At 39.5% G+C, this 144,179-nt stretch overlaps 6 protein-coding genes and 1 long non-coding RNA gene across 15 annotated transcripts in view; 4 read left to right on the top strand and 3 right to left on the bottom strand.

Moving 5' to 3' along the window:
• The window catches only part of kcnj16a (potassium inwardly rectifying channel subfamily J member 16a), a 20,613-nt gene extending 18,908 nt beyond the window's left edge, over positions 1 to 1,705 (top strand). For all 3 annotated transcript variants that reach the window (XM_042507748.2, XM_088070362.1, XM_042507747.2), the window contains exon 2: positions 1 to 1,705. This exon is cut by the window's left edge and continues 1,057 nt beyond it. In XM_042507748.2, coding sequence (XP_042363682.1) covers positions 1 to 231 — 231 coding nt within the window. In that variant the 3' untranslated portion in view covers positions 232 to 1,705.
• LOC148186274 (uncharacterized) overlaps positions 1 to 48,788 on the bottom strand; it is a 69,029-nt gene extending 20,241 nt beyond the window's left edge. Inside the window, exons 1-3 of one of the 2 annotated variants that reach the window (XR_015775032.1) lie at positions 48,455 to 48,788; positions 14,039 to 14,116; positions 2,534 to 2,731 (exon numbers count right to left, since the gene is read on the bottom strand). This is a non-coding gene — a long non-coding RNA (uncharacterized LOC148186274). Of the gene's footprint in view, positions 1 to 2,533; positions 2,732 to 14,038; positions 14,117 to 48,454 lie in introns of those variants that run through there. The other variant, XR_015775031.1, reaches the window with a different exon arrangement.
• kcnj2a (potassium inwardly rectifying channel subfamily J member 2a) lies at positions 4,931 to 10,481 on the top strand. Its single transcript, XM_042507746.2, has 2 exons — positions 4,931 to 5,115; positions 7,318 to 10,481. The coding sequence occupies exon 2, from the start codon at positions 7,552 to 7,554 to the stop codon at positions 8,833 to 8,835; it is 1,284 nt and encodes a 427-aa protein (XP_042363680.1). The 5' UTR covers positions 4,931 to 5,115; positions 7,318 to 7,551; the 3' UTR covers positions 8,836 to 10,481.
• Positions 48,789 to 58,922: 10,134 nt separating the features above from the next.
• On the bottom strand, positions 58,923 to 94,219 carry map2k6 (mitogen-activated protein kinase kinase 6). Of its 3 annotated transcripts, none has more exons than XM_042507890.2 (12): positions 93,821 to 94,219; positions 80,099 to 80,162; positions 78,898 to 78,946; positions 76,473 to 76,586; positions 76,054 to 76,173; positions 74,536 to 74,652; positions 74,404 to 74,455; positions 73,991 to 74,118; positions 72,411 to 72,488; positions 69,045 to 69,184; positions 68,066 to 68,111; positions 58,923 to 67,020 (listed from the first exon to the last, which is right to left on the bottom strand). In XM_042507890.2, exons 1-12 carry the CDS (start codon positions 93,909 to 93,911, stop codon positions 66,943 to 66,945), a joined length of 1,077 nt encoding a protein of 358 aa, XP_042363824.2. In that variant the 5' UTR covers positions 93,912 to 94,219; the 3' UTR covers positions 58,923 to 66,942. The 3 variants fall into 3 exon arrangements, with proteins under 3 accessions (XP_042363824.2, XP_042363825.2, XP_087925861.1); XM_042507891.2 differs by having other exon boundaries at positions 94,118 to 94,209; XM_088069735.1 differs by lacking the exon at positions 93,821 to 94,219 and adding an exon at positions 93,650 to 93,756.
• Positions 94,220 to 95,465: 1,246 nt separating this feature from the next.
• On the bottom strand, positions 95,466 to 102,158 carry btbd17a (BTB domain containing 17a). The gene is made up of 3 exons (XM_088070248.1): positions 102,006 to 102,158; positions 99,172 to 99,466; positions 95,466 to 98,120 (listed from the first exon to the last, which is right to left on the bottom strand). Exons 1-3 carry the CDS (start codon positions 102,079 to 102,081, stop codon positions 97,046 to 97,048), a joined length of 1,446 nt encoding a protein of 481 aa, XP_087926374.1. The 5' UTR covers positions 102,082 to 102,158; the 3' UTR covers positions 95,466 to 97,045.
• An 8,696-nt stretch (positions 102,159 to 110,854) lies between these two features.
• Positions 110,855 to 123,609, top strand: gpr142 (G protein-coupled receptor 142). Its single transcript, XM_042508428.2, has 3 exons — positions 110,855 to 111,040; positions 116,979 to 117,133; positions 119,612 to 123,609. Exons 2-3 carry the CDS (start codon positions 116,995 to 116,997, stop codon positions 120,568 to 120,570), a joined length of 1,098 nt encoding a protein of 365 aa, XP_042364362.2. The 5' UTR covers positions 110,855 to 111,040; positions 116,979 to 116,994; the 3' UTR covers positions 120,571 to 123,609.
• A 3,971-nt stretch (positions 123,610 to 127,580) lies between these two features.
• On the top strand, positions 127,581 to 141,178 carry gprc5c (G protein-coupled receptor, class C, group 5, member C). Of its 4 annotated transcripts, none has more exons than XM_042508602.2 (5): positions 127,584 to 127,871; positions 132,258 to 133,260; positions 137,069 to 137,169; positions 138,104 to 138,235; positions 139,573 to 141,178. In XM_042508602.2, the coding sequence occupies exons 2-5, from the start codon at positions 132,273 to 132,275 to the stop codon at positions 139,603 to 139,605; spliced, it is 1,254 nt and encodes a 417-aa protein (XP_042364536.2). In that variant the 5' UTR covers positions 127,584 to 127,871; positions 132,258 to 132,272; the 3' UTR covers positions 139,606 to 141,178. The 4 variants fall into 4 exon arrangements, with proteins under 4 accessions (XP_087926295.1, XP_042364536.2, XP_042364535.2 ...); XM_042508601.2 differs by having other exon boundaries at positions 138,101 to 138,235; XM_042508603.2 differs by lacking the exon at positions 138,104 to 138,235.
• Positions 141,179 to 144,179: the final 3,001 nt, after the last annotated feature.

Raw genomic sequence — 144,179 nt, 5'->3', positions numbered from 1 at the left:
CCTCGACATTCACCTCGATCCTCCCCTCGACATTCACCTCGATCCTCCCCGCGCCCCTCTCCGAAGTTACAGCAGCAAAATCACCAAGAAAAACTCCTGAAACCACCAACGGTGACTGTGGAACTTGTGAACGACAGTCGCCCTGAACCAAAGGTTTCAACATCTAAAGCAGAAAATCAACATGTCGACATGTTGACTCTGCCGAATGATCTCACAAACACAGAAATATGAAAACAAAGCCATGAAGCGGCCATTCATTCCAGACACTTCTTCAAAAAAGCTGATGCTAAAGAGGAATATTGAGGAATCTACTGGCCCTGATTTACTGTAACAATATTGAGAATTCTGGCTTCTGTTTTTTAGCATGTCTTTTTTTTGGGGGGGGGGCAAACACTCCAAAATCTGTCTTTTGAGTATCAAAGTCTGAGCCCTTGTAGGTTTGAAGGATATTCATTTAAATGAAGCTGCTCCGCATGCGAAAATGTGCACATCTCTCTTAATGCAGAGTCAGACAGCAGCTCTGCTCTGCTCTCTGCTACGTTCACATTTCAGACGGTGTCACGAATAATTTCCTCATTAATGATGTAAAAAGTGAAAAATGTGAAAAAGTAACTTAATTTGAGCTTGGAATCAAGGTTTTCAATGTTTGGTTTGAATGGCAAGTGCTGATCAATAGAAATATATGTATTTACTGACATAAGCAATATATTAAGCATACTAATGGAGAGTGGAGACATGTAACTAAGCTGCACGGGTGATTATAATAAGTTTATACGGATGTTTTGACATTTTTAAAAGTGGTCACTATTGGCATTCAAGATAAAACCACAAACTTTATACAGCCACCTTTACAGGGAGTCAGAATTTGATACACAAAATACAAATACTTAACCAATAATGTACAAAGACTCACTATTTGAAATAGATACATATAAATTAATGGTGTTTTTACAGGGTTATTGTAATGTTCATATTATTGTAGACTTGAGGGCAAACAATGAAAGAAAATGTATATTTTAGTGGGTGTAAAATTTGATTTTATACTTTTTATGGACCTTGTGTCAGATTGTTTCATCGACTGCTGTTCGTGAGGTTAACTCTAAATCTTAATTTTTGAGACAACATGGATGAGAGGTGAGCTGCTGAGGAAGATCATGCAGAACACACAGAAAGCTCTGGGAAAGATTCAAAGTGGACTGAGATTTTGTCAGCTGATTAGATTTGTTTTTGTAATAACATTAGAGAGAGGACCAAAACTTTAGTTACACATTAAAAAACAAGGTCTCTACATTTTATGCTTCATGACTTCAGTCACTGTGGGCTGTAAATAAACAGAGGTCATTGGGGCAAATACAGTAATGTCCCTTATTATGAGTAAAGTCAGCAGAGTTTATATGAAAAACATGGAAAACTGGTGGTGGAATCACATTTGTTATGTCATTACCAGGAAGTCAACCAGTTCACTAAACCTTCTCACACAAAAACTTGTGAACTTATTTGTGATGAATCCTGTTTAATGTCTTAGATTTTTGTAAATACAAATATTGTATTGCCTTGAATTTGTTACAAAACAACAACAGAGGAATTTGAGGATTTGTTGTCACAATGTCATTTAAATGTTGTTATTTTGCAACATAAAGCAGATTTTATGAATATTAAAACAACACCAGTGCCAACAATTCCAATAAAGTGATGCTGAATTGTTCTGGTTTGCGTCTCCACTTCCTGTCTCAGATGGATCATGTTTCCTGTCGAAGAACAGAGGCTGTGTTCGGGAAGCTCACTTTGAAGTCAGCTAACCAGACGGACAAAAGTAGCCAGACGCTGCTTTAAAACGAGCCGCTTTGATTAACGTCTCTATGTAATCCAGTTAAAAACATCATGTATTCTTTTTATCATGCATCCCAAACAGACCAATCCAGAGCTGCTGATGTGATTCAGGCAGCAGATCATACAGTGTTGGTTTACTGTGATGCTCTTTTTTTCTATCTGTCCATTTACTGCTGGCTGAGCCTGATACAGACTGCAGCCGACCAGCCGGCACACAGTCACATCCGTGTGTTTTTTTCAGCAGGAGTGAGGATAGTCACTGAACTGTATTTTTATGGGCATTTTCCCTTTTATTTGATAGGGCAGATATGTCAGTGTGAAAGTGGGGGCAGAGAGAGTGACATCCAGCAAAGGGCCGAGGGTGGAACTGAACCCGAGGGCGCTATGGCAAGGACAGAGCCTTTGTACATGGGGCGCCCACTCTACTGCCATTCACTGCCATTCATAAGCATTTAAATCACTGAAATTGGTTTAATTTCTTTGAAAAACATGGGGGAAAAGGCAATCAGCAACCTGTAAAATCCCCTGCAAATTACAAAAGAAATGGTAAAAGATGACTTGAAAATTACCTGCGAATTAAAGAAATTTGCACAGAATTATCAAATAACAAGGGAAAAATATAAATAAAATTACATTTATTATTTTATATAAAAAAAATTACATTACAGAAAAAAAGACAATTATATTTATTTTAGCACTTTTTTCAGGTAATTCTTGTTTTTGTTTTTTTTTCCCTTTATTTGTGTGCACATTTAGTTAAAATTATTGCAACTTTTTGTTAATTTCTTGCAAATTTTTGGGGTCATCTCGCCAAGTCACTCATTGTTTCGAAGGATTACAGTGAAGCAGCAGCAGCATGTTCAGTTTGCATGAAACTTCATTCAATTCAGCTCCACTACAGCTTCAGGGAGAGAAAATACAACAACAAAAAAACAGTAAAAAAGAATTAATCAATGAGAGTATTTCCAAAAATGCTGAATGGCTACTTTTTTACTATTGTTTAAAATAATTTCTTACCAATTTTAGTTACATTTTTTCTCTTTAGTTGCTCCATGCCTTTTTCCCACGTTTTCTGAAAGAACTGAAGTCATATTGCCCATGTTTCAAAGGGTTAAGGTCGAGGCCTCACTGTGCAAATTATATGATGCCTTTCTTTCCTGTTTGCAGAACATTCATTCATTAGTCTAATAGTCTAATAAAAGGCTCAATAGCGCTAAAATATGAAATTTCTGCATCTTAAAGTAATATCTTCACTATTATATAACACTTAACATATTTTATCTTCAGCCTGTAGTTTGAGCTGCTGCAGTGACATAAACTGCAAGAAAAGTTCTGATTCATTATCCCCCTCCTCCTCTGTCTTGTGCTGCTGCTTGCTCCCATTACAGCTGTGTGTGTGTGTGTGTGTGTGTGTGTGTGTGTGTGTGTGTGTGTGTGTGTGTGTGTGTGTGTAAGACAATCATTAGTTAATTCTAGTCTCCAGCTCTCCACCTTGTGGTCCACACGCAGCACTGGCTCCTGCATGCATCGCTCTCTTTACTGCTGGAAATTGGGCATGAAAAGCAAACACACACACACACACACACACACACACAGAGAGAAAGCGTACACAGTTCACTGACACACAGGTGGTTTGGGCTAAATATACGTGCTGCTATAAATAACCAGGACTAAAAATAAGACTCAGAAAAAAAAAAAAAACGGGCTGTCCAGAAGCCTTTCTGACAAACACATCGCTGCGGGTTAATGTTTATGATGAATTAGTAAGCAGGAAGAATGATTTAGTCAACGGCTTTAAGACAACACGGCTGCAGCCTGACCTAAAATTATAGGGCAACAGATGCATAGTCTAAACATCCGAAGCAACTTGATAGCTTAGTGGAGAAAGACAGTCATATCATAATACAGGCATGTAGGCCTTTATTGAGTGAGTCATTCTTTCCGACAGAACACATTTTCCATACCCACATTAAAAAATAAGATCTATAAAAACAACGGATATCACAGAAATGAGGCTGATGGGCAGCCGGGGCGAACGCTGTCAGCAGCAGGTGGGAACAAGGGCACGAGTCACAGTCATCCAAAAGATTTTAATGCCTCTGCAGGGAAGAGATAAATGACTGTTTGGATGTGAATCTCTGGGGAAAACTTTTTATTTTTTGTTTTACCCATGTTAAACTTTACAAGAAATGTTTATTTCTTCTTGCAAAACTTTCTGGTAATTTTAAGGGTTTTTTTGCAGAGCTGAAGCACCATGTAAGTTTTGTTATGAATATATTAACCCTTTGAAACCTGGAGCGCCACCATTTTTTGTGCTGTGTTCAGAAGCCTCTCATATGCATTTAAATCATTGAAATCTGAGCAAATTGGTTTGATTTTATTTTTGGGTTGTTTTTTTGGAAACATGGCTAAACAGGCAATGAGCAACTTGGCAAGAGATGTCCCTTAAAATTGCAAGAAATTAGGAAAAGCCAATGACCTGAAAATTACTCTTAAATGAATGAGACAGAGAGGTAAATTATTAAGATAATAACAAAAAAGGGAAAAATATCTGGAAAAGTATAATAATAATACTGCTACTACTATGACTACTACTGCTTCTACGACTACTACTAATAATAATAAGAATAATATCCTTTATGTATTTATTTATTTATCTGTTTTTTTGTTTTGTTTTTTACTTTTTTGCTGGATTTCTGGTAATCTTCTTGTGGCTCCTAACTTCTTCTGCTGTTTTTTTTTTAATAAAATCAAGCCAATTCAACTTTAAAAGCAGATAAAGGTCCCTTAACTGAAAAAAAAATGAATTGATGCTTTTCTGAATAATCTGTATATATTTTTGTTTATTTTCAGTTTTTAACTCCTTCACTCTCTACTTATTAAGACTGAAGTGGCATCGCTCAATTAGTGTTAAATTCCTCTCCATCACTCCCATGTTCTGTTCACATCACTCAAAACCCACAAAATGACACAAAAACACAGCGGTTTAATTTCGGCCGGGGTTCACGGTGCGCGCTCCCCCGCCTCCTCTCCATTGGCCGGGGCGCGGAGCGGGGGGCGGGCCGTGCCGGTGCGTGCCGTTTAAAACGCTTTGGGGGAACTCATCTCGAAGCACATTATCGAGACCGGTCCTCCAGACATGTGAGACACTTGATCTTGTTCGGTCCAAAAGAAAACAACAAAACTCGCGGAACAGACACGAGAGGATAGCGGAGCCCCCCTCCAAAAAACGACTGGATTATATTTCACCGAGCTGAACCCAACCGGTCCACAAATGAGCAACAGGTAGAGGAAACTCTGAGACTTTTCTTTTCAAGATCTACTCCTCTTATTCTTTATTATGAAACATGACGCTCTTAACATGCGCTTTATGTCAGAACTGGTAACTTTTGGCAAAACAGCCGCCAAATTGTGATGGTTTTTATTCTTTATGACGCGCAGACTTCCTGGCTTTTACGCACCACTTCTGCTGCCACAAACCCGTCATATGACCCGCCAAAACTTCCACTTAATCCGCTCGTATTTCTCCACGCTTCTTATCGCAGCATTTTGAGATAATTTGTGCTGTCAGGAAGTGGAAATTAAGCGTGCTTCTCAGGCTGAAGGGGTGTGCGTGTGGATGATTGCATCAGAAGCCAGTTCCTTTTTTCCCCCAGCACCTGTTAACATTTGTCGCTGGCATTTGGTGCATTCTGAGAGCAGCCCTGCCTGCCTCCTCACACTCACACACTGTGTAATAACACCGACTAACAACACAAGACTATAATAGTATAATAACACTATAATAAAACTAATTTTAGAATAATAATCGTGCTATTTAGGGACTTCTGTCCACCTCTCTTTTAGCTATTTTTGCTCATTTTGAAGCAAAGCTTTGGCTGCTTTAATGAGTTTTTAGTAAACTTGCTGCACTGTTGATATAAATGTTTACATGTGAGCCATGGTGTTTTAAAAAATGCTTAGCAACACAGCATCCTTGGCATTTGTGCATGCACACTGGACGCTCGGCAGACATGTTTGTACAGCTGTTTTGCATCTTAATGTGCAGTTTCATGCTGCATGTGTGTTAACGCCTCACAGACAAATTGCATCAGCCACTTTGTCAGTCTGCACCATGACTCAGTGACCTGCAGCTCTGACTGTGTTACACGCAAGAGGTCACACTGAAGAACTTTCTAGTTTTTTTTTTTTTTTTTAACTCTCAGAGAAATCCGTCCTAACAGAAAACTTTTTTGAAAAAAGACAGCAGAGCGAGGCTGCAGCAGGTCGTTTTAGACGTTGCCAGGACAGCGAAAAACTAATGAGTGGTGTTTTAGTCATGCCGGGAGAATCCTCACAGGACAGCCATTACTGCAGCAGAGAAGAGAAATCTCCCTGAGGGCTCTGAGAGAGTCAACAAGCTGTTCATCTCTTCTGTACACAGAAATCACACTTTCACCTAAAGCTTCTTTGAACAGGCCAAGTTAAATACACCTACAGGTGGAAATATCCCAAAGAAGCTGCTCCTGTTCTGCAAACCGGACCTTTTCTTGATAGCAGATGACTGATAAAACTGTTTCACAATCACACCACAATCATGTGGGAATTTAAAGTTAGAGGTTGTATACTGATGGCAACACATTAAACAGGCATTACGTGTGAAAATGTGAATTAAAAAAGCACCCCTGAGCAATATTTTACAGGCTTGCAAGTGCACTGTAAAAAGAAATTTTGTTTTTAACTTGAAATAGTCAGTGTCCGATCTGACTGAAACTGAAACTTTCAGGTTGACTGAATTTAATAAGACAAGTTGAGTCATTGGAAAATTCTCAAATTCAGTCAACTTGAAATAATTAATGCAGCCTGGACACTAACTTTTTAAGTTAAAACAAATAGTTTCTTTTTACAGTGATAAACAATCCGACTTGAAATCCAGACTGGGTGTTGTTTTGGTTCAACTTACGTAACTTGCGGTGCATTTTTGGTTTCTTGCAGTATATTATTCAAGAGATGCCAGTAAGAGAAATAGAGTGTGACAAAATTTCTTAGTTTAAGTTTTTCCCGTCAGTTATGCAAAACCGTCAGTTCATGGGATCCTGCAGAAACGCTGTAACCCACAATCCAGCGAGAAATGATCGAGTCAGCGAGGGCAGCCAAGAAAAACAAGTCCACTTTGTAAGTGACCGATAATGGGACCTGAGTGGAATTACAGGGTGGCCTCTCTCTGTGACAGCTGAAATGTTATATGAGGGTTAAATAGCACTGTTGTTGTTTGTCATAACTGGATGAAATATTGTTGGCACGAGGAGACAAGCGTCCTTGATCACTGAGTTTTTGATAGGTTTTCTCAGGCTGCACAAACGTAATGAAGTTCTCAGTTCTGACATGTTGTGGTCAAAAAAGTATTAAACCTTGAAAATATTTTGCCTGGACATGATTTTCTAAAAGTTTTTCTGATCTCTCTGGAGCTGCTTTGACTAACAGACATCTTCTGGTTTCTTATCGCAGATGATCTTGATGAGGTCCAGTCAGCTGATGAAAGGGGAGTGACCGCTTCATCCTATTCTCGTTGCGCTCCATCTGAGGCTGAAGAGGCGTCCCTTCAGCCCGCCTCACACCGTCACCATTTCCTCTCCGAGTTGGTCCCCCGAAAGCGTTTCAAAACTGTTTCTCCAACGCTTTTTCCAGAAACTCAGACTGTTTTCCAAAGCAGAAGCAGCACAGCCCTCCCAGTCTGAGGTGATGGGAAGTGTGCGAGCCAGCCGCTACAGCATTGTGTCATCAGAGGAGGACGGCATGAAGCTTGCCACTATGGCGGTACCAAACGGCTACGGGAACGGCAAGAGCAAGGTGCAGACGAGGCACCAGCCGCAGAGCCGATTCGTAAAGAAAGACGGTCACTGCAACGTGCAGTTCATCAACGTGAGCGAGAAGGGTCAGCGGTACTTGGCTGACATCTTCACAACGTGCGTGGACATCCGCTGGAGGTGGATGTTCATCATATTCTGCCTCGCCTTCCTCCTGTCGTGGCTCTTCTTCGGCTGCGTCTTCTGGCTGGTGGCCATCTTCCACGGGGACTTGGAGAACGACGCCCAGAAGTGCGTCTCCAATGTGAGCAGCTTCACCGCTGCCTTCCTGTTCTCCATTGAGACTCAAACCACCATTGGCTACGGCTACAGATACGTGACAGACGAGTGTCCTGTCGCCGTTTTCATGGTGGTTTTCCAAAGCATCATTGGCTGCATCATCGATGCTTTCATCATTGGCGCCGTCATGGCAAAAATGGCGAAACCCAAGAAGAGGAATGAGACTTTGGTTTTCAGCCATAATGCCACGGTGGCCATGAGGGACAACAAGCTCTGCCTGATGTGGCGTGTGGGCAACCTGAGGAAGAGTCACCTGGTCGAGGCGCATGTTCGGGCGCAACTTCTGAAATCCCGGACGACGGCAGAGGGGGAGTACATCCCGCTCGACCAGATGGACATAGACGTGGGCTTCGACAGCGGAGTCGACCGCATCTTCCTGGTGTCCCCAATCACCATCGTCCATGAGATCGACGAGGACAGCCCGTTCTACGACATGAGCAAACAGGACTTGGAGAACTCTGAGTTTGAAATCGTGGTCATCCTGGAGGGCATGGTGGAGGCCACCGCCATGACCACGCAGTGCCGCAGCTCCTACGTGGCCGGCGAGATCCTCTGGGGCCATCGGTTCGAGCCGGTGCTCTTTGAGGAGAAGAACTACTACAAGGTGGACTACTCCCGTTTCCATAAGACATACGAGGTGCCGAGCACCCCACTGTGCAGCGCCAGAGACCTCGCAGAGAAAAAATTCATCCTCTCAAACTCCAACTCCTTCTGCTACGAGAACGAGATGGCGCTGGAGAACAAAGAGGACACGGACGAGGGGAACGGGGGCAGCGTTGGGCCCGACGGCACCCAGACGGACAACATCTCAGAGAATGAGCACAGCCAAGCGACGGTGCCGCTGGAGCCCCGGCCTCTGAGACGAGAATCAGAAATATGACTGCTCAGAAGTCAGACCTCACGTGAGGGATTTCCTAAAATCACCTCTCTGCTCCGAAAGGCACAACGAGCCGAGCTGGGCCTTGGGTAGAGGACGAGCCGAACGGTACTGCTGTGGGAAAAGCAGCAAAGGACTTTGTATGTAAGAACTTTGGACTGCATACAGTATGACAAAACACAGCACTATGAACCATGTGCATATTGCAGGAAGAATTCTCCACAAAGTCCCCATGAATGTGTGCTCAGTGTCTGGTGACTGCAAGACCACGGAGAGGACGAAAAGATGTTGTGATGACTTGAAAATTGCAGGCATGTTTCAGTTTCTCTGTCCGGCGTGAACCTTTCAGGAAGCTTTTGTTTTTATAGTTAGAACATGTTCACAAGTGCTGCTAGAAGATAGTCGTAGAACCAAAGAGTACACGAAAGGCAGATGTCTGGAACAACGAAGGTACAAGTATTTGTTCACGAGCTGGTCTCATCGCAGACATCCTAAATAAACTGCACCGGAAACTTTCTGTATGCAACAACAAAAAAAACAGCACTGATTTTCTGAGCTTTACCCTTTTTGCAGTTATTGATCTGACGACTGTTCATTGCTGGTCAGACTGATGGAAACATGCCTGCTCGTGTCAAGAGATTGGGAGTATTAATGGCAAACTGACGGATATAAATCTAATTTAAAGAGACCGGGGTAATACGAGAATCTGAATGTTCTTAAAAGTGCTGCTACGATGTTGCTTCTTTTTTTTTCTTTTTTTTTTACGATTGATAAAAAAATACCAAAGAGTATTATTATCATAGTTATGTGTTTCTTAAAAACAACACCTGCTTAGATTTGGTACAGAGAAGTTTAGAGAGTTTTACGAAGGTTTGTTTTTCAAGAATGTGTGTACAGTTTTTTTATTTTATGTCTATTATTTTGAGCCACTTCATCAAGCCTTAATCTGGAAAAAGTAAAGATGTTTAAAGCAACCAAAGTGACAAAGGCTTTCCTGCAGAGGACAGTAAACAGGAAGTTCTGTAGTGTTTGCTGATTTAAAACTTGCTGATTTTTTAGGCGTCGACTTGAACCAAAATATTTAAACCCAAACTTGCTTTAAAGGGTTTTAAAATAAAACAAGGAATGTGATAAACTCTGCAAACTCTCCTTTCTATATCTGATACAGTGTTATGATTGGAGATTGTTTTAAAAAAAAAGCAAAAATCTCCAAGTAAAACATTTCAATGCCACTTTTTTTTTTTTTTTTACTGTACGCAGACGACAGATCAGCCTACGTCTTTATCAATACTACTTGAGTTCATTCTCTGTCGTTTTTGTTTTTACCTGAGAATGTAAGATTTAAAAACGTTTAAAGCCACATGTACTGTAACCCCGGCATATGAAGGTGTACTGCACAAGCATCAACACAAATTTATATCCTGTATATTTTTTTTAAGAAGAGAAACACAGTGACTGAAGGCCACTGGCTCCATACATCCTACATGTGTAAATACCTCCCTCCCTGTTGCAGTTATTTTGTATCAGTCTTCCAAATGTACTGCAAAACCACGGAATGTACAGATTTTTGTATTAATATTATTATTATTATTATTGTACATGATATTATATTGTTCTTTTTTCAATAAAACGTCAGTGGACAATCAGAATCATGCTGAGTGTGATCAGATACCACATTTTCTTGTTAATTTATTGGGACCTTTTTTCTACCTTCAGGTTAAAAAACTAATTTGGGATGAAAAGTTTTATATGCATGTTTCTTTTGACTGACCATAACTTGATAATATCTTACTGTAATACTGAAATATGGTAAATTATTGTTTGTTTTTTATCTCTAACATTATTTTAAATACATAATTATCATACTTATAAAGTTGTTTGGGTTTTTTTCTTTTTTTCAATCTTTCAAATAATTATCTCACTTCTTTTTCAGGTCATATTTCTTGTCACCTTTTTACTAATTTCTTGGAATCTGCAGGACATTTATTGCCAAGTTGCTCATTGCCTTTTTGCCATGTTTTTCAAAGTGAACCAAAACAGCCTGCTCCGGTTTCAGAGGTGTAAATGGTTGTGAAACATATCTGAGAGCAGCACAAGAAAAGTGATGACTATCCAGGTTTCAAAGTAAAAACATGAATGCAGAACTTGTACTGTACTACACTGAAGTATGTTTATAGTGGCGTTGTCCGAAATACTGATTTATCCCTATATATTGATACCAAATACAGTCTTGTTATATTTTTCTTTTAATAAAATAATTTAAAGATATACTACGCAGGATTTACCTAAAAAAAAACTCATGCAAATCAGTCTCATCACATGACCCACTCTCAGTGTATTAATCTGCAGAGACTGCCTATTTTTTATTTCATTTTCTGTGTTCTGGACGTTTTTGGGTATGAACCCATGTGACGTTCAGCAGGTGACGTGCAAATACAGTGAGGCGAAACGCCAAACGAGAGTGAATCTTAGTTGGTGAGCATTTTTACAAAACTTTAAAAACATCTTTAAAATGTGATGCTCTTAATGTCAATTATTACCTGCCCTGTCAAAAATGTTATCCAGTTTTCAGAGCCCGACCACTGATTTAACCAGCCAATATTGGCCTCTTACAGATATATTGGTACCGGTGTATATGTTGTCCAATAAGTACCAATATGAAAAGGTTAGGGGGGGGTTTTGTTGTTTTTTTTAAAACACAGCATAATTTTTAAAAAATGCTTGAAGGAACACATAATTTTATTCCCAAAAGAGTGTTCTGTTTCAGCGCACTGATATCATTATTGTCAACAGATTTTATTATTGAACTGCAAAATGTTGCAAAACCTAGGAGCAGAATGCAGCCAAAGTACGTAAGTCAGTGTACTGATTGTGGAGAATGCAGTTTGATTTCATTTGCAGGTGAAAATTTCACTCTTACACATCAGTAAAGAGAGAATAAAAGAGAAGATCGATGTTGAAACAGCTCAGAGAAACTTTTCTCTCTTCAGAGACAGATTTCTGCAGTCGAGAGGCCTGGACTTGTCGAGCAGCAGCAGTCTGCTGTGACACTAAGCAGCTGTCTCGTCCTGCGTCCTTCACTGCGCAGGAAGGATTATCACCTTCTCTTTTCTCTGTCCAGCTCTTCACGTCCATTGTTCTCATCCTGTCTGACATCCTCTCTGTCTCTCTCTGTCTCTCTGTCTCTCTGTGTCTCTCTGTGTCTCTCTGTCTCTCTGTGTCTCTCTGTGTCTCTCTCTGTCTCTCTGTGTCTCTCTGTGTCTCTCTCTGTCTCTCTGTGTCTCTCTGTGTCTCTCTGTGTGTCTCTGTGTCTCTCTCTGTCTCTCTGTGTCTCTCTGTGTGTCTCTCTGTGTCTCTCTGTCTCTCTGTGTCTCTCTCTGTCTCTCTCTGTCTCTCTCTGTCTCTCTGTGTCTCTCTGTGTCTCTCTCTGTCTCTCTGTGTCTCTCTGTGTCTCTCTCTGTGTGTCTCTGTGTCTCTCTGTGTCTCTATGGTCTTTATAACCTGCACTGAACTGCTCATTTCTCAACTTTGAATCCTTTTACAGCAACCAAATCAAACTACAAGCAGGGTTCAAATCAGAGTGGTCAATTATCAATAACAACCACAACAAAAAGAAATCTGATTACCACCACTTTGACTTTCCTTTGATTTTATAAATTTTGTTTTTATGTACTCTCAGACTAACACAGTCTGGTAAAACATATATTATTTACAATTTCAATGGTACTGAAATGATCAAAAGTAACACTAATCAATATTGTTTTTATAAAGAAAAGCATTAAAGTATTATTACCGACATTACAAAGCTTTTTAGCCTCGTTTAGCTCATTGTTTTTAGCCACAGCTCTATGGATGGCGATGTCAAAGTTGAAAGTTGAAAGTTGTGAAATACTGAAAGGACTGCAGTCTGTTGACAAATATTTGCTGTATCCTGATGAATGTGGTGATTTCCTGGTGTTTTCTCAAGTGCCAGCAGAGCAAGTAAGTTGTGTTTTAATGCTAATTAGCAAATGTTAGCTAAATTAACCCTTTAGGGCGTGCATTAATACTGCACACACTGGTGCGCACAGAATGTGCTCAAATTCAAGCTTTAAAAAATATTATTGATTGACATTTTCTGCTTTCATTAAGTTAATTTCATTAACCAACATCTGTCCTAATCATAAATAAAAAATATTATTTTTTAATTTTTTATTTCAACTCTTTAAATGCCATTTTTTGTTGTGATGCCATTAAAAAATAAAAAAAAGAAATAAAAAGAAATATTTTCAATATTCTACATATGAAGCGGACTATTTTGATGATCACAGTCTGCGATGTGTCAATGATTAACAGCAACAATTAAAATGACTTCCAAGTCAAAAGCCCAGAATGACTCCCAGAAATAATACAAGTCATGTTTTTCTGCTCTGATGGCTGTGGGATCAAAAATATCAGTTTGAATGGGTTTCAATGGAGCATTTTTGGACCTGAACAGTCTGAATGTAACTATTTAGTTTCCACAGTGTATTTTAGACTTATTTTAGGAGCTGAGCTGGAAATTCACTGATTAAACAAAAATACACAATATTGCCAAAATGAATGCCATATGCATAAACACAGCCAAAATTATGAAAAAATTAAGAATGAAAAGTGCATAAAGCGCACCGAACAGACCCTAAAGGTTAAGGTGGTGATCATGGAAAACATTAAAACATCAGCATGTCTGTGATAGCAAGCTGACAATAGCATGTAGCTCAGCGTACAGCCTCAGAGAGCTGTTAGCATGGCTCTAGTTCAGGGGGGGTCAAACATGCGGCCCGTGGGCCAGAGATGGCCCGTCAAATGCTCTAATCTGGCCCATTGGTTGACGTTATACAGCTGATAATGATGAACTTGAAAGCTAAGAGGTGCCAGGTGTCAGGTGCACGTTAAACAGTGAGCAGCTACTTTAGAGGCTTTTCACCCCAAACAGAACAAAGTTCTATGAAATAACAGAAAAAAACTCACTGTGGAGATATGTTAGGATATTAAACGTGCAAAATATTGTCATTCAGCAGCTTCAGTGCTAAATAATCTGTATCAGACTTAAACTGCATCCTCAGTAGCCTCCACTTCAGTTTGCTGAGGTGATGCGGCATCACCGTACGGGAGTGCAAACGTTTGGGAAAATGCACGTGATGTCAGAGAGGAGTAAAGTTACTGAATGCAGAAAAACTGCACTTACTTTTCTGAAGTCATCAGGCAGTTCATCATCTCTTCAGTATTCAGATCGTTTTCAGAATAAACCATAACTTCTTTACACCTAAAAAAAAGCAAAAATAATTGTTATTTATGTGTTATTATGCACTGGTTTTACTGGTTTGACCAACCTGAGATAAAATTGGGCTTTATGCGGCCCATGAACTAAAATTAATGGGACACATCCGTTATAGAGTCTGTACTGCACATTAACTGTTTTGGTCTCAGTGATCCCATCAACTGTGTTTGTTATTTTAAGGAAATTCAAAATCTAAAAGCTCTCCATCCTTTTTATTCTCCGTGGACAGTTTGTCTCTCAGGTCTAAAATTAAATTAAATAGTAAAAAAAAAAGAATTCACTAAATGACTCAAGTTTGCTTTTTCTTTTTAAAGAGGTCACATCCTAAAAAGGTTACGAATTACTGCTCTGTGCTTTTCCATTGTCCACTTTATTACATCTATTCATGTAAAATACAAAAATGGAAACTACGGCTGCAAAATATATTGTTTTGTTGTTGTTCTTTTAAAATTATCCTTGCAACTTGTACGATAAGTACAACACGAAAGGCTGCAATATTGCTGTCAGTGATATTTTAAGTCAAATGAATCAAACTTTAAGATGTAAAAGTATGTTGGAAATATTTTCTGTTATTTTTCTTTTTAATTCAACAATTTGTTGTATTTCATCTTAAAGCAAAAGAAAGGCAGAAATTAATGTTTTTTTTATTATTTAGTGATCAAACATCACATATTTTCCTCATATTTTGCAGCCCTAATGTCAACCAAGATGCATTTCGTGACTCAATATCTTCAAACTTTGGGATTGATTTTAGGATATTATTGTAGTTTGCTCTCAATTACGAGTTCTTGGAAAGCAGAAAAAGAGGAAGGAGGATTTTTTTTCTCATGCTTTCTCATTATTGCCTTCTAAAGCTCGACTGCACAGACCCGAAAAAAAACAAAACACTGGATGTCAACCCAACTCAATGGAAAATTCCTTGGTTTACCATTAAGGAAGACTGACACTAATGTCAACTTCTGGAGTCAGAACCCGAGCTTTGAACGTGATGCTGCCTGTGTGTGTCTGTGTGTGTGTGTGTGTGTGTGTGTGTGTGTGTGTGTGTGTGTGTGTGTGTGTGTGTGTGTGTGTGTGTGTGTTCCATTCACCCGACATAAAGCAGTTACAGTATCTGATTCATCTCGATCATTTTTGAAAGGGGAAGAGAGAGAAAATGAGTCAGGCTCCTTTCAGTTGCTCATTATAATCAGGATCTGTGTTTCACATTTCCTCCCTGAGACATTATTTAAAATCACATTTCATGCTTTGAACTGCGGCAGACAATCGAAAAAAGCCAAGCATCTAGAAAAACACAAAAACAATATGGTGACGTGAAAGATTTCACCTCATTTCTTTGTCTTTTTGTAAACAAAAGCGTTTCTTTCGTTTTTCCCCGAAACACGGAAGGTGGAACCAGTTTGTCCCTGAAGGGCGACTCTGGTGGGAAAGTAAGGAGTAACTTTCCGGTCACACCATTTAATATTGCATTTATTTATTGAATTATTAATTTAAAGTTGCGACCAGGAAAGGCACATTGAAGTAACTTCCTGTGCGAAAGGAAGAATAGTGGCACATTGTGCAGAGTAACAGCGCTGCGGCTCTGACTGCTGAAGGTGTGTGTTTCTATTGTGCAGCTCGGCTCTCTCCCTGTTTATGAAAACAATAACTCTGTATATCAGCGCAGTAAACATCCAAAGGTAAATGTTAGGCCAACTTCCATTATTCCCGTGTAAACCCCCGACATATCGAGTATCCAAACAGTTTTTATCACTATTTATTTGTGCTTCATACATCAGCTGATTGAGCCTTGTTCAGACTCTCAGGGCTGCGTCTATAATCTGCAAACAACAATGAAGGCGTAGAAACAAACACAATCTCCTGGACTATAACCGGAACCGCCGGCTTTCATCGAAGGCTCCTGGGAACCTGACGTTCAAAAAGGCTCAGCTCTCCTTCAGACCTGTGATCCTCTGACTGTTTTGTCTCGAGCTGAAGTCAAGTCTTCCTGCTTCACACGGACCCCTGCGCCGCCGGACAAAACCACCGGCACAGAAGGTGCTCTCACTCTTCTCCACACTGAAAGGGCTGCGTGTCGGCAAGAAACTGACCACATCAGGGCCGCGTGATGTGATGAAATCTATCGGCTGAATATGGCTTTTTTGAATGGCCTGAAATAGCACCTCATGTCAGCGTAAAAACAAAACTGATGTTTCCATTGGGCTGATTTTAAATTCACAGTTTCAATTTGAGCAATTTGAGGGTTAATGGAAACACGCCAAGTGACAAATTCAGTGTCAGGCAGGACTGCGTATCAATTCATGAGCTCTGAGGTCGTAAAGTGGAAACAACATGGAAGCTACAAAGAAGATGTGTTGCATTGTGCAGTGTTTAAACAAGAGGTTGAAAGCATATATATTTTTATATGTAATGTTGGTCTCTAATACCATATTACACTTTATATGTGATCAAAAATTGATATTTAATTCACGAATTAATAAAAAAGAGTCTCACCATTGACCAAACATTGACTTTTGCCCACCATGTTTATGCATTAATGATGTCAAGTCAGCAACTTACTTATAAAATACTTATAAAATAAGTATACTGGCCTGCATGCATTATAGTTATATATTTTCTTGCTTGCTACAGCTAATAGTTGCATATGCTAATATGTGCAACACTAAAAGTAAATGAAGGCTACTAGGAACAAATGAATAAAATACAGAATTTTTTTTACCGTCGCTGCCCTGAAATGTCATGCAAATGTCACAACAATGCAACTCGGATTGCAGAATTTCCCAATTTTCTACTTGTAGTTACAACTTTGGAGGGCCACTCATGTGCTCATAACTCAAGAATATGATATTTCCAAGGAGCACATGAAGGCAGCATTAGATTCATTAATTTATTGAATTTAACTGTCTCGGTGGATGTGTGCTCTCTTTGAGTCCTTTATAATTCTTATAAAATATCTTTAATGCACCTTTCCAATAACTGATGTAACAAATATTACAAATATTTGATGCAGGACTGACTAATTCCTCTGAGCCATAAACACGTGTTCTCCTCTCAACAATAACGATAATAATAAAGCAGGTTACGGTGTATCCCAGCCCCGCAGTCCTGCAGAGCGACGGTGGAATTTTCCGAGGGTTTGACCATCCAGCGGACCTCGAACGCCTCGCTGCCTCTCGCTGGAGCTGCACTTTGAAGCCCTGCCAGCTGCTGTTGACCCTCTTTGAAGTGACGCCAAACACTGTCACCGACAGAGACAAAACGCCCGTCATCAGACGGCACAGAATCGTTTTTCTCCTGAACCTTAACCTCCTTCTGCATTCATCGAAACTACCGTCTCATTACTGAAATTCTTACACCCAGCAGTCAGTGTTTTTTGGATGCAGCTGCAGGAGCGGAGGGTGGCCGGCGTGTTTTGGAGGTCTGCTCGCATTGGTGGCATTATTTGGCAAAATCAGAGCAGCGAGGTCGACAAACGGGTGCTTTGTTACATCTGTGGTTCGTGTTGTCAACAAACAGGTCACAGCCAATGTCACTCAGAGTGTGCACACAGAGTCAGTCCTAAAAAACTCATTTCTGAGCAACATTTGACCACGAACAAACACCTCAGAGACATCTTCACTGATAACCTCACAGACTGATGAAGATCTCAACAGCAGATCGCAGCGAGTTAAACAGAAGCTGAGGAAACATTATGTTGCTATTATGTCCCATCCTGAATAATTCATGAGCTTTTCTTCCTCGTGTGTTGTCCTCTTTGAAAGCAGAATTAGATCTCAAGTGTTTCTGAACAAATGAATCATTTCCTTAAAAGAGGAGTCTCCGTTTCCTGCATCTGCTCACTGGCAGCTGCCCCACACGCACCCTGACAGCAGAGAAATTTAGAGAGAAAACAGCGACAAAGAGGAAAAAGTTTAGCTCCTGTTCTTCTAATAAGTGTCTGTTAAGCAGCATACACTGATCAGAAATATTGTTTAATCCTTAGGGCCCGCTTTAATATTACCCACATATTCATATCACTCTGCACATAAAATTTAATTTTGAAAATTAAGCTTTGAAAAAAAAAAAATTATTAATTTTTGAACAAACATGAGTCCTAATCATAAATATCCAATATTCATAAATTCTCTGAATTTTAAACCTTTAAATGCCAGGTTTAATCATGATGCCACTATGTTTTTAGATGAAAAAAAATCACAAAAATGCAAACCAGTCTGTGTGCTAGTTCATGACAAAATAAGAATAAAAAAAATTTGTTTAAAAGCCTTAAAAATGCAAAGATGTATTTTTAAAAAATCCTTAAAAAAAACCTTAGCCCTTGATTTAACTTTAATTTGATTGATAATCTTTTAACTAATAGACGTGACTTAAATAAAAAATTTTAAAAAACAGACTTTTTGATAGAAATAATAACAGTTTTAACAAAGCTAGAAGCATTCTTACAAATATTAAATTTACTTCTGTAACTTTAATTTTCTTCGGGTTGATTGAAAATCCTCCTGAAAGTGAACCAATCGACCTAAATATTTTCGGGATCATAATAAACTGTGCTAATCTTTAAAGGAAACCCCTCTGGGATCACCTAGTGAACTGAGTAGTATCAAATTTAACTTGAAGACATGCCGAGCATAGTTCGGAGATAATTTTGGCAGGGGTTCTCCCTGGAGGTTGCGTCTGTTTTGCAAACTGTTACAGGATTAGACCCGTATCTGACCCGGCACATGCAGGATAACCTTGACCTTCCTGGCGGAGCTGGTAGTCGGGGGTTAACGGGACACCGGGGAGGGGGTGGGGGTCACGTTAGGTGCAGCCACTCGAGCAACCTGAGCCCAGCAGGAGGGCTTTACTGTTTGACAGTGAGATTAGCTCCTTCATGCACGCTGACAGACGAGGAGAGTGTAAGAAGCATGTTGGGATGCGAAGCTGTATGTCAGCCGTGATTTGTTTTGAGCCCCATGAGACGGCGAGCAAGGAGACATGACGCATGTGTCTGAACCTGAACGGTATATATGAGAGACAAATGTCCCAGTGAGCGATGATTTTAAGTTTTGTCTGTCAAAACACATCATCGAAGTTTTAAACCAGGCTGAATTTGGCTGGATCAATTTTTGATATTAAGGATGAATAAAACTACTTCAACTGCATTTTAATGTCAATATTTGAAAGATCTGCTTCATATTAAAATACAGCCGTTTTACCAACACTGTAACACAAATCATGTAACTTTAACTTTTTAAAACAAAATATTACCCTACACGTTCCCATCCCAAATCCTCACGTGGTGAGGACGCAGCACGGCCCTTATATCTACAGTGTGGACCATCACGATGGTTAGGATTAGACAACAAAGTCACGCCTGGTTAAGTTTAGGCAATAGAGGCACATGGCTAAGTGATGTAAAAAACACACACATCCACAAAGGAAGCAAACTGCAAGTTGTGTGTTCTTAACATGTAAGAATATAAATATGATTGACGAGTATGCAAACGGCAGAATACAGATAAACAGAAGAGTTTACAAAATGACGGCATGACATAAAGAATTTCAAGTTGACTCGGTTCGATGACGGATGATTCAACATGTTAACTTTCAGCTGGCGGCTCTATGAAACTCTGCCTTCCTGAATTAAAACGTCTATGGCTCTGTACTCATTATCAGCCACGGCATTGATTGTTTTCCTAATTAAGGACTGAAAACGCCAAATGCCACTGCTCTGAGTGTTGCTCTCAGACTTGACTCTTGCCACTGTACTTAATTTGGACATTTTATGTCTTTATTAGAAAACAGATGAAAGAAAATAAGAGGAAAGAGAAATTGGGAACGACAGACTTGAAACATGGTTTATAATTGTTACTGTCTTTTTTACCTTTTGTGTACTTTTTCTGTCTTTTGACTGAAATGATTAAAACTACATGAAATGAGCAGTAAAAGTGTTAAAAAATCATTTTCCATTTGCTTCACCTGGTGAAGAATGCAGCATTAGGGACTCAGCGGAGCCACAATAAAGGTTTCCGAGTCAAAGCACCAGGGTTTGTTCAACAAATTCCAGTTCTGATCCTCCTATTATCCGCCCATCAAACGCCCACGAGAATGTCAGGTTGGCAAAAAAGCCAAAGAATGTGAGTGATGCGAGCGGCCGTGTGATGGAGCTGCGTAACGCCAGGGTCATTTGGTCTTTTGTGGCCAACCTCAGCAGGGTGACAATGTTTCACACAGGGTGACAAGCACCACATTACAGGTTAACACACCATCTCTGCTGCCTCATCCCGCCAATAAACACACACACACACACACACTGTAACGGCCAATTAGGAAGCGTTCCCATCACTATCATCATTACATAGCCGAATCATTTTGTTAATTCAATCCGGCCTCACTTGGTCTTTTTATAGATCATGACACGTTGGACAAATCGAATCAGAGAGCAGATTTCCCTCACAGGTCTGCAGGGCGAGGAGACGAGAACCATGTGCAGGTGCATGAATACAGTACAACACAGCGACATCAGGATCTCATAGGATCCCACTTTTTGGTATTAAGTCTGATTTAAAAGCAGCTCACAGTGTGTTAGTGCTCCAGGCTAATTTAGAGCAATAAAAAGCAATGTTTCCGTGTGTGCATGCAGAGTGCTGGCTGTCTGCTGATGTTTTGGACGTCCATCACCATGCTTTGCGTCACTCAGTAGAAACACAGTCATCTTGCAACTGCGATTTATCGACATTTCAAAAATGTCGCTTAAGATTTGTGCAAATCTGTAATGGAAACCTGCCTAGTGTCACTATATTTAGCAACCGTCAGGGTAAGCAAGAAATGCATTCTGCAATATTATACTGTATTTCATTCCCATGCATGCTGCACAGGTCAGTACACGGCTCCTCTGCTGACTCTCTACTACAAAAATGACAATGAGCATGAGACGATGAGCTCTGTACCAGCGTGTTTTCTGAAAGTGGCAATAACATCACACTCAACACTGGAAATGTGGAACCAAGGAGTCACAGCGGAGAGGAAGAAACGGCCCAAAGTGTGACTGAACCTCACAAAGACAGATGACAACAGAGCTGCTTTTACGGTCATGATCCTTTAAGTTAGGGTCACAAATCACAAAACATTCAGACCGATAAGCAGATTCGATGATGGCACCGTTATCAATAAAATCGTATCAATTCCCCAGTCGACTACAGAACGAACAACTCCTAAAACCAATATATTTAAAGGAGCTACAGCTTTTGTATTGACCAAATAAAACGAAATGACAGATCAGTCTGATTATCAGGTTTGTCCCAGCTCACCACGAGGACACAGGAAAACTTCTCAGATTTATCAATGAGCTGTGTTTCAGTCATCATCTGATGGACTTTGAGGTCTTATGTAAATGAGAGTTCATTGTCTCTGCTCTTTGCTCTCCTAAATTTGGACTCTGACAGCGTGCGGATCCAGCCTGGCAGCTGCCGGGCAGCTAAATCATATTGTGTAATGTTTGATGGCTGCAGATCGACTGAAGTGCCCGTGGCTCCCACTGGAACGCAGCCGCCGATCATATTTTGACTGCTGACGTCAGTGCTGGGATTTCCGTGAAGCTTTAATTCCTAAATTTTCTGCTGTCAGAGGAGATCATTTCTTAAAATAGGTCCAGTTAGCAAAGCTTAAAATAGGTCCACAGAACAAAACTTATTTGAAAGAAAAAAAGGAAAGATCTTTACCGAAAATGTCCATGAATATGTATCACAGCTTCAGTGATGTAAGAAAATATGTTAATATTATGTTTTGTAGTACTATATCGATCGGCCCGTGCACAACATTTTTTAATTAATCAGCATCTTTTTTTTTGAGCCCACACCCCCCGATCCTTCGTTTACGTCCGCCGTCACACAGGTTTCGAGAACAGAGAACATGATTTGCGGCAGAAATTCAACTTTAATTGAAATGCTGCTACTCCAATAAGTAGAGACAGATTTTTGTTAATGTTTATGCTACACCACTCTTTATTGTTCATTTTTAGTCAACTAGTTTTACTATATTACTGTAAAATGCAGAATTTTGACCAATTTGTCCAGTTTGAGTCCAACTGAGGTGTTTATATGACAAGAAAAGCTCAACTTCCAGTCATATCATCTGAGTGTGTTAGTCCGGTTTCGAGAAATTCGATTTAGTTCAATTTCAGTCAGACTAACACGTTTACGTGTATTTTTTTTTTAGTTGGATGCTAACACAATAATTTGACGTTTTCTAACATCATGAAAACGTACCGAGTTTAATCTGCTGTCTCGGATTTCAATGTGCCGTTCACAAAACAACGTCCCGTTTCTAAAAGAAAAAAAAAAAACTGCTGTAAAATGCTGTAAAGGTCAAATTTGTGTTTAACATTGAGTTAAATCACAGCTGAGCCTGACAAAATTTAAAAATGATGAGCTGAGCCTAACAAGCTGAGATTTTGGAGTTCTTAAAGGGCACACGCTGGCTGCATGTCTCTGGCACGAATATCTCAACAACTGTTGAATAGATAGCTTCGACATTTCGCACAGACGTGCGTTCCCTTCCTCTGACCTCTCTATTGTTGACCAGCATATTGGACAGAGAAGCTTTGACCTGTCAGAGTTTCCACGAGGCCCGTGAGTCAGAGCGTCACATGCCAACCTGCTGGCCCGTGCGCCGGCTGTCATACTGTTTGACCACGATCATCGTGTGTCACACTTTTACCCCAGCTCCTCGGCACACAGAGGCGTCGGTGAATCCGGTTCCAGTAATAAGTGGATTACTGTGATATCCTCACAGTATCTGCTGTCTGTTTGCTCAAGGTTTAACCAGCTGATAGGTGACACTTCCTCCACACGGCGGTCAAGTGCAGGGCGAGTGGTCTCTCTGTGACCGGATGATCTGTGTGTGCTGAGAGGGCTTTAATGTCACCGTGAATTCAGTCCTCTGCTGAGATAAAAATATGTCCTTCTAGATCTGGGTCAGGATGTCTTTGCAGAATCACAGGGTTAGCTCTGGTTAAGTGGGTTTATCCCGAAAGACAAAGGTCACTTTGAACTCCTCCCTCACTGAGGTCTAAGATTTGAAGATTTGAAGTGCTATAACAGGAACAACAATGCAGCGAGCTCCAGGTCTCTAAATCCAGGAGCTCTCAGAGGCTTCTGTAGCTGTCAACTCCTTATGTGACAAAATGTCCACAAAGAAAACCTGCAGGCCTCTTCTCTGACATACAGGGACACGTGATGGTTCTGAAGGGGTTAATTCACTGGAGCTGTCACAAGGGATCATTTCTGACATGTGACAATTAAAAGTAACGTTTTTTTTCTCAAAATAGGTTTTACAGTATATATATTTAAAGACAATTGTGTCCTGACATTTGTTGTGTTGACAAAGTCAAATATATATAAAAATCACTGATGCACGATAATGATCACTTACTGTGAGCAGCGAGAATGCTAATAAATGACAGGATCAGGACCGGGTCAAGACATTTCGGTGCCCTTGACGAGACTGAGATCACCTGAAGGACAATGAGAGCGGAGCAAAAATTCGGAGACACCGGTGGAGGAACAAAGCAGAGTGGACACCGGCGGAGACACCAGCGGAGAATTAGAGTTGAGTGGACACTGGCAGAGACACCAGCAGAGAATGACACCGGTGGAGACACCAGCGGAGACACCGGCGGAGACACCGGCGGAGACACCGGCGGAGACACCGGCGGAGAACGAGAACGAAGCGGACAGAGATGTTGTGTTTATGAGAGTGAGACATACCTGGTCACAGTGACCTTGACCTTTGACTTCTGACCACCAAATTTTATATATATATATACACACAAACATAAGGAGAGACAAATCAAAAAATATAATTCCTCCAGTCACGGGTTATAGCCTGTGCAGAGGCAAAAAAAGACTCAAAGGCAGATGTGGATAATCTCATAATAAAACAACAAAATAACAAAAATATCAAAAATTGACGTTAAAGCGTAATGTTAAACATGCCTCGAGTTGAAAACAATCACAACATGATGTAACAACTACAATCCAGAGTTTTAGTGACATTTCACCAGACCTCTGCGAACAATTGACCTAGTATGTAAAAAGTAGTAAATGATAGTTATAGTAAAGGACCCAGCTGCACAGAAAAATGTCATAAACCACTAGACTCCTCTATGCTTTCATCAGCTGGCTGTGTAATATTAGAAACATTATGAGCAGATCTGGAGGACAAGATCGTTTTTAACGCCGATCATCTCTGCGGGCAAATCGGTCAATTTGTGGGAAAAAAATCACATCCAACATGATGAGATGTTCTGAGATACCAGCAGCATCATTCAACCCTTTTATGTAGCAATGTTCCTCTCTTTCCAACTCATGCTGTATTTGGATTTATCACTTCCTGCCCTCCATCTGAATTTTGCGCGTCATAACGTCACGTGTTTGCAAAAAAGCTATTCAGTGGCAGGAAGTCTCTTTTTTTTTCTTCATGGAGCAAAAATAACCTCACCAAATCACTGCTGCAAGTCACTGACCAAAACAGGAAGAGAGGAGAGACTGAACTGTGCAGAGTTGTGCTGATTGGATTATTAGATCGACAGAATGATTTTAATCAGTGATACATTTTTCAAGTCTTTTATTTTGTGAAAATACATACATTTTTCTAGTTTATATCAGTTAATTTAATGTGTTTGGGGATTTCAGCTCTTCGTCTGACAAAACAAGACATTTGAAGACATATTTTTGGGGTCTTGTGAATTTTGTTTTGTTTTGTTTTGACATTTTATGGTCTTACAGAAAAGTCAAAAAAGTAAAAGTGGTCAAAAATCATGAGCTGCAGTCCTGGAAAAGATCGTGTTGTGATCGAGTTTATGTAGTGAATGACAAACCTGTGCTGCAAGATGAATTAAAAACAAGCTTTTCTGTAGCAAACACTTCATGCATGACGTGTTCGGAGTACAATCTCCCCAACAGCGAGCGCACAAAGTCAACAATTAGCATTGAAAACGGTAACTGCAGAGCTCCATGTACAGTGCCATTCATTTTCATTTTGTCAGGAGGGCTCGTGGCTTTGTTAGCATGGTGATTTTATCGCACAGGATGCAAGATATACAAAGACATTGTCAATGATTAAATGGACACCACAGAAGCTCGGGATAAGGCTGCATTGCTGTGTGTGCCAGATATCTACAGACAAACAGAGAGAGGGATTAACTATTCAGAGTGAGGGAGGAGTGAATGGAGGGGTGGGGGGGTATTCACTGGTCAGTGTGGTTAATATGGGACTGGGGCACAGAGGAGAGAAAACAACAGCTGTGGACAGGATGGGATTGTTTCGGAGAGTGAGATGCACACTGGCAGGACTTTGGCAACCACTTCACTTCTCTCACCTTTTCTGAGAGCAGCCGCGTCCTGGATACAGTACTGCAACGTCTGCCTGACCTCAAAACATCAGAGGACAAACTGCACAATCAAAGAGCTGAAACAGAGTTCACAAAGCTCACCCCAAATCACAAAAAGATACCTTTCTGGTCTACTTGGGCAGAGTGCAACACAATAGATCGGACGTTCTCAAAGTCCAGACTCCCGTCAGGATCCGGATCGGACAGCAAGTCAATCCAGACCCAGTCCACACCTCATATCAGGACTGCAATAATACAATATAATTAAGTCTACGCTTTCCTACTCTGAAACAGTTTCATACTTATCAGCATATTGTTAGTTTGTTGCATTTAGTCTATTTGGAGATTATTACAGCAATCCTGGCCTGAGATTAGCCTTTAATGTAATAGTTTCCCTGTTTGACACCGTTGTCATGGCAACGTTTACAGCCAGCGAGCATATGAAGTTTAAGTCATCACATGTCAGAGTTCAAGGGTCGGCTAAGAAGCATCCGGTCAAAATTAGCGAGTTAGTAAAAAGCTAACAGACGTTCACGCTGTGTCCTGCAGGCACGAGAAAACGAGACTTTGGCGTCTTCTGTAAGAGAACAGTGCATCACCAATGCAGTGATGAAGTCACTATCCAAATGTGGAAAAAAAAGACAAATGTAAGTGCCCCAATCCAGCACGAAGCCCGTGTGTTTGATTTGCACAGAGACAGTTGGAGTTGTGAGAAGTAGAAATGCAGCAATATCCTCAGAATACAGAGGTGAAGACAAAAAAACTTCAATAGTTAAAATCTTCAAATGAAACGTATCACCAATCGTTGTGGCACAAAACGATGTAGAATATTAAATTAGCAAAACTCAAAATTAACGCACCGTCCCAGAAACACTGTCTCAGTTACTCTGAATAATATACAGGTGCTGCTGTCAACAGTATTTATGACGCCGTGCTACACTGCATGTGTGAGCAGCGCTTGACGGTTACCTCGCTGAGCTGCTGCGGCTCACATGCATTGTTGCAGCGGCACTGCTGCACAGCTTCCCTGCTGCTGTAACTATGATATTTCCACTAATTTATGAAGCTCTACAAGCCACCGTATTGTCATCAACACACGACTTTATTCCCTGCTCAGGACGCAATTACTCTGCTATATCTTTACATAACAAATGGTGAACCTTTAACTTCACCAGTCCAGTTAGTGACCATGTTACCTAGTTTGCTAACAAATTCCAAAAAAAGTTATTTGTTTCTGTCTATGATTGTGTTTGCAGTTAACACGCCACCACAAAAACCAGCCAGCTAGCAGCAAACAACCACCTTGTTTCAACATTCCAGCACCAAGTGGTTTTTATTTTTAGTGTGTACGAACATAATTTTAGTCCTTCCTTGTGGTAACTTTACTTTGTGTTCTTTTTGTGTGTCATAATGTTTGTTTTGGAGTTGTATATTTTGATTTTGTATTTTTGATTCATGTTTTCTGTCTGTATTTTCTGTTGCTGGCTGTGTTGGCCAGAACACTCCTGGAAAGAGTTTTTTAATCTGAAGATGTTTTTCTGGTTAAATAAAGGTTTAAAAACAAACAAACTATTTTGCAAAGACTCATAACTGAAATTTGCTGCATGCCACTTTGTCTTGTGATCAGGCACCAGCTGGGACACTGGTAATAAAAGTTTTTAAAAAAACTTTCATTTTCAGTGGTTTTAGGAAAATAAGTGCTATTCACCTCCATTTCAGCAGAAGTTTCAGAGGTAAACATCTGAAAGTCTTGGCAGAAGAAACCGAAACCGTCTGACTCGATACCTCCGGGACTGACAGAGAAAATGAGTCTTTATGTAAACTGGATGAAGCGACTCTTTCAGCCAGGACTCATAAACTGGAAGAATATTCACACTGTTTAAACATCCAAACAGGAACTAAATGCACAAAAAGTATCACAGTTTGTGAATAAAAAGATCACTGCAGCACGCTGAGCACTGTGTCTGCACAACATGATGCATTTCTTTATCTGTGCATTCACCGGAGATACCCGGTAGTTGCTATGGGCACACAGCCTGGAGTGGGAGGACGCTAACGACCTCACTCCCCTGTGAGCGCCATATGAAGAGGAACAGGTAGCACATGAGTACATGAGTTGAAAGGGAGCAGAATAAAAAAAAATTATCTGCCAAAAATACCAGACTGGTTTGTGATCAAAGCATCCTGTAACTGGTTTATGCAAACCTGAGTGTGGCTGAGATTTAGCTCCAAAAAAGGCAAAAAGGCTGATTTTTATTTACATTTTGGGCAGTTTTTAAAAAGAAATGTAGTTTTACAAAATAAAGCTTTGTGAAGAGGTTGTGTAAACGGGGGTTGGTGAACTTGGCTCGCTGCTGTGCCAGAGCAGTGCCAAAACCGGCCCACTGCCAAACCAGATTATGTGAACGTGAACCAACAGATTCCCACTGACGAACTTTGTAGATCAAAAGATCTCTTCATTATTTTTGCCACAGTAATTTTTGACCTTTGTGGTGTTTCTTGCATTCAGTTTTTTTCTAAAAACACTGGTGTATACAGCCTACACTACCCACCAATGACTGCAAACTATTTTTAAAACTGGATTTTATATCATTTTAAAAAATCTTTTTATCTTAACACCTCTTGCCTTAACTTTTTTATGATTTATTACAATTTATTTATGCATTTTTCAGTGTTCATCCCATCTACAAGCAACTAATTTTATTAGGCTACCAAAAGTTAAATTTAAATTTGCAATAATAATAATTCATATGAGTAAAAAAAATAAATAAAAATCAGTACTTGGCTAACATGTAACTGCACTATATCGCCACACAAAGTACAGCGATGCTGTAGTGCTGAAACAATCACACAATTAATTGACTAATAGGCCAATGCTTTGGTAACATGGTTACATTACTTTGAAATAATTGTTAGTTACAGCCCTAGTTAATTATGACTTTTTTCCCCTTTTTTTTACAGGTCTGATGCTTTTAAATAAGTTCAACTTACTCACTTCACTCAAAAATCTGGACTTTCAGTAAAAAGTAATCCTCCATTCAAAATGAATCTGATCTCTCCTCATAAGGCACTTCTTTTTAAACTGCATATTTATTTTTCAGGGGGACGCCTTCAATAGTCTTATTAAAACCAGGAGTGGAGCACCGTCTTGAAGGATCAGATGCTCATTTTAATCAGAGGCTTAATTAAGTCCTGAAAACACCACGGAAACAAACCAACAAAGAGCCCTCATTTACTGAGCCCACTGTTCTTGAGAAATCTAGATTTTACCACGTCGTCCCAATCAGTTCAATAAAAAAGACACAGAACAGTGAATAAATAGTGAGGATCCTCTTTGAAACAGCAGTGTGGAGAGACTTCCACAATGTGCATATATCTGTATTCCTTATCATAAACCAATGATCACAGTTTGTCATTATGACCGCTGCATTTCACTTTCAGTGATGTAAACCACCCAGTAAAAAACACTTTGAACACCTTTCAGGAACACTAGCTGGGTTTCTATTTCAGATTTGCACAAAACTGAAGCACGGCGATGGATGTCCAAAACATTGGCAGGTTTATTTCTATGCTGCCACTTTTTAGTACAGCGCATGGAAATGGCAAAAGAAAATTTAGCTCTCAATTTGTTAATATGAAAATACACAAATTGGCCATTATGAGAGAAAAAATGCAAGCAGCACAGTGACTTCACGCTAATATCTTACATGACTGCACAGGGATTCATGGGTAACAGTCAACTTATCATTGATGTTGTGTAATAAATGCAAACAACATTTTGGAATCATGTTAATGTTTCTTTTCAGAGACATTCAAAAAAAGAAAATTAAAATTCAAAAATTATCAGCAGTAAATTGGCTCCCCTGCAGTAAATCTGATTACCAAGAGAAGCGTTTACCTGTGCGGAAAAAACATAGAAAAAAACCCACATATTTAAGCGTGCCAGTGACGTTTTTCAAAACAAATTGGCACGTCGGGGCTTCTTGGATTACTTAAATCGAGCAATATGGAGACATTTAGTTTTATATTATGTAGATGATTTTCCCTGTGAAACTCCGGCACTGTTTTGTGGACCATAAAACTACCAAATATCCCTTTAAATCTGACTTTATCACTGAGTTGGTTTTACATAGTCCAGCTCATTGTATAATACAGTATAATAAAATATGTAGAGGCTATTTGAGGTTTACATATTTCAGGATGTACGTGGTGAGCAGATTATGTGACACTTTAAGAGAAGTTCAGCTTAGAAAATAAAACTGCTGCTCTGAATCTGCACATTAGTAACCCTCCACCTGGTGTTAAATAAAACAGCCGTCAGGTGTTTGAGGCAGAGAAAACGTCTCAGTGAGATGATTCCTGGTGGAGGACGGGACGACTGCTGCCCGTCGGATCACATGAGCTGTGCACACATGATGATGGGAAAAACCTGCTGTTCACTGTCCGTTAGGACCTGCGCTAAAGGGTTCACAATAACAGGCCACAGGTGATTAATGCTGACAGGCCTCGGCTTTTTATGGATGCTAATGGTGCCGCGTGTGTGTAAGTGTGTATATGTGTGTGTGCGCTGCCGCTGTCACCTGGCCTGATGCCCCTGCTTTTGCTGCCGCCGGAGTCCTTAGTCACAGACTCGTCGTTTCGCAGCTCGCGCCTCTCCATAGCAACCAGAGGTGTGTGGAGTCGGTAAACACATCTGAGACATTCTTCAGCGTGATGTTGAGATCATTTACCGATGGTTAGGTTTTAACCACATTATCTCTGTTTTGCTATACTTTTTTTAAGGGTGATTGATACGCTGTTACATATGACTTAATTATCAAAATGTGCTGTGCATCAATAAATGTGTTGTTGGAGTAGAGGTGATGCTATTGGCTCTTTAGGAGACTTTCGTACAACATTTGTATGCAATAAACAGCACGACTATATTCAAACTCACCTAAACGCTCCATCAGTGACGACACTTGATTAAATGTGGATCTCAGGAGGCTCAGTGAAGCCCCTGAGGTCACATACAGCGCTCCTCCTCGGGGCCTATAGGGTGAGAGGCCAATCACGTCCCAGAGGAATAAGTGATAGTAAACAGCCTGCTCCTACTCTGAAGTGGTTGAAACATACTTGCTTTGTTTATGGATGATGTGACTTTTGCAGCATTGCAAATTAAGTAGTTCATGACAAGTAGAGATGCACAGGTTGGGAAATTCTCCGCTGATACCTGTATTTTTTGTTGTTTTTGTTGTTATTTATCCCCACTTTTGTGCCAGGGGAACAAAAAAATTGTCATTATTAAAAAAAAAAAAAAAACTGAGCCATTATAAAAAGTGATGGGGATCATTAATTTTTATTGATGCTGATACCATTATGGAGTCTTTAACAATGCCACTATCAATACTGTTCTATTATTTGGTGGCGACTTTTTTTAAAATGTATTATTTCTAATATTTTGATTTAAGTATTTACTTTGAAAAAATCTTGGCTTCAGTAGTATTAATTATATATTAAAAGCTGATTAGAGCTCAAGACGTTAAAAACATCTCTACTATCCATTTTATATTGCTGGTAATTTCATGACTATCAAGCCTGGAAATCATTCTTGTGAAATTTCATGACTTTTTCAGTTTTTCCATGACAGTGGGAATCCTACAGCTCAACCCAACAACTTTATGAAACCTTCAATATAACCTTTCACATTAAAACATATTTTTTAAGGAAAACAAATCCTCCAAAAGGATTTTTTAACTGCATATTAATCCCTCTCTGATATCTATTTATATTGCTGTGATAACAAAAGAAAATCTACATGTTTCTCACCAAAAATGACATTTTATAAGATTACATTGAAAACATAATCACATCATGACTTTAGCCGGCACAAAATTAAGATGACACAACACAAAAACATCAGCCACTGTCATCAGTGACTGTCATCTTATTTGCCGATCAAATGCAGTCAACAAGTTGATTTCAGCCAATAAATCGGTGCGTCACCCAGTCATGAGACTGAAATGCTGATCAAAAACCAGCCGACAGACGAGCACATCTGCGCCACAAAACTTAAAAGCACCATTTTCCTGCCTCATCTTTCCTAAAATTCCACATCGGTCTATTTTAAAACTTTCTAATTCGATTGCAAGACAATCAATCCAGGTGATGAAATTAGAGGAGGAAGGATGGCAGAGGTTTTTTTTTCCACATCTAATCAGGATGGCAGGTATAAAGAGAGGGCTGATGCATCCTGAGATAAGGAGGAGAGGAAAGAGACGCTGCTCTTCTTCTGTCATCAATAGAGCTGTTTGTTTCTTCAGCTGAGTCTCCTCCCAAGTGCCTCTCACACACACACAGACACACACAGACGCACACAGACACACACAGACACACACAGACGCACACAGACGCACACTGTCAGGGAGAGTCGGCGCTTTGTGTGGCTTTGAGATTACATCATCCAAAAAAAAAAAAAAGGCTCACAGTGACCTGCCTGCTGTTACGTAGGTGAAATGATCAACATGTCCTCCTTCACAAATGTGCTGTGTTTATGAAAGAGGAGACTTCACAAGACAAGGTATCTTTAAATAAAAAAAACTGGGATTTTTTCTCAATGGGGTGGAAAATACTTAACAAGACAAAGAGCCTACAGCAGTGATACTCAACTTATGGCCTGCAGGGCCAAGAGAGGATGCCGGGTGGCCTGCTGAGCATTTTCTACTTAACAGTGAAAAAAATGATTTTTTATCTATTTTGTCCATTGTTTCTTACTGCCTATGGATATTTTCCTGGAACTGAGTTTTTAATCCAGCATTTCGTATGGGCCAAGTTTTCTACCAGGAATTACTCAGACTTTTGCAAGATATTGTGCTGCAAATATCTGTCCAACTTTATTATTTAAAAAAAAAAATAAAAATGGGGAAAGGATGTTGTATAGATAATGTGGAAGTTAACTGTATTTTTGTATGCACTCTTTTTCCAATTAAAAGACAATAAAAAGAAAAAACTGATTTTTTAATAAGGTAATGAGGCAGGGCTGCACTTTAATCAAACACTAATCACACTCATGCTCCACTCATTAAAAACTCTTATGGATATTGAATCAATCGCTTCCCTAAACTAGCAGCAGATTTAACTTTTGAAGAGCTGTCATGCCACCGTGCAGCATGCAGCAGCTGCAGCCTGTAAAAAAGACTTCACTGAATGTTTTATATGCAATGTTTGGAAGCATTTCAGATTTAGGAGAGAACAAGCCATATGCAAAGAGTGCATAACACTTGTGTCTACGCTATGGTTGCAACGATTTGAGATTTTCACAGTATGATTACAGATTACCGCCTCAGAAAATGTCACAGTTTAATGTACCGCACATGGTATCATACAACTACTGTCATCAGTTACAATGACCCTTAAACAGTTGGACATAAACAGTTAAACTTTAGATGGAATTTTTTAGGTGGCTAAAATACAATTTGCTGCTGCAATAGACACACTGACACACATTCACACACAAAAGCTGACAAAAAGGCAGACTTGTATTGAGTAAGTGGTGTGTTCACTGGCAGTGGGAATACAGTCAATCGCCTATATTTAGCCTGTGTAGAAACCCTCCTGCACATGCTAAAGACCCCGCTAACACCCACTAACATCTGGCTTTCTGATGCAAGGAGAATACATACAATATGCATTCACACCGGGGTCAAAAGACTCAGCAGTGGACACGAGTTTTTATCGGCTCCAGCTCCAATCAGCATTGATGAGAAAACAACACCCTGATAAATGCTGCAATTAAACCAGCGAAATTCAACGACACACCAACACTAATTACTCCTTCTATGCAGTGCCAAAACGTACTCCAGATAAGTCTGCACTGAGACTGTAAGACAAACTGAATAAGTGAGAGATACCTGTCCCCCGGATTGTCTGTGACATCACACAGACACACCAATAAAAACAAACCATACATACACAAGATACCTGCAGCTATGTGTTCACAGGCAGTGGGAATGCAGTCTATCGCCTATATTTAGTGGGTTTATGGGTATTTGAATAACCCGTGCGTGTGCATGTGCTACTTTTGGTGGGAACAGGTTATAACACACTGACTATGGATAAGTACCTCATACCACACCACTTTGAAAACGATCCTTTTAAAGGTAATTTGTGTCAGATACATAACTTTAAATTGTGGATGAATTTGAAGCATTTTGTGACAGATATTTTTATGGAAGTACTTCTCCTCTCTCACTGCGCCCCTCATGGCTGAAACTCTTCTGGAGCCATCTGTCATTGTTCCTCTGGTGTCAGGCAGCTATTTTAGCCTGTTTATGGAAATTAACCAGCAGGCCTCCATCAGCCTATCAGCCTTTTGTGCAGTCCGATTCGGGCCTGTTGTACTTTTCCACTCATCCCTGAGACCAGAGGGTAACCTGGGACACATTCTTCAAAACCAAACGCTCCGAGCGGATCTTTAAACAAAACACTGATGTAAAATCTCTCCTTTATTCTGAGAGCTGAGTGGACCTCAGCTCGTCTTGTGCTCCGCGGACTGACACAAATCTGTTAGGAAGTGAATGAGGAAATGCCCCGTGAGGAGTTATCTCTGTCAGTCCTGGTGCGTCGGACGGCGGCCAAAAACAACCGCTCCGTTTGGCAGGAGTTCTGTGGCTGTGGATCATTTTAAATGTTGCTGAGTCACTGAAACACAGAGAGGTGGCTTGACTGGCAGGTTGGTACAAGTCAGCGGTGTGAAATATTCTCATCTCTTGACTTAGATTATAAAATACTATTAAATGTAATGACGAAGATAAAGAAGAAGCATCATAAATATAGAAACTAGAGGAATTTAAGTAATCTGCCTTAAAATTGTGTCCACATACAGAACTTAGTTACTTTCCACTAATGAAAGAGTCATGGATGTTTGATTTGACTGTTTAATGTTTCCCACAAACTGAGAATCTATGTGTGGCGGTATAACAGGGAGTGGGGAGGGACAAAAGACTGACAACTTTCTTTGTTGATTTTACTTTCTCATGTGTGTATCCCTGTGTAATCATTGTGTGCCCCCTCTCTGAATTATGATGTTTTTGCAGGTTTGGGAAGACAGCGCAGGGGGAACTAGGGCTGTGCAATCAATCAAATTTTGATTTCAATTTTGGCTCCCAACAATTACAAAAACAACGTAATCGAGAAAAAACAATTCTTTTTCCATATTCCGTTTTGCAAGTGTACCCTTATTTTGTCTTGTGCCCTGAATGACACGTGCATGCACATTTTTACCCCTCCTTCCCTCAACCTCAGCTCAACATCTGCAGCCAAAACTACCAGCGAGGCAAAGAGAATAACATGCTGGTTTCTGCTGGTGTCTTAAACACAAAGTGGTCTATGACCAAATAAAAAAAAAACCATAACCCCATTGACATCCACCACAACACAGTCATCAGTTAAGGACACATTATACAAAACAACTCAATAGGGCTTAAATTAAGGAATTAAAAGCAGCTCAATGAGAAAAGTATTAAGGGAAATTAAAGTTCAACTGTTTGTAGAAGTTTTTTATGTTGAATAAATGCAGCATGTTTACAAAGTCAATGGTTAATAGTCGTGATTTCAATATCGCACAAAACAATCGTGATTGTGATTTTTGCCATAATGGAAGTCTCCTTAGATTCATGTTTTTATCCTCAGCAGTTTAATTTGGAGTCACTCAGTACGTTTACATGTACAGTTTAGTCAAGCTGTGTCTCCATGAGGTCATTAAATTGGACTACTGTCCGCAAGTACGTCCAACTCCTCCACTGCTTTTGTCTGAGAGGTAAATTTTTTTAATGACTTCATGAAAACAATAAGCTAATATGTTCTTTTGTGTGTATTTACTGAGAACAGAGAACATAGTGAGGCTTGCAGTCTTGTAGCTCGTGTTGATCAGCTCTGTCCCAAAAAACTCTTGAAGCGCGTCTACATGTGATCACAATCAGGGTCACGCTTTTAGCGTAAAGGGTCCATCTTTCCTTTCTTTTCTTTTTCGATGGGAAATCCTATCTCACAACTTCGTCTGCGGCTTCTACTTATCTGAAACGTGATCAGTTACTCAGTGACACGGTGACACGGCCTCCAGGCGACTGCAGGCTGGCACAACACGGGAGAAGCATCTTTAGGAAATTGGAAGAGTTAAATTTACGTACGCTTTGGTTTGTTTACACTGTGAATTGCATTATTTATTGTGTGGATCCCGGCAACATTAGCAAGCCAACAGACCCAATTAAACTAAAGAGAAACTAACAATTTACTTCCATCTTTAACCCTTTGAAACCTGTATAGACATCAATTTTCTTGTGCTACACTCAGACGGCTTTCACAACCTACTGTATTTAACCCCTGTAACCTGAGCAAACTGGTTTGATTTCCACTGAAAACATAAAAGGGGCAATGAGCAACTTGGCAAGAAATGTTCAACAAATTGCAAAAAATTATTTTTAAAAAATGACAGAATTACCTGAAAATGAATCTTAAAAATCTCAGGGAAAAATGCCCAGAAAACTCTGTTTGTATTTGTATTATGGTACAGAAATAAATGTATTGTTTTTTCAGTTTTCAGTTGTTGGGCAGTCATTTCATTTTTTCTTTTTGTTTTTTACTTTTCTTTTTTGCTTTTTTTTTTGCTCATCTTTCTTTTTTTCCTGGTAATTTTTGGACCATGTCTTGTTAAGTTGCTTATTGCTTTTTACCCATGTTTTTGAAAGAAATCAAACAAATCAGTTTACTTTTCAAAGGATTTAAGTCATTATTCTGGCTTGGGCCCTAATAAAAAAAGCAGAATAATAAACAACACGGATCTCTCACAGCCTTTAACTGATTCAGCATTACTTTGTAGACGTCTCTCGTTGTCTCTCTACAAAATGCACGTGCTTTGTGGTTGTGTAGCTGCTATTCTGTTACACTAAAGTGGATTATCCGTAAACCAGCTGACGACGTCTCATGCCTCAGTGGTTTTCCTACGATCAGGTGAAAGATGGAGAGAAGAGTTGGGCACCAGTCAAACCCGCAGTGTAAAAAGATACTGGGATTCTCGGCTGCGGTGGCGTCAAACAAAGACTAAACGACAGCTCTGAACTTGCTCAGGAGAGATGACCTTTGACCTTTGACCTGTTAGGACCTCCCTGATCTGATATTAAAAGTTTTCTGTGATCGTGGGAGTCCTGAACTAAATCACAGAAAAGCTTTGTGTGCATCTCCCCGGATGTTTCTCAGTTTGTTCCTTTTGATCTTTAGGATAAATTCAAACTGTTCCTCACAAAGCTGCTGGTCCAAACTGCCCTCAACCCTCAACGTGTATGAAGAGCTGAAAGACGCCATCTTTGGTGCCATTGTCTCATTTAATTTTCTTAAAAACAAAGGAGGCCTGAGTTCGAGTCAGCCAGTCAGCTTTCATATGTGCATCAGTGTTTTCCTCTGACCAACTGCTTCCAAAATGACACTAAAATACAGCCCAGTATCTCCACATCACGATGCATGTCCAACACCAACATTTATTCGGGGCCAATGCAGGGAGTAGAGAAAAGCATTATGAACACGGTGCAATGGTAGAAGTGTGTCCACCCGTAAAGATTTGGCAAATCTGTGTCTGCTGTAGAGGCTAATCGGGAGCACATAGGGTCGGCACGATGTCAGATTTTCACTATATTGTGGCCAAAAGAGTTAATGATAAAGATATTATCACAATATCTAAAGAAAATGTAAAATCATCATAATAAGGCCATCACTTAAACTGATGTTTAATTTTATTTTTTGTGTATTTTTTCTGTTTTGGCAAATTAAACTTTAAACTTTCTTTTTTGTTTTTCTTTTAGCTTGCTCCATGCTATTATTCTGTGTCCCCTCTCTATATTCGGAGTGTTTTGCAGGTCCAGAGCTCTTTTTTTCCTCAGCAGGACTTTGTGAAGTTTAAGTCCGAGGGTTTTATTGATGGATGATTGATCAGTTGATTTTGCGTTGGAGACGTGTGGTTTGTGCCGCCACAAAGCCGCCTAGAGCGTTAAAGGGCGGCTCGTGCTGTTTGGGGTTCGGGCTCGGGGTCAGTATTTCATGTGATGATCTCAGAGCCAGATTCTGGCTTCAACTCTCACAGATCAGTTTGATTCAGGCTGTAATTTTTTTTGGCCTACTGAGAACTCAGTAACAGTACACTCTGTGCTCCAATGAATAACGGAACGGTATAAACATTTCAAAGGTGCTCCTAATCAATGGTCCTGCTCCAAATATAAATAAAAAACTCACAATATGGTGGACTGCCATAACTAAATGCACAGAAAAACCTGATCTGTTACTTTTGTAATGATGTTTAAAGAGCTTTTTTTCAGGTTAGGGTCATAGTTAAAATCTGTGACTAGTTCCCCAAAATCAGCACACAGCCTAATGCTGTTTCTGCATGGGAGCTCCAAATGTTAACACATGTTGCTTTTAGACATTTGTGCTCCAATATGTGTGTTCAGTGTCTGCCGACAGTTCAGAGCGCGCTGCGTATCACTATCAGCACTCGTTGTAAATCGCACTCTCAGCGATTTCTGCTCAGTCATGGTAACAGAAGCATGACTGGGAAGACAGGAAGACGGGGCCATCCAGCCTCGCTAACCTTTACATAAAAACACCTCTCTGATGGGAGGATGAAAACTTTGTTTTCAGAGGCTCTCTGCTGGAGTTTCAGGTTGCGCTGCAGTTGTCCTGCCCTTCCTGCAGCACTCCCAGCTCCTCTGGAATCTCGGGATGACACTGGAAACGGGTCAGCGGAGTCTAAAAACGGACGTCGGCCCTCCAACAGTTATTGTCTCCCGTCCGTCACACCCTTTTTCCCCTCACACAGCTGTTTCACACGAGGAACATGACAGCTGGTTGCAGGGAACGTGCACGTTAGCGAGGTCAGTGGAGGCACACTGAACTGTGGGAAATCCCAGAACGGGAGGCCCTGGAGGTGATGAGGAGCGGCTGATGGATAAAAGTTTCTGACAGCTATTAGAACAGTAAAGATTGATAACTGCTCCCTTTTGTTTCTCTTTCTTTTTCTCGTTCCTCATAAAAAGATCAGGCATTTCCATCACAGCCACTTTAATTTTTTGCTCTGCTGTTATTAAACATCTTCCTGCGTAAGTGTTTCACTTTGCTTTGAATTGTTTAAATGTATCTCTTGACAAGTAAAGCACTTTTTTGTGAAGCATATTATCAAAACTTCTATATAAATATAGGTTTATAAATAAACGTGAGTACTAGCCCTGAAGTACATTTTGAATTAGAGCTGTAACCTAAAATATTTGATTTTTTAATATTAATTAACTGTTTAGACTAAAAAATGTCAAGAAATTGGGAATTAATTCGTTATTTGATGTCATAAAAAAGAGTTCAACAACATGATTAACAGCTGAGTGAGCCAGCTGGTGTTGTCGTGATCAGTGGATGCTAGCGATTGGTTGACAGTTTTTTGGGCGGAAAACTTGATACTGCAGAGATCACGAATGCACAGATTTTGGCTCCAAATTACGTCAGCAGCATAAGATGGCAGCTGCTGTGTCTGGAATATTTTGGTTTCATTTTTGTGAAATGAGAGGAAGTGGAGATGCATCGTCCATCTTTATGTACTTTATGTACTTATGTACTTTATGTCTAGTGATGCGATTAAAATATTTGTTTGTTAACTACATGTAATCAGTATGTTTATCTACATGTAATTCTAGTATGTTTTGCGCCATTTCAAAAATGTAAGGATATTGTGATGATCATATGGGTAATATCGCAATTATTTTGGATATTTTATTGTGAAGCACTTTGTAACAAGCTATAGAAACAACGTTTATTATCATTAATATTATTAGTAGTAGTAGTCATAGTAGTAGTAGTAACATGAAATTGTCATATTGCCCCATATCAAGCAGCAACTAATGATTGTTTCTTAATCAATGGTAAACATTATAAAATGGTAAAAAAATAAATGTTTATTTAAATTCTTAGAGCTCAGCCTAACATCCTGTCTCCATAACAGCCTCTACTACCTGCGGACCTTCATATACAACGACATGAAACCCCAAAAAAACATCAAACTCCATACAAGAGAAGCTGGATTCAATTCAAGTCATCGGTGTATGCGTTAACCCCCCCGGTTGGCTGTGTGTGAGTTTATGTTTTAGTCTGGTCGCTCTCACCTTCAATGAGCCATTTGGGGCCTTGAATATTTCCAGGGTGGACAGCTGTGATCTAAATATACAGAGAGACTTCCTAACTTCAGGAAAAAAAAAGATAGAAGGAAGGGCCCGATTCAGATCCTCCCCTAAATTTCCTGTACTAGCGTCCCTCAGCGACTAAAGAAAAACACAAACTAAAAACAGTGGCAACATGCAGACAGCGGAGGTCAAACAGGACACGGGGGAAAAATATATTGATTATACTCTATGTATCGCTGCTGGCTCCCCTTAAAATGACTATATTACGAACAACAAGTAAATACTGCAGCATAATCTTTTTAACTTAACTGCTTTATTTATCTCTTTATCTTATCTTATCTAACTTAACTGTAACAGTAATACATTCGGGAAGTTTTGTATTTTAGCATTTTACAGTTTTTAGATTCACAATATTGATACAAATGTTGTGCCCATATCTCTGTATAACATATAATTTCAGTATTGTATTTATAAGCCATACTGGCCTGCCATAAAACAGTGCAGAGGAATTTTATTTACTTATGTCTTTATTTTTTTATTAATTACAGTTTAGCTTACAGTCAGCCACAGTGGTGATCTCCTGTCTTGTTTTGTAGTACACGGCGGGCCTGTCGAACACCCTCTGCACACCTGTCTGATTCACATTCCTGCACTCACAGTTGCCAAACGACAACGTCAAACTGCTGCACGCTCTCACACAAGCTCACAGCGCTGTGGCTCAGAGTACATTTTATTGCCAGCGGTGCTGATCTGACACACTGAATGATCTGAATGCTGATGTTATATAAGCCGCACCTCATATGAGTTCAGAGTGCCTGTTTAAAGGGCATGTATTCATACTGTGGTTGTGGGCATAAATAAAAACACAAGGTAAAGGCCTGAGGAGCATGCGGGGAGAAAATCCACAGCCTACCGAAATATGGCTTGAAAAGTGTCTTTGAGTACGTAAATAAATGTTTAGGTGAATGACTCAGTCTTAGTGAAACTTGTCGCGTAGCTCTCCATTACGCACTCCTTTTTCGTGACAGATTGAGATGAATTGTGTGAAAGAGGTGCTCTGGGTCGCTCCGGGGACACCCTTGAGAGGTGTCGCTGTGCGGCCTGTGACGCTCTCTCCGGGAGTGGGGAACAATAGGTGGAACCAGCTGCTGTGGGAGTCGGTGTGACTCAGTGGAGGAGCTGTTTACAGGCAGCCGGCCGCTCGGCTCAGGCCGGACGCCGGCCTACGTCAGCTCTCCCACAGTTTATCGCAGCGCGGCCCTGCAGAGCTGCGGACCCGTGTGTGTTCGCCGGTTCACAGGGAAAGGTCAGCCTTCATCACAAGGTCCCCACGGCTGCAAGGTCCCCATATGACACTCTGAGCACAATGAAGTTTATCTATAGCACCTGTTTGATGGATTGGACAGAAACACATAAGCTGCAGATTTTGCTCCTGCGACATTTGAGGCCTCAGACTCAAAAGTCAAAATGGAATAAGTTGGTTTGAGCTCAGGTCGTAATGTAGATTTTCTTTTTTTTCTTTTTCTTTTTTTTTATCAAATTTTTATTTAGTTTTTGTGTAGGGTATAATAAAAAATCATACATAGCTGCATCTCATCCATATGTGCCCATATGTTTTACAAATTATGCAGATACTGATATTCAAGAAGGAAATTAACCTTTTGTCTTACCCTCACGTACACAAAAAGTTTGAAAATCAAATTTTTAAAACATGAATTAAACATTTTTAGAATAAAAAACAAGATTATTTCAATAGATGTATAATCAAAAAGTTTGTACTATATTAATTTCAAAAATTTGGGACGGGTTTTTTAAGTGCCGACAATTTCATGGGAAAAATATATTTTTTTATATTTTTGAACAAACATGATTATAATGATAATGACTGAACACATTCTTAAATTGTCTGAAATTGTTAATTCTTGTTTGGGACAAGAGTGTTTTCTAGCAAAGGGAAATTATACAAATTAAAACAATCCTTTAATGACAATGTTTCACTCCAAAAACTGAATTATTTCATTGATAGGTTATAATTTTAAGGCCTTTTAGGTCGGACTTCATTTGTCCCGATTCTCAAGAATTAGTGACAGAAATTACTTGTCTGCTGAGTGACTTTCCTGACTGAACAGATTTTGTTTGCAGGGCTTGTAACACCACGTGCATACGCACAGTCGTGCACGTAAAATGTGAGCTGTGCTCTTAATAATCAGCTCTATATGCACGGGTGCACGTGACTTGGTACACTGAATATTTTGTGCAGGGCTGCCAACTTTCAAACAATGACCACAAGACTCAAGCACACATATTACATACTCTCACGCCACACATCCATTTTCTCACACAGTAAAAAATAAATGTATGACTGACACTGGACACGAAAAGAGAACACTAACAGCACACGGGCAGAGCATCAGCAGCACCATGAAAAACACTGCAGTCAAGTTGAGCCATCATTTGCAAAAATCATGTCAGGCCAGCAGGGCTTATATATGGATGCACATCTATTCATACAGTTATGGTATTTGGAGCAGACAAAAAGGACAAAAAATCTAAAACTACAGCAATAATTTATCACACATCATATTTAAGTTAAGTGTGTGTGTGTATATGTGACCAAAGAAGTCTCAATTTGTAGTTGCAAGTAGTTTCACTGCACATTGCTGCACAGGGGAATTCAACTCAAATAATACTCTTACATGTTGAGAATGTCCTCATTTTTATTCTTATTACTTGATTGTATTTTAGTACTTAAATGTTTTCCTGTGGAGGTTAGCTGAAATTTTGAATGTAATCCTGTTCAGCATTACTTTGACTATGGCCATCTAAAATTCAGTTTTTGAGAAAATTAAAGGCAAAGTCAGCTTAAGGTTCAGGTAAATATTTATATATATTTAATGCATGTAATTTTAAGTTAAAGGCAGTTAATGGCACCAGTGCACGTACGCAGAAAGAAGTATTTCCAGCACTGTTTACCATTATTTTGTTGACTCACAGAATATTTCACTTGTGCATGATTTAAAGTTTTATCCTGATAAAATTATAACATATTAAAATGTTGGATTAAAGGAAGCCTTTGCTGGGCTGCAGTGCACTCTTCAGGACACATCAGCGGTCTTCCTCTTTGGTAACTTTCCCTCAGAGAAGTTACGGTAAACTCTTTGGAAACTGTCCTCTTACTCAATGACGGTTTGGACAAATGAACCTGTATTGCAACAACAGCAGAAGTGAGATTTCTCTGCAGCTTCACAGAAACCAGGCGATTTCTTCATGCAGCCATCCCACTGCCCCGTTAACTCCTACGATTCATAGCTGTCCTGCTGACCTCTGTGTTTGTTTGCAGTTTGTGGACGGGCAGCTGTCCCCGTTTTGTGACAGGTAAATATTGTGTTTCACCTTCCACTCGAAGGGTAGATTCAAAAATAGTTTCTTTTAAACGCTCCTGTCTTGAGCTCTGAGTAAACAGCACGTGCCACAGATACTCCGGCTTCGGTTACCCTGTTTTGTGTCTCCCACCTCACTTATTAAAGGACTGATGGGAATATCCAAATATTTTCCACGTCTGTAATAACGCACACACTCATGGTGAATCGGCAGGGATCATATTTTTTCCACCTCTCAGTCATTGGTGATTATTAGGGGAAGACAGATTTGTCAGTAACTGTGTGAATGTCATGTCAATCACAAATAAGTGATAACGACCCCGAGCTTAAACTGCAGGCTGAAACAAAGGACGCTGAGTCACTGCTGTGTCAGTGAAACCTGGAGGATCACAGTATTAAGGCAACAAATACAGATGTCCTGAGCTGAGCCTGAGAATCTGTATCAGGGCAGATTTCGGTTTATTTTAGTGGGTCAGTCTACAGTTGATCGAAACTAAAATCTTTATTTTGTCAAGTAACAGGCTGTCAGTAAAAGCAGAAAATCACATTTCCATTACAGACCGAAAACTCAACTGCTGAAACTGCATCTTGTACAATAAAATACTATTTCAAAAAGAACTTAAATAACTTAAATAAAAAATAATGCAAATGTTAAGTTGCATTGTCTAATGTTAATATTCAGCCACTTTATATGTTGCGTTTACTTGTAATGCACAAGTGAGAAAACGGCTTCGACTAACGTTACAGTCTGTGGCTGCTGTTACAATCTTCATTGTTTTAGTTATTTTCCAGGCCCCACGCTGACGCAAAAAGTGGAAAAAAAAAGTTAAATTTAATCATGTATTGCGCTAGATCTAGACAGTTTGCATTCACTCAACAGCTGCTCCTCTCATCCATTCAAATTTGGGAAGTCGTTTATGTAGAATCTAAGTGTATATGTAGGTATGGGGATAAATAAGAGAGTACTTTCAATTCTTTTTCGAACATGTGATTTTTAAGTTTAATTAGCTGGAGTATTTGTTATTGGGATTGAAATATTTAGAATAATTAATGATGTATTTGTTAGATAAACCAAGAAAAAAAATGAATTGCTAGGTCCAACCCCGTTTAGATCCATATGGTATATGTGATTTTTTTAACATTTATTTTGTTTATTTGTTTTTCAGTTGAATTATATTTGTAGTTCAGAAATCTCCACTGTCAAAAAGACAAGTTGAGGTTAAAAAAATACAACGCATGATGTTTCCAAAGTCAGCAAGTATTCATGTTAAATAATTGTGATTATGAGTTTTGCCCTCATTGAGCGAAAAAAGCAAAAATGCAATCGGCACCACTTGGAGAGAAAATAGGACTCAGAGCTGTTCTCAGGCTGCATGCAAGTCAAAGTTACTAAACTCAGCAAAAAGTACCAGTAAGGACATTTTTTTGTTTTTTTGCAGCAGTAATGTCCAACACTTTAATTTCAAGTGTCAGCATGCAGGGTGACAGTAACATGCTGATTAATGCAACTTAATAAAAGTTAGAAACTTTTGCATTCATTTAAAGAGACATATTTTTATTTCTAGCAACAATGACCTCTTTAATCCTCGACTAATATCTATCTGGACACGTTCAATTTACCACCGTACCATAATACCTACTGGTCTTAATGGTGGATTAAATCCATCAAAGGTCAGCCCATCCCTCCTTACTGCTATTTGCAGAGACACAAATAAAGACAGCGAGACAGATGCACCGACCCCAGCAGAAGCAGAAGGGCATGGTTTCCACGCAGATATTCCCAAAATCTAAATTTAACCCTCTGCTCCTATTTTCTGTTTAACAAGGGGAAACAAACTGCAATCAAGCAACATGATCGGCCCGGGACGCTCAGACGGAAAAAACGTGCCGAGTCAAAGTAGCAGAAGGGGGGAAAAAATACATGATCTCTAGTCTCTTTTTATCCATTCAGCAACTCCCTCGTTTGATGTTTCAATTTTACCCCGAGCTGCAGCCAGTTGTGTTGTGTGGTCTTGAGTTACACAGAGGAAGAGCGAGTGGAAAAAAAGAAGGGCAGGAGACATTCGATACAATGGAACCACGAGGGGAGAAACCGTGTGAGGCTGCCAACATCTCCGCTCTGCCTCCCCCTCCTCACTCGCTCCAAACATCCCTGAAACACTCATCTGGGTCCGTCTGCTGAGGTTACGCCGCGCGGATCAATTCACAATAAAGTCTGAGCTGTCCTCAGCAGTCCTCTCACCTCCCACTGTGTTTCCTCTCCCCCCTCTTCTGTGTGAAAACATGCTCCTCTGACCTAATTATCTGGATGTCTGATTGTTTCCTCGAGGTGTTTAATTAACCCATTGACCTTATTATTGTTGTCCTCTGAACGGTTAATGTGTCGAGCATCTCTGAATATATATTGAGACCTGCTGTGGTGCTTGTTCCTGATAAACATGATAAAGAGTGTGATAGGTTAATACTTTTTACTTTTTAAGTTTTAAAATGCTCTTCCCCAAATTGTCTGCTTTCAAAAAATAATGATTCATGGAAAATAAATACGTTCATAATAGCTCACAGGCTTTCTGACCATGTAAAATGCACTTTAGAGATCTCTTTCTGGTCCCGAATGGCTGACAGTAAGCAGGTTTCCATTACAAATTTGTGCAAAACTTAAGCAATATTTCCATAATGTCGATAAAATGCAATTTTGAGGTAACTGAGTTTCCACTTTGTGATGTTCTGTGACTTCTCCTCTGAGGATAACATTTCAAGAAGCATGGTGATGGATGTTAAAAACATTAGCAGCTTTATTTCTATTGCAGCCACCGCACTAGCTGTCATTATTTCCAATCACAGGCTACGTAGGCGTGTTATGGAGCCGTGATGGAAAGGCGAGCCGCTTATACGTGGGAGCAGCCACATAAGAGGGATTTATGGGAGATGTAGTCCACGATTTAACAGAAGAGATGTGGACTCAAAACTGGATGATCTGCTCAAATTTTCAGTGATTCAGTGGGTTGCAAGTCAGTGATTATCGGTGCTTTAGGGGGTCCGTATCAATAGGTTTCACATTTATGAACCAAAGCAGTATCAGATAAAAATTATGATATATTTTTTAGATCTCAAAGATCAATAATGTTATCAGCCTCAAAAATCCAACATCATCAGTCTTGCAACAACTTACATCATGTTTTTGATTATTATGATCATAAATCTTTGGATTTGTGAATACTGTGTTATATTTTTTTCATATTATTCTGATGTTTGAATATAAATCGTGCAAAAACAAAGCTGAGGCTCAAAGATAAACACAGAACGGTAGTGCCCTGCGTTGGTCTGCCATCCCGTGCCGTCATGTGTCTAAATCAAGAAGTGGCCTCTATAGGATCCCGGGCACGCGACCACTCTTTAAGTTCATCGCTCCATATTGTGTTTACACTTTAAAGCCTGAGGAGGTTTATTGAGGCCGTTCACCTCCTTCGTGTGGAGCTTCCACCGGGTCATTCAGCGTGGCCTCCACATTGTGGCTTTAATCCTGGAGATGCCTTGCTGTTACCGGGTAGAGTTTCTTGTTTAAAACAAGGCACGGCAGCGTTGTGATGAATAGTTTTGCACTGAAGTTAATCCTCAGTTCCTCAAGCGGTGGCCCTGAGCCTTTAACACCCCGCACAGCGAGGACTTCTCTGCGTGTCAGTGGACGGGATCATTTTGGACGCACTTGCTGGTCTGTAAATGGTGTGTGTGAAGGTCAACAATGATGAGTCTGTTCACCAGCATTAAAGCAGCATTAACATATCTGTTTATTCTAATACAGAACAGACAGGAACGTCACGTGGAACGAGAGTATGTCGAGAGTTAATATTTAGCATCAACGCCTCGATTTCATCATTCACAGCTACGGATGTGCAGGTGTCAAATTATTGCATGCAGAAATATCAAGGCGCGTGGTATTATCACACAGTATTAATAAATACTATTAGAGCTGACATTTAGTAAAATGGCCTAACACTATGTTTGCCTTGAAACACACACAGAGTGTTTTCCACAAGTGCATTCAAGCTGAAAATAGTAGCCAACTGAGGGCAGAAGTTATTACAAGTAATATGAACTAAGGCTTCACAATTAATTGAAATATTATGGAATTGCAATGTAACCAACTGCAACATCCAAGGCACAGAAGCTGCCATTTTTAAATAAAGCTAAAATGTGTCACAATATACCATTATAAATAAAGCACCGCAGTGCTACAAAGTTGCTCCAATCTGCAAATCATATTTCAGACATAAAGAAACATGCCTGTTTGTTACAGACCACAGCAAAAATCACATCAACATTTTTTTTCAGTGAAAATGAACTGCTATATTTGTCATTCCCCATAACAACATCCGCTGACACAGTCCTGCTGTGAGTCAACAAAACACCTCCAAATCCCACTTTAATATTAAACACACTTGTATTTCTCTTTGCACAAAATGTGTTCTTCAAAATCAAACTTTATAAAATATTATACATTAATATTATTTTCTACTTTCATTTAGTTAGTTTTTTAACCAACGTCAGTCCTAACCATAAATATCAAAAATATATTCATTATATTTCAGAATTCAAACCCTTTAAATGCCACATTTTTGTCATGATGCCGCTATGTTTTTAGATGAAAAACAAAAGAATGAATTATTTTCAATATAATACATGCTAAGTAGATATTTTTTGAGATGATCCCAGTCTGGGATATGTCAGTAATTAGTGGCAACATTGATTGTGACAGGTCACCTAATGGAAATAGCATGTATTTTCTCCACATGCCAACTATGGTAAAAATGACTTATTAGGTGGAAAATAATAAAAATTATAAATTCCAAATGTCAGTTTGAGTGGGTTTCAAACTGGTTCAACGTGGGTTTGCACTTAACAGTCTGAATGTAACTATTTAGTTTCCAAAGTGTATATTAGACTTATGTAGGAACTGAGCTGGAAATTCACAGATCTGCCATATGCATGAACACAGTCAAAATTATCAAAAAATGAAGAATGGAAAGCGCATAAAACGCAGCAAACAGTCCCTAAGGATTAAAATCAACGACCAACCAAAAACACTTCAGCCCACAACACCAGAATTCATATTTCAACAGTAAACAAACCATAAATCACAATTAATGTGCCAAACAGAAGCCAAAACACATTAAAATCATGCCAACCACAACAACAAAACACCTAATAGTGCAAACACCAACAACAACAAACAGCAGCAGATAAACAGCAGCAGCTACCAAAACAAGCCCAAAAACAAGCCTGCAGACAGTGACTGTTAGCCTTATTTTACATAAACCAGCGTCACAGATGATCCATAAGAGCCAGACAAACACACAGACACACATTAGCATCGGCAGCAGGTCCTTACTTTGTTGACGTGAAGCTCTGATCCTCAAACAGTCAGCAGACAGCTAGTTAGCATCCTCAGTTAGCATCGCTAGTTAGCATCCTCCGTTAGCATCCTCAGGTGAGCTTTAGGCTAATTTCCCGACGGTCAGCAGGTGTGTCCACGAAGAGAAGCGTCCGGCGGACAGCAGCTGACCGGCGGCGGCTGGAAGACGCTCCAAACACCATTACTCCCTTCATAAAATAAACTTATTGATAAATATTTGAGAAATACGGCACTGAATCCTCAGGGTCGGTTAGCATCCCGAAGTTATCCGGTTTAACAGTCGCGCGCAGGTTGAATATCCCGCGTGATTTCAAACGGTGCGTTTGATTTAAACTGCGGAAGTACAGAAGGAAGTCACATGAAACGTTTTTTGTTGTTGTTGTTGTTGTTGTTTTTTGCTTTTTGTTTATTTATTTACCCACTTATTTTCTCGTCTGTTTATTTGTATGTAAAAAAAAAAAGTGTTTGAAAAGGTACAAGAAAATTAAAAATGAAGAAAAGTTAAAGAACACAAACAGGAAATGACCTCAAAAAACGGGATTAAATTATAACAAATCCTGTAACCATTTTTAATATAATTATATATAATAATATATATATATTATACATAATTATAATAAATATAAATGTAGTTTTCTTGATATTTTTTCCCAGTTATTTGATGATTCTCCTTCTCTCTCTCTCTCTCTCTCTCTCTCTCTCTCTTACACACACAAACACAAATTCAAAATCAAATCAGCTTTATTGGCATGAATGTTTGTCACATTATTGCCAAAGCAGAATAACAAATAACTTACTCAAATGAGTAAGTAATTACAGAAATATAATTAATTTCTATTCTCTTTCTCTCTCTCTCTCATCTTGTACATTTTTTTTGCAGTTTATGAAAATGCCTTGCCAAGTTGCTGATTGCCATTTTTTTTTGTTGTTGTTGTTGTTGTTGTTTTTTTTAAATCAAACAAATTTTCTCATGTTTAAAAGGTTAAAATGATTGTAAAAGACATCTTAATCCAGCACAAAAAAGATGTCGACTTCATGTTGCCCCCTCTGCGATTTCAGAAATTAGCAGCGTTCAACTCCACTCTGGATGCTATTAATGCATGACAGCGTGTGTGTGTGTGTGTGTGTGTGTGTGTGTGTGTGTGTGTGCCCTCTCTCTGCAGGGCATGCGAGGTGGGCTGTATGCGCCGGAGGTGAGCCCGCCCTGAGATGGTTAATAACAGCTGAACCTGTCAGTGCCACTTGCTCAGACAAAAGCCAGGGGTGAGTGGAGGGGGGTCATTTTTTCGAGGGATGTGGTCTCTCACCGGGGGTGGGGCACATGTTTGGCACCGGGGACATCACGTACGCAGGGCAGGGGCACCTATGCCCACTTTGGAGCGGACAGGCCTGCACACATCTGAGCGAGCTGCAGGAATAGACGAGATTAGAGGGCAGATTTAAAGAATCAAATAGCTGATTTCCTTTTTTTCTTTTTTTAAATTGTAAGACAAAAGACAAAACGCTGACAAAACTAATAAACACCAACATAACAACAACAACATGAAGTAAGAACAGTGTAAACAGGTCAGTTGACAACATTTCCACAAGTGTCAGGGATGTTGATTTGATGTTAGTGTATGCGGTGTGTGTGTGTGTGTGTGTGTGTGTGTGTGTGTACATAAGCATGTGCCTATATTCTCATTCTCATACGATGGTGAGAAAGAAAGTGGAAAGAAAAGACACATTTATTAATCAATAAATACTTAAATATAAAAGAAAGAAAAGGGGGTGGGGGGGCATACTGCCACTACTACCAAATAATAATAATAATAATAATAATAATAATAATCATAATAATAATAATAATAATAATAATAATAATAATAATAATAATAATAATAATAAAATCAGGGTGAGTTATATCCTGCTTGTCTGCAGCAAAGGTCTTTTTTTGTTTGTTTTTTTTTGTCTTTACAATGACAGTCAGAGAGAGGAAGGAGACATTAATACATTTTGATAATTTAATCACGCTCTGTCTGTTTTTGCTCACTGAGATGCTCTACCATAGCAAGCGTTTCTTCTGAAGTTCATTTTCTGTTACACAGAAACGAGTAGTGTCTTGTTGAAGTGGTTTCTCTGTGAATCTTAGTTGAATGCTGGATCATCATTTTTCTGCAAATAAAGAGAATTAAAGATTTACTGATTAGTTTTTGTTTCCATTTCAGTCAGTTTGGATTCAGTGGCAACCTGTGCATTTCACATTTGATTCCAGAGAAAATACTGTCTTGCAAATAACTGAAATTATTTCGGCTTCAGCAGAATAACATCATTCGATGATGCAATTTTTTTTAAGGATGAAAAATGTCATAGAATATAGGTTAAATTCATGTGGTATTCCCTTAAGACAAAACCAAACACAGTGATGATCTTTAACATGTCCCGGCTTGACTGAATTATTACTTTTTCTGAGGTTTTATCTCCTTTTTGGAACGTGCGGCATCTTATTCCTGCACTGTCACTGCCATGAACCGTATTCATGGCCTGTTATTGCTTTCATGTATTTGTAGTCTCACAGAGTCAGACCTATCTCCACAGTACTGTGTCAGTGCAACAGGAAGGTCTGAAAGCACAGATTAACATTTCGTTACTGGAGAAAAAAAAGCTCTGGCTTGTTTGTATTTCTTTCAGCCAATCACAGTCGCCTTAGGCGGTGCTGATGCAGTGGTGCTCTGACAAAATAGTGCCCAGGGCGAGCTTGTTTTGGTGCACATCAGGAGGCAAATACTCATAAAAATGGCTAATCCTCTCAAAGAGAAACAACACAAACCCCACTAACAGACGTGTATCGTCAGTCAACTTTTCGTGATAAAAAAGACAACATAAAATTATAATTCTTAAGAGGTGAAGCCCGACTAAACTTGCGCTCTGCAGGAACTCACTGATCACTACAAATAAAGCTGTTTTGCCTTTGACATTGATCTCATTGGCTTTCCTTTGAGCACATGTGATTTGTCATGTGATTATTGAGAGCTACGCTTCACCGTAAGTAGCACAGAGGTTTTTTTGCATCACATTCTGCAAGATAAAACTTTGGTTAATACAGGTATTAAGCCAAAAATTGGAGCCTAAAAGATGTGATGGTGTATTTGTCCAGATCGCAGGAGAGATAAAAACATCCTGCTTATTATTCTGATTTTGGTGAGCCTCATCAGATGACTGTCGGACTTGGCGTGTCCAGCCGGGATGTGGAGGCTCAGGTACGGGCGGCGGAGAGCCAGGAACAGGCTTTGTCAATCGCGCTGCTGCAGATTTGATTCAATAATTTCGTAATGTGCAGTAATCTGATGTTCTCTGGAGTTTAGTAAGCTATTCGCACTGCACTTCAAGAGGGGCCCCATCGTGTGTGTGTGCAGGAATGTGCCTGCTGAAATGAAAAACATGAATTTTCCATTGAGGAGTTGGAGGACCTCTATAGGAGCCCGCTGTATAGATAGACAGGCGGCCCTCTGGGGAGCGTTTTCCGGAGGGCACCGTATAGTTTCCACCTGTGTTCAGTGGCGGGCAGGTTCACATGTCAGGAGGTCGCTCAGTTGCCCCCCCGCCCCTCCTGCTGTGGTTGTTTTGTGGCGTTGGAGGCAGGAGCAGGAAGCATTTGTTGTGCACAGGATGCCCTCTAAACGCACCGCTCCCACTCGGCTAATAACTTTAACACTTCTTCTTCCCTTTGGCCGCGCTCACAAACGGGACATGTTCACTTCCTCTCTGGCAGTGGCTTCCTCTGTGGTCAGCAGCGTTTTCACTGTGTGTGTGTGGTCAGACCGGGCGAGTAAAGCGATACGATCTTATGTAAGCTGGATCTCCCCCGAGGATGAGCCAGTTATGTATTTTCCAACTGGGTTCTGTTTTTATTTGGCTTTTTCCAACTGATGCAAAACATAAATAACCCTGGGGAGGGTCGTGCCCTCCTGCCCGCCCCAATTATTTCGGCACAGTCCCTAATGAGGGACATTGCCTCTGTCGAAAGTCTGATTGCAAAGACCTCTAATTATTGTCCGGGGAATTTCTTTGAACTTTGGTCTCATTTTTTAAATGTGATTAGTTCAATGTTCCTATTTATCTGTGAAAGTGTACTGTGTCCTTTTGTTTTGTATGTATTTCATTTGTTCTTTAAATTCATAGGTTTGTCTTATTTTATTTGTAGTATGTTTATTTAAAAAAAAGCCTTAATGCACGTACACAATTTTTTTTATTGTCTGATAATAATAAATTGATGGTCATATTGCTCTAAAATGAGTGGCAGCTAAAGGCTGCCTGGAAAACATTTTTTAAAAGAAAGTTAAGTTTTAAAACTATGCAGCATGTAGTTAAAAATTATGCCTTGTGTTACTACTTAAGGAAAAACCCTTTTGGTGCCACAATCACAGCTGCAAATGCTGTGATGTGTTGCCAAAAAACCCATCTGCTTTTAGTGCTATAAACTCAGCTGTAAATGCAGCAATGTGTTGCAAAGAAACATTAGCATTTGTTGCCATAACGATTGCTGTAATTACAGTGATGTGTCACTAAAAACTCTCGCTTTTGGTGCCACATTTGTCGCTTGAAATGCTGCAATCTACCCCAAAAAAACACTAATGCCACAATCTCTGATGGAAATGCAGTGATGTGCCCCTAAAACACTTGCTTTTAGTGCCACAATCTCAGGTAGAAATGCAGCAACGTGTCCCTAAAAAACATCTGCTTTTGCTTCCATAAACATAGCTGGAAATGTAATGATTGGGCACTAAACGACTTCTGGAGCCAAAATCTCTGCTGGAAATGCATAGATTTGTCCCTGAAAGACATTCGTTTGTGATGCTGCAAATGCCGTTGGAAATGCAGCGATATGTCGCCATTGAACATTCACTTTTAGTGCCACAATCTCAGCTAGAAATGCAGTGATGTGTCCCCAAAAACACTTACTAGCTTTAAGTGCTAGAAATGCAGTCACGTCCCTAAAAAAAACTGCTTTTGGAGCTTCAAGTGCCAATGGAAATGCAGTGATGTGTTGCTTAGTTTACAGGGGAATGAAGACAAAACCAGTCTTTTTTTATTTTCAAAAGTCTTTTCATAATAAATAAACATTCATATCACTCTGTAATAAGTGGAAGGTAACAGCTACCTAGAAAGCATTTAAAATAAAAAAACACGCCTTTATGAATGTACCATGAACAAACTGCAACACTTTTATGAGCAGTTTTTAAAAAAAATGCCCACTTCTTTGTATGCTTTATCAAAGCATTTACACCATATGCATAAATTAATAATAGAGGAAGGAAATAAGTCACCAGGAAGCTGTTAGCTACTGTTAGGGACTCTGAAACAAATATGTTTTGGGATTTTTTCATATAATGTTATTTCAGGGAATTCCTTCTCTTTCAAAACTTCCCAAAAGGCGACAGTATTAGTCAGAAATGTGAGTCACAGTCATTGTAATATATAAAGGTTAAAGAAATAATAATATGTGTTACAGTTATGTTTTTATTCACTGATGCAATATCTGATAAGTTTTCCTTCCCAGGGCGACAATTTGAATAAAAAAAGATGAATGAATGGGAAATCTGTGTGTGTCAGCGGGAGACGACTTGAGTGTCGATGAGGAGGAGGAAGTGCCCCTCACCCCTGTCTCGCCCTCCTCCTCCTCCCTCCAGTCCCATCCTTACACGGGCCTCACTCTGATTGATTCATCTCTTTCCCACTTTCTACAGAGACGAGCAGGAAAAACAGCATAAACACTTCTGGGATGGTGGGGTGGGGCGGTGAGGAGGGGGGGTTTACAGGATGTTGTTTGAGTCTCAGATCCTGTTTTCATCTTTTTTCCCAAGAAGCAACTGTAACGCAGGTGCACCAGCAGCAGCCCCCTCTTCACCTCCTCCACCTCCACGCCCGCCCTCCTGCTGCCAAGCCCCGCCCTCGCTCCCTCCCCTCTTTTGCCCAAATAAGTACAGCTCTTTCCTCTCCTTTTGGTGGCAACTTTTTCTCCTCACAAAGCCTTTTATTGTTGTTGGGACTTTTTGGCATCGCTGCTGTGTTAACAGCCCGAGGAGATTAGGGAGGAGGGAGGGATCAGAGGTTTTTCTGGAGGACTTTTTTTGTTTTATGTAATTTTTTTTGTCTTAACAGGATGAAAATATTCACTTGTCAGTCATATCATACAGACTGGGTTTGAATGGATAGCTGTTTTCTTCTGCGGTGATTTCAGAGAGAAGAATACCCAAATGCAAGAATAAATTTTGAGTTTACACCTTTCTGCAAATCATCAGTGTAACTTTTATATAGCAGACTATCTAGCAGATTCTACAATCACTGCATGAAATGCAGCCGTGATGCAGCAGAAATGCTGCAAAAAAAACCAAAAACCCAAAACACCCGCTATCAGGGACATAAATGCATCTGGAAGTGTTATTGCGACATTTTGCAAAAACCCACCCAGTTTTGGTGCCATAATTGCTGTTGGTTTTTTTGGCAAAAATGCATACTTTTGGTGCTTCAACCACCACTGGAAATACCCACATGTGCCACTTAAAATGCCACAATTGCCATGAAAAAAAACCCCCAAAAAAACAAAACAAAAAAAAAAACTGCTTTTGGCACCATAATTGCTGTTGGAAATTCTATGATGTTTCACAAAAATCACACCCACTTCTGGTGCTACAATTGCTGTTGGACATGTTGCAATGCGTTAATGAAAAACGCCCCCTTTTTGTGCCACTATTGCCACTGGAAACGCTGTGATGTATCGCTAAAAAACACCCATTTTTGGTGCCACAATAACTGCTTGAAATGCTACGATGTGTCACAAATCAAACTAAATACACATTTGGTGCCACAGTTGCAGCTGGAAATGTCATAATACATCACACATCCAAAAAAAACACCCACTTTTGAAGGAAATTGCTGCTAGAATAAATTGCCGCTGTTGGTGCCACAATCGCTGTTGGACATCCAGCGATGTGTTGCTAAAGAACACCCCTTTTGATGACACAATTGCTACTTGAAATGCTGCAATATCTTTCAAACACCAAAAAAAAAGGCTTTTGGTACCAGAATTGTTTGTGGAAATACAGTGATGTCTCACAAAAAAACAATTGTTGGTCTCACCATTCGCCATCCTCCGGTCCTCCAGATGACAAAGTCTGCTCATATACATACAGTATAATCTGAACTGGGTCACATTAGAAACATCGATATGACACATATAAAATGTGTAAATGCAACCCATCTGTGGTTTGCATAAAAGTAAAATGTCAAAATTTTCTTCTGGTGATTGGGCCGAGAAGAAAGAGGTCAAGTTTCGCCAGTTCGAAGCTGTGCGGCACTGGAGGTAAAACATTAAGGCCCCAAATATCTGCAGGAACTTTTTCTTTTTTTTAGCAAGTATAACAAGAAATCCCGTAGCTGGACATGACATGATGTAACGGCTGCTTTCTGTTACTAAGAAACTGAAATGTCAGAAGTTTAACGAACATAAAAACTCCCCGCTTGTGCCCCGCGTCCAGCGCTGAACCCAAACCTCACACCCACCCCCCTGAAAACACTCCGGGGCTGCATTTCATTATAAATCATTCTGCAGTTTTTAAGTGCACCGCACAGAAGAGTTTCCATGAGATCATCAGCTGTCAGTATGGGAAGCCAGTCGCTTATATTCTGAAATTCAAACCAGGGCACGCAGCGGCAACATGGCAAAGAAACTCCTCATGTAGAAATAGTGGCACAAAACCTGCAGCATGAATACTTTATAGCCCTTTAAAACTTGAGCAAATTGGATTGATTTCATTGAAAAGCTTGGGAAGAAAGGCAATTAACAAGTTCAATAAAAATGGCCAAAGAATTGCAAAAAATTTGTAAAAAGTTCCAAGAAAATTAACAGGGAGAAATAAATAAATAAATAAATAAATAAGTAAAAAGGAAACAAGCAAGAAAACGTGAAGAAAAAGAAAAAAATGTTTTTGAAAAGAAGAAATGATGATAAAAATAACTAAAAATAATTTTAAAAAAATTCATTTATTTATTTATTTTTAAACTTTAAATATATAATCATACGATTTATAAATATAGTTTTCTGGACATTTTTCCATGTTTTGATGATATCTTATAATTGCCTTTTTTTCCTCATGTTTTCAAAAGAAAGCAAGCCAGTTTGATTTCAAAGGTTTAAATACTTCTGACAAGAAAAGAGATGTCGATTCAGGTTTCAAAAGATTAATATAGAGCTCAAAGTGTCGTGTAACAGTGAGAAAATATACAAAGTTCACCGCTGCTCACATTGAGGTAAAAGTGCTCTGAAGTGAAAGAGGAAACTCAAATGACGTTGGTGGATCGGGGAGAAAACATATTGTTGGAGCATAAAAAATACACAGAAGAGTGTGTGTGTGTCCTGTGACACCAGATCGAAGTGAGCTTTTGGAAAAAGTCTGACCTTAACTGGGCGAGGTGGTCTGATTTACTCAAAGTGTGCAGGGTCAGGAGGTGAGAGGACAATCCTCACGCACTTGTAAACAATAAACACAAAAACGTGACTGGATTTTATTTTACTTTCTAAGAATTCAGGATGATGATTTTTCTGTACGATGAACTTTCCTCCAAAAGTCTGAGAGATGGTCCCGAGAGGAAGGAAGATGTTGTGTTGAACTAAAAATACCCTCCAGACTTAAAAGTCTGAGGCTGAGAATTGACTTCAGGGGGGAGGGATGTGCGTCAAAACACACAGTGTGTAGGAGCAGGTGGTGTGTGAGAAACGAGGAGTGAAAGGTAGTTTGCTTTGTCGGGGGGTCCAATCATCTCCCAGTGCACTGTTTAGGTTTTCTGGGGTTTGTTTTGCTTCTCTCACTCTCTCATCTTGCTTCTGTTTTTTTTTTTCAGAGTGTGCAGGAGATGTTTCTATTTTCTGCTTTTCTGCACGCATATCCTCACACTGTACGTGTACGGAAGTTCAACGGGTCCAGTTCCCAGCCCTGAGGCACACCGCCTGAGAGCTGCTGCACTACGTGACTTTTCTCTGGCCTCCAAAGGACAGTTTACTACCAAACACTGAACATTTGTCCAAGGCCATGACGACAAAAAATAGACAAAAAGACAGAAAAAGACATTTGGGGATATGCACAGTCAAAGACAGCAAGACGTGGAGGTTAAAACTGAACTCAATTTAGTTGAAAAGTTGTTTGTTTTTGTCTAAAAAAAGTTGTTTCATTAGTAGTTAAATCACACTACATTTTAGTCACAATATTATGAGATTAAGCTCCCTAAGTTACGAGAACAAAAATCATAATATTATGAGAATTAAGTCATAATTTTATTCGACTCAATCAATTAGACTTTATTTGTATAGCACTTTTAATACAAACACAACTGTAACAAACTGCTTCATACAATAAAACCATAAGAATAACTGTAATATTTACAATAAATACATAATTAAAATACCCTTAAATAGTAGATAAAAGGTAACTGTATGGTATAAAAAGCCACAAAGTATGAATTAATAATCAGAAGTTATTGATGGTCAAAATTTAAGATAAAATGTGGAAGTTATGACGTGGGACCCTTTACCCAATTCTTCTGTCTTAATCTGTGACTTTTTGTCTCATAAAATTATGAGTTTAATCTCATAATATTACACCTTTTTCCTTGTAAATATATGATTTTATTATTGTAATACTGCAACTTTTTTCTAGTAATTTTACAATGTGAAATCTCGTAATATTACAACTTCTGTATATAATTATGTTTTTATTCTCGTAATATTATGTCTTGAAATCTAAGATTTTTTTTTTTGAACCCTTTGAAACTTAAGGAAGTCAGTTAAAGATTTTCAAAAACATGAGGAGAATGCATTGTGCTCCTACCAAAACATAGGAGATTACTTAAAGAACAAAAAGTTACAAGAAAAATACCAGAAAAAAAGCAAATAAATCTCCAAAATGAACAAACAACTACAGCAACACAAAAGTGACCCATAAAAGGGCTGAAAACTATTTTTGATTTTTTTCTGAAACATAATTTTGGATATAAAATTACAGTAAACATAAAATGGATTGTTTGACATTTTTAAAAAAATATATTTTTCAAGCCCCCCTCCCTTTTTCCAGCTAATTTTGAGATTGTTTTCTTATCACTTTTTTCTGATTCCTTGAAATTAGTGAGACATTTCTTTCGAAGATGATCATTGCCTTTTTCCCTATTTTTATTTTTTTTTTTTTGCAAAGAAACTAAATCATACTTTTTTACCCGAACAACTGAGTGCAAAAAAAAGGGGTGCCTTTAACACCATTTTAACATCTCATTTTGCTGGGACTACAGAGACGTGCAAATCCCGTCTTTAGATGCAGCTGGACGCCGTTTTGTGTGTTTATTTAAAGCACTGTAGTCTTTTTACTCTTTGGCCTTTCAAAATAAAAGATCTAATACTACAGAGCAGACTTGGACCTTATTGTGTAAAAATACCTCTTTTTTTTATTGAATTTCCATCGTTACAATTGCACATAATCAGTTTGAGCAATCTAAAATATTCATAGAAATTCATTGAGCTCTAAATGAACAGTCATCAGTCTTTAACAGAGGCTTTAGAGATGTGTAAATATACTGAGAACTTCACTTTCCACGGGGCCAGGAGCTGTAGCCACGGTAACTCTCCCCGAACCCACCCGACAGCAACGACAGACCATCGTCCACATACAGTAGCATCTCCCGATACGAACCCCAAACCCCGAATAAAAAAAACACAACACCGCAACATCAGAAGTCACATACAGCCGTGTGTACCAGCAGTTTACCACCTGCAACAGAGAAACAGAAAGCCTCACAAGCCGTGGCGCAGTATTCGACCTCGAGAAGTGTTGTGCAATAGATGGCTAAAACGAAGCGCTCAAGAAACCTCAGTGCGGTTTACACACACACACACACGCACACGCACACGCACACACACACACACACACACACACACACACACACACATTTATACTCGTTATAATCCGGCAGAACACACTCTTGTAAAGGGCTGGAAGCGTCACACACTTGATATTTTTGATTCATCTGCTGACACATTTGGAGGAAGAAGGTGAAGTAAATTTCCTCTGATTCTCTGCAACCTCTCAAATCTACCTGACCTCCAAAAAAACCCACAATAAAAACAGGCATCTTGTTCCAGTAAAAGCAGCTCGCCCACTGGATGTTACCAGCGCATCATCCAGAAATACGTGCCTGTTGTCAGGCGCTCAGATTAACTCAGAGGTTAAGAGGGTACTTGTGATGGGATGTGGCAATAATCGCCCCGCAAAGGACAGTTTCCACTCGGACGTCCTGCCCCCGCTGACCCCCAGTGACAGAGGTTTACTCAGCAGGTGAGCGAGAGTCGCAAATAGACTCGGGAATTCCCACACACATGCAGCAGACACGACTGCTCGTGCAGAAAACACACGACCTGACACGGCAGAGGAGCGGATACAGAAAAGGGATTTTCTTTGATGCAAGTTTTGAGGAGGGAGATGACGGTTTCATCTCATTGTCTCCCCGGAGAGGAACAGCAGGGTAAAGATAGCAGAATGACCGGCACAGACAGACAGGCAGACACACACACACACACACACACACACACACACACACACACACACACACACACACACACACACACACACAGGAAAACAATGCATGATTGGACTCTTTTCTCACTGCATCGCTTTGAAAACTGAACATGACTCATCTGTGACCAGAAGCTGTTTGCTTGAGCAGAGGAAATAAAGTGTGGAGTTATAAGGTTCTGAATGCAGCTGTGGGACGCTGAGTGCCAAATATTTGACAAATCCAAACTGTGAAGTACTTTAGTAAATGGTTTTCCAATGATAAAAAAAAAAAAATTCTTTACACAATCACAAATCAATTTAATACCATAATCGATACATGGAGACTGTAAATTCTCAATTGATAGTCAGAACATGGCATGAAATAAAAAATGTTTTTGGATTCCTTTCACTAAAAGCTCTACGAACTTATCTACAAAATCCTTTTTTTTTCCCGTAAAACTTTAATATCGTAATATTTGGACTTTTTTCTAGTACAGTTACAAGTTTAATTGCATAATATTAAGACTTCATAAACTTGAACTCACAACGAACATTTCAACAGCATCAATCTCATCAGATTAAATTGGTTAATTTACAAGAAAAAAGTCATAATTTTATGAGATTAAACTCGGAATTTTCTGGATATAAAGTCACAGATGAGACTGTAACGAAAGGGTAACATGGCATAAGAAGCAACAAATGAATAAATGAATGGTCAAAATCATGAGATAAAATGTACTAAAATGATGTACTTGCAACACAAAAATAATGCCAATGAAAAGCCTCGTATGAACAGCTGCAGTTAGTTAAAGAACACAAAACAATACTTAAAACTACTTAAATTTGGGGAAGAACTGTGGTTTGTTAAAAAAAAACTGCATCTGTGACACCGGTAATATAATACAAAAACACTTTAATTAAACTTGTAAATCAAGCCAATTTCGCATGTATACTGATATTTCTGAAATATTTAATTTAGTCTATTTTATGAAGTAAACGCAAGATTAGAATATATACACCATTTGGTTATTTGTTGCACCACACTGTCGGAGCACAGAGTGTACTCTGGGCACTGATGGAGCAGCACAATGTCAGAAGCAGAGAAAGTGAAACGTGACCGTCAATTGTGCTGTCTTTAAAAAGTTTGCATTCACTTGTCTCTCCAGCAGCTGCTCCTCTCAGCTGATCAATTATTTAACCCGCAACTCAAACTCTACAAACTGCTGCTGGGAAAAAATAATAAAAAATCATGATGCAGTCCACCTGAACCGTGTTCAGGGACCTGAAAAACAATTTACAGAGGGGACACAAAATGATAAAAAAGGGACAGAAACACGGACAAAAATATATTTAAAAAATTAAAGAATAAATAAAAAAGGAAAGTTTGCAGGAATCACTGGAACCTTATAACTCCAAACTCTCTCTACAGCAAAAAAACAAGCAAACTTTGCTTAAATGAAGTCCATATACTGCATACCCTCATGTTAAAAATGACAGTTTTCTTACAGTAACAAACCGATAATGTGACTAATCTGACATGGCTCCTCGGTACAGTGCAAAACATCACAGCAACATGCAGAGTCAGTGCGTCCCAGAGACGAACCGCAGGACAACATCAGTGTTTAAGCTTCATTCACAAAGACGGAGGAGAAGTTCACCACAGAAACACGTCGTCAGGCACTTAGAAGACCCACAAACACGACACACACCGAGATCACCGCTACGACGGCATGCAGGGGGGCGAGAAATGAGAGCGGAGCAAGTGGGGTGTCTGAGCGGACATCAAGCTGCTCCCCCTTCTCAGAGAGTCCATCAGAGCCTTCGTTTTTCTACCCCGGCTATTTCATCACTAAATTTGTGAAAATGTTGCCATTTATCTGACAGACAAAGAGGACCAAAGCTAAATTGCTCATTCTGAGATCTTTGCATCATCAGGACAGCCGTGTGACACTAAGTGACAGAGAAAAGTGACGTCCTCTTGCAATAAAGCACAAAGAGTTTCTCAAGAGTATATTTCCATCCTTGGCACGAAAACATACTAATGAGGGAGCCCTCAATGTCCTCATTATGGCGTCTGGCATCGTCTGACGGACCGCCAGCCACAGTCTGACTCATCACAAAGTTAGGAAAGACAGATTCAGAGGGAAATCACACCCAGCAGGTGTCATCTTGCTTTCAGCGACGGTTTGGTAACCGTGATGGGAGGAGCTAACGGGGGGGGGGCGTTTAGTTCAGCAAAGCTTTATGAACCAGATGTTGGTCTTTTTACCTGGTGGACATCAAGTTAAAGGCTGTGGGACAAGTAGAGAGCAGATTATGGAGTGAAGGCTGAGAGGAGACAACAAAAAAAACACAAAACACATTTAGACAGCAGAGAGGACTCAACTGGACTACAGACAGAAGAGACAAAACAGCAAAAACTGAGTATTATCTTTCAAAAAAAAATCATTAAGGTAATTAAGGTAGTAAACCTCAGAGAGTACAACCTGGTGAAGTTTGTTAACCCTTTAAAACCAAAGCAAATTGGCTTGATTAAAAAACCAAAAAAAAAAAAGGTAAGGAGGCAACAAATGAAGAAATGACCCCCAAATTGGCAAGAAAATTAGTAAAAAGTACAAGAAATTTAACTGAAAATTAATAATAATAACCAAAAAACAACAACAAACAAGGCAAAAAGACCTGGAATTAGTGCTTAGAAATGATATTAATTCTGTTATGTTATTTTAAATATGTAATTATTAGCATTGTGTGTATATATATATATATATATATATATATATATATATATATATATATATTTATTAACTCTACTGATTTCTTGCAATTTTTGGAACTTTTCTTTGCAAACTGTATTTTTGTTTTCCCTGATGTTTTTTTCTTCTTTTTTTCAAAAAATTGCACCAATTTGCTCGGGGTTCAAAGGTTTAAAAGGCTTCTGAAAGCAGCACAAAAAAGGGATGTTGCTCTGGGTATCAAAGGGTTAAAGGCCCCATCTGTAATCTTTCAGCGTATATTTTGTGTTTGAGTACTTTGCCTGAAACATGTTCAGATAGTTACTGTCAAAGTTTGACAAAGAAAAATGAGAAGAAATTGAGCTTCTAGGCCTATTTTTCTGCCGTGTTTACAAATTTAAAAAGTAAACAACCCTTTAATCATCTGAAAATTACTTAAAAGTTGCACTTTTCAATAGTTTTTTGAGCACCGGGCTGAGGAGGGTAAGTCTTAATCGTTGGGAAATCAGTAATCTTAAACTGGTAGTCAGAAATATGAGCCCAAACTATCTTATGAGGTATTAATATGTCAATTGTAGAAAATACTCTGCTGCCCCCAAGTGGCCAAAAAACCCAAATTAATAAACAAAACATAGAAAATCAATGAATGCAGCTTTAAATGTAGTTGTAACTAAAGAAGTGGGCAGTTTTAGTTATTTAAACCTTTGAAACCTGACCTAACTGGCTTAATTTCCTTTAAATACAAGGGATTACGTGGACAACATGCAAACATTTCAAATGTAATTAACTTTAAATTTACAATTATTGTTAGTTTCCTGGACATTTTTCCGTTTTTTTATTTTATTATTCATTTTCTCCCTCTCTTTTTCCCCCCAATTCATTTTCTTGATAGCATTTTCTTAATTTCTTGCAGTTTGTTGAACATTTCTTGCCAAGATGTGCGTTGCATTTTTAGCCACATTTTCAAAAGAAATCAAATCAATCTGCTCATGCTTCAAAGGTTTAAACGCTCATGAAAAAGCATCTGATTGTAGCACAAGAAAACGGATGTTTCAGGTTTTCATTGATAACCAAGCATTGTGCCATGTTTCTAATATATATAATATATATTTTTTGTTAATATTAAGTGGTAGTGTCCCGTAGGCTCTTAGTGGGCGGTAAAATATTAAAAAAGAAGTCCTGTCGATTCATATGACAGATTTCAATCCTATTTTCTTTTTCTTTTAAATCACAGAATGAGCCATCTGCGCAAAAGGCGGACACAAACGCAGAAAACATCAAGTGATAACCCAGCAACAAAATATTTATAGGCAACAAGATGTAAATGATCCAACTGTGGCATTACCCTGCCGTCCTGCCGCTTACAGTATTTCAAGTTTCCCATTTTGTCTTTAGAGTAGTACTTGCATAACGACCGAAGGCTGCAGCAGCCCGAAGCTTCCTGCCAAAAGAAACCAGCGCGAGAAACAAAAAGCCAAAGCCGAGGCAAAGACAGCGATGGAGACAAACGGAGGAAAATACTGACGATGTGGAGCTCCGTCCACAAGAGGAAACACAACGTCATGAAACAGGAAGTGGAATTAAGATCGAGTGTGAAAAGTTGGACGCTGATGTGATGGGAGAGGCAGAGATCCCTGCATCATCCTTATTACGACAGAGTTTCTATAGAGAGGCACATAGAAGGCTAGTTACAGTTAAAAAGCAGTTTTTGAGCCGAGAAAAACACGACAAAAAACACGAGAGAGAGAGAGAGAGAAAGTGTCCGACGGGGCGCTCAAGTTTTCAGAGGGAAAACAGCAGTTGTAATAAATAAGAGAAACTGCAGTAAATATGTTCCGGGGGAAAAACAACCTGGATCTAAATAATAACAACAATAATTAATATAATATTAATAATAATAATAACATCCAGTTCTCTTCATGTTGAACATGGAGTGGAGAGGGTTGTGATTGGCTCAGTACAGACAACAAGGAGAATTTTGGGTAATCTTCTCCCACAACTGACCACAATGTCAACACACACACCTCACTTTAAAATGTGGCGCGTAGGGCTGCACGACTCTTCGGAACTTTTCATTTCGCCTCGTACCCGTGCAGTCTCGTGGCGCTCGTGAACATGCATCAGCAGGACGCCGCGCTGCATCAAAATAAACTTATTTTCCTAAAAGTTCCACAAGTGAACACACGAGAGAGAAAACACAAAGCGATTGCATTTATTCGTTTTTAGAGGACACCTAAAATTCTCTTTATTCCTCATAAAAACTTCCTTTGCTCATGATGTGAAACTGAAACTATGAATTTCTTTGAGGAGACAATTCTCGAAAATGCAGGTGTATTTGTACGACACAGCATTCGTAAACTGTATAAAAATAACGGACGAGCCATAAGTTTTGCATCCTCAAATTTTGCGTTATTCCAGAAGTGACTATATATAGACGAGAGGGCGGAGCCGTGACGCCTCACGGACAGCTCCCCACTCAAAGAGACCACGCCCTCAATTATGCATTCAAGAAATTTGGCAATTTTGTTTTAAAAACATGGGAAGAGGGCGAGGAGAAACTTAATAAGAAGTGGCCAAAAAAAATTTTTTTTAAAAGAAAAAAGATAAAGAAAATGACCAAAAAAAGGGCAAAAAAATTAGATCTTTTATTCTGTAACCTAATTTTAGATTATATAGAAGGGGCCGAAAAATTAGCAAGAAATTACAATTTCATAAGAATTCACTTCCTTGCTGAACATGCAAAACTTCCGTTTGTTTATTGAATGCGGTCTGACACGTTGTTTTTCTTGCTCATATTTTATTTTCTTCTCCTATTTCATTTCAAAAATAAAACTTTGGAAATCTACAGATTGCTGTAATTAAAATGAGAATTTCTGTCCAAAATGTTGCTGTTTAAAATGCGCCTGAGTCCTAAAGGGACAACACTCACACACACTGTCGCTATTTTTAAGCTGACAGACGTGTGAACGAAGAAAGTGTAATTTGCACTGACAAATATGAATCCATACAAACCCCGACATTTAAAATCAAGGAAACAAATTCATCTAAACAACCTTAAAAAACTTCACTACCAATACCAAGACGACAAAAACGTCCTGCCCGTGCATCACAAAACAACAACAGGCGTGACTGTGATTCAACTGCAAGGAACCGATTTCAAACAAAGAGTCAAACAGTTCATTCAAACAGACTCGAGTTCTGCAAAAACTTTCAGAAGTTTCAGAAAAAATCTAACTAACTGTGAAGAACCGTTTCATATTTCATCAAAACGAGCGCATGCGTGTGCTGTGCAAGCTCAAAACACACACTGCATTGAAATGCTACCACCAAGAACAACATGAAGGTATCAAAAATACCCCAAAAAACACACAAATATCAGGAGCATCACTGTAACCGACGGTCTAAACGGAAACGCTGAGACTGCACAGGAAACATTTCATTCAATAAGAAGAGCACAAAAGTCGCCATTTCCAAAATCGTGCAGCCCTGCACACACACACATACCATGCACCAGCTCACACACACTCACTGACACACACACTCACAGGCAGCCAGAGCCCAAATGGTGCAGCAGACCTCTGCTGTAATCAGGGAGAGCAGCTGGAGTGCAGTACCTACATGTGACCACCAGGAGGGCCTGTTACACCTGCGCCTCCTCTGAGCCTGTTTAACCCTCGCAGATTCTGTACATGCAGTCAATTCATAAACCGATGCAACACTTTGCTTTGAGTATACAAACATTTAGATTATACATAGATAGCATTATATCATTCTTTTTTTTAATATATAGAATCTGCACCTCTTTTCTGCAAAAAAAGACCGTCACGCTCGCTCGCTAATGTTTGAGTAGTCGGCGGTGCACGGAGGCGGGACACACTGAACCAAAGAGGGAGGTTTTTTTTGCATACAGACATCTTGAACGACTCCCCCATCCCTCCCACTTTGGCTCATGAGGGAGCCAGGTGGGGGGCGGGGTCAGGCTCCTCGCCCTGCAGCGTCTCCTCCGGGCTCCGAGGGGTGAGAGGAGGCAGGGGGAGTCCTGCAGGTAACGAGGTGGGGTTGGGGGGGCTGCGGTTGGTGCTTTTTGTTAGTTAGTTGAATTTTTTTTTCCTCTTTCTGATGGATCACACCTCCCTCCTGCGCAAAGAGCGGCGGCTCAGTCCCCCAGGATGACTTTCACAAAGCTAGCCACGTCGGTTTCTTTGGCCTCGTGGGAGGTGAAGAAGGGATGTTGCTGAGGAGGAAAAACGACAAAAACTTAGTCTGAAGTCTTTAAGATATCACAACTGAAGCATCAACGTCAGCTGATCCACTCATACTGTATGTGAGAGACTCTCATCCTCATGGCAATAATGATCCGAGTGCGCCCTCCAGAGTCTCATTCACAGCATTACAACATGCATGCAGGTTATGCATCATTTAACCCTTTGAAACCCAAATCAAAATCACTTTTCACAAAAAATCACAATTAATCAAACCTGCAAAATCTGAGCAGACTTGTTTGCTTTATGTCTTTTTGGAAAAGAAGGCAAGGAGCAACATGGCAAGAACTTTTTTCCGCAATTATATATATATATATATATGTATAGACACACACACACACATATGTGTATATATATATATATATATATATATATATGTATATATTTTATTTCGTATGCACAAAGAGCAACTTTGCAAGAGGAGTCCCAGCAATTTGCAAGAATTTGGCTGATTTGAAAGTTTTTAAAGGGACAAACATCCAAAAACTACAATTATAATCATCATTATTAAATATTAGAAATGATTTTAAAGAATTATTTTTATAGTTTTAAGCACAAGTATCAACTTGTCAATAACTGTTCTGTAAATTGCCAGAATTCACTGGATTTTGAAAATATTTTTTTAAATCAATTTTTTTCAAATTGTTGTACAGGATTATTATCATTTTTAAGTACCTTTACATTGCCTTCTTCTCATGATTTTAAAAGACATAAAACCAGTTTGCCCCTTCTTCAAAGGGTTAAACAACAAAGCCTACTTCCAACAAGCCACAATGTCAAACTTCAGCAGTGTTACATAATAATTTTGTAAAAAAAACAACAAATAAAACAAAAATGTTCTATGGCAAATGGGCTTTTTTGGGTCTAGAAACACTTATTTTCTTGACGTGTAACTTGCTAAAAACTATGTATTTTCTAATTTTGGCTCCTTCTATTTTTCGGCATATGGCTCTCAGTCCACAAATGTTGGTCACCCCTTCAGTAAAACAACATATTTTAGAAACGTGCAGCACTCACCATGAGTTCTGTGTAAGTCGGCCGCTCTTTGGAAACTTTCTTTAAGCTGCAGAAGCAAAAAGCAACATTAAAATGAATTCAAAACTACATTTCATCCCATGATTGAAAAAGAGGCAGGGAGAGGAAAAATATAATTTTTATAAAAAATATATCACTATAAACAGACAGTCCGTCCGTTAGTTACTTAGCTGTCAATACTTACAGAAAAAAAAGAATCACACAGCAACTCACCATCAATCAATAAAACATCACCTGGCAACTTCATATCAATTTATTTTCTAGATTTTCTTTAATTAGAGATATTGATTTTACCCTTCAAACCATTCTCAAAAAACTAAGTAAAAAAATAAGAAAAACAAAAAAAATACCCCAATTTTTTAAGCTTTCCATAATAATCAAAACATTTTTAAGAAAAAAAAATCCAAAATTCCTCAAAGAAAACATGCCTTGCAAAGCCATATTCTTATTTATATATATTTTTAATTTTAAGGTTTTCTATAAAAATCACCAATTATTTTTTAAAGAAAACATGCCTTGCAGACCTGCAGGCATTTTTATTATCAATTTTGAAATATCTTCATAAATTCACTGTTATGTTACATTAATATAATTCATAATAAACACATTTCTGTGTTTTTTCCTAAACTTTTTCATGAATTTTGACTGTGGAATTCCATGACTTTTCCAGGTTTTCCATGACTGTGGGAACCCTGAATATACAGTATATTCTCCATGCAGCGCTCTGAGTCTGTGCAGCCTGTCAGAACGGACCGTCACGATGAACTCACTCTGATGAGGAGATTTTCTGAAGCTGCCATAAACTCACATTTCTGTCTGAGTTATTGTAGAAACTCTGCTGGTTTGTCGCCTGCAGACATCAGCCGTCAGCAGTTATTGTGTCCGAGAGAATAAAACCAGAACTGGACGTTTTCTGGCTGGTGAAAAACGAAACTGAACAAAGAGAAGAAAAAAGACGAACCACAGAGAGCTGAAGTCCACAAAATCGGGGGAGAACTGGTCGGCAGGAAGCTGGGGCGAAGGTTCTTCCACCACCTGCTTCAGCTGCTGGAACGGCGTCCCCCACGAGTCGTACGGGAAGCGCAGGATGGCGAGCTCGATCTGAAAGAGAGGTCAGTCCGATACTGAGAACACAAACCGTTCGAGAACACCAGGAGGCACAAAAAACCTCAAGTTAATAAGTTTTCCTTAAAATAAATTCAATTACACTAAACACCTTAAGTTAAGAACTTCCTTAAAGTCAGAGATAAGGTTTCCTTAAAATTAGGGATGCACGATAATTATCGGCCCGATAATGGGACTTATGACATCATACCGATAATTCCGATATTACAACTTTTGGCCGATAAATAGAACCGATAGTATTAGCATAAATTGCTCCGAATGTCTGCTACGCTCTCATTGTCCTTCAGGTGATCTCAGTCTCTTCTAGGACACCGAAATGTCTCGACCCGCTCCTGATTCTGTCATTTATAAGCGAGCTCGCTGCTCACAGTAACCGCTGAACACCGGTGTCAGCGGCCGCCGTCTCCCCCCTCCCTCCTCCTGCTCCGTGTGTGTGTGTGACGGGGACACGATGAGAGGACATGATGAGAGGACACAATGAGAGGACACGCTGGACGCGGTTTGAGTTCAGGTGTAGTGAGTTTCCAGCTCGGTTCTGCTGAAAGAATAAACTGATATCTGATGTTTGGTGTAAATGTGCAGAGATCACAGCAGAGCGGTTACTTAGGGACGGTTCTGTAGCTGCTGCTTCCTGACAGTTTGGGGAACGTTCCTCTGTAGTCCCACTATAACTCAAACACAATATTATCTTCAGCATTATTTTTGTATAATTCAAGTTGAAACAAGAAGAGGGAAAAAAAACCCAAAACATAAAAATGACTTTCTTTTACAAAAATGCGATTTTTGTCTGAAAATGACATTTTTTTATGAAAATGCACAAATTACATTCATCTGTACTCACCACATCTCAGCCTTTCATACCCTCAGGTAATGAAAAACAAACAAAAATAAATAACCGGTTATCGGTTTATTGGTCAGTTTATCGGTATCGGCTGAAATAATCATTATCGTGCATCAGTGTTTAAAATAAAAATGGCTGAACAAAACACCTCAAGATAAAAACTTCCTTTAAGCCACAGAAGAGATTTCCTTAAAACAAAATTAGTTGTGCAAAACACCTCAAATTAGGAAATTCCTTTGAGTCAAAGATTAGATTTACTTCAAATAAAAACGGTTATACAAAACACCTAAAGGTAAGAAATTCCTTTGAGTCGGAGAAAAGGTTTCCTTAAACTAAAATCTGTTGCAGAAAACTCTTAAAGTTAAGAACAGAATCGTTTGCACAAAACAGCTCAAACTCCTCGAATCACCAGTTTCAAACAGATGTGTAGATTTAGTTTTGCTTTTGTTTATCGTGGACGCCTTTGAATTCAGTACATGGAGAATTTTCTTGATTTTTGGATTCGTCGTTCACAGAAAAGGCATGCGAGAAGTTTTCATCACAAACTAAACGAAACATGGAGCGAGCAATCGATGCTCAGATAATCATCCGGAGGGAGAAGTTTTCCTCTGATGTCATTTAGTTGTTTTGTTTTGTGGGTTTCTGACATTTTTGATGTGTGGTCAAATTGGTGTTTCTTAAATTTCTTGTCTTTCATTTATTTGCGTCCTTTTTTTTGACCACGTGCTGATTGTGTTTTCTTCAGTTTTAGTGTTTGGGATACTCCAAAAAAATCCAAATCAAAACCAGAGTACACGTCTGCAAGAAAAGTCATAAATATTATTCATATTTCAGCCGGGATGTTCATGAAAACAGCTACAGATGGACGTGTTTTCTCAGTTCAGACCAACTTACTCAAACCAAAATCTCATCAGCTTTGTGATTATTTCAGTTTTCACTGTCCAGGTGGCTCTTCACTTCTGACTGATGCTCCAAAAATCAGCCTAAAGTGTGTTTTTCTTCCGCACACTGATTGCTCGCTCGGTCTCGTGCAGATTTGGAGTAAAGACATAAACTTTCCGTCGCTCAGAATTCATAATGCAACCAAAATCTGAACTGCTCTTTCCACCTCTATCACTGAAAACCCTCGTCTCTCCTGCCCACCGAACACTTAGCGCTCTTATTGCCATTCAAATGAGACTCTGCTGGAACATTTTGCTGCTCGTCTTTAATCGCCGGTCGAAGAAGCAACAGAGAGAAGGACGAGCCGGCGCTCAAACGAAGGCAAATTGCCACAGATTGCTGAATCCTTGACGACAAAATATTCTCCAGTCTGAGCTGGGAATGTGCAAACGAGAAAGCAATGAATATTTAAGGAGTCATAACAAAACGTCCAGACCAAAGTATGGCCCGCAGGCCGAATCTGGTCCCTCATAGGGGGCTGGGTGGCCCCCAAAACCATTTTCTAATTCACTATAAGAATAAAGTGATTCACACTGGGAATTGTTTTTGTCCTTTTTGTATCCATAAGGTGCCAGAGTGCACAAAACAGCATCAAAATAACGTTTATCAAAAAATCTTAAAAACATCCTTAAATCCTGGAAATATCCCAAAACCCTAAAAACGTTCTTAAATCCTAGAAATGTCTGAAAACCCAAGGTATATTCGAGAATCCCAGAATGTCAGAAAATCCTAGAAATGTCAAAAGAAATCCAAGAAATGTCCTTAAATCAAAGAAACTTCCTTAATCTGAGAAATCTCCTAAAATCCTAGAGATGTCAGAAAATCTAAGAAACATTCGAAAATCCAAGAAACATAAGAAGACCAAAGTTATGTCAGAAAATCAGAGAAATCTCCTAAAATCCTAAAAATGTCCTGAAAGCCCAGAAATGTCTAAAATTCTAGAAATGACCTAAAACTTGAAAAATGTCCCATAATCGCCGAAACTACCTAAACTTTGAGAAATGTCAGAAAATATGAAATATGTAGAAAAAAAATCCAGGAAATGTCCTTAAATCCTAAAATGATAATTTAAATAAAAATAAAATAAAATTTAAAAATTCTTAAATTTAGAGAAATGTCTGAAAATCTGAGTTTTGTCCAAAAATCCTATAAATATCCCAGAAACGTGTATAGGGCTGCTGTGACTGGCCCCTGGCCTCCTGACATTCTGCGAAAGTGGCCCCAAATTTAAAAAAAAAGTTTGAGTATTTCAGGTTTAGATGTTACTTTTTCTAGAGCTGCGCTTCATAACAGCCATATATTTTTTTACTGTGAATCATTTTTACCCTCCACATACTTTTATTGTTTCTGTCGTCATAAAAACACGGAGAAAAAATTAAACGATTCATGAATCCGCACAAAAATAAAAAGCTGATTTACCATCGTGATTCCTAAACTCCAGATGTCAGATTTGACGTTGTATCCTTTCTGGTTCGTCTCCGGGTTGATCCGCTCCGGCTGCAGGACACACAAGAGAGGACGATGTCACTGATGGTTGTCAGGACGACCTGCACGCCCCCCCCCAACATCCTAAACTTCCTGTGCGTGCACGCACACACGCACACACGCACACACGCACACACACACACACACACACACACACACACACAGTGCTAACCTGGCCCTAAAACCCACTGAGCCAATCAGCAGCAGTTAAAGTGTAAGCGGCTCGTTAAATGTTTTGATGATGAGAGAAGAAATGAACCCGTTCACCCGCCGACGGCAGAGAACGCAGATATAAAAACATTTTTCATCCACAAAGTTGGATCGAATCCTCGTGACGTTATGATATCTAGCAGAGAAGTTGGACTCTCAGTTTTTCTCTTTTTCTCTCTAATTACTGTCGTTCGTTTATAATCCAGAGCAATAATCTGAGAACAACAAATTAAATGATAATAAAGTCAAAAACCTCTTAAAATCTGGCTGAATCATCTCTGTAAATTACATGTCTTCACCTGTGATATCAGCATTTTTTGACTTTTATAGCTTCCGTTTGTCATTTTTCACATGTATCTGAGACCTTTCTAAACTTTCCTGGTTTCCTTTAACATCCCGGAGTGATTTCTATTTAAAGGACGCTGGAATTATTTTGGGAAAAACCAAAGGATGTGACGTTATGTACTGGTGATATAGTCCAGTCCTTGTTATTGTCAAAGACTGTACACAATAACATAAACGCATCGAGTAAAAATGAATGTATCAAATTTTAATATGTAAAATAAAAAAAATGTTTAAATTTAAGGGTTAAAATAAAATCTATAAGAAATGACAATATATGAAAATTAAAAATGTTAAGATAAATTACATATTTAAATAAATATTTTATTTGATCTTATAGACATAATTCTCTCTCTCTAATATGTGAAATGAAAAAAAATCTGAAAAATAAAATAAAGAAAAATGGTGGCTACAGATGATTAGCACTTAATGAGACCGATTAATTGATATTTGATGAAATGAAAAATGAAAAAGTTTCTGTTGAAATTTAGAATTCTGAATATATCAAAAGTCAACACAAAACTTTGTTTTAATGCCTTTAAAAGAAATTTTAATCAAAACCAAAACGTAATAAGTTCCCAGCAATGTTTTTTCTTTTTTTTTTAGAGTCAAAAAAATAAATAAATAACAAAAAAATGAATAAATAAAATGAACTCCCTTTCCTGGTGTTGACTGTATTACGGACACTTTTATCATTGATTCATTTTATCATCGATGAAATTAATAATTTGCAAAAATGCCCCGAAAATAAGCTGTCGCTCCCTAAAACCCCGAAGGAGCTGCAGAGCTCCACAGCAGAGACGGGACTGTCTGTCCATCGGACCACTGCGAGCTGGACGAGTGTCCAAAAAATTAAAATAAAGATATGAAGTACAGTCCTCCATATCTTTGGGTTTTCTCCGCCCTGATTTATTTTCCTGGCCAACTCAACGATAAAACCGCACGAACGTCGTCTGTCTCACCGCCATGTAGGGTTTGCAGCCGGCGTCCATGGTTTTGGCCACAGAGTCGACCAGGTAGCCGCTGATGCCGAAGTCGCACATCTTGACCTGGCCCTGAGTGTTGATGAGCACGTTGGACGGCTTCACGTCTGCAGAGACAGAGACAGAGACAGAGACAGAGGGAGACAGAGACAGACAGACAGAGAGACAGAGACAGAGAGAGGACAAACAGGGTCACTTTCATGGTTTCTTAAAACCAGCAGTCACGTTCTTTTCATGTTCAGGATTACAATAAATAAATAAATAAATCCTTTTAAGCTAATGGGCCAAAACATGAAAAACAGTGGACTGGTCCTTTAATGAGAGACGGACGGACAGCAGCTCAGACGTGGACATTGACAGGTTTTGTGTCTGAGGTTTTTTCGGGCTCGTACCTCTGTGTATGACCTGCAGGTTGCTGTGCAGATGCTCCAAAGCTTTGACTATCTGTAAAAAACAGAATCCGTTAACAACCAGATCAGAGCGGAGACGGACTCTTTAATCGTGACGCTGCTGTTTGAACCCACTGAGACGGCGATCTTCCCCAGGATGTCCTCGGGGATGGTCATGCCCTTCTCGATCACCTGCTTGTAGAACTTGTCGAGGGACGTGTCCATCAGCTCCATGCAGATCCACACGTCGCCCTGGCAACAGACGTTTGGAGACAGATCAGGAAAAAAATTTAAAAAATAAAATAAGGCAACAAAGCAGCAGGACGCACGCCAGACGGGAAGCGACAGATTTTCCAGTGTTTTCAGCGACGGCGAGGAAATCCTCAACATCCACTCGCTGCTGCAGGAAGTCGTCTGCATCCGAAACTCTTCACAGATGCATTCACACGCAAGTGTTGACGCACGTCAACATGGAGATCGCGACTATAAATCAAATGAATCAGATAGCGGCTGATGAGGTCTCATCACTGAAACGTCCTCACAGTCCACAGATATCACAGAACTTTAATTTTTAATGCTTTTTAACACCTTTTAAGGATATTTTTTATTCGAATTTAAGACTGATTTTTCTACAAATCATTGTTGTGTTGCAGAAGGAGCACAAGTGCAGTCAGAAAGTGGAGCACTACATCCACATTTAATTACTCACATTTCTGTTGTTCATTTGTTTATTTATTTATAGCTTACAAAATGCCAGAAATTGAGCTAATTAACTGTTACAGTTAAGAATAAACGCCATCCTTAAAATTAATACATTTTTCAAAATTAATGAAATATCCATGTTGCTAATTTTCAGTATTTATTTTGTTTCCTGCTGTACCAAAAACACACTGAACTGTGAATTTTGTGTCCTGAAACACTCTAAAAATCAATATCAGATTTCATTTTATTCCTTTCTTTTATTTTTATGTTTTTTATTTTATTTTTATCAGGGAGGTCAGATATAGTCCAGGGTCCAAAAGATAAGCACATAAATCATTTCACAGATTTTATTTTATTTTGAACTTAATTTTATTTCATTTTAATTTAAATCCAATATAATTTAATTTTATCTTTTTCTTAATTGATTTAATCTTTTTGGGGTGGGGTTGGGAGGAATTGGGAGGAATGATATTTTGTTCTGGTGTCCAGTTTTTTTGGTTTTTTGTTTGTGTATTTGTATTTGTATATACATATTTACATATGTACGTTGTTTATCGTTGCTAAAATCAGTAAATATATTGTTGGGGAAAAAAAATCAGCAATTAAAATCCAGCTGAAGAATTTGAGGGTTTTTTTATTTTCATACTAATGCAGATATAAAGCAGTTTCAGTGCATTACTGAAGCAATCATGTTTTGGTTGTCTTATTTTGAGAAATATAGACATTTTTTCTAAATAAATAAATAAAATCAGAACTTGTTTGAGAAAAAATAGTGATCGAGATTCTGAATATGAGCAGGCGAACGTTTGGTAATTGACGGCAGAAAAACTTGATGCTGAAGACAAATTTCATTGGGAAATATAAAGATGCAAAAACTGTAAATTTTGGGATTGACGCGGCGGTGATGCACGAATCAGTGCCGATCGACCTGCACGTGTATATTGGTGTTACCTCTCTGAAGAGCGCTCCGTAGAAGGTGACGGTGTAGAAACAGTCCACTGTCCTCATGGAGATGTCCAGGTCCATCAGCAGTCTCTTCTGCTCCTGCGTGTTCACTGTGGCCCGAATCCGCTGACGACAGAAAGACGACAGGAAGTGAGACGCCACGCGGGCCTCTTTCATGTTCACGTCTTTATGCTTTTCTTCCTCAGTGTTTAAAAACTGAACGCGTGCAGCTGCGGCGTTGAGGTTTTTCTTTCTTTTGATCAGACAGAGGACGTGTTTTTTTCTGAGAACGAGGCCTTGAAAGATTCTTTCATTCATGAAGTCGACACCTTCAGAGTGAGAGCGTGCACGTGGTTCACGTGACGCCGCTGACTCACCTTCAGAGTGAGAGCGTGCACGTGGTTCACGTGACGCCGCCGACTCACCTTCACGGCCATGATCAGGCCGCTGGGAACGTGCCTCATCTTGTCCACCACGCCGTACGCTCCTCGGCCGAGCTCGCAGATTTGCTCCAGGTCATCGGCCTTCACCTCGAAGTTCTGCTCCGGACAAAACAAGAAAACCGGGCGGACACAAACGCTCGTTAAATAGAAACGGAGCTGTGATGACAGAGACTTAAAGGGGAACATTATCTGGTTTGGAGTCTGAGTGACTCATGGGAAATTTTGGTCCAGTATAGAGAGGGAGCGCTGCAGCTGGCAGCCGCGAAACAGGCTGCAGGGTCATAATTCGGGCTGGGAAATCAATTGATTTTATCAATTAAAATTAAAATTTGTGGTTTGGGGCAATTCTTAAAATGAAAATCGAGATTTCCGCTGATTTCTGCCGATCTCTTTAGGCTTCCATACTTTAAAGTGAGCTGCGTCTTCCCCCCGCGCTTACGCCGGATTCACACACGGAAGCAGTGAGTGAGTGAGTGAGTGAGTGAGTGAGTGTGTGAGTGTGTGAGTGAGTGAGTGAGTGAGTGTGTGAGTGAGTGAGTGAGTGAGTGAGTGAGTGAGTGAGTGTGTGAGTGAGTGAGTGAGTGAGTGAGTGAGTGTGTGAGTGAGTGAGTGAGTGAGTGTGTGAGTGTGTGTGTGTGAGTGTGTGAGTGAGTGTGAGTGAGTGTGTGTGTGTGTGAGTGAGTGTGTGTGAGTGTGTGGAGTGTGGTGGGAGTGAGTGGTGGTGAGTGGAGTGAGTGGTGGTGGTGAGTGAGTGAGTGAGGTGAGTGGTGAGGAGTGGTGAGTGAGGTGTGGTGGTGGTGAGTGAGTGAGTGAGTGTGTGGTGTGAGTGAGTGGTGAGTGTGTGTGAGTGAGTGTGGAGTGTGTGAGGAGGTGGTGTGTGGAGGGAGGTGTGTGAGTGTGTGTGGGAGTGAGTGTGTGGTGGAATGAGGAGTGTGAGTGAGGAGTGGAGGTGAGTGTGTGTGAGTGAGTGTGTGGTGGTGAGTGGTGAGTGTGTGTGTGAGGAGTGGTGGGGTGGTGGGTGAGGGTGGGAGGGAGGTGTGGGTGAGTGGTGAGTGAGTGTGTGAGGAGGTGTGAGGTGTGGAGTGGTGAGTGTGTGTGGAGTGTGTGAGTGTGTGAGTGGTGTGTGGTGAATGAGTGAGTGTGAGGTGGTGGTGAGGAGTGAGTGTGTGGTGAGTGGTGAGTGAGGAGTGTGTGTGTGAGTGTGTGTGGGAGTGAGTGTGTGTGTGTGTGTGGAGGGTGGGTGAGGAGGGTGTGTGTGTGAGTGGTGGTGGTGGTGTGTGAGTGAGTGTGTGTGGGAGGTGTGTGAGTGAGGAGAGTGTGGAGTGAGTGGTGGTGAGTGGGAGTGTGGTGTGTGAGTGTGTGTGTGGTGAGTGAGTGTGTGGTGAGTGTGTGAGTGAGTGTGTGGTGAGTGGGAGTGTGTGGAGTGAGTGTGTGAGTGTGTGTGGGTGGTGTGGGTGGAGTGGTGGTGGTGGTGGTGGAGTGGTGAGGTGGGAGGTGGTGAGGAGGTGAGTGAGTGAGTGTGTGGTGGTGGTGGAGTGTGTGGTGAGTGAGTGGAGTGGGAGTGAGTGAGTGAGTGAGTGAGTGAGTGAGTGTGTGAGTGAGTGTGTGAGTGAGTGTGTGAGTGAGTGAGTGTGTGAGTGAGTGAGTGTGTGAGTGAGTGAGTGAGTGAGTGAGTGAGTGAGTGAGTGAGTGAGTGAGTGAGTGAGCCTGTCAGAGACAAAAACACACTTTTAATAGTCGTATATTGACGGGGTGCACTTGCCCTGAGTGGTTACATTGCAGCTTGTTTCTGTCGGTTGCAGCGCTCTTCCTCCCAATACTGGACACATTTCTAAAAACAGAAATTCCCACGAGCCTCTAAGACATAAAAACGTGGGAAAACGGGATCCAGGAGTTCCCCTTTTACACAGGAAGAGACATTAACAGAGTCGAACAGGTGCCGGTGTGTCTCCGGTCTCTGAAGTCTGAATCCTCCACCGTGCAGCAGGATGCAAAACTTCATTCCTTTGACACGATTGAAGCAAACACAACAAATCATTGACTTTGACTTCTGGCCAACTCAGAGAGCAGAGGAAAAAAAGCTGGCATCTGTGCCAATGGAAAATTCCACTTATTTCACGAGTTCAAAATAAATATTTTTACTGCCTGATGGGCAATAAAAGGCATTCCAGTCTCGCCACAATCAGAAGTGTTCAATTCGGCCGTAATGTTCACCAGGCCGTTCTTTATAGCTAACAGAGCCTTCAGTGAGCCAACCTCTGCGGACCTGACTCCACCAAAAACACACGGGCAGGAGGACGGAGAGTAAACACAGAGCAGTTACGTAAGAGTCAGAGGTGGGAGAGAAAAATCAGAATGAATGAGGTCAGGACGGACGCGAAGATTAAAGAATGATCCCAAAAATTACCTTCTCTCCGATGGTTACACAAGCTTTTGAATCCAAATCTCTGGGGGGTCTGAAACAAACACACGAACAAACAGATTTAATAAACTATTAACTGGTTAAATTTGACTTCTGAGGAGCAAAAAAACAACACAGTGAAGCAAAAAGTAGAAAATTCTCAGGACAAAGATGGTACAGTCTGGGGTTTTTTTCCAATGAAAATGTCCATGTCTTCACTAGTCCAAGGACACTGAGAAGCAGTGTCTTCAGGGAAAAAAGAAAAAAAAAGATTAATAAAAAACTTAAATAAATATAAAAAATAAATTAATTAATAAGAAATTATGATCATTAGCAAAAAAAACCCCAAAAAACAAGCTGAATGGGTTTTTTTTGTTTGGTTTTTTTTTACTTTGGAAACACACACAAAATTAATTAATAAAACATCATTTTTAAACTACATAAATTTCTAATAATTTAAAAGATAAAAATATATATTTTTAGATAAATATACAAATGAAATTTCCATTAATACAATTTTTACATTAAAAAAATAAATGATAAATTTTATAATAAATGATAAAATGATGCATATGAAATGACAAATGACAAAATGATAAAATAAATTAATAATGAAATAACTAAAATGACTTTAACACAGATTAAACATATTCATTTTTTCTAATAAATGATAGAATAATAGAATTTTTAAAAAGTAATGAAATTTTAAGTAAAAATAAAACTAAAATGAAATTTAGGAGAAAAACATATTATGTGAATATGATAACAGAGTGTAATACAGCTGAAGTCTGACTCTGACATTTCTTATGTTTTGGCCTGAAACCAGAACGCCTCTGCTGCTGTTTCTGAATGAAAATCATTCACTTTCAAGACAAACTGAACATTTTGGGTTTTTTGCAGCTCAGACTCGTTTTAGGATCTGCTGCTCATGAGTTCATGAAGGAAGAACGACATGCACAAATAAGTCTTCCCGTGCTGGGACGTGTCAGGGGTTTGAGAGGAAGAAATCAATCTTATATGTTCGAGTTAAAACACGATGAACTCGTTAGAGGAAACGATGGCACGAGCATCTTCAGTCTCCTGTTAAATGTGTTTGTTAGATCTTTTTAACACATTCAGCAGCTTCGAGTGTGCAGAGCACGAGGTGAGGATGAGTGAAAAACCTTGGATGTGACAGAGCGACTGTAAACATGATAAAGGGTCTTACACTGCGGCGGGAGGAGGCTGCTCAAACACCTCCCTGGGGAGCTTGAGCACCGGCTTCCTCTTACCTGAAAACACACAAAACACAAAATATCCTTAAAAACTCTCCACAGAAACACTGAAACTACAGATTTGACTGACTGTGCAGAGGATTGTACTTTTCATTTTGTGTCAGGCTGCTGTGAGCAATCTTTTTGATTGTTTGCTCAAATGCTGACCCAAAATTTTAAATTGCAGCTGGCCTCAATTTTGAAACTGAAATTCTGAAACTTGAGTTTTGACTCAGAATCTGACTGATTTTTCAATTCAAGAATTTCCATTTTTAAAATATTAATTATTATTAATTGAGTGTGGATTTTTCTGTATTTAAATTATATTAATTCAGTGACTGTAAAAATTCAAATACCTAAAATATTACACACAATCACCTCAAAATTCAACTATGTTAAGTAATGAAAGCTACATATTATCTAATACTTAAGTGCTAAAATCTAAAGACAAACATTTAATTAATTATTATCTTGATTTAATTGTTCACTAATCTCTATCTCTTTTTTTTTTTAAATTAGCTGATTCATTGTTTGGTCAGTAAAATGCTGATCGCAACAAGTCTTCATATGACTTATATCGGCCAACCAAAACTTCAAAGCACAAAAACATTCAGTTTTTTATCAAACAGGTCAAAGAAATGCAGAAAACCTTTACATCTGAGAGGCTGGAGCAATGCAAAATGCCCAGCATCTCAGCATTTGTGTAAACTCCTGAGATAGTTTGGTGTGAGACAAAAGACATATGAGGCTCCGGAGAGGACGGTCCCACCGGCGGCCGAGCATACCACAAGATGAAAGCATACTTCGCTTCTTAACATAGCTCAGGATGAAGGATCATCGATCAGATCATCGAGCTCTGAGCGCGCAGCCTGCAAACCTCACAACAACTTTATAGCAGTTTCTGGACAAACTGCTGCAACCGAGATAAAATCCAAACCATTTCCAGATCAAAAAATGTAAAAAATCAAAGCTTAATAACACTGAGAGTGAGTCAGAGCGGGTTTTTAATGCTGAATAAGTGCCTGCATGCATCTGATGACTCCCTGCGTCTGTCCATCCGCCACTTCAAAACTCCCACTGATGCACAATGACTCAAACTTCCTGCAGCCATCACTCCAAAAACAGAGACCCACAACTATTACGTTCCACATCCAGGCCACCGTTCCTAAATTTCCTGTTGATATAGCAACAGCAGCTCCATCTCGTCTCTAACACTTACGGCTGGATGCAGGAAGTGACTCCAGATCCTAACTGAATGCAACAGGTGCCGAGAGCGAGAAGAAGAGGAGGAGGAGGAGGAGGAGGAGGAGGAGGAGGAGGAGGAGGAGGAGGTCTGGCAGCTCAGGTGTGCTCGCTCCATCTGGAGGTGGCGCACTGACAGTTAAACGAGCAGGCGCCGTGTTAACGGGGCGTCGCAGGTTGAGGGTGTGACTCATCTGGCTCAGACCTCCTCAGACTGGGTCAAAGAGCTGCCGGCCTGTTTGCTGCAGCGAACGCAGCTCTGATCTGACGCCAGACGCCAGCGCAGCGCAGTGTTTTCGGAAATGTTTTGGCTTCGGTAATATATCGGAGCATTTCCTGTAAAGTTTTTGTTTTTTTAAAATGTTGTTGTATTTCCTAAAATGTTGTTTAGTTTTCTTGCAAAATTTTCTTCTGTGAAATGTTCTTAAGTTTTATGAAATTCTGTAGTGTTTTGGGAAATGTTTTGTTTTGTTATGAGAAATGCTGTTTTGTTTTTCTTCTTTTGGGAAATGCTGTTTAGTTTTCCAAAAATGTTGTGGTGTTTTGAAAAGTTGCATTTAGTTTTGGGAAATGCTGGAGTGTTTTTTTGTACTCTGAGCAGCTGACGCACAAAGCTTTAAGGTGATATTTAAAATCACCGCACTGTGCGGCGCCCTGTGATGTCACTCTGTGCTAATAAAAGCAAAAACTGCAGGTGTGTCTTTTCTACTTCAGAAAACGTGGAACGGCTCCAGAAGAATAACTGGAATATCTCACATTGCTGTCTTGTGAGAAAACCCATACAGCTGTGGACAAATCTGTCAGTCAAACAACTGTCCTGGAGGCATATCACACACACACACACACACACACACACACACACACACACACACACACACACACACACCCACACACACACACACACACACACACACACACAAACACACACGCACACACACACACACACACACACGGTGCGTCCAGTGTGTCCCTGTTTGTTCAAACAGTGCAGGGCGTGACGGGCTGTGCTATGCGTCCCTCCACCGGTGGCCTCCTCCTGGTCTCCACTTTCCAAAGCAGCTTTGTTGCACTAAAATGTCAGTTTGAGCCCCTCCTACGTGCATTTACACAGACAACAATAGTAACTGGAAACCAACTCTCTGCTCACACACAAACACACACACACACACACACACTGGAAACCAGGAAACACCCAGAGACACACAGAGAGACAGAGACAGCACCTGCACGTCCTCTCAGTGAGTCACCTTAACACGAGAAAGACGTTTTATTATCTGCACGTTAATCAGCAGAAATTTGCTGCACACAGCGCGACATAAACTCGTACAGGTCAAGCTGAAATCGGCTCATATCAGCCCGACGCTCTCACTCTCACATCTTTACAAAAATCAAAACCAAACTGCGTTAAATCAAAGCGGCTCATGTAGATCAGACTGTCCGCAGCCTGACAGCTTTCACTTTCACATCAATGTTGCTCAAACAGCGTTCAATGTGGCTGCACGGATGAGTTAAAAAAGACAACTGAGGAGAGGAGGCCAAAAATGCTCAAATATATAACAATGTGAAAGAGAAGAAGGAAATTCCATATTTGTTGACACCTAAATATCAAAACACAGCTGCTAACCTGCTGCTAACACAGCTACTTTAGTGACTGGACGCCTGTTTTTTAAAAAAAAAATGCAAAAGTTTGATTAAAGTCTAAAACCTGACTTGAATGAACCTTACAGTTCAAGTTAGAACGATATTACTTTTCTTGTGCTGCTTTCAGATGCTTTTTACATGTTTTTTAAACATTTGAACCTTCAGCAAGTTGGTGCAATTTCTCTCAGAAACACGGGAAAACAGGAAACGAGGAACTTGATGAGAAATGTTACACTAGTTGCAAGGAATTATATATTTAGGGATTTTTTTTTTTTTTTTTAAAAAAGTTTATTTTCACATCTATCTATTTTTTTCCAGGAAATTTCCCCGTGTGTTAGTTTTTTTACTGTATCAGCAATAAAGCTCTTTGTCTTATTCAGTGATCTATGATACATGCACACAACCAACATATGTTGAATTTTGCACTTTGCACATAGAAAAAACACTTCATGCCATACAGTTTACGTTGCTACCGGTGCTGCACTTTTGTCCTCTGTATTGTTTTTTTTTCTTTTTTTCCCTTTGTATATTTTTAATATTTTTCTATATTTTTTGCACAAAATTCCTAATGGCTGGCCTACATAGATATTAAACCTAGTTCTGTAGAAAAACATCTATTTATTGTTGCATAATCATTATAAATATTAACCCTTTATATATCAGGTTTTTGTCATGATGTCATGTTTTTAGAATTAAAAAAAGAATTATTTTCCAAATACGACATGCAAAGTACAACATTGTTTTTGTTTTTTTACATTATTTTTTGTGCAGTATTAAATACTTACACATACCGCTCTGCACAGCCTGGGATATATCAATGATTAGCAGCAACAATGAAATAGCATGTATTATGGAAAATAGTCAAAATGACAAATTCAGAGTCAAAAGCCCAGAATGACACCCAGAAATAATACAAGTCCTGTTTTTCTGCTCTGATGGCTGTGGGATCAAAAATGTCAGTTTGAATGGGTTTCAATGGAGCATTTTTTACCTTAAGAGTCTGAATGTAACTATTTAGTTTCCACGGTGTATTTTAGACTTATTGTAGGAGCTGAGCTGGAATTTCACTGATTAAACAAAAATACGCAATCTTGTCATTATTTTAATCTATGCGCATGAAACTGCTGAAAACTAAAAGTGCGTAAAATGTGCTATATAGTCCCTAAGGGTTAAAGACATTAAGTGCAAAATGAACAGTGAAAGGTTTTTTATATTTTCTGCAAAAATTACAAGTTTAAGAACACAAATTAGGCTTTTTATTTGACACTTTCTAGGCTGTGCGCTAAAGGATTAGATCCAGATCCACACCCAAAACCAAGCAGTTCCTCTTGTCATGTGGACCAGCTTTCCTCCTTATTTCACTGCTCTATGAGACAACTGCTCACAACAAACAGCTTCCTCTGCAGGAGTGACTCCAGGTTCCACACTGAGACAACAGATCAATAAATACTTTGCATTGCATTAACCTGACATAAAACTTGATTGACCTCAAACAATGTTAGAACAAAAGCTGCAATGTGCAATCGCAATGAGGCGACAGCATCCTTTTTTCTTTCTGCGTGCAACCGAATCTAGAGCTCAGTGAGCTCAGATCATGAGACGAGAGGCAGCGTGCTCCTCAAAGGACGAAGCATTTATTCTGCAAACCTCTGCGTGCATATCAACATGCACAGTGTGTTCCAGCCCACTTTGATAAACACAGAGCGAGACAGGAATAATGTTGGCTGCAGGCACAGATTTGTAAAGTACAGTGGGTTAAGAGGAGCTGCATGTTGTGGTGATGCAGGCGATCCAGCAGCACAACATGCAAATCACAGCAACATGCAGCTCATGCACAGTGACACGCATCAACACAGCGGATTCAGAGCTGCAGCTACTGACCGAGATGAAATGACAAAAAAAGAGGAGCGAACAGAGGTGTAAGAAAAGAGAGAGAGGAGGTGGTGGGGGGTCGGAGGGGCGGTGGGTTATGTAATCTATGTGGCTGACAGGAAGAAGCATGTGCTCCGCTTTTATCACAACAGAAAGTAATGATGCCCTCCGATCCTTGATTTAAAGGTTTTATATGTTACTCTTTACATGTAAAAATGTTGTTTTGTTGCTAATAGGTGAACTAAAATCTAATCTGTTCAATCTTGAATCCAAGGGGACGTTTGTGCCAAATTTGAGGAAACTCCCACTAAGGTGCTTTTGAGATATCACATTTAAAAGAATGAAATGGGTGTAAGACAACTGTGAACTTGACCTTTGATCATGGACAATCAAAATGTGATCAGTTCATCATGGACATTTGTGCCAAATTAGAAAAAAAATATTCCAACAGCCTTCTGGAGAAATCGCATTCATGAAATGAGAAGGATGCTGTCCCAGTCTCAGTTATCGTCGGCACGGAGGTATAAAAATTACAATATTTCCCTTTGACAAGCAGTGAAGTAAAAGTATTACGTAACTTGAAATGGAAAACACTCAAGTTAAATACCCCAAGCTGTGGTTGAGTACAGTAAATGTACTTAGTTACTTTCCACCAAGCTGACTAGGAAACAGTGAGAAATCTAAAAATATCCAGTTTCAGTTGTTCTTCAGATTATGTTGCATAACTCGACAACACAATTCCTTCCTTTCCTGTTGCTGAGCTCAGCACTGAACTTGCGTCCTGTAGCAGGCAGCGTGGGGTTAATTAAAAGCAGCGGTACATATGATTCCCACAGATTTGCAGCACATGAGCTCAAGTATGCAGCGAAATGCCAGAGTGAGGCCACAGATGGGTGCCTGCGCTCCTGCCACGCCCGCTGCGAGCATGCAATCGGCCTCATCATGCATGTGAGCAGCGAGAGGAAAAAATACTGCTGACGGGGAGGTTTGCAGGGCGGTCAGAGTGTGCAGAAACATGCGTGCAGAAAGCCTCGCCGTGTGAGGGCAGAGGACGGCCGGCCCTGCGTGATAATGAGCCCTGGATCACGGGGGGGTGGGGGTGGGGGGGGTACACGCCACCCACTGCTAACCCACACATGCACTCCGGCTGGAATTCCAACAATCCCAAGAGTTTCTCAATGGAATTCCACAGAGCCGGAGGAAGACGGATCAATCGCAGACGGTGGGAGGCGGCGACACGAGGAGGGGCAGGAAGACACAGAGAGCAACACAGGACAGGAGGGAGGGAGAGATTTGAAAATAACTCCAGCCGGCAGCTCTGGCAGTATGTGAGATACTCTACACTTCCAAAGATGGCAGCTCCTTTAGGTTACAGCTGTCAGAAGCTCCTTTGGGAATCATGTGGTCGCCGGCTCGCGCTACTCTTCCTGTGCACTCGGCTCAACTCGAGTGCAGGAAACGGAGAGCGTCGGGGTGTCAGGTCACCTCGGAGGAAGAGCCGCTTCCACCGACAGAATCCAGGACAAATACCTGGGACGGACATGATAGAGACCCAAATAAACTGAGAGATCCTGCAGGTTCACCTTGACCTTAACTGTTTGGTTTGTAGATGTGAGTCTGAGCAGCTGTCGTGTGTCCACTGTGATCTTGGACTGCCGTTTTGGACCAACTACCAAAAATTTCAAGACCTTTTCTATCGATTTTCACCTGTCATCAGGAGCAGCTTGACACCTCAAAATCTTGAACAAATTGTACCAAAACCTAGTACATACATTGACACTGACCTTTATATAGATCTCCAGCTCTGGCTTGTATATAATGACGCTCACAAAAAAATGATTTACTGATTTACAGACATCTCTTCCCTGATGTATGTCAATGAGGAAAAGGCTTTCTGGGCCAGTGTGCATCACGTGACCGACCCGACTGGTGTAATTCCACTTTCAGCCACTATGTAAATTTTGCATCAACACCTGGTGCACTTCCTGGGGGCTTGATATAATGATGCATTGCCAGGCAGTCAAAAATCGATACAAAATATGTGAGATTCAAATCGGTGAAATTAAAAATGAACCGCAACACTTTTTTGAACAGGAGAAGGCGTAATTTGCTTTTGACTTCGCTTTCTCGATGTGCCAAGTCACTTCGTGTTCAACATCCTACTTCATGTCCGAGACTAGAGACAGCTCACCAATGTAAATAAGACGAAGCAAAGGCAACAGCCACTTTGACAGACAAGATGCTCCGTCCAGTTTCAAATCAGGAGTGTGGCGGCATTTGAGCCTCAAGTCAGAAATAAAAGCAAGAAGATAACAGAAAAATCAATCAAATATTGACAGAAGGTGTTGAACTACAGAAATAGTACAACAAACATGATGCAGCATGAGAGCCGGCATCATGGTGAGGAGCTCTGGTCAGCCCCGCCTACACACGTCCCTACTTAACAATGACCGCACGGCAAAACTACACTGATAAGCGCATGGCACAGGCCGAATCAAGCGAAAAATAAAATTCACACCTGAAATAGCAATCTGATCCCGTCTACAACAAAATTAACTATTTTTAATGGAAGTAGAGCAAAGGTGCTCAATCGCAACATCTGCTTACAGTGTGGCTGTTACTCTGGCCTCTCAATGATGGACCAGTGTCAAAAACTGTTGTGTACATCAGTTACTTAGACACAAAAACATGGCAAAACAAAATGCCAAAGCTACCCTTTAACATCACTTCATGTCTGAATGTAGACCACTTTTCTGTAAAAGTCCCAAAACGGCTGACGCTCGAGACGAATGCCGCCACAGTAACACACAGGACACATTATGCACAAAGGTCATTTACTGTATTATAGATCCACCAGCACACACAACCAGGGTGAGTGTCACACACACTCATCAGCCACATCGTCTGCAAACAGCCGTTCTACTGCAAAATATTTAAAAACGGAGTCACTGATGCAGCCTGAGAACACAGACAATAAGCCCGAAACATACATCATCCACGCAGCTGTGAGTCTGCGTGACGTGAATGTCGTCATCTGCAGAAAACATGATAGACACCCAAAGCAAAGCAAACAAAACCATCGTGTCTATTTTTGGACTATAACTGCTCCTGGAGATGACGCTGTGAATATTAATCAATTAGCTGATTGTTAGAAAATGACTTGTTTAATTCCTCCATCGAGAAAAATGCAAAATAAATTATGAATTTGGGCTCAGGAACATTTTATGGTAACTTTTCAGCATTTTCAGACTTTATTTTGTATTTAAGGTTTGTTTACAATTAAATAAATAAATTAATAATAATAAATAAAATGTAAAAATACTACCTCTACAACAACAACAACAACAACAACAACAAAAACAACAACAATAATAATAATAATAATAATAAACAAACAGACAATATTATTACCTTTAGTTATTCAAAATCCAAAGGCCAGGGGCAAAAGCACATATAATTTAAAACAAACAGAGTTTAAAAATGTTCCTTCAAGTTACTAAACCTGAGGCCTGAGCACACATTTCTCAGACATTTAATATATCAAACATTCAATCAGAAACATATATAGAGATTATTCTGTTATGCTCATAATCTTTGGTTGAAGCTCGACCTCCTAGAAGCACGTGTAAAATATTCTGTTTTCTTTCTGCACACATGTAAAGACACATGAGCCAATTTACTGCAGGTCATTTTCTGAGGTGCTAATTAGAGCTGCTGATGTTGATTTAGAGCTTAAAAAAAGGCATACATGTACAAAAACTGCTGACTGAGGGGTAACGTCTGCGTGAAGGGTGCTTTCAGGACGCTCTCATACGATTACAACCCTTTTAAAATTTCGCTCGGAGAAAACAGCAGCCGGTGCAGACACTTTCCTAAAATCAACCTCCACACGTGGAGAGAAATGTTTGGCAAAAACAAAGTTGTTGATTGGTAGACAGATGATGTTCGCTCATCAAGTGCATGCAACTCCAGTGTAGTGCAAACCTGTTTATCTAAACAGTTAAGAGAATTTAAGCTTTCATTTTAGTTTTCCAGACAAACTGATCAACTTAAAAAAAACATGCATCTTGAAATTAAATGAAGCATATCAACATCTACAATCACCTGCAATTAAAGAAACATTTCACTGCTGGAAAGAAGCCTTTTTAATCAAACTAGGCTGCAGCAGAAAGACGTAAATACTTTTCAAATTGGTGCTAAATGACAGAAAAAAACAGAGGAAAAGAACACTTTTGCTCAAGAGCCAAAAAACCTAAAAATCCTACTACAAATTCAAAATTACGTTACAAAATTATTAGAAATTTTTTTCTAGGTCATTTTTTGTCTTTTCTTTTACTTTTTTAATTTTATTATTATTATTATTATTATTTATTTTTTTTAAACTTATTTTCAGGTAATTTTCTTTTACTTTTTTACAAATTTCTTGCAAATTTTTGGTGATTTCTTCTTTGTTGCTTATGTGTTTTTGTAAAGACTAAAGCATATATATTTAGGTTTTAAAAGCTTAATGACAGTATTTCTAAATACTCTGGTATACTGTAAAACTACAATGCCGCCCTAAGCTACACACTACCCATGCTGTTTTGAACCAAAGCTGGTTGAAAATCACCTAAGCGATCCCTTTAATTTGCAGCCAGTATCCTGCATTGCACGGCCATGCTACAGTGCAACACCCCCTCCCTTCCACATCCTCATCCTATTTCAGCAGCGAAATGTGGAAACCTGCTGCCATCACGACCACGAGACGTACTCCAGGAGACCTGAATTTATGTCTCTCTCATTTTCAGCAGAGCGCACGCTCATATTTTTCCTTTATTGCAAAGAACAGCAACATCTCACAGTTGCATAAACCTGTGCTCGCATGCAACGCAGCTGAAACAAACACAAACTGCTTTAAATGTCCTGAATATTGCTGCTGGCGTGCAGTCAGAGGAGTCTGAATGTATGCACTCAGTCAACCCCCCCCCGAAAAGAGAAGTACAGTCAGTGGATCATGTGAACAATGCTCTGAACAATTCTACTGTTCCTGCACTAAAGGCCTGGAAGCGGACCAACAATCGGCCCGTCGAAACAGCAAATTTAGTATCTGTGCAGCTGAAAAACGCAGCCCGCATTTGCATGACAAACGGGACATTTGTGCAGGGGCGCGAGGGCCGCCCGAGGCTGCAGAGGGGACACGAGCCGGGAGGGCCGCCGTCACTGCCGAGCCGAGCGCGCTACAGCACAGAGCGACAATGATGAGGGCCAAAGTGTCGGGGCCACGCAGGGCAGCGCTCGAGGAGGACACACTCTACGTGCACGTGATGTGAGAACAGAAGCAGCAGCAGGGTGAAAGGACTTGACTCAGTCTGGCACGATTTCAATAAAAACACAAGGACGCAGAGCTTATTTTAGCGCTGCAGATTTGTACTCATTTCCTTCAGTAGGTGTCAGTTATACAACACTTTTATGTTGTTCAGTCTGTGTCAGAGGAACTGTAAGTAGTTTGGATCTTTTTATGGTACCAGCCCAAATGTGCTCATCACACAGGTTTCCATTAACCCTTAAACTGTGCAAATTAAAATTGTAAATATAAAAAACGCCTAATGGAAACACATCAATTAAAAAAATAAAATAAAATTTAATTTATCGCAAAAAAAAGTTCTTACGCCCACGTGAGGTGGTATTTCAGGTGATCTGGGAAAAACATTTAGCAAAACTGCACGGGGTTGGCTTTTCTAGGTCACACGGTGCAACGGAAATAAATAATAAAGAACAACTTGCAACTTGAAAAACTTTAATCTAATTCTACCTCAAACCAGCACAAACTGGTTTTCTTACCAGTGCAAAAAGCTGTAAGCACAACAGTAACAATTATTTAAACATGGAAAAATGTAACTGAATCCAAAGGCCATGTCGAGCAGCTTTTCCACGGGGCTGAGATTTATAAAAACCCAGTATTGAGCCTAAAACCTAAGTCCTAAAGGCTTTCTGACGAGTGAGTCAGGCCGACGTTAGCTTTCGGGTTGGCCTACAAAAAAAACTCATTCCCGGTAAACTCTATTTGCTTTGGAATATTGTTTTTTTTAGGACTAACACTGATACAGAATATCAGCAGTTTATGAAACCGATAACAGATATTTGGAACCAATATGCATTTGCAATAAAAATGAAAATCTTTCTGTCAATATTTAGAATTTGAAGTATAACAAACTCCAACACAAAACTTTCCAGTTCCCTGCAACCTTTTTCTAAACTCAAGTAAAATATGAATAAAAAAATGAATAAATAAAAATATAATACAAAGTAAAACTTCCTCCCATGCCGACACTTCCTTTGCACTTTTTAATTCATTAATTTTATCTGCAATCATTAAAACAGATAACAGAGATAATCTGCAAAATGCCAAATATCCGCCCCGATAAACAGCCAGGCCGATAATCTGTCTACTTTAAAACAAGTGGCCTTTCATTTTTACTGAAATATACAAAAGCTATTTTTGCAATTCTAACTTGCACTGACAATTTCCTTGCAAAAAAACACCTACTTGAATGATCTGTATCAACACTACGAAGGATTCGTGCTTTCACACAGCTGCAGCGAAAACAATTCATCAGGCCGAGAGGAGACCAGCAGAAGTAATTTCATCGCCCGCGTCATTTCATACTCCAAAAAGTCAAGCCGAAAACTTCACAGTGCAAACAATCAACCCATCAATTAATCGACTTCCCTTCAGCTGTAGATGTGTGTATGTGTGTGTGTGTGTGTGTATGTGTGTGTGTTGTTTCCTGCACATCAATGAATGACAACAGAAACCTACTTCTGCTCTCAGGAAAGTCCCAAACCGACTCATTCATCTACAAATACAAAAAATGTCTGTGCATTATTCATCATCATGAACCGGCTGCAACAAGACAGTTCCTGTGTGTAGGTGGGAGGACAACTGACTGTAGCACATAAACAGTGAGAGGCTCCGACCATCGGGGGCTCTGTCTCCTACCTGTGCACAGCCTCTCACTGTGTGTGTGTGTGTCTGTGTGTGTGTGTGTGTGCGTGTGCGTGCTGCATGTTGTGCAATGAACCACTTTGGACTTCTTGGAAAACACGGTACACGGGAGGAAAAAGCTGCTTTCACTGCAGCTGTTTTTCTCTGCTGCATTCACTGATGATGTGAGGGCTCAGAGGCTGCAGGACGGAGCTCAGCGGCGCCCGTCAGCGCTGACACGAGTCGGGGTCAAAGTGTCACACGGGGTTCCCACATGTTTTCATGAACAAAATTTCAAAACTTTTCCATGACTTTTCAAGGATACTTGAATTTACTTGATACTTTTCTTTCCCTCCCTTTGTTTTTTGTCAGATTCAAACTCTGTTCAAACATAATTTCAGCGTCCCACAAGATGTGTTCAAGGACCGTCAAAACTGTGAAAATCCAATGATAATTTCTGTTTTTTCAGTTTCTGGCTGTAATAAATGATGTTATTTTAGGTGATTTTTGAAGAAAAAAAACATTTAAAAAAAAAAGAGAAAACAAACAAAAATTAAGTTTTCTATTAAAATAGCCACAAACTAAAAAGAAATAAAATTAAATTGAAATTAACGGAAACATGCCTTTAAAAACTATTTTCTTGAAACAATCTTTTTAAATTTTCTATTTTAAAAAAATGGCAAAGAAATAAAAAAAAATGGCAAAGCTTTTCAAAAACATGCCCATCACACGTTTTCCTAAAACAAATTTCCAAAATCTTTAAAGTTTTCTCAAAAAAATTCCTGAACTAAAAAGTCAAAATGAATTTAAAATAATTAATTATTTATAATAATCTCCAAAAATAAAATAAAAAGAAACAAAGAAAAAAAACAATTCCTAAAAAAGTTTATAAAAATCTCCAAAAAGAAAAAAAAATCTGAAGAAAAAATGCAAACTTTTAAAGAAAAAATGCCTTCCAATCACCTTTTCTTAAAACCAATCTCCATTTTTTTTTAGTTTTCTACAAAAATCACTCAAAATAATAAAAGAGAAAAATCACATTTTAAAGTTTTCTATAAAAATAGCCATTTTTTTCTTTCAAAAACAAAAAAAATCAAAACATGCCTTCTCAACCCGCAGGCCCAGCTTGGAAGGCATGTTATGCTACATTAATATATTTTATTTATTAAACACATTTCAATGATTTTTCCAACATTTTCAACGATTTTTACTATTTGCATGACTTTTCGAGGCCTAGAAAGTGCGATTGTGAAATTCCATGACTTTTCCAGGATTTCCATGACTGTGGGGAACCCTGGTGACATGCTTGCTGTTCTGTGCACGCTGAGGACAGAGCTGGACATCAGTGGACAGTGGGGTTTGAAACACACACCGTGCAGCTGACAGAATGGACACTTGTATTTTAATAGCTCCTGTTCTTGAACTCAACGCTCACAACGAATTCTATTATTAGATTTCCATTTTCTGTCCCATAAGCAGAAACAAATCGGCGGCCAATAAACACTCAAAGTTGACCGCTGACAGCTGCAGCCAGGCTGTCACGTCATGTTGCCCTCCTGCACCAAAACCGCGCATATTTGCGGCGCTGCACGCGACATGGCTCTCGTGTATTTACCTTGAGCCGTGCATCAACTCGCGCAGAGTTTGATTATAAAGAGTTATAAAGAGTGTCCTTGTCTATCTCGTGACTGTTAAAGGCGCCCAACATCCCCGCTGCCTGCCTGCCTGCCTGCCTGCGCGCCGCTAATAACGTCAATATGAGTGAGTACACATAGCATCGTCTTACCAGGAACTGTGCAAAGGGGAACATCTTGAACAGGAAATGCAACTGACCCTCCTAAACCATCCAACTTTAAAATGCACCGGCCGTGCTCGAGCTGCAGCGGTGCATGTTGCAAACCGTGCAGCCGTGATTGCACGTCGGTAGTTTTTGCACGGATCGGTTTCATATTCTTACCTCCCTTTGGCTGAGACATTTCCCCTTTGCTTTGATGAGGGGGAGGGGAAGCACAAAAGACTTTGCCTTCTTTCTCACTCCCTCCCTCCATCGCCCTCGCACTGGAGCTTCAGCGGCTTGCTTTTGCAACAAAGATGCAAAATACAAGCCTCGATCTTCATGCACTTGGAGCCTTTTTGCGTCCGGAGCGTGCGTGTCCGTGCAAGGAGCGGCGGTACAATTGCACGGCCCCCGCAGGCGACGGGAAAACAGGTAATTTTTGCAATTGCACTGCAAAGAATTCTCCGCAGCACTTACATGATGGGCCAAGGCTGGCAGCTGAAAGCTCCTAACTTGGATCAGTGTGAGCCCCTGCGAGAGAACGTTCTTCCTGCTTGGAGCGCAAAGGATAATGGGAAATGAAGTCTGCAGCGGTTAGGCAGCGTCCTCTGTTGTATCTGGCGCTTTTATGTGTGCACTGTGAACGTACATTGTGTTGTGCAGTGGTGAAAAGTAACTAAAGTGAAACATTTTAATTTATTTGTTTAAATATAAATATATATATTTTTTATTTGATTTTTCATTATATACTCTTTAATTTTTTGGTTTTGGGGAAAGTTATCAAGTATTTTTAAGTCAAAAGGCTCTGTTTTGTGATTTAAAAAAAATTTGACTCATGTTTTCTGATTTTTTGATTTCTGACATGCTGTTACATTTTATTCAATGTGTTTTCTGAAATTTTGCTTCGTTTTGACTCTTGTAGGTTTTTTAAAAAACTTTTTTTTTTTTTTTTAATTTTTTTTTTAACATCTTTGGGCTTTGTTTGAGATATCAGTTTTCAAGTCAACATTATGATTATTATTGTTGTTGTTACTGTTGCTATTGTCATTATTAGACCTATTTTATTTAAGATCTTTATAACATACCTTTTAATCTTTGGGCTTGGGATAAAATATCAGTTATTTCCAGTTTTAAATGATCAAATGTTGTGTTTTTGGAATTTTAAAAAATCGTGTTATCTGACATTTTGTTTTTTTCTTAAATGTTGCTGACTAAAAACAATTTTTTTTAGTCCACAGTGGCTCTAAAAAAATTGTTTAAAATAACATGCATATCAGAGTTAAAAAGCCGTGTCAATAGAAATTGTGTTTTTGAGTGTTTAAATTTCAAAATTAAACTGTTGGATTTTGTCTCATATTGATCAGAAACAGCAGCCAATCGCAAAGTGGTAATTTGGCAGCGATGCAAACCATTAATTTGCCAGTATAGATAAAATAGACCTGACTAAAGTAAAATAATTGGATTATTTTTGTTTGTGGTGGTGAAGTGATGAAAAAAATCAAACGACATTCATGACGCACTTTTAGTTTCTTTTTAAAACGTCAGTAAAAATCTTTATTATAAGGTAACATTGATTAATACAACAGTGAATCTAGACTTTAATCACGTTAATGAACTAATGACAAGCTACTCTGACATTTAACATGGTGTGAAAGCTTATAAAGAGTGGATTTTAAACACATAATGAATAAAATAAAAGTAAAAATGTGCATGTTGCAGCACCTGAAGTTCAACAGGATGACCCCAGTGAGCCGATTTAGTGATTTGTAGGTCGAAAATGTCTTTGTCTCAGTTGTTTCTGGCCTAAGAACAAAAGCAGACCGTCCAAATGTACAAGCATGGCCAATAAAATTATTAGGAAAAAAGCAAAAAGAATTGTGATATTTGTATTAACCGCATGTGAAACAAAAAGTCCGACAAAATATGTCTGATCCTTTTCATCCCATTTTTAAAGAATTCATAAAATTGCCATCGGGAAGACGCAGCTGCATGAATATTTTCAAAAACTCTTATACGAAAAACAATAACTTTGCAAAATGCGTAAGCACTATTTGCTGTGGAAAAATGTCCGTTATTGTCTGCACTCTGCGTGTTGTGATTTATTGAATGTAGGTGAGTTAACAGCTTGAACCGAGATATCTAAATGGAGTTTGACCTGCAAATCACCAAATCAGTGCGCACTGGGTGATGAATGACAGCCGTGACCCCTCAATCGTAAACGGGGTTAAAATAGCACCAATATTTCAAAACAATACAAAGAAAATGCAGGAACAGAAAGCTTGAGCATAAAGGGTGAGACTGGAGATATTCTGTTTTTCTTATTGTCAATAAATCCACTATTCAGCAATATGTTAGTAGATGCTCTTTTTGTGTCTCATGTGGACATTTTCTGCAAGTTTCGTGATGATTGGCCCATCGGTTACTGAGTTTGGGTGATTTACGTACTGAGCCACGTCCTTTTTGAAGTTCATGTGACAATATCTTGGAAAACACAACAAAAAAAAACAATATTAATGCAACTTTTGATAAGCTTTGTCCAGTAATGATCCACGTAAAATTTGGAATGAATCAGCCTTGCAAATTTAGAAGGAGATGGAAAAGAGTTGGATTTTTTGAAAACTTTTAAATGGTGTAAAATACAGTTAGGCAGACATTATTGGTTTTTGGGACTCATGCGTCGGATTTCAGGTCAATCCAATTTACAGCTTAGTTATTATTATATTGTGTTCATAGATGTTTTTTTTAGTATTAGTACCCCCATCAGGCCACATGTCTTGGCCATCGTTTGCACACAACTTCCAGTCATTGCTGATAACTTCATGGTGTACCATCTCAAAAAAAACAAAAGGTTCAGTATTTCCTGAAACATCTGGGCACTGTAGTTTTCAGTAAACGTTATTTAAACAGTAGGAAATACTGCATTTGTTGGGCACTACTTTCAGCTGCGGATGAACACACATTAGTTGATCTAGTGAGTATTAACAGCAGAAAGAAGGAGGAAAACGTGCATTTGTTTGGGATTATTTTCAGCACCAATTGATCCACATTTTGCTTTGATACATACACAAGACTTAATTTTAGGTTTTGTGCATTTTCATGGGATTTTTTGACAGTAAGAAAAAATAGATTTATCCTTTTAGACATGTTTCATCGTGATTTTAAGCTCGTCATCAACAGTCATGAGTCAAGCTTTGGTGTGTTAGTTAATGAAAACAGCTTTTATGTGAGACAAGACAAACGATCCAAACATCACACACGAGGAGGATTCAGATTCACGTCCCCGTGATGATATGAGCGAGATGTTGTTTCACACCGTTGGATCGGTCAGATCAAGGTTTGAGTCCTGAACGGTTCAGGAACCAGAGCTAAATAGGTGGAAAAGGGGCAGGGGAGGAAGGCAGAGAGTCAGTTCTTGCTGGTTATGAGGGTTTGGTACAGCGGCTTCACCACAATATGGAGGAAGAGCGAGCTGTCGATGAGGTACTCAGACGTCCGGCGGTATAGGTCTGCTTCGGCCAAGAAGTCGCCGTTCTCCTCCGTGCTCTGGTGGAAGTTGTAGACGTGTTTCACCACCACTTTCCCCTGCTGCTGCGCCATCACAAGTACCGTCTTCTGGAAGTTCACCCCGGCGAAGTCTGCGCTGGACGTAGCCGGTGTGATGATGATGCGAGGGCGTCCTCCCTCCACACGTGTCGGCTGCATGGCGCCAGTTTCCGTGTACATCGGCCTCATGCTGAGGGGTAACCAGCGCGGCGAGAAAAGTGCGTTCCAAGTCACCCGTTTGCTGGAGTCATGACCGCTGGGCCCCAGCTGGGTCTGGAAGCTGGTGCTGCGGTCGTCCCGTGAAGGGTTGCTGATGATCCACGGCGCCCCCCACACCGGCGAGAGGTAGTTCCTCGGCATGAAGAGGCTGCAGTTCACGTCAAAGTACTTGGCCATGTGCAGCGGCGACGCAGAGTGAAACTGGTAGGACATGTACAGCAGGTCACGCACCGACTCCTGATAGCGGGCCAAGACTGACGACTGGGTCTGCAGGCGGAAGAGCTCCCGCGGCGGCATCATGGCGTAGCGCACAGCTCTCAAGGCGTTCTCGGCCGTCAACCCGTCCGGCTCGTTCTGAATAATCCACGCCTCCAGCGCCGCAAAGAGCTCCATCTCGCTCTGCAGGATGAGGTCGGAGCGCTGCAGCAGCGACATGAGCAGCTGGCTGCTGATGGTCACCCACTCCCCGCTCTGCAGCACCGACGACAGGTTCCACGCCATGAACTGAAGGCAGCTGTCCCTCAGAGTCACGTCCCCGGCCTGCAGGGCGTACTCGTACCAGCCCGCCACGTGGCCCGACAAGGAGTCCCGGGCCAGATTCTGGGTCATGTACTGGGTGATGCCCTGCTGCAGACCCGTCACTTGGTACTTAGTGGCCAGCTTGTGTAAGGGCGTGGCCTGATCCAGACGCAGAGAAATCTCTCCGCAGTACAGATACCTGCTCGGAGGGAGGGAGGAAAGGGTTAATGTAGGAGCATTTGAAGCACAACGTAAATGCATACAGGACGCGACCATTCAGGCTAAAACAGCTGCTCCAAAAACATGCATGAGGGGAGTTTTTATACAGAGTAATGCCACACCAACTCATTCGCAAGCAATGAATTTTTTTCAATTTGGCCTCAAAAAGTCTAAACCACTGGTGTCGTGGTACTCAAAATCGGTCTTGGTCTTGAGATCCCTTTTAGAGGGTCTCGTATCTGAATCGAACGCATTTTGACTCGGTCTTATCTCGGACAAAGCGGACTCCAGATGTTTAATCGAAACTGTTCGAGACCCCAGTGGATTCATTTGTTAACATAATTAATGCGAGTGGATGTAAAACTTCCTTCTCAAATCCAGACAACCATATAAATCATTTGTAGTTTTCTGTTTTCTTTTTTTAACTGGTGCTTTTGTGATTATGTGAAAAATCAGTGATCAAAGTTTGGAGAAAAAAACATTGAAAATTTTGAATCACAGAATTTTGTTGCATGTAAAGAAACTGTTACAGTCATCTTCTGTAGAAAACCCTAAATCTGATATGTTTAAAAATACGCCCCGCAAGTGGGGCAAAAATATAATTTTTTCTTTTTATTATGGGTCCTTGAAAAGCCATAGGAAGGTTTTGGAATTCTGTCCATGAAAATGAGTGGGAACTCTGGTTCTGTGGAAAAAGTCCAGTTTAAAACCTGAGTTAAGAGGCTCAGTCAGTCTGGCAGATGGCAGATCTGCAGTTCAGGTTTTGATCAACCTCATTAGCATGCGAGATAAAAATAGATTTAGTTATTGATTGCTGCTGCAGCTCAGGCTCCTGGATGTCTTACTGCTGCACCACAGGAGCTGCTATCGAGCCGCGCAGCAGCTCACTGGTGGTCAGTTTGTTTTACGTTGGGCTCATCGATTGTTTGTCAGATGTGGGGCGGCAGCTGCAGACGTCACGCCACCAGAGGGCGAGATAAGTCAATCACACAGAGGGAGGAAGTGCTTCGTGCAGCAGGATGAAACCTCACCTGATGAACTTGTCGAACACGGCGGCGCAGTCGGAGCTCTCCTTCAGGACCAGCGTGCTGCTGTTGCGGCTCAGCAGGATCTCCTCGAACACGGGGCTCTGCAGGGAGAGCACCAGCGAGTGCGCCTGGATCACCTTCACCTCGTCCGCACTGGGCGTCTCCACCCTGAGCGACACGTCGCTGCCGTTCCCCTGAACTAGCAGGGCCTCGAGGCGCTGCACCAGCGTCAGGGAGTGGCCGATGGTGTCCCCGCCGGCGCCGCCTCCGTCCTGCACCAAGTCGACTTTCAGCATGCCTGGTGGAGGGAAGAGAAGGAGGAATATTCTGAGTTAGAAGAAAAATGTAACTTTTAAGCAGCTTTCCCAGCTGGCAATTGTTGGTTCTTAAAACGTTCTGAGAATGTACAATGCAATGTTTCCGTAATGTTTTCAGCAGCATGTTTTCTTTAAGTTCCCAGAACGTTCTTCATGAAGTTTCTCTGTAAACATAAAAAAATGTACTTATATTTTTGTCATATCACATTACATTTTCATTAAAAAAAAAGATCTGTAACATGTTCTGAATGTTGCTTTAAAACCGTTATTTGTTCTGTAACATTTTTGGCACGTTTTATAAAAGAACGTTCTAAGATCTGTCACCTCTCAACATCACCAAAACATCCTCACAGTGTTGCAGTTTAAACGTTACGTCTTAGTCGGCATTCAACCTCACAGCAACATTTGAAATAATAAACGTCCTTAAATCATTCTTTGAACATGAGATTAAAATGTTAAAGAACTTCCTTTTAAGTGATGTGAAAAATAGTTTCAATAACATAATTTTATTATGAATTAACTGTGTTAAAAATTATGGTAATTAGATATATAACACTTTTGAATTCCTTTTAAATAATGTGAAAATATTCTTTTTAGATAGATCTAATTTTTATCAGTAAAAAAACTTTCAAAATTTCAAAGTGTTATACACTTAATTACCACAATTTTCAACAGTTCATTTCTAATAAAATCATGTTACTGCAACAATGTTTTCACATTATTTAAAAGAATTTTATGGGTTATGCACTAATTATGAACACACATTTGAAAGTTTTTTACTAATAAAAATTAAATCGGCAGATTAACAGATTTTTCCACATTATTTTAAAGGAATTTTAAAGTGTTAAAGTTGTTCCAATATTTTTTAAAATATTATTTAAAAGGATTTTCTTAAAAACATGATTGCACGTTCTCCGCGGTTCCTGGAGAACGTGCAGAGGTTGCATGTCAGTTGTTTAGTGGAGCAGATAGTGGGGCAGTATGATCCAGATCCAGGACATTGATCAGTCCAGCTGCTGTCTGGATAATGAGGGATTGTGGGTCACGTTTAATTAAAGCTTTGTATCAGCTGAGGCGGTTGTAGCACGCCGCCCCTCCTCCACCTCCACCACCCTGCAGACAGGAACTGACAGGATCTGAGGCCTGATTCGTATTAGCAAAGACAGCTTCCTCTTTCTGATTCTTCATAAATATTTGGCACTTCCTTTCCTCCTGATTAAAAAAAAAAGAAAAAAAAAGGAACAAATGCAGTTGCGAGCCGCGACGTTTCGTTTAAATCACAGACGGGACCACAGACAGTTTCAGGTGCAGGCCGTTCATGTGGGAGGAGCTATTCAGTGGTAATGAGTCAAAGTACAAGAAAAGGTTTCACTGGAAAATCAGATTTTAACCCTTCAAAATCTAAGCAAATCGGCATGACATCTTTTAAGACATGGAGAAAGAGCAACTTATAAAATTACCCAAATATTAACAAAAAAAAGTATACACACACATTAGAGGTTCAATTATAACAACAGTTATGGCGCCTGTGACAAACTGGTAACAACAAAAAATTGCTACACTCTCTTCTCAAAACTGAGATTTGGCAAACTGGCAAAAACATGTGAGAAAAGTGTTTCCCAAACTTCTCCTTCAGCATCACTTGTCCTACATGTTTTAGATCTCTCTGCTCCGACACAGCTGATTCAAACGATCAGCTCATTATGAACTCCTGAAGCTGCCGACAACAAACTGATGGTTTGAATCAGCTGCAGCAGAGATCTAAAACATGCAGGCCTGGTGGTGCGCGAGGAGAGGTTAGGGAAACGCTATTTTAGTGTACTATTGTATAATAATAATAATAATAATAATAATAATAATAATAATAATAATAATAATAAATTATTATTATTATTATTATTATTAGCATTATTTAATTTTTTTTTTCTGCAGGATCAAGACTAAAAAAGATGAACTAAAAAAATAAATAAAACATGGTAAAAAAAAAAAAGAAAGAAAAGAGCCACTTGGTAAAAAATGTTCAACAAATTGCAATAAATTAGTAGATTGAGAAATAATAATAATAATCATAATAACAATAGTAATAGGTAGGGAGCATGTCTAGGAAAAAAATAAAATAGGGAAAATTATAATAATTTTGACTATGTTTACAATAATATAATTAAACATTTTAAAGCACCTTTTCTGGGTCATTTTCTTTTTTTTGTTTTTTTGATAATTGATAATTTGATAATTTTTGGGTCATTTCTTTAGTTGCTCTTTGCCTTTCCACATTTTTGAAAGAAATTAAGCCACTTTGCTCAGGTTTCAAAGGGTTAAGGGCACTTCATCAAAATGACACATTCATTTTCATGAGAAGGAAACCATCTGTAATTACTGTTATTAGTTCAAAAACCACATAACTCATTTACAGCATCGCCTGTGGCCTACACGCCCAGAACCACCAAACAAACTCTTTGTGCTGCAGAACATTAAAATAAAACTGGATCACAAATGATTCACTAATGAGGCAAAGCTCACCTGCAGCAGCGGCCCCAGAGTGCACGCAGAGGGCCAAAATCAGCATCCAAACCTGGATCTGAGCTTGTTTCCCCATTGTCTTCCTCCGTCCGTCCTTCTGTCCTCACTACTACGTCTGGATTTGTGTCCACTCTGCTGTGTAGGACGAGGGGGTCTGTGTCTGAATGTGGGACAGGGGTTCTCCTCGCCACATCCGGCCCGCCGCCACCACACACACACACAGAACCTCATCGATTGCCTGGTGGAAACAGGCCTGGGTTGTTTCCATGGCTACCACTTTGATTCAGACTTTCCTATCCTTGGGTATTAGCGGCTGCTGCGTGACATTGATCCGATGAGGACGCTCAGACAGCTGTGGACGGAGACGCAGCTGTGATGTTGAGGAGTGAAAACATTGCTGTCTGGTGCGTCTTCATCGCAGGTTTTCTTTGAATCCTTTTAGTGATAATAATCTGAAGCTTGATAATGAAGCGCCGGTGTTAAGAGGTCATGCAGAAGTTAGCACACGCAGTAATAATGTGTGTCAGTGTGTTCATGTGCGTGACACAGCAACACAAGCAATTTATTCACGGCCTCAGGCTGCAGCACGCTTCATTAGGGGGGAGTAAGTTATACGGTCAATACTTTTCTCTCTGTGATTTTGACTGAAAGTCTCATCATGTTTTGGAAAATCACACAATGACAAACCAAAACTAAAGTTCTGTTGCAGACTAAAGTCAGTGAGAATGACTCTGCAGCTGATATCTATTTGTGTTTATGATGTGGTTTTGTGGTGTCGTGTCGGTGGTTTTGACCCCGGCCTGTGTGCACGGATCAAATGTGTGTCAGAGTCGATGGTGGTCCTGCAGGATGAGGTCTGTACCAGTCTGGCGTTGGGGATCTCTGTGTTTGGATGTTAGCCAAAAGGTCATAGAGTGGCCTTCAATGTGCAGCGACAAGCTGCTACAAAACATGCAAACAAACAAAAAACTGGAAAAACAGTGACAGGTTCCTATAAAAACACCCATGTTTGGTGCCTTAAACACTGCTGGTGCTGCAAAGTATTTCTATAAAACGCCAAAAAAAACTGCTCAAAATACGGTGACAGTTTGCTACAAAACACCCATGTTTGGTGCCTTGAAAGTTGCTGGATACAATAAGTGGTTGCTACAGAAAAGCCATGTTTTGTGCCTAAAAAGCAGCTGGAAACTAGTGTCAGGTCACTTAGTGCTGGGCAATAAAACGATAACAATATCAATCTCGATATAACTTTTCCTCAACTGAAATATGAGACGTAGCGCGGACATGTCCGACATCCCACTCTACCACTGATTCATCTGCTGTGTGTCTCACGCTTATGGGTCTGCCAAATCTCACGCCAAAACACAGGGAGGGCAGAAGTGTGCCCAAAACTATCTGGAAAAACTGCAACCTGTCTCGACAAAACCTACTTTCAATGCCCAAAACACGTCTCGAAACACAGTTATAATTTGCTACAAAACACAAATACGTGGTACCTAAATGTCGCTTGAAAAACTGCTCTACAAAACACTTCTGTAGCCAAAAAATCAGCTTGAAACACGGTGACAGGTTGCCACAAACCACCCAAGTTTTTTCATTTACACTTCAAAACTCACAAACGTGGTGTTCATCTGTGAAGATTATCATGCTGAACAAAACGTGTAAGTATCATAAACTTGTGTTTGTCACAGAGCTTATTTTTGGCGATGATGGAAAATCCCATAAATAGAACCAGCGCGATGCTAACTCCCCGGTTGGCCTACAAAAATGCATCATCCCCTCACCAGTTTTAGTAGCCTGAACAGCATTCTGAAGATCACAAGGGGCTGCTGTTTGTTGCATTGCTTTATTCACAACTGTTCCCAAAATTCAAGCAGACAATTCCCAAGTCAGAGCTGAGGAGCCTGAATGAGAGCTACAGAGGACAGTTTGACCTTCCCAGACTCAGAGCTGAACTCAAAGTGAAGCCAAACATGAGAAACCTTCAGGGGAAGAGCTCACGTCATCTACGGACTTTTCTGAGGAGCACGGGGGTTTGTCACGACTCGGCTTGATCATAACAAGGTTGTATGTGATAAGTACTGTTGGTTGTAACTAATATTATGGAAATATTTATTGCATGGAAACTTTTTTTTTTGCTGTCATGTGGTGTTGGTGTGCAATCTGGTTGCTTAGCGACATGTAGGATCTGATGGTGGTGCTTTTCATGCCATGGTGTCACGGCATCCTCACAACCCGAACAACAAGGTCAATTCATTTTTACTGCGTCACTTTAAAAGCAATGATGTGACACACATGAATTATGAAAATGTTACCATGTTTGCAGCTGTTTTCTGGAAGTAAGAGTTGTTTTGTGCTGCAGGTTTGAACTTTTGACCTTTACTTCCTTTTAGAGTTAGTTTACCCAAATTACAACAGAAGCCTTTTTGCTCCTCTGATCATAGAGTAGATTTGATTTGATGTGGAAATGTTTAGAAATATTTGTCTCTGAGATCTTTTGCAAAAATTACATAATGCATCACTTTCTTCTTCTGCAAGTTCTGTGAGAATCTCAGAAATCTCAAAATCTGGACACATTTAACCAAAACTATCTGCCTGAAAAGATGCTGCAAGAGAGTAGTTTTATAAATGTATGTTGGGGTAATTTGGGTGAACATGCCCTTTAATATTTTGAAAATGCTGTGGTTGCACTTCAGTTCATCCAGGTGCATGCACTGAACTATCCCAAGTCTTTACAACATGTGCACGAGGTCACAGTGTGCAGAGAGGCTGCAGCCAAAATGTTCGCCAACAATCTGCTGTATAAAATACCACTAATGTATTTACACATTATGTCCACTAGAGAGCAGACTGACCGCATCTCAGCATCAGTGAGCTCTGAGAGGTCAGCATGATCTACATCTGATTTATCACAAACTCTAACAGAAAAACATCTTTATGGCCATTTTTAGGTGCAAAATAACAAAATGGATTTAACATGACCTGACTTAACAAAAATCAGACGACACAAGACGTCAGGATGTGAAAAGATGAAAAGAAAAACTAAAGAATACAGGAAAATAAGGGGGAAAACAAAGAAAAGCAAGTTTGATTACCAGATTGTTTAAGTAAAAAGTGACATCTGATGCGGGCAGAATCACAAACGTTGATTATATAAATGAATATATGTTCATGTAAGAGTGGGTGTTGGTGGAAATATGCAGTTAGAAACATAAAAAGCAGAGGGATGCTACAAAAATAATAAATGTTGTCAGAGGAAAGCAAAATGGTAATTTTGTACAGGAATAAACAGAGTTTTGGCAAAGTGGGTTCAAACCCCCTACGGAGAGCACCTGTGGCCAAAAAACATTCAAAGATGAGACACTTATTTATTCTAATTAAATCAACATTAAAATTTACTGGCTGAGTTGAGTGAAAGAAAAAAAAATATTTCTTTAAAATATAAAAACACAAAAAGCATTAACCCTTTGAAACCTGAAGCGACATCACTTCTCTTGTGCTGCATTCAGACAGCTTTCACAAAGTGTGATGGAAAAACATGGAAAAAGGCAATAAGAAACCTGATAAGAAAGGTCCCACAAATTGAAAGAAATGAGTAGATTTAGAAAATGATTTTCAACAAAGGAAAACAAACAAACAGCAACTCTGGAAAAATGTTTAGAGATCTATATTGGAAAAAAAAATACCTTAAAAAAATTACCTTAATGAAATCCTGCACAGTCTCCATGAGGTGAATTATCTGTGGACACGTGCACATCCTGACAGTTTTGATCTGTATTTGTGATGAGTTTAAGCCTCGGTGTCGTGATTGTGTTGTGATTGTGTCGTGATTGTGTCGTGATTGTGTTGTGATTGTGTTGTGAGTGTGTCGTGATTGTGCGGTGATTGTGTTGTGATTGTGTTGTGATTGTGTTGTGTGTTTCGGTGGACTGAAAGCTGGCTGATGCTCTTTAATCACATGAAGTGATTCATTGTTTCACATGACCGAGGTAACTATGCAGCCATTTGTGCTTGTTTATTTTACTAAAATAAATCAAAGGCAGATTTAATTGGGTGAATAATGAAGCATTTGTTCTGGTAAAGAGTCACTGCTTTGGTATGATCTAAGAAAATAATGCAGAAATGTGATATGAGTGAACAAGATAACCACAAGATATTTCACTGCAGGACACAGTTACTCGTTACTGCTGTAATCAGAGCAAGCTGCAACCAATCTGACCGTCCTGCCAGACGCTGATCGAGACAGACCAATCGCCTGAAAGTGTTGTATTTCAAATTTCATGCATATGAGCTGTTGTTTTTTTAAATGAAATGTCTGGTCGTTTCCTGTTTGTAGTGACAAAACTGTGTTTTTTTAACGAGACGTAGAACATTTCCAATCATGTTTGTGGTGATGAAACTAGAAACCGTTAACGCAACCCTGGGACATTTTTATAATCGTAGTTATGGCAGCAAAAGTGGGAATTTTTAGAAAGACGACAGGACATTTCCAGACGTGTTAGTGCAGACAAAAGCAGGTATTTTTATCGAGACATCAGGACATATTCGGCCATGCTTTTGGCAACAAAGGTGGGAATTTTTTTTTATCAGGATCTTGGACATTTCCAGCTGTGTTTGTGGCAACAAAAGCAGCAGCATTTTCTGACAAGATGTTGAGACTTTTCCAAGTCTGTTTCTGGAGATAAAAGTGATTTTTTTTTTTTTGAACGAAACATTGCAACATTTCCATTGGTGTTTATGGCAATCAAACAGGTGTTTTAATACTTTAAAATTCCCTTTAAATAATGTGAAAAAATTGTTGGAACAATATTATTTTTATGAGTTATTAATGTAAAACATGTGTTAATAAATATGGTAACTAAGCACAGTCGAGAATTTCTTTTACATAATAAGACATTTTAAAGTGTTATATGCTTAATTGCAGCAATTATCAACACACTTGACTCCTCATAAGATTATGTCATTGCAACAATTCTTTTCCACATTATTTTAAAGGAATTTTAAAGTGTTAAGCCAAAGTAGTTTTGGTGGGTTTTTTTTGCCTAAACATATTCACCTTTAACCACAGCATTGTCAAAACATACAATCACAAACTGAACCATAAAGAAACTTCAAGAGTTAAAATATCAACCATATATGAAGTGTACGAATGTGACATATCTGTGGTTTGCAGAAAAGTGCAATGCCAACATTTATTCTGGTAAATTGATAAATATACACTTTTTACTTTTGATTTAAACAGACGTTTACTGTCATATGCAGTAAATGCATATGGAAAAAATTAACTTAGGCTAAAAAAAATACAAAAATACTATTAAAAGTGCAATAAAAACTAAACTAAACTAGAAGAAGGAAAACCTCTATTTATACTGAAACTGCACAATAATGAGCAAAAATTAAAAAAAGAGAAAACCTTTCAAAAAAGCATCTACAAGTGAAGCATTGAATCAAACATAGAGATTGTCTTTCAGCAGAGTTATGTCGCCACAGACAGAGCATGAAGTCATGAGTGTGTGTCTGAGCGGAGATAAAATGACGGTGTTTGTCTGGAGAGCTGCTCATGTTACCGTCGCAGAGACTCTTACCGCTCGAGAGCTGCACACGGTGACGCTTTGGAGAGCTGAGGTTATGGCAGGCGTCCAGACTGAGGTGACCTGCGAGACGAGCTCTGCCTCAGCATCACTTTATCTCACTGCAGCCGCTCCATTAGCTCTTTCCTTTCCTTTTCTTTTTTTCTCCTCCGGCAGCTGCACAGAAAGATTTGTTTTTCAGTGTTTGTTTGTGAGGGACGAGAAATTGAACGTCATGAGTGAAATTGGCTTCATGAGTTATAAATCCTCTAAAAAGATGGTCATTACATATCTGAATGCGACCTCTTGGTGTAAATCCACTATTATGTCATCAGAGCCAGGAAGAGACTAAGTACATTTACTCAAGTCTAGTAAATATTTGAGGTTGTGTTGATTCCGCTTTTGGGTGATTTTCAAAAAAGTTCTCGTAAACAGGAGCTTTTTTTTAACCTGCAGAGGATTATCATTTAAAAGATACAGCTGGTGTTTTCAAATGATTGAGTTACTAAAAGTGACTCGCAAGCGAAGGTACAATTGAATTGGAAGTTCACAGGCGCTCGCTCAGAGTTCAGCTCACACAGATTAAAAAGAGTTCACATCCATTCAGCAAACAAGCTGAATTTTGAACTAAGTTCACAGTCACAGGTCAAGTGAAGAGTTTATGTTAATTTTTTCCATTTTTTAAAAGAAAAAAGAGCTGCTCCGAGATATTTTTTTAAAAAGCCGGCTCCCTCATGATGCAGCAGGAGCTACAAGAGAGATTTCTATTATCGCTCCATAACACTCCAACGTGGTCTTGGATTGGAAATAATGACGGCTAGTGTGGTGGCTGCAATAGCAACAAAGCTGCTAATGTTTTGAACATTGTTATCACCAGAGGAGAAGTTTCACCACATCACTCATCATCTCGTAGTTGTGTTTTATCGGCATTTTGAAAATATCACTTAAAGTTTGCACAAATCTGTATCAGAAACACTCTAAGTGTTGCGCCAGGATGCAAAACACTGCACAAGCATCGTTAACTGCAAAGTGACCGATTCTCAACTTTATATTAATTTGTTGCAAACTTCTACATTCAAATTCACTTTTCACTAAAAGTATAAGCATGTTCAGTTTACGCTCTCTTTCCAATACTTTTTTGCATTTCGCACAGGCCTCAGTGACTCGCTCTGGGTTTCCTGAGGTGACTGCTGTCCATAAAAGGAAGATTTCTGTTGACCGTGGTGATGAATATCAACTTCTGCATCAGAATCATTAAGTAGAATCCATTAAGTTTAACCTCTCACATTAATCTTATTTATTCCCTCTGCATCATCAGACTCTAATCTAACCAGTCTGATCGATAGCCGGTCATGTCTTTGCATGATTGTTGACTGCTGAGGTTGGTTATTCGCCTGACTGACCCCCGCTGCAGCGTAAAGTCAGAGGTCTAACTCAGTGTGTCACATAAACACGTAAAATGATATGCAGCTGCAGGGTGCGGGAAGCCAAATTGGATCTCGGCGAGCTCACGTAGGCTTCAGGTTTGGTTGGTCAACAGACCAAACTGATGGATGAATTAGTATGAATGTTTGCTTTGGAGCTTTGCTATCGTCAACAATTTGCAGTCGTGCGACTCGAAGGGTTTAGCTAAATTAAGGACACATTCGTCTTGAACAGAACAACAACTCAGCGTCCACATCGACTGACCTCAGTTATTCTCTCGCTTGTAATTGTGTTAGTTTCAACCACTGTTAAGAATACATGCACAAAATTAGGAAGCTGCCACTGCTTTAGTGCCTGTTGTTTGTTTGTGTGTGTGTGTGTGTGTGTGTGTTCTTGTTCTAATGATGTTGTAAGGACATCTGATCACATGTTATGTCACATTATGGGGACATACGCTCTAGTTGGGGACACAAACTTGATCCCCACAAGGTAAATTTATTGTTTGGTTGCGATTAGGTTCAGTGTCAGCAGGATGGATGCAGATCAACGCACCGTCCTCCTTTAATCCCTCCAAGACTGATGAACACCTCAGCTCTCACCAACAGTGTGTCCCAACACCATGCTACATACTACACTATGTATTTATGAAATATGAGCTAATTTTTGTGGAAATTAATTTGATAGTTTTGTGTCTATTTCTTTTGATTGTACAATGACATATTAGGGTTAATGTAAGTTTAAAATCTGAATTTCCACAATTAAAGTCACAAATTTACCAGAAATAGAACAGAATAGCCTTTTTGTCCCTGAACATATTTGCACAACAAGATTTGCTGTGCAGTACCTAAAACAATACACACACACACACACACACACACACACACACACACGTTTTCACATACGTAATAAATAATAAAAAAGATAGCATAAAAGGCAGCAGGTGGCACGTAATAAATATTGCACACATAAAAATAGGGCACTTTTTTGCAAAACAATTTTGTATTTTTTTTCTTCTTTTTTGACAGCTGTGAGATTTCTCTTTGCATTGCATTGTGGGACAAAAGTGTTTGAACAGCAGACTCAAATACCGAGCATAATTATTATTATTATTTTTATCTAAATAATACTCCACCCTCAGGCTGATTATAGGCAAAAAATGGATTTGGACTTAAAAATTGGATTTAAAGAAAGCATAATATGTTTCCATTATAAGTTTTTTAAAAAAGAGCACTTTGGAAAGCTGCAAATTTATGAAAAAGTTATGCACGTTTTCTTTGCAATGCAGTTTTGCAACTTTGCAAATGTAATGTATTTATTTGACAGCTGTGAGTAGCTCCAGATTTCTCCTTGCATTGCATCATGTGACAATAGCTTGCATCAACAACAGACTCAGATACCAAGCATTATTTTTTTTGTTTCCATAGTGACTGTTTATATACTCACTTACATAATACTCACTCTAGAGTGCATGTAGGTTTCTCATATTCTGAGTGCCACTGTCTGATAATGAGTACATTTAGTTCCAGTTAGTATGTAGAGTGGAATTTAGACGCAGCATCAGTCTGCATACTGATGGCTTTGTGTATATTTATCTTGTCTCTTTTCCAGTTTGATTGTGAAATTGGAACACAGCCTGAAACATTATCACTTTTATCCTTCAGACTTTGTCAGTTTTGCCTGTATATTCCTCTCCTTACTCTTCCTTATCTCCTTATATTTCTTTTGATCTTGTTTCTCTCCCCTTCATCTCTTTTACAGATCAATCCCTCCCCTTCCTCACCCTCCTCCCCTCACTGTCACTCCCCTCTGCCTCATTTCTCTCCTCTCCCTCTGCTCACTCGTTGCAGTGATGTACCGGCTGCCTGGACTCCACTTATTCTCCTCCTCCTCCTCCTCCTCCTCCTCCTCCACCTCCTCCACGTCTCCTCAGCGGGTGTCCAGCAGCGATGTCGGGGACTCTGTAGGGGCCTCTGCGGGGACGACAGAGCAGGGGACCGGCTGCATCCAGGTGCAGAGTCGCTGTGAGATCTGGATGTGAAGGTAAGACAGTGAGACGGACCATACAAGGACAAACAAAGCCAAAGAAAACTCTGCGATCTCTGTTTATGTCCGAGTGTCTGAGCTGCTCTGTTGTAAAAAGATGAAATGTTTCTGTTTCTTGTGCAATCAGCACTGCTGCACATCACTGACTTCAGATGTTTTTGCAAGGTACAGTCTTATTATTAAAGTTATTTAGAGAAGTGAGTCTGGACTGTCTCACTTCCAGTTGTTCCATAATTTACATTGTCTTGAACTCGCTCTTTTACATTAACAACATTTAGCTGAAGTGTTTCCTTGTTATTTTACCCACTAAATCTTCTGAGAAAGAGACATTTGTCATCATACGAGCCGGTAATTTCTACCAAATGCACTTCTGGATTCTGTCTTCCTAACAGCACTGGCGGGTCAGGATTTGGCCTCGTGGACAAACTCTGAACAGCATCACATGCATGAAGAGAAATTTCTTTGAGGCCAGATAGTGTTGCCTTTGAGCAATTGATTTTCCATCTGTGGTGTTAATGTACATCAAAAAGCTTCTAACAAAACACCTGAAGTAGCTCTCACTTCAACCCAGTTGTCAGAGTAAATGTTGTACATTTCTGCAAACCATGGAAATGTTACATTTGCACATTATTGTGCAGATATGTTAACATTTTAACAACTTTGTGGTGAAAATGGGTTAAGGTATAATAACCACTTTGATGTTAAGAAGAAATCATGTTTTGGATAAAAACACCTGTTTTGAAAAATGTTTGGTGACAAAAAAGCTGCTGAAAACACAGTAATGTCTCTCTAAAGTTTCAAATCATTGTCTGCAGCTTGTTTGATATTTGCACATTATTCTGTAGCAGACAGGTTGAAACTTTACACTCCTTTATGTTTTGAAAACACTGTGGATAATGAGTGGATAGGGTTAGGCACAGAAAATACTTTTTTTATGTTTAGAAAAAAAAGATCATGTTTTGGCTTGATTCTTCCTGCTGGAAAAACAGTGATTTTGGCACAAAAAAATAGTGGTTTTGGTTAGAAAAGATCAGGTGTTGGTTTAAAATAGCCAGTATTTTTGTGGCATAATCTTAGTAGGAAACATTGTGATACTCACTGGAAAAACAGTGACAGGGCCCTAATAAGGCACTGGAAACACAGTGATGATTTGCTGCGTGTTGGGCTGCAGCTTCGCAGGCATTTTAATGTTTTTCCGGCGGAAAATACAATGTCGTTCTGGGAAAAAAAAAAGAACACCAATTTTTTTGTGGCACTACTTAGATTGGAGAAACAGTGACAATTCCCAGAGAAACACCAATGTTGGAGGCTAAAAAAACAGCTGTAAACACAGCCAAAAAAACAGGCAATTTGATGTTTGTTGGTCTTGAACAGTGGTCTGCAGCTTGGCAGGTCTTAATTTATGTTTTGGCCAAAAATTGCTGTTTTTGGGGGGGGGGTTGTGGCACAGTCCAGGCAAATGTTACATAATTGTGGTTTGCAGAAACTTGCAATGCCAACACTTTCCTCTGCTGACTGAGCAGCTCACTTTCATGATAGACACCTAAATGCATCGTCCTCGCTCTCATGTGAAACACTGATATGTTTGCTGAGCACTGTGCTGGCAGCACCCTTTATCTCCCAGGGCTGTTGTTTCAGGTGCTCCGTCTGTTGATGAATTATTGAGAGGACTCAGTGGAGCAAAGATAAAGTTAGGTTCAGCTTCCTGGGCACTGAGCCCCCTGCAGAGCCACGTCCCTAAGCCTCCAGCTGCATCTCGACCCTGGGAAGAGTCTTAATCAGAAACATGCCTCGACCTGTGATCTCGAGCTGCTCTCGTTAAAGCTGATGTTTTTTTGGGAGGGGTTGGGGGTTGGGGGGCAGCATCGCTTGACGGGTTTCCATTAAAGATTTGCACAAAACTCAAGCAGTATTTTCTAAATGTAGATTGAAACAAAATTGCGAGATGATTGTGAGTGATGTTACGCAATTTCTCCTTTGGCGATAACATTAAAAGAACTATGGCGATGAATGTTCAAAACATTAGCAGCTTTATTTCTATTGCAGCCACCACACTAACCATCATTATTTCTAATCCAAGCCCTCATAGGCATGTTATGAAGCCATGATGGAAACGTGAGCCCCTTATACATGGAAATGAGGGGTATGAGGGATTTCTGGATGCTGATAGTCCACGATTTCAAATCGTGGATTCAAAACTTCTGAATGATTCGCTCAACTTTCTCAGAGTTATGTGATGCAATAACAGCTCTTGTAGCTCCTGTTGCATCATGAGGGAGCCAGTTCTTACTGACAAGCACATAGCCATAGCATCATGTGACCTAGAAAAGCCAGAAAAGGGTTTCCATTGCAGTTTTGCAAAATATGGCTTTTTTGAATTGCCTGAAATTCCACCTCATGCGAGCTTAAAAACTTTTTAAAATGGGAGTTTTGAGTGCACCATCAGGGTATGTGTTGCATATTTCTCAGTGTAAATGTACTCATACACTCAAATTAGCAAGTATTAGACTCAAATTAGACGTATTTTATATTCGCAATTTCAATTTGCACAATCTGAGGGTTAATGGAAACCCGCCCTCTGTCCGCTGGCACTTTACTGGATTAGTATTTAAAACCTGTACATTTTTTTCTTCTTCTTTGATACATGCCATTTGTGCACTTTTGTATATTTTATATTTTGTATATATTGATATTTGATATATTTTTTCTGTACACACGGCTGCTGTTAAAAGTTAATTTCCCACAAGTGGGATAAATAAACGTGTCTAAGTCTAAGTCTAAGTCTAAGTCTAGTATGATTCTGTCAGACTTCATTCCCACTGTGTAAGACCGCTGTGAGAGTCTACGAGTGGATTTAATCAAACACCCCTGACGTGAGAAAAGCTCAATTCCCACCTCAAATCTGTGGCACCCGAGGGACTGTACACCATGATTAGTCTGCACCGGAAACGTCCTGCAGAATAAAATCCAGTGAAGAGTAAATAGAGGAGACAGAGAACCCCCATGGCTTCAAGATTGCATCTGCTCTCAGGATTAAAGATGTAAAAGAAGTGGCTGCAGGGATATCGATCAGTCGGTGTAATTACTGCTCCCTCGTGCCGTGTTTTGCAGACAACCCTCTCATTCATAACGGTCATCTTTCTCTCTGCTGGTCCTGACATGAACCTCTCGAGAGAACATATCAGGTGTCTGAAAGAGGCAGTAAGTCACCTCTTACAGGTCTGCAGGAGCCATTTTAGTCTGTTTTAACAGTAAATTATGCAGCAGTGGTGTTTGAAGACAATTTTAGCTTGCCTCTCATATTGATATCCTATTTCAATCTTGAAAAACATCATTACATCATGCAGTGGTGCTTGAGGCAGATGATAATGTAACAGGTGCTAAATAATAAAACAAAACAAAGAAAATGTTGATAACCAATCAACTGTTTAAGTATTTTTTTTTATCCCAGCATCTTATATGTGAATATTTGCTGATTTATTGTATTCTTTGCTTGTTTGAAAGAAACAAGTTATTTGAAGATATCAACTTGCAGACTCTTCTAATGCACTGTTAGTTCATATTTCTACAAAAGCACCACCAGTCATGTGTAACATGTAGTCGGTTGGGATGCAATCACATCAATGCACTGACAGGAGTAAAGCAGGAAGTAGTATAAAGTTCATATGAGGAGGCAGGTTGGAGTGGCTGATGGGTCAAACAAACACAGGACCTTCCCTCAGGAGATCAGCGTTGCAGCAATTCTGTTACGAAGTCATATGCCGCCACTTTTGCAGTGATTTTGGTTCAAGACTTTGATGCCAAAAATCACCTTCTGTGTTCGCATGATACACAACCGGATGCAACCGGACAGAACTGGATGCTGTGTTAAGATATGCTGCTGGACCAGCTTGTTCTCACTCTAAACTCAGCGTTGTAATTGTACGCTGATGGCCAGAAGGCATTCAGGTGCATCCACATGCAATGCACATGGGTGGCGTCACTTGAAAACTTGCACATGAAACGCTGATAGAATGATTAAAAACATCCAATGTGGTCAAATTTTGGAGGAGGATAATCTCTATTTTTACCAGTGCAGAGTTTATGCAGGAACACACTATGTAACTGTGGAAAACGAAGTGAAAAGAGTTCAAACACAGTAGGAATGAATGTATATCTGCGTTACACCTCTTATGGGAGCTGAGCTCTTATTAAAACTGTGCATGACATCCGATCTCAGCACGTGAGATATTGTTACATCAGAAAGTGAAACATGAGAAAGTTCCATATATAAACAAAGCAAATAAAGGACATGAGAGTTAAGAAAACAGCAAATCATACTGCAAACTGAGCTCACATTTCTTCTGCAGTCTTCTTCTGCAAATTGTAGTTTTTTCATTGATTTTCTGTGCCAAAACGCTGCGCGTGTGTAGTGTTCTGTGATAAAGGCCTCTTATCACGACACGAGACGCAGCTGAGACCGAAAAAACAAAAAATACATCAGCTCAACAGATTAATTCAGACAGAGCAGCTACAAAAGAGTGATAATCTATCCCGATCTCATGTCACACTAAATGTTAATGTGAACATAAGAAAACATTTGTCAGATTAACCCTTTGAAACCTGTATCAGCAGCAGTTTTTTCTGTACTGCTTTCAAACACCTTTCAAAAGCTTTTTGAGCCTTTGAAAACTGAGCAAATTGGGTTGATTTCAGCTGAAAACAAGGCAAGAAATATCCCAAAAGTTACAAAAAAATTGTATATTAAAATGTGACAAGACAATTACCAAAAGATAACTCTGTACAATTCTAAACATCCTAAAATCCTAGCAACATTGTAAAATCCTAGAAATGTTCTTAAAAACCTGGAAATATGCTAAAATCCTAAAAATGTCCAAAACAAAACAGAACAACCAGAAATACTAGAAATGTCCTTAAATCTTACAAATGTCCTAAAATCCTAGAAACTTGTATGTGGCTGCTGCGTCTGGCCCCTGGCCTCCTGTCATTTTGCAAAAGTGGCCCCTGAGCACAGCAGGTCGAGTGTCCCTGTCATAAACTGTCTTCAGGCAGCTGTTTGCTAACTGAAGACCAGAATCTAAATACAAAGACAGACGTGAGACAGTTTTCACACTGACCTCTTCTCGTCACATCCACATGCTGAATTGCTCCATTGATCTCGCTGATTGCCTTTCGATCCCACTTACTGCTCGTTTATTGTGCTGAGGTGAATCAGAGCAGCCAAAAAAATTTCTTTTATGATCACATTCCTGCTACAAGTCATAAAATGCAGCCGTCATATGGTGCACATGCAGGGTTTTGGTGCATAAATAGCATTTACAATTGCAGCTATTAAGTATGACCGACTGCCCCGCTCACATCGTGAGAGCCGGTTTCACAGTTCGGGCGATCGCGGATGATGTTTACGTTGGTTAAGCATCCACAAATGGTTTGTCAGTGAAAGCTTGAGAGATAACACAGTCCAAATATGGCTTCATGGATGAGTGGAGTAAATTAGGAGAGCAGGCAGAGGAGAGACAGACAGAGAAAAACAGGATGGATGGCTCACTAGGTGAAAAGGTGAGACGGGATACGGGACGATAATGACTCGGGGGAGGGTGACGGGGTCATCACCGTCAGCCCATCTGTTGTTGTCCACCTGCAGTTTAATTGACTGAGTGGACTTGTTGTTTCCACAGTTTGTCTCTGAAAAAACAGCCAGCAGCTCAGAAAAGCAAACAGGACTCAGCACAGTCATAGTAAAGAAACAGCGAAATAAAGCAGGTCATCGTCTGCAAACGGTTTGATATCGTCATATCAGAAAATAAAGCTTTTTAATTTATAAATTTCATGTTCCAGACAGATTTGTCCTCTGATAGTAAATTGTTTCTTGGCCACTGCTAAAGAAACCAAAACACTGACTGCGCCTTTTCTCCATCTTTACCTCATTTCCCAGGGGAAGTGCTAAGGTCATGACCGACTGGCCCAATGTGACAGCGTCCAGCCACCAGGAGCTGGGCCCCAAATCTGAGGAGCTGCCGAAGTCCAAATGTGTCCTGGGCTTCATCCCGGTCATCTACTACAGCATCCTGCTCTGTGTGGGAGTACCAGGTACACTGTTGCCATGCCACCAACGATCAAAATGAAATCACAAAGTTCATCAGTTAATAAAGAAGGCGGGTAACCCAAGGCATTCTTATTCTAACAAAAAGCTTTATTATAAAGGCTAGTTATCAGTGGAACAGATAAAATCAATGTTTCGGCCACAAATGGCCTTCATAAGGACAAAAAAAGAGGTACAACATCTTTATTTAACCTAACCTCTAATTTATTTATTTATTTATTTTAAATTATTTTTCTTTCTTTTTTCATTTATTTATTTATTTTATTATTCTATTTTATTTATTTATCTTCCCTTCTTTGTTTGTTGTTTCTCTTCCCTCTTCATGGTACCATTGTTAGCTGTAGCCGTCTCACCAAGTGTTTCCCTTTTCCTGGGCCTGTTCCTCCACCAGCTGATGTTCATCTGGCTAATTACAGCCCAGGTTACATAGAGATGTTGCCCCTCTCTCTTTGTCATGCCCTGATGAAGACCCTGATGAAGACCCTGATGAAGACCCTGATGAAGACCCTGTGTGGCCGACACATGTTGGCTTGATTTGATCTGTTCCACTAATAACTAGCCTTTATAATGAAGCTGTTTATTAGAAGAAGAGTACCTTGGGTTACTTGCCTTCTTTATTAACTGATGCACTTCGTAATTTCATTAGTTGCATTTGCACTGAATCACACTTGAATTGTTGCATTGACATCTATTTACAACAGAAGTGCAGAGGACAGAAGAAATCGATACAGCAGTGAGTTAGAGGTACATTACAGCGCTCTAATGGACCAGTGATGCTGCAGAAGCACATTAAACCGAGCGCTGATGCCTCTTTTCACAGGTTACAATAATCTGATAATCAATTTGCTTGAGTTTATGTGTATTAATCCATCCACTGATCCAGCAATCCATCCAGATTTATCACCTCAGAAACTCATAAAGTGGAAATTACTGTCACTTTGATGGACAGCGTTCAGCTCGGCGTTGTTTTCATTGCTGTGCTTTGACTACAAGTCGATGGCGTTGATTTGGTATCGATCCAGCAGAGTGTCACCAGAGCATTCATAACGTCATGTAATCAGACCCAAAGGGAAATAAATATATCAAGGCCAGAGTCAACAGCTGTGTGACCAGCACACTCTCATTCCAAACTCATCCGGAGCGTAACCGGCTGACGCAGAAGGATACCGAAAAACGTCATTAGTAGACATTGAAGGTCACTGACGAAGTGGCACCGTGTGACGAGTTGGGATGAGTTTTGGTGTGATTGAAGGGGTCTTAAAGGACCATACAGAGAACAGATCCTTTGCAGATTCTGTGTCTAGAGAAGAGATGATGTATGAGACGTGCTGCAGGGAGACAAACAAAACCAATGGTTTGTAATATATAGTGCTAAAAATGTCTTTTCTTTCCCATAAATGCAACACAGCCTTTAAAACGCAGGATTACTTAACCCATTCTCCCTAAAAAGGCCAATTTATAGTTTATTTTGCCCTATGAAATGAATAAGCTCATTAGATTTATAAAAAAAATAGAGCTTAAAATGGATATATGACCGTGGCCTCCTAACAGTGCATCACATGGTGGTGTCCAACAGGTTCTCATACCCGGTCGTCACATGTTGCCGCTTTGCGGTGAACTCCTCCGTCTACATATTACGCTCTAGGTATCCCTCTGTCTGCTGTTTATGTTCTGGGATGGTGCTACGATGATGCTAACATAAGCACATGGTAAGATTTTGCTGCAGGTTGTTATGTTTAGGCAAAAAAAGCACATAGTAACCAACGGCGGGAAATCAACAAACACACACGTTGGCTTGGATGGTTAGGATTAGGCAAAAGAAGCGCATGGTGAGGTGCTGAAAAAACATAACATTCAGACGGGAGGCAAACACGGGACTCCTGCATGAAAGCGTTTCAACCTGACGCCATCCAGCGGTGTATCACGCAGACGCGTTAGGTTCTGTGTTTAACCAACTGTTAAAATCTACAAATATATTATAAGAAATATAAAAATTTAAAAAAGACGCCCAATATATTATCTTTAAAAATTTCCAAAAAAAATGTTTTCTTCAAAAATCACCAAAATTTTTAGAGAAAATATGCCCGTCTGTTGGCCCTCCCCTCTCATAAATAACAAAAAGTCCTTGAGTTATGTTCAGATATTCAGTTCTAATCCGCGTGGTGCCGTCGGCCGAAATAACAAGGCCATCCAGCCGCAATTCGTTCAGATGCGGAAGGTGTCTGATAGCGTCACGGTCGGAAGCAGCGACAGAGTAGACTTATGTGAGGAATTCGGAGTGAGGAGATGAGCTGAAGTATCAGTGTTGATGTACAGACATCTGTAGAGTAATATTACCTGCTCGGACTCTTCAGCAGCATGAGTTGTTTTGGGATATTTACCTTTACATCACATATTTGCAGTGAAATATAAAGAGCACATCATTTCTGACTTATGTTTATTTTTTCTCCGTTTGTCTCCATCAGTGAACATCCTCACGGCCGTGGCGTTGTCCAGACTCGCCTGCCGCACTAAGAAAGCTCTGTACTACTACCTCCTGGCGGTGACGGGCTCAGACATTCTCTCCCAGCTCTTCATCATCTTTGTTGGCTTCTTGTTGGAGACGGCCGTCTTTCACCGCGAAGTCCCCGCGCTCCTGCTGCACTCCGTCAGCGCTGCAGAGTTCGCCGCCAACCACGCCTCCATCTGGTCCACCGTGCCCCTCACCGTGGACCGCTACGTGGCGCTGTGCCACCCCTTGCTCCACCGCCAGATCAGCTACCCGGCCCGAGCCAGGAAGATCATCGCGGCGGTGCTGGCGACGTCTTTGGTGTCGGGCGTGCCTTTCTTCTGGTGGTCGGACATGTGGAGGAACAGCAACCCGCCCACGGCCCTGGACACCGTCCTCATATGGACACACGTGACTATCATCTACTTCCTGCCCTGCAGCATCTTCCTGGTGTTGAACTCTTTGATAATCCTCACGCTGAGGGCGAGGAAGAGGCAGCAGCAATGCTCGGAGGAGCGCGGCCCGAAGTCTGCGCCTCCTCGCCGACTTGGCAAAACCACGGCGATGCTGCTCGCCATCACGTCTGTGTTCTCCGTTCTGTGGGCGCCCAGGACTGTGGTGGTCATCTACCACCTGTACGTGTCCTCGGTCCACAGAGACTGGCGCGTCCACCTGGCGTACGACCTCTCCAACATGCTGGCCATGCTCAACACGGCCGTCAACTTCTTCCTCTACTGCTTCGTGAGTAAGCCTTTCCGCGGCGCCGTGCGGGACGTCGTGCTGCTCAGGGGGGGCCCGCTGTATCATCACCGCTCTCTGCCTCACCCGCAGGCCCCAAACAACGCCTCCATCTCCTCTCTGTACAGTGGGAACGCCAAGCGCTCGCAGCGGGACTCCACCCCCTTGTCACCTCGCAGGGCCAGGAAACCCTCGTGACCCCGCGACCTCCGCTCTTAATCCAAAACGCCCATCATCCCACGGTCCCCGAGCACTTCTGACCCCAGGGACGCACACTGCATTCCAGCCGGCCCGTGGACAGCTGCCAGTCAGCCCTGGAGCTCCGTCAGAGAGCCGCTCGGTGTTTCGTATTATAATCTGTCACCGGCTGCTGTTTGTAAATCCGATTAGATGACAGCATATTTATTTTTCCTCTGAAGAATTCAACACATTTAAAGTTGGTATTTTTCCCTTTCCATACATGGTAGAAATGAGACAAAATATTTTTTTATGTTTTTACGGGAAAGAAGAAAAGAAAGGAAAAGAAATAATACGAAACTGTTGGTTATTTATGAGAGGGATGCGTGTTATGTTTTTTAAACACTGGGGAGGGCTTAAAACATGATTTTTATTTTGGTTTTATTTTGATTTATTTAGGGCAGGGGTATACTATTGTAAATGGCTGAATTTTGTATTTATTTTACTGCCAGCTTTCTTTAAAAATGTCCCAAATTACATACTTTATCAGAGCCAGACTGTAAAAACAAAAATTATCCTTGACTTTTTAAATTACCCACAGTCCTTAGAAAACATCCTGCTTGATAAAATCACTCTACATCTCATTAAAACGGCTAATTTCAGGTAGTTTGAGTTCTTGTTAAAAATGATAAATAATTTATTATATTATTATTAAATTCAAGTTATTTTTAAGGAACTGTTTATTATGTATTAAGGGGACGGTGAGGCAAAAAGGATTTTTTTAAAAAATTTTTAACCATATTTTAAGCCCTGGGGAGGGACTTATGTTATTTATTTTGCCTGAGGGGAGGGGCACACACATTTAAATGGCTGTATTTCATATTTATTTCACCACAGATTTACTGTGGTTAAGGCATGATTTTTTCTTTTATGACTTTTTTGTATTTCTTTTTTTTCTTTAAAAATCTTTGGTGATGTTGTTTCTTTAAAAAGTTTTGATGATTTTTTAAAATAATATTTTAGCAATTTCTGCTCCAATTTTTTTGTTCTTTAAAAACATTTTTTGGCAAGTTTTTTCTTTTAAATTTTTTTTGCCAAACTTTTGCCAAGTTTTTTCTTTAATGGTTGTAATTTGGATTCATTTAAATGCAGTTTTTGTTTTGTTGTTGTTTTTTAAATTTACCACAGATTTTTAAAGAAAACATGCCGAAAAGTATTTGTTGCCAGCCATCCCCTCCTCCTGTAAATAAAGAGCAGTCCTGGAGAAGGATAATTTTTTAACAATTCATCCATCAATCCCACTTTCATCATCTCAAGTGGCCTTCAGTTTGCTTCAGTCTTCTTTAATGTCCCTGCTGTGATATCCACTCTGCAAGCGGCAAACCGGATAAATAAGAGTTTTAATTTGCTCTGGCTGCTGTTTCTGCCGCTGTGTAAAGACGCCGAATGCCTGAGAGACAATCCGCCCTGCTGAGCATCGCCAATCGAGCAAAGAAATGGCACTCCGTCTCCCCCAGACGCTGCTGAGGCGTCTGTTGGTTTTTCATGAGATTTAACTGGATGGAGCCTGAAATGAGTGAAAACCTTCTGCTCCTCAAACACACATCACCAACACGGCCTCGGCTCCAGCTAAACAAACCTCAGATTAGCCTGATGGTCTGCGCACACACACACACGAAGGTGCACACTCATGCATGTATGAACACATGCACACACACACACACACACACACACACACATGCGAAGGTGCACACTCATTCATGTACGAACACATGCACACACAGATGTCAGCTGGTACATTTCCATTTGTTGCAACAGGAATTCTCATGTAACAATATCAGAATTTCTCTGTCTGCATCGCTTCAATCAGTTTTATATAAAAAATAACAGATCTGCACTTAAACTTCTAAAAGCTAATTTCTATTTAAAACATTCAGTGGTTGCTTTTAAATGTTCTCAGAACGTTTTCAGAACCAAACATTTCTGTCTGGGTTTCCTGATGTAAATCAATGTGGGAAAAGTCTTTCTGGACGTGACGTGATCGACCTTCGAAGCTTTCTAACTTCAGTCATTGAAATCTTTCTGTATAAACGTTTTAACGTTTTCTAACGTACACTTCATATACGTCTTCTGATTCATTTACTCCTCTGACCACCCAAACAGGTTTAACGTTTCCAGAGTGAGCCGGCTCTCTGCTCTGGTCGCTCTGCAGTCCCCTCTGTGTTTACTGTAACAGTCAGAGACACAGTGTCCGTCCCCCTGTGTGTCCCCGTGTCAGTCGTCCCTCACTGAGTTCTGAGAGTCCTCTCACAGACGGAGATTCACACAGTGTCTTTGAAGACGTCTCCTGCTGGCTGACAGCAGCAGAGGGGGGCGTTAGAGGGCGTGTAGCGGCGGTGACCTTACACTGGATCAGGCGGCGGGGGTCACACAGATGACTCCATCAACACACTGTAATGTGACGCTGAGATGGAAGAGCAGGCTTTGATTAAACTTTAATGGAGCCTCCGCAGAGCCGTAGAGACGAGAGGAGCGAGGGAGGTAAACGCCCGCCGCCACACGTCCCCCCGGCTGCCTGCCACCTGTCCTTTGTGCCTGTTCAAACAACTGGACATGTCCCACAACTCCACGCCTATTCAGCTCCGCCTGCTGCTGCTGAGCATCACATGAAAGACGAAGCGCGCCCAGAGTGACGAGTGTTTCCTATCAGATAAAAATGTCTAAATACAGGAAATCATCAGCTGTTGTTTATTCAGGGAAGATTGGCTGACCATTGACCTCGTTCACAGCGATGTCCTCAACTCACATTCATACAGGCAGGAGGGGTATATATAACATATGATAACAACCACAATAAAATCATTTTAAAAAAAAGTCCATAAAAAAATAACTAACAGCTGTTTGGCAAAAAAATAATTAATAAAAAATAAAAAAAGAAATAAAAAAAAAAAGTCTGTTTAAAAATAACAAGAATAATAAACCACAATAAAAAAGACAAAAAAGTAAATAATAAAAAATAAATAAATAAATGATTTAAAAAAAACAAAACAAAAGTCTGTTCAAAAATAACAAGAATAATAAACCACAATAAAAAAAAGACAAAAAAAAAAAAAAAAATAAAAATAAATAAATAAATGATTTTTTTAAAAAAAATCAAAAGTCTGTTTAAAAATAATAAGGATAAAAAAACACAATAAAAAAAAAAGTAAATAATAAAAAATACAAATAAATAAATGAATTAAAGGAAAATGTTTACATTAGGTCAATATGTTTTATTCCTTGTGTTCAAAGCCAAATCTGGACCCTGTGGCAAACAGTTGGAATAATCCAGAGTAATTTTGCGTTTGTAATGCATTTTAATTTTAACACCAAAACGTATAATGAAAAGTTAAACACACAACCACTCTGAATTTATTTGGTTTGAATTCACCCCTTTGAAAATAAAATATGAACGTTCTTTACTGGTAATTTTAATTTTAAAAAATCAAGATTAAAACTTTAAATAGAAAAAAATCTGTCAAATTTGATATATTTAAAAAACATAAGTTGTAAACTATTAAATTAGGAGAAAAACTGTGAGAAATAAAAATTTAAGGTAAAAAAATGTTAAAATTAACTGATCAAAAATTCAGATTCAAGCAGTTATGTTTAAAATTGTCAAAAATTCAGATTTAAAAAACTAAATTTAAAAAAATATATAAATAATTAATATAAATAATATAAAATTTGTGAACTGAAATTGAGTGACATGAATCTTTTTGTTTATTTCAAATTCTGAAGCTTGAATTTTTGGATCTGAATTTGTGAATCAGGAAATTTCATGTTTTAATTTCACGGTGGCAAAATCAGAGCAAATAAATACAGTTACAAGTTATTTTAACGTGAAATATTTCAGGGCTATGAATTCAGTTGAATTCAGTATTCAGAGGCGGTTAAAATTAAAATATTCGTGTCTCTTATTGGCTTCCATATATTTCTTTGTTATTATAAGTTTTATTTTGGATGCACAGTCAGAAGGCGTTTTTCCTGCAGTGAATGATGAAGAGGTTTGTTCTCTGCTGTCTTTGGCCTGTTGTTGTTGCTAAAGTGGTTTCGTGCTTTGTTTACATTATTTCGTTTTGGCTCAATTGTGACGCAGAATGATCTTGTCTGTCAGCACTGACAGGAGTTTTACACGGAGAAGAAATAAATGCTGAACGAAGGACTGGTGCAGTTTATTTGATCTTGTGCAATCACTGCAGAGAAGCACATATTTTACATCAGTCTGTTAAAGTGGAGATTATAGAAAAAGAAATAAGGATGTAAATCAGTCAGTGCTTTGGATGTTTTTTTTGATTTATATACACATCATGCCAAAGTATTATAATAAAGTTATATCGAGATAAAAATAGAGCTCTGCACATACTGAAACATCAAAAAAAGGTCAGACAATAATGAATCTGCAAGGAGTGAAGGACGCTCTGCTGCACATCCTCTCTCAGGTTCAATTGGTCAATAAGAAAGCTGCATTAACTCTTTCTGCAAAAGCATTTGAACCTCTGAATCTTAAGAAAACTGACTTGATTTCAAAAATACAGGAAAAACATACAGAAGTAAACAAGAAATGTCCCGCAAACTTGGTGACCAGGAAATGATTTGAGAATTAGCTGGGGGGCGGGGCTCATGGACGGAGCTGCAGAGAGAATTAATAAAAAAGGACTAAATTACTCAGAAAGGAGAGCTGAGAGCCGACGTCGCATCACTGAGACACATGAAGGAGCTGAAAGGAGAGATTGAACATCCAAACAAGACGCGATCCACTCTGCAGAGGTCAGCCGGAGGCCTCGCTGAGGGAAATGAAGCACGAGTAATCGACTCTTGAGCAACAAGTGTGAGTGAGAGGAAAGCAGAGGGAGAGCAGGAGGGAGAGCGCATCTGCGGGCGGACTGCTCCTTTAATCATTGACCAAAAACTGAAATCTTACCCCTCTACTGTCAGCACAGCAGGCACACTAACAGATACATTTGTGAAATAAAATAAGATAAAAAAACAAAAATAAAAAATAAAAGAATGAAATAAAATAAAATAAAATTGTGTTCTTCACTCCACATATATTAACTTTTTGTTGGGTTGACTCATTCAGTTAGAGGAATTCTAGCATAAACTAATATAAATGAGGCATTCGTGGATTTTTTTTTTCAAAAATTGTGTTGCCAAAGTTGCTTTTTATTCATTAAAAAAATACAGTCTGTAGAATATGTACAAAATGTATTATGTATTTATCAGGAAAAAAAAAATTTTTTAGTGCCTTTTATTGCAAAAATGAATGTCATAAAATAGTTATATAATAGTAAAAGTAAGTCGGTAAAACCAATAAATAAAACAAAATAAATACAAATATTAATAATTCTAAATCTGTCTAAAATGTGTGGTAAAAAACTTAAAGCGTAAATCAAGTTTGCTGCATTAAATAAAACCGATCCATCGCTTTAAGTAAAGAGTAAATGGCTTTATGGCTTCAAATAGATGCCAAATGTAAGATAAAACATAAATAATTCAGTCTGATAAGGACACTGATAATTAAAATTACCTAAAAATCACACTCTTTTTTATTGTCAACACACTGTTAGGTAATTTCCTTATTTTTTTATTTATTTATTTTTTTTTACCTTATTATTATTATTATTATTATTATTATTATTATTATTATTATTATTATTATTGTTATTATTATTATTATTATTATTTCAGGTAATTTTCTTATAGGTTTTTTGTGGGGGTTTTTTTAACTGATCATCTTCTGCTAATGTTTTATTATGTTGCTCAGGTTTTAAAGGGTTTAAAAAAAATTGTTCAATATTTGGTCATATTTTGGATTCGGAGAGTTTGACAGAGTCAGACTCTGTGTCAGACCTGTGAGCTCCTCTGTAGTAAACATTTTGTTTGTCCTATTTTCACCCTTATAGTAGCTTTCAGCAGTAAGGACATTTAAAGTGTGTGTCACAGTCTGTCCCTCCGTCCCTCAGACTCCAGACCACCAGATGTCACCTGAGCGCTCCACCCATCGACACACCTGTTCCCCATCAGCTCACTGGAAACCTGCTTCACCTGCATCTCATTCCCTCATCAGCCTCTCAGGACAAATACAGGGACACGTCCCCTCACTCCACTTTGTCTTCTTGTTCTGCGTGTGTCTCTACCTGTTGTCCTCCAGGTGACTGCATCATCTAACAAAGAGCTGCTTTAAGACATAAAACGTCCTCCACCACTGAAATGTTCACTTTAACAGAACTAGCTGTACTCTGCTGCCCCCCTCCTGTGGCTGAACCTCTTTAACCCTTTGAAAGTTGAGCAATCTGGTTTGATTTCTCTCAAAATTATGGAAAAAAGGAAACAAGCAACAGAAAGAGATGTGGCCAAAAAATAAATTAAAATAAGCACACAAATAAAGTAAAAAAAAAAGGGTAAGAAAATGACCTGAAAATTAAAAACAATATATACTCTGTGTATTTATTTGACATATTTTTATATATTTCTTTGAAACTTAATTTTAAATCTAAAAGTATTATAAATATAGTTTTCTGATTCTAATTGTTATAATTTTCTTGTTACTTTATATGCATTTATTTAAAAAGATTTTAAATATTTTTTAAAACCTAATTTTAAATATAAAACTATTATATTTATAAATACAGTTTTCTGGACATTTTTCCCTTTTTTGGGATAATCCTTCACTCTTTGTTAAAACTAGTTTTAGGTCATTTTCATGTCACTTTTTACTTTATTTTTATTTATTTCGACATTTTTCAAAGAAATCAAACCATTCTGCTGCTGTAAGATTTAACCCTTTTCACCAGCAGATGTCTCCGGACACCACTAACAGAGAGCTCTCACATGTTTCATCAATTTTTTTATTTTATCTCCCATAAAATAAAACATCATCCAGTAAAAAGAGAAGTGCAGGATTCTGAAATAAAGAAGTGCAATATTTATTTTATTTATTTAAAAAAAAACAATTATATGAAACAGTGAGAGAGAGCTGTCATACGTTTGCGTGCATGTGTGCGTGCGTGTGCGTGCACGTGAGAGTGAGACAGAGAGTTTGTCAGCAGTCAGCTCGCTGCGAGGCGCTCGTGAAGGCTTTTTAACTTTTTTTATTTTGCTTTTTCATTTGCAGAGAAAGTGTGTGAGCTCAGGCTGATGAGGTTTGACTTCAGACACTGAAGAGCTGAAACTTTGGCGGTGATTCCTCTCGATGATTCGCGGTGTTTTCCGCCGTTTGGAGCAGGTGAAGAAGAGCAGAGAGCAGCGAGCAGCCGGGACAGAAGTGTGCGGACCCTCAGGTACCGAGCCCCCACACTCACCTCCCTGCTGTGCACCCTTTATTTTAACATCAGTACGTGTTTAGATATGGTTTTATGTAGGCTGTATTAAGAGATTTAATCACATTAACAAACATTTCATGTCAAAATATTCATCTTGATGCGTAGAAACTGCAAACTACAAGCTGCCTTTCGTGCGTAAAACAGCACTGTTATTTTTGTCTGTTTTAAAGAAGCAGAGAAGGTGTCCGATAATGGGCTCTTTTTTTATTCAAACCGGTGTGATTTCTGTCAAAAACATGTGGAGAGGACAAAGAGCAAATAATCAAGACAGGGACAAAATATGAGCAAAATATTGTTTAAAAAAAAGCAATGTCTCAAAAATAAAATAATATATGTATTTATTTTACATAATTTGTTCGATTTTTTTTCTGTGGTATATTTTTCAATATAACGTTTTTTCTAACTATAAACATAGTTTTCTTGACATTTCTCCCATTTTTATGATAACTTTCGAATAATTCTCCCCTTTTGTTAACTCAACTTAACAAAACATGGCCCAAAAATGAGCACATATATATGTATATATAGAAAAAAATTACAAGAAAATAATAAGAAAAACATAACAAAAAAGTTAAAATAAATAAATAAGTTATATATGTGAATTTATTTTATATATATTATTATATTTTATCTGTGATATTATTTTAAATACAATTTTTTTAATCCTCATTTATCCTCAAACATTTTTTTTGGTCAATTTTGTTGTCACCTTTTACAATTTTTTATTTGCAATTTGGGGGATATTTCTTGCCATTTTGGTCATTGCTTCCTGTATGAAATATGCAAATGTATGTGTGGTTTGCAGAGACGAAAACATGCTCACATGTCTGCTGGTTTCATGATGTGTTAAAGTAACAGGACACGTCATTATATTCCACCTCGGTTTAATGTCTGTCTCAGTGTTTCATGTTACTAAACACATTTTCAATAAATCACAAATATTACGATACAGTAAACCTCACAGTCCGGGGAGTCCGGGGTCCCCTCAACGTGCTTCTGTTTTCTGTGTGATTGGATCGACGGTTTTACAGTCTGACACACCGAAGCTGTTGTTGAGAAAACAATCGTCACACCTCAGGGTCCATTCAGGAATCTGCTGACGAGCTTTTCATCACATCATCGTACGATCTTTATCAGTGGGGGGAGTTTGTCCCAAAGCTTTGACCGCCTGTATTTTAAAAACCGTGATTATCAGGTAAACTCCTGCCGATAAAGACCGTGTGACGTCACTTTTAGTGGAGCTGCAGTTACGCTGCATTAGGTCATTTAACTGGACGGCTGTCCTCGTCCCAGTATAGGTGGAGATCTGCCCTCTTTCAGCTAAATGCAAAAACATCTTTATTATTTATACAGTCTTTGATATACACCCAATCACAGTCACAACTGTTTATTTACAGTAATTTCAGGGTAGAAAAGTGCAGCGTCATGTTTATATAATACTGAGCAAACTCTGTTTTTACGGATTAGTTCTAAGCCTCCTAAAAAACAATATCAGTTTACACTATATTTAGAATATTTTCAGTGCTTTACCTCACTGTCAGACAGCTCGTACCAACGCAGGTTTGAATTATATTATATATTAAAAACACCAGACTCCACTGAGGACAACATTCATATGCAGAAAAAAAGTTTAAAAAAATGTTTAAATTAGAATAAAATATAACCAATAAAATAGTTAATAAAATAGAAAAAAAAACTTTACAAAAGTAGCAATATATTCTACATATTGTATCCATTTTTATCATTTGGGATTTGATTGGGATTTTCCCAGCAGGACATCACTTAGCGTCCATGTCGGTGCTGTGGGACTGTTATTATATTTATTTATCAGAGGAGGGGCACAGCTGGGGGTGTTAGTTTTTAATCAAAAATAAATATAAAATACAACCTTTTCAAGTTGTATTTTCCTCAACAAAGCCAAAATTAAAAACACAAGTTCCTCCTCAGTGCTTTTTTTATTTTTTTAAAATGCGATAACCTTTTTGGAGCACCCACCCCCCTTCAAAAATAACAAACAAACACTAATGGTGGCCGGTGCAGCAGCTGGGTGCATGTGCAGAACGCCGAGTCCGACATGACGAAATAGCTCGACTTCCAATCGAATTATCTGGGTGTGTTTGTCCGATTTTGAGAAATTCAGTGTAGTCCGATTTCAGTCAGACAAACATGATAACATTTATTTTAAAAGCCCAGATTTAGTCTAAATTAAACAATAATTCGACATCATGCAAATGTACTGAGTGAGAGTCACTAAAAGGACCACGCGGTGAGATTCTGATGTTCCATTATAGCGACCGATATCTCCAAAACTCTGCAACTCGCACCAAAACTATCTGGCTTGATAAACAGAAATACGGCTGAGAGGGAAAATGTGTATTTTTGTTTTTGGGGCGAACTGTCCCTTTAACACAGGGTCAGTTTGACTGGCCTGAAATCTAGAAAATAAAACTGCAGGAGCTTCAGCGCTGAGCGTGTGATTAGAGGTCGCACCCTCAAATGAAAACAAACCTAATAGTAGTTTAGTTTGCGCTGCAGGTCTGACAGCGCTCACAGAGCTGCTGGAAATGACCAAAACCTGAGTCACCAACCAAATACGGATCCATGCAGAAACAGAAACGTTTAAATCACTTTCTTCCAGAAAGATCTTTGTTGTGAAGTTAGATAAACTAAACGTCCGTCACCACACTTATACTGATCTGTTTCAGAGACTGTCCTCAGTTCAGTGTCATTCAGTCAGAGAGGGACAAAAACAACGAGCCGGACATAAAGAAGACAAAAGTGTGGAGACGTTTATTCACAAACTCACACGTTGATGACAGTGTTTTATTCTCATTAAATTATCATTTAATATTCTTGGTGTGCTTGTTGCCCTGGTAAAATGTTTTCATTGTAACCATGTTTCAATTTTTATATGCATTTTTATATTTTTTACACATCCATCTGTTTTAAATTCAAAGGTTTTTTTTATTGGCCTTTTATCTGCTCTATGTGAGATCGTCTTATATATTTACATATAATCTGTCTATATATATGATTATTTCCTTTATTTAAATAGAAAATATATTTAAAAAATAATGTGATATTACAATAAAGATAATATTAAAATATTTAAAATATTCAAAATTGTATTAATTATAATTTTCTACTGCACAATTAACTCATTTAGTTTTTTTTATTTTAACTTGCACTTCCATAATCTTTTGTATGTTTTCAAATTTCTGTAAATTTTTTAATCGTTTAAATGGAAAGTGCTTTGTTATAAAGCTTGAAAAATGTTATATAACTAAAGTTATTATTATTAAAAAAAATCCTTAAATCAAGCAAAACATTACTTTTAAAGCACATTTCATTGCAGGTGTGAGGTTTAAGTTTCAGGCACAAAATAAATCGAGCAAAAGTCCATAAAGTGAATCAAATGCATTAAAACTAGCAATAAAACCTCATAAAATTAATTAAGATGAAGAATAAACCAATAAAAGGTGTAAGCACATGTGAGTCAGTACTGATACATTTTTGTTCAAATTAAATAAATAATAATACTAAAAATAGGCCATTAAAAAAGGACAATACTTATAAACTAACAATAACAATAATGATAGAATAAAAGAACTAAAAAAAGAATAAAAGTAAAACTGACAAAATAAGATTAAATAATAGATAAACAAGTAAACCAGTAAAAGAAAAAGCACACCTGGGTTAAAACCAAGAAAACAAGATAAATAAAATAATATAGAATTAACTTAAATTAAATTAAATTAAATTAAATTAAATTAAATCAAATCAAATCAAATCAAATCAAATCAAATCAAATCAAATTAAATTAAATCAAATCAAATTATTAAATTGTCAAACCACACTTCTGGAATATGTGGCCACAAAGAAATGTCTTCAACTTCACGTAAAAAGATGATACTGTCAGAAAAATTTTTGGTTTTGATTCGATTGAAACACAGCACTTCATGCACTTTCGCCTCATTGATTCGGGCGTCTCGATGTACAGAAACAATATTTGTCCCCAGATCTCATTAATGATTAACATCAGAGTTGGAAAAAGTCCACAGTTTGACATTCCTGTGATATTTTGGAGGCTGCTGGCGTCGAGGATGCCGCTCTCTGAATCGTTCCAGCTCTGAGTAACAGTCAAGTCACTTTCTACAATTTTCATGTAAACATGGCGACAAAGGTTTGATCCCATGTGTGACGGCGTGTATTCTGACTCATGTTTGCTCAGTTGGGTGTAGACGACAGTATCCTAATCCAGCATCAGTGACGTATTTCAGTCTTTGTAAAGATCTGTCCACGTCCGCCGTCTCTCAGACTCTCCCTGTGTGTCCGTCTGAACAGGTGATCCTCGTCCTAATGGCCGCCAACGCCACCCCTCAGGGCTGCGGCCCCAACGTGGACTCCCTCTACTACAACCTGTGTGACCTGAACGCCGTGTGGGGCATCGTGCTGGAGGCCTTCGCGGCGGCCGGCATCATCTTCTCATTTGTGCTTTTCATCTCGCTGCTGGCCAGCCTTCCCTTCACGGGGGACAAAAACCGCAAGAGCTCGGTGGCTCTCAGCGCCTGGTTCCTGGTCTTCACCGCCGGCCTCTTCTGCCTCACCTTCGCCTTCATCGTGGGGAAGGACTTCTCCACCTGCGCCTCGCGGAGGTTCCTCTTCGGGGTGCTGTTCGGCGGCTGCTTCGCCTGCCTCCTGATGCAGAGCGTGAGGCTGAACATCCTCGCCAGGCGGAACAGCGCGCCCCGTGTGTGGCCGTTATGTCTGGGGGCGTTGGCGTTGTGGCTGGTGGAAGTCGTCATCAACACCGAGTGGCTCATCATCACCGTGGTGCGCCACCCACTGGGGCCGCTCAACGCCACAGCCGCAGCTAGCAGAGCCACGGCCACGCCTTGCAACATCGCCAACGAGGACTTCGTCATGGCGCTGATCTACGTGATGACGCTGATCCTGGCCGTGGTGGTGGCGAGTCTCGCCATCATGGCGGGAAAACACAGTCAGTGGAAGAAGGAGGGCGCCTTCATCTTCGTCACCAGCCTGGTGTCCGTGGGGATCTGGGTGGCGTGGATCGTCATGTACGTCTACGGGAATGAGCGGACAGGGGGGCCCACGTGGGACGACCCCACCTTGGCCATCGCCCTGGTAGCGAACGCGTGGGCGTTCCTCATCCTCTACACCATCCCCGACATCTGCAGTCTGGCCAGCGACGATGACAGCCAGCAGAGCTTCGGCGAAGACCTGTACCCGAGCCGCGGAGTCGGCTACGAGACGATCCTGAAGGAGCAGAGCTCCCAAAACATGTTCATGGAAAACAAGGCGTTCTCCATGGACGAGCCCAACCAAGGTACGTGACCCGCCGCCGCGTCAAAGCTGCTCTGACGTTTATTTCACCTTTGATGTAAAACTCTCGACTCCTGTAGAACTGAACAGTTTGTTGTCCATCTTTTAGTCGGGCCGCTCTCATGCACTGTTCATACGGACAGCTAAAACTCACGACACTCGGGTCACGTTACGGATATGCTGAGAAGAGTAGGGAAGGAAATGGTATAAATAGTTCGTCTGAGGAGGCGGGATGAGGTGGTCAAACAAACACGGGACTTTCCTCCATCAGAACAGTGAAGATGTATCATGAGAAAACAAGTGAACTTTGAGATGCTTTTAGAAACATCGACATGTTTCTTTTCCTAAATCTAACCTTCAAAACTTTACTTTCAGAAACCAAACTTACGTAGCTTTACTTTCCAAAACCTAACCAACATAATCACCCTAAACACAACCGAAAATAGCGTACTTAACTTTACTTTCTTAAAACGAATACACGTAGCTTTACTTTCCAAAACCAAACTCAGACGTACAATGACAATGCCATTCGTTATCGAGAGTTATTGAAATCACACTAATCGTTCTACGAGGATATGAGGTTCTAGTCCAAACCAGAAGCACATGCCGCTTTTTTGTTGACTTTGATGAATCATGTACACTAATTACAAAACTCTGCCAACTTGGATCACAGGCGTAGATTTGAGAGGGGACTCAAGAGACATGTTTCGCTCAACATGCATTTGTCCTCCTCAATAAAAACATGAAAGTAGTAGAGGACACGTTGAATTGACGAAGGAAAGGCACAAATTATGGTGAAAAATGTCTCAGAATGATGGAAATTAAGTTTTTGACGTTCCCACTTTCCTTGGTTTGGAAGAGGATTCGAGCCAGGCAAAAGAAATATTTTAGAGAAGAGGAAGATTTTTTTTTCATCATTCATGTCGAGAATAAAGTTGAAATGTCAAGAATAATGCTGAAATACAACATCGAGAAAAAAGCTGAAATTTCGAGAATAAAATTGAGATAATAAAGTCAACCTTGTGAGACTTACAAACAACGCATGTGACACAAAGTTGGAAAGATGTTGACAGATTCGAACTTTGGTGATCAATAACTCACGAGCAAAATGTTTTCCAAACATAACTCGAAATTTTATTTCAACTTTATTCTCGAAATGTCGACTTTTTTTCTAAACATTTCAACTTTTTTCTCGACATAGTATTTCAACATAACTCTCGACATTTCGACTTTATTCTCAACAAGCATGATGAAGAAAAACGTTCTCCTCTCAAAAATATAGAAGATGTACGTTTGTGTTCCCCCCAGTGTCGAAACAATATCTTCCCCGTTGACTCAGGAACGTACACACACTCGTACATGACAGTAATTTCACTGCAGTCTGACACAATAAACCCAAATACATGACAACAACTATACCATCAACTTAACTTCTCCGAGTTTTATGCAAAACTCCACACGTCTGTCTGGCAGGAGGCCGAGTTCCCTGTAAAACAAATATTTGCCTGGTTGACGTATTTAAAAAGTTCCACTTTGTTTGGGAGCAAATAACTTTGAGCCTAAAAGTACATTCACTTTGCAAGTGACACATTATTCACTTTGCATGTGACACGTTAGTGACACAGTAACTACATATCGCTCACAGTTAAACTGTAGGTTCCTTAAAATGTCTACCAGGGCCTGCATCGCGTTTGAAATGTTGAGCTGTTTATTCTCTTCTTGCACTGGCTGTTTGCATTATAGACGTATGATAGAATATACGCAGTGACCTTGTGCAGATGAGTTAAAGTTTCACAGAAACACCAGAACAGACAGATTACTCTGCAGAATGTCCTTAAAGGTTGTTTTGCATCTACGTGATGAGCCCGCTGAATCTGATACGCTGCTGTCGTCGTCCTGAGCTGAAAGGATCTGATGCTGCAGTAAAAAATCCACAAAGATCAGGACACGAAGTCCTGCAGTCTGGCCGAGGAGTCGATGGATCATCGTGGATGATGACGGGGATGTGTGGCTGCTGATGCTGCTTTTATGTGCTCCTCGGAAATATAATTTTTAAGAGTTACAAGCACATGAACGGCCCTCCAAAGTCGTAATTACGAGTGAGAAATTTCGATGACACCCGAGTTGCCAAGTTGTGAAGTTTGCGTGACGTTTCAGGGCAGCAGAATCGGCGGAAAGCGTGGAAACAGTGACACAGTTGAGGGTGAAAAAAATATATATTCTGTTATTTTGTTCCTAGTACCAGTAATTTACTTTTTCAGTTACTTCTTAAAACCCATTTTTATAGTTTATGTGTCTATTTTAAGTCATATATTTTAGTTTGTCATTTAATTTTCTTTTTTGGGTCCTTTTCTGTTAAGTTGCTTGTTGCCTTCTGTCCATGTTTTTGGAATCAATCAAGCCGATTTGCTCAGCTTTTAAAGGGTTAAAGGTGCAATACAATCAAAGCTTAGATTTTCAACATCAGCAAGTTTATGATTTTTTTTCTTTTTTATAAAGTCAAGTGAAAGTTTTAATAAAAAAATGAATAAATAAAAATAGCTCCCTGAGGCTTTGCAGAGTAAAAGTTCCTCCCATGATGAACTTTTTAATTAATTTCTTTTATCTGCGATCATTTAAATAAAATGCAGATACAGATCATCAGGAAAATGACAAATATCGGCCCCAATAATCGGGCAGATATTTGGCAGGCCGATTATTTGTCGACCCCAACGTGAAAAACAGTCGTCAGTGCAGGACGGGAACAGTCGACCAGCCGTTTTTTCCCCAAAAATGTGGGAAGGTATCTGGTAACGTGTCTCTGAATCATTCCTGTTAATGAGTGTCGACTATGTAACTGGGTCCCTGACCACACACACACACACACACACACACACACACACACACACACACACACACACACACACACACACACACACACACACACACACACACACTCCCGCTCTGATTCCCACCACAAACATCACGCCCTGTGCTTTCATTGTCTCCACGGCAACTGAGGCGTGGCAGCAGTTTCATCCAAAAGTGTGACAAAGTCATCTGTCAGCTGCATCTCTGCAGGGCGTCTCCTCGTGTCCCTGAAATCACAGATAGAGGACAGATGGAGGACAGATAGAGTCGAGCCTCGCAGCCTCGTCCCCTCAGTGCCGTTTATCTGATGAGACTCCAGCACAAAGATTCAGGAGACGCTTGTTTGGGTGAAACAGCACTTAAGAGGCCTGAAGATATCACACAGAGGGCTCGACCGGTGATAAATTAAAGCCATTTGTCGTCTCTGTCTGTCCATTACAGCGTCCAAGCCCGTGTCTCCATACAACCTGAAAATTAATGTTAAAAATGAGAGCAAGAGAGAAAAAAAAATATTAGAAAATTATTTCCCCACAAAGAGAAAAAAAGTACAATATATTAAAGATATGTTACAGAATATATATATATACACACTGAAACAGTTGCAAGAAATTGGTAAAAAGTGACTGTGATTGAAAAGTAACAAATGTTTGAAAATTACCCCAAAAATGGAAAAATGTCTAGAAATTATGTTTATGATTACTTCAATTACATATTCAAAATAAATTACTGAATCTATATTTTTTTATTTTCAGCATGATTTTCAGGTCATATTCTTGTATGTTTTTGTTTTTTTACTTTCCTTATTTGTGCTAATTTTTAGGTGATTTTCTTTTTACAAATTTTCTGAATTTTCTTTTGTTGTTGTTCATCACCTTCTCTCCGTGTTTTTGGAAACAGTCGTGCCGTTTTGCTCGTTTGGTGATAAATTAAAGCCATTCGTTGTCTCTGTCTGTCCACCACAGCGTCCAAGCCCGTGTCTCCATACAGCGGCTACACGGGTCAACTGCGAGGTTCAGTCTACCAGCCCACTGAGCTGGCTCTCATCAGCAAAGCAGTGGGAAATGTGAGTAATAAACTGGTGTGGTTTGTTTACACACACACACACACACACACACACACACACACACACACACACACATTTGAATATGTTTGTTGTCGTTTGCAAATTATTATTGAAATAAGGACCTTTGGCAGTTAGGTTTAATGATTTACATGGAACATTTAAACAAATGAGACACACTGAACGTGTGTGAGCACAGTTTCTGCCAGTTTAACCCTTTGAAACCTGATTTATTGTGCTGAGTTCAACTGCTTTTCAGAATCATTTAAACCTGTGAAACTGGAGCAAATGTGTGTGAATTAAAAAAAGACAATGAGCAACTAGGCAAGAGATGCCCACAAAACTCCAAGTAATAAAGAAAAGGTGACAAGAAAATTAACTAAAAATTTACAATAAACAGAGAGAGAGAGAAAGAATTGTTAGAATTATTTTTAATTGCAAAATTGCCAGAAAACTATTATTATTATTGGATATTTTTTCTAATGGAGATTTTTATAGAAAACTGAAAAAAAGAAAGAAAACAGGTAAGGAAGGCATGTTTTCTTTTCTTAGTTGTTTTTGTTTTGGTAATTTTAATAGAAAACTTGGCATGACTGTTTTCTTGACAGCATTTATTACAGCCAGAAACTGTAAAAACAGAAATTATCATTGAATTTTCGCATTTCTGATGGTCTTTGAACATTTTCTGGGACACTAAAATGATGTTTGAACAGAGCTTGAATTAGATCTGTTTAAATAAAAAAAAACAGGCAAGAAAGAAAAATATTTTGGGTCCTTAACCACAATAATGTGTGTGAACCCTGTAAATTAGCCTCTAAATCATCAGAGGGCTTACGCAGTCTAAAGGGTGACGGTGACTCTGTGTGGAGGAGGCGCTCTCTGATATCTCCTCCCTCATGTTTTGGATGTTTTTGTCACGGATCGTCTCACGCAGCAGCCTCCGGACGTGTCCTATGACATCGTCATTCCCAGAGCGTCCGCCCACTCTGCAGCCAACAGCGGGACCAGCACCCCCTCCACGCACACCGAGACCGCCGGCGCCGCACACGCACAGACTAACGGAAATAGCGTAGGTCGTGGCCCCGAGCCCCCGACGCCTCCTCACTCTGCAGCTCCTCCTTATCGCCCTGCTCCCCCCCAGATGCTTCTCTGCTCCGCCGCCTCTGTGCATGTCGACCTCTCCGCTCCGCTGTAGCCATAGCAACTTCTTCTGCAGGTTGACTATGAATCACCTCTTTGTCTGGAGTTTCTTTTTCTTACCTGGAGGAGCTCTGTCTCTCTCTCAAGGCCTCCTGTCTGTGAGCTCGTCTGGACTCTGTGATCCGTCTGTTTTCTCACTGCCATGAAAAGTGTTGGTGAAAAAGGGTCGTGTTCGGTTTGATTTGTCTCTTTCTGGTCTTATTGTGGTGTTTCCCATATTTCCTTTTACTCATCATTTATCTTCTAAAAGTCTGATAGCCTGATGTCTGAAGTCTAATTGCCAAATATGTTATTTCCATATGCAATACTTGACTCAAAACCTGTGTTTTGAATAAAAAAACACTCCCCTCTTGGTTTTTTTCGGTGGCTCTGGAAGAGTTTGTCGTCATCTCATTTGCAGCATCAGTTTGGACTCACAGCAGTTACAATGGATTCTAATGGGACTCCAGTTCATACAGAAACTAGACATAATTTGGTAGATAACTTAGCTTTTTATCTTTATAACATCCCAGTAACCATGGCGATGGAAGTTCAAAACATTAGCAGCTTTATTTCTATTGCAGCCACCAAACTAGCCGTCATTATTTCCAATCCAAGGTCACGTAGGCGTGTTATGGAGCCGTGATGGAAAGGCGAGCCCCTTATTCGTGGGAGCGGCCACGTATGAGGGATTTCTGGGAGATGTAGTCCACGATTTCACAGAGGAATCGCGGATTCAAAACTTTCTCAGAGTTATGTGATGCAATAACAGCTCTTGTAGCTCTTGCTGCATCATGGGAGCCAGTTCCTACTGACAAGCACATAGAGATAGCATCACGTGACCTCACAGCATCATGTGACCTCACAGCATCATGTGACCTCACAGCATCATGTGACCTAGAAAAGACGAAAAAAAGTATGTATATCGCAGAGGTAGATACTATGCAAACTACTTTTTCTCCAGAAATATGATAATGCAGGGTAAATTTGGTGTACTCTGTAGAAAACAGGCAGTGATGTCAAACACGTCCTCTGAATCCTCCGGTGACTGTTGTGAATTTCTGCTGCTGTCCTCCATGAAGGAGAAAACTGCAAACTTTGTCAGAGTGACCCGTCAGTCTTTCAGAGAGTTTTTTGTTCTGTAAAAAGGTTTTTAGTGGAGTTCTCCTTAAAAATCTCATCGTTTTTCTGTTTGTTCACCACCTCCACCGCCTCTCGTCTCTGCAGGGGAACGGTCTTCATAGGACGTCTCAGTGGTGAACTCGCGGCGGCCTCGACACCTCGTCACGGTAACTCTTCATCTGCGCTCTGACTGTGTATTTGCTGTTCTCCACGGTTCCCCTGAGCTGGTTCTGAGAGGAACCCTCGACCCAGACGTGCGGAGGTGAACGCCGGGTCACGCCTAAAACCTCCTATTGACTGGTTTCCCATGATGCCGCTGGGTATCAGACAGTAAAGAGCTTCATTTGGAAGTGAAAGCGAGGGGATGAAGCCACGGCTTTGCTGCGGAACAAAGACTTTTTTGCAGCGGTCGCCTTTCAGAGAGAGAACTGTGAGCGCTCTGCTGGAGAGAGACGGAGCTGACGGAGCGAAAACATGGCTGAAGAGAATAATCGGGCTAAATTTTTGGGAGAGTCTTTGGCTCACGATGATTTTCACATATACAGACACATTTATAAAAGTGCTTTCTTCCCCCTGAACACCAAACAAACCACAGCAACACCAAAGAAACGCTCTTTAATCCGTTTAAAGAAACTCAGAATTCACTCATATTTAATAAGTTACGAGCACAGTCAAGTTCATTATAGGAGTCTGTATCTATTTCTGTGCCTGGATTGTGAATATAATTAATAACTGCAAAGTTCACACGTAAAATTGAGCCGCTGGTGTCAAGTCATGTAAATATGTCTTTAATGTGTCAATGGATCTACGCTGCATGTATATTTAATACTATTTATGGCACCTCTGTGTGCTATTTAATTATTTAATCTCATTTCTGTAAAATCGGACAAGTTGGTTTTACTTTGCCTTGAAAATTGTAAGTTGATACAGCTATTAATCTTAATTAATGTTTACTTTTAAGTGTACTTAAAATTGAGTTGTATTTACTTAATTTTGTGAAGTGGTTTCAACTTAAAAGTTACAAATTTACCTTTACTGTCTAAGTTTTAGCAACGTCAGTAAACCACGTTTACTGAGCTGTATATCTGCACTCTGCTGGCTGCATCATATTTGTTTGTTCTTAGACATGTTAACAAAACTGGGATTACTGAAGTTGCTGACACTTAGACAGAACGAGGCAATTTCAATTATCATTTTGAAGTTTAAATATTTCATTTTCTAATTATTTTTATTTTGTTTATTATTTTTTATTTAATTTATTATTTTATTTTATTCATTATTATTTTATTCTATTTATTTCTTTTATCATAAATCATTTATTATTGTTTGTTATTATATTATTATTTTATTTTTATTTTATTATAACAATTTTATCAACTTCAGAAAATTAAGTAAACACGGCAAAATTTTGAGTAAACAGTTTGATATAAAGTAAACAGAAATTGACATCAATAGTTGTATTAACCTTACTTTTTCAAAGCAATCAATCGCCAAATTATTTAAAGTATGATGAATTTGTCCGATTTTACAGTAAACTAATCAAATAATCATGAGAGTAGAGAGCTGAAATCACACCTGTGATTCGCTGTTTCATTAACTTTTAATGCTCATTGTCATTTTCTTTTATCATCTTTCATAAAACATGATAGTATGTGATCTTTTGTGTCCATACTCTTAAATAAATTGGTATGTACTTCTTCACTTGACTTTACTATGTGGAAATCCTGTCTTTTTTAAAAATTTGTATTTATTTTATTTTATTTTAACTTTATTTTTCCTGACTTTGAGTGCAAAATTATTATTATTTGCCAAAACATATTTGTCAGAAAAATATGAAATATCATAAAAATGCTTAAGACACTCAAGTGGAGCTTTAAAGAGAAAATATGTTGCATTGCAAGGAAGGATCTCACAACTATTGATTTTTTATTTTTTTTTATGTGTTGGCCTTTTTCTTTGCCATAGCTACTGCCTGATTTTTATTCAGCAAATAAATATTTACTTGTGATATTATGAAATTTACTGTATAGATGAAGCTGAATATTTGAACTGGACCTCAGATGATGTGAATGGAAACTGATTCTGCAGCTCGAGACCTCACAGCTACTCTGCATTTATGAAAAATGCAAACGATGTTCATGCGTGTCGATGCTCAGTCGGACGTGTGTTTTGTATATCCTGTCAGACAGTTTAACATATGATTTATTCCACACGCATGATGCCTGTGCAGGACGTGACGCTGCAGTTTGGAAACATGTTGGCTGTGCAGTGTTTAATGAGAAGAATAACAGCAGGCACACACACACACACACACACACACACACACACACACACACACACACACACACACACACACACACACATTCAATCATTCGTCAACTCGTGCAAACACATTTATTGATCCTTGGACATCAGATGGCCGAATTCATCAAGGTCATCAGAGGAGACGGAGAGAACTGATGGTGGTTTCAGTTATCTGTTTCCTGTGATGCCAAATCTCTTTGCTCGAGAGGAAAACAGCAGCAGCAGGCCGGATTTAACCCTCTGAAGGCAACAAGCAATTAAACAAGACATCACCAAAAAATAGCAAAAAATCAGTAAAAAAGTTACAAGAAAAGAAAAGCAAAAAAAAGATAGAAAAACAAACAAGAAATTAAAGAAGTTTTGTATATTTTATTATATTTTTTTCTGTAACAATAGGAAATATGAAATTATAATTATTAAAATAGTTGTATCTGCATTTTTCCAAATTTGGGGGGATTATTCTCTAATAGTATATATAATCTCTAATATTAAAAAAAACGGTTTTTGGTTTAAATTAAATTTAAAATAAATTTTCCCCCGGTGTTCACAAAAGAAATCTAATTAATTCATTCACGTTTAAATGCGTGTGAAAGGCGTCTGAATGCAACAGTAGAAATCGGATGTGGTTCTAGGTTTCAAAGCAAAATTTTGTATTATTATCTGTGCATTAAGTGCATTGCAAAATCAGAAAAAAAGATTTAAAACATTAAAATTTAAAGGCAACGTACTTTTATTCATGTTTGAGTTTGGGTCTGAAACATTAAGGGATTTAAAGGGTTAAATAGCTTGTGAAAGGCGTCTGAATGCAGCACAAGAAAACTGATAAAAAGGTTAAATCACTGAACGTCTTCTCAAACACACTTCAGCATCCACACCCAGGGGAAACTTTATTCATCCAAATATTTGTTTAAACGAACCTTCATTCAGGTTCTCATCATCAAACCGCCGCACAGGCGTTTGTTTACGAGGCGGAGTCCACCGTCTCTGCTTTTACTGTCTGATACCAGCTCCACCCGTCCAGCTGTGACTCACCGCCTCTCTGAGTTAACTGTCGGACAACCGGTTCATTCTGGTGTGTAAAGAGAAAAAGCTAAAATGCTAAAATGTTAAACATTTTTCAATAAAGTCACAACTCTTTAAAAAATGAAAGAGAAATAATTCCACAAATGATGTAAAATGTTAAAATTGAAGTTAAAAAAAATCAATAAAAAATAATAAAAAGATTCTGACTGAAATAACAAATTGTACAGACTTTAAAGGAATAGTTCAACTTTTTTAGAAATGGAAATTTGATTTCTTAATGAGGTTAGAAAATCAAAACCACCGCCATGTCTGTGTGTTTCGTACAAAGCTGAAATCAGGAGGTGGTTATCTATAGCTTAGCATAAAGACTGATGCTGGACTGAAATGCAAGATATCAGGTAAATTAAAAATAAATATTTCTTTAAATAAAATAAAACATTTCTTTTCTCTCCATTAAATTACATTATACACATGATATAATGTACTGCTAAAAATCTCACCAAAACTCTCTCTTGATTAATAAATAGCACTACAGATGAGAGGAAAGATATGTATATTTTTAATTTATTTATTTTTTTAAATATTATTTTATTTTTTATTCTATTCTATTTTATTTTTCATTTATTTTTGTTTTATTTTATCTTTTATTTTACTTTTTTATCTTATTTTATTTATTTATTTATTTATTTTTGGTTAAAGTTATCACATTTACCAGCAGTTACAACATCATTAGGTGCTGGAGGACCTTATGTAATCTTGACATGATCATACAAACACACACACAGATCTCCTCCCCGTGCTCATATTTCATGTGTGTTTATTGAGCCGGCTCCGTCTGCCTGCTGCCACGGTAACGCTCTGTGGTCAAGAGGTCGGACTGTGATTTATCAGCAGTCCAACTGCTGTGGCCTGATAACCTCCAAGTCTCCTGAGGAGGCGATCTGAGGCCACGTCCCGGCTCTATTTTCGGCCCTGCTTGTGTTTTTTATCACTGATTCTCATTTTAATGTGAGCAGTAAAAGTTCTGCAGAGCTGCTGCAGCGGGACAGATAACACATGTGAGGAGATAAATATGCAACAATATTCTTTGTCTTTTTCACCTTTTATGTCCAGCGGGAGGATTTCACTTCTTCACTGATAATGTCGAGTTACAAAAGCTATGACCTCAGGTTATTATACCGAGGATATCAATAATAGGTCTGATGTATTATGTTGGATTTGCAGGGTGAAAAGAGGACATGCAGCTCCTTATTTTAGACCTGGGTTAGATTACTATTACATAACAATCTGCACGTGATGCAAAATGCTCCTTATTGTTTGATAGAAAATGCTGTTTGTGATGGTGGACGGTGTTATGGCTTCCATCACAGATTTGCACAAAACTT

The sequence above is a fragment of the Plectropomus leopardus genome, chromosome 19, assembly GCF_026936395.1.
Source record: "Plectropomus leopardus strain MGB_pleo_1.0 chromosome 19, ASM2693639v1, whole genome shotgun sequence".
NCBI lineage: Eukaryota > Metazoa > Chordata > Actinopteri > Perciformes > Serranidae > Plectropomus > Plectropomus leopardus.
The sequence above is the reverse complement of the archived record's forward strand: the minus strand, read 5'-3'. Positions and strand labels throughout refer to the sequence as shown.

What these genes read in the sequence shown, in the direction of transcription:
- kcnj2a (XM_042507746.2), top strand. Translation starts at nt 7,552, where the DNA reads ATGGGAAGTGTGCGAGCCAGCCGCTACAGCATTGTGTCATCAGAGGAG.
- map2k6 (XM_042507890.2), bottom strand. Translation starts at nt 93,911, where the DNA reads ATGGAGGGAGGGAGTGAGAAAGAAGGCAAAGTCTTTTGTGCTTCCCCT. An exon ending in CCTGCAGGTCATACACAGAG is followed by an intron (nt 74,119 to 74,403) that starts GTACGAGCCCGA and finishes CTGTCTCTGCAG; the next exon opens with ACGTGAAGCCGTCCAACGTG. An exon ending in GTGGACTTCAGCTCTCTGTG is followed by an intron (nt 68,112 to 69,044) that starts GTTCGTCTTTTT and finishes TTGCTTCTGCAG; the next exon opens with CTTAAAGAAAGTTTCCAAAG.
- btbd17a (XM_088070248.1), bottom strand. Translation starts at nt 102,081, where the DNA reads ATGGGGAAACAAGCTCAGATCCAGGTTTGGATGCTGATTTTGGCCCTC. An exon ending in CTCTGGGGCCGCTGCTGCAG is followed by an intron (nt 99,467 to 102,005) that starts GTGAGCTTTGCC and finishes TCCCTCCACCAG; the next exon opens with GCATGCTGAAAGTCGACTTG. An exon ending in GTGTTCGACAAGTTCATCAG is followed by an intron (nt 98,121 to 99,171) that starts GTGAGGTTTCAT and finishes CCCTCCGAGCAG; the next exon opens with GTATCTGTACTGCGGAGAGA.
- gpr142 (XM_042508428.2), top strand. Translation starts at nt 116,995, where the DNA reads ATGACCGACTGGCCCAATGTGACAGCGTCCAGCCACCAGGAGCTGGGC. An exon ending in GCTCTGTGTGGGAGTACCAG is followed by an intron (nt 117,134 to 119,611) that starts GTACACTGTTGC and finishes TGTCTCCATCAG; the next exon opens with TGAACATCCTCACGGCCGTG.
- gprc5c (XM_042508601.2), top strand. Translation starts at nt 132,273, where the DNA reads ATGGCCGCCAACGCCACCCCTCAGGGCTGCGGCCCCAACGTGGACTCC. An exon ending in CATGGACGAGCCCAACCAAG is followed by an intron (nt 133,261 to 137,068) that starts GTACGTGACCCG and finishes TGTCCACCACAG; the next exon opens with CGTCCAAGCCCGTGTCTCCA. An exon ending in TCAGCAAAGCAGTGGGAAAT is followed by an intron (nt 137,170 to 138,100) that starts GTGAGTAATAAA and finishes CGTCTCACGCAG; the next exon opens with CAGCCTCCGGACGTGTCCTA.